This window comes from Pituophis catenifer, unplaced genomic scaffold (genome assembly GCF_029215685.1).
Source record: "Pituophis catenifer annectens isolate HBS135680 unplaced genomic scaffold, rPitCat1.0.hap2 SCAF_12, whole genome shotgun sequence".
Classification (NCBI taxonomy): Eukaryota; Metazoa; Chordata; class Lepidosauria; order Squamata; family Colubridae; genus Pituophis; species Pituophis catenifer.
This window is the reverse complement of record NW_027256892.1, coordinates 2,317,260-2,461,438: the sequence shown is the minus strand read 5'-3', so window position 1 is coordinate 2,461,438 and position 144,179 is coordinate 2,317,260. Positions and strand designations below refer to the sequence as shown.

The 144,179-nt window shown below is 43.8% G+C and overlaps 1 protein-coding gene across 1 annotated transcript; it reads left to right on the top strand.

The window, feature by feature from the left end:
* Positions 1-33,894: 33,894 nt before the first annotated feature.
* On the top strand, positions 33,895-137,855 carry LOXL2 (lysyl oxidase like 2). Its single transcript, XM_070952272.1, has 13 exons — positions 33,895-34,195; positions 35,151-35,326; positions 75,264-75,475; positions 89,567-89,786; positions 95,018-95,201; positions 102,192-102,343; positions 107,670-107,837; positions 119,963-120,125; positions 123,036-123,279; positions 131,149-131,264; positions 133,278-133,414; positions 135,849-135,960; positions 137,788-137,855. Exons 1-13 carry the CDS (start codon positions 33,895-33,897, stop codon positions 137,853-137,855), a joined length of 2,253 nt encoding a protein of 750 aa, XP_070808373.1.
* Positions 137,856-144,179: the final 6,324 nt, after the last annotated feature.

Sequence of the window (144,179 nt, the reverse complement as noted above, 5' to 3'; positions counted from 1 at the left end):
TTGACAACTCAGCTTTGCTGGCTGAGGAACTCTGGGAGTTGAAGTCCACAAGTCTTAAAGTTGCCAAGGTTGGAGACCCCTGATCTAGATGGTAGTCACAAAATGCTTCCACATTGTTCTCCAGAAAACTTTATGGATATGTTCCTGAACATCTCCAGGAAGCCAAGTCCTACATCTGCCAAGGCTTTTTTGTTTTTGTTTTTTAAAATATAGAATTAAAAAGATGTTACTAAGTTCAGAGAAGATGCTTTGGTGTTCAGACAATATCCACAGCTGCATAAGCACACAATACAAATGCCATTTTATGCACTTTATTTATCTAGAAGGAACCAGAGCCATTTCCCTGGATAGTTTTTATCAAAGTTGAAAATCATCTCAAGGTTGAGATCACTTTGGAGCAAATGAAGATGTAACTAGCATTGTCAGCATGTGATGAATCTGTGAATGCCGACCAAACCAGGACCTCTCCCAAATAAACTGACAAAACTAGTACTTCTGCCAAATAAACCAGGTTTCAATCAGCAAAGGGCCCAACTGTAGAACATAGAATAATAGAGTTGGAAGGGACTTTGGAGGTTTTATAGTCCAATCTCCTGCTCAAACAGAAGACTCTATAGTAGGGGTCTCCAACCTTGGCAAATTTAAGACTTGTGGACTTCAGCTCCCCAGAATTCTGGGGCTCCCCTTGAGGAGCACCCGGAGGCTCCAACTGGCGCAGAGTGTGGCCGCATGGGTGGTTATGGGAGCGACGTGGCGCTCCCATGTAACACCTCTCCTGCGCGAGCTGCACTGGCTCCCGGTGGTCTTCCGGGTGCGCTTCAAGGTATTGGTTACCACCTTTAGAGCGCTCCATGGCTTAGGGCCTGGTTATTTACGGGACCGCCTGCTGCCGCAAACATCCTCCCACCGGCCGGTACGCTCTCACAGAGAGGGACTCCTCCGGGTGCCGTCGGCCAAACAATGTCAGGTGACGGCCCCCAGGGGGAGAGCCTTCTCTGTGGGGGCATCTACTATCTGGAACGAGATCCCCTCGGAGATATGGAGGATCCCGGATCTGCGCACCTTCCGCCGCGCTCTTAAGACCTTTTTATTTCACCAGGCTGGTCTGGCCTAACCTTTCCCATTCTTTTTTAATGTAAATTTTAATTTGTTCTTAACCTGGGGTTTTAGATTTGTCTTGGGCTAAATTGATTTAATTCAATTTTATTTCTGCTCTTAATTTTTGTATTTTACGTGTTTTATTCTGTGCCTTGTTCACCGCCCTGAGTCCTTCGGGAGTAGGGCGGTATACAAATTAAATAAAAATTAAAATTAAAAAAAACAAATGGCCAAGATTGGAGATCCCTGCTCTATACTATTTCAGATGGTTGAATAATCTCTTTTTCAAAGTCTCCAGTGACTGAGTACCCACAACTTCTGAAGGCAAGCCATTCTATTAGTTGATTGCTCTCACTGTTAGGAAATTTCTCCTTAGTTCTAGGTTGCTTCTCCCCTTTGTTTGGTTTCCAACCATTGTTTCCTGTCTTGCCTTTTGATGCTTTGGAAAACAATTTGAACCTCTCATCTTTGTAGGAGCCCCTCAAATATTGGAACGCTGCTATCATGTCATCCCTAGTCCTTCTTTTCATCAGATTAGATAAAATAACCCTTCTTCGTATGTTTAGCCTCTAGCCTCCTAATACATTTTTGTTGCTCTTCTCTGCACTCTTTCCAGAGTCTCAACATCCTTTTTGCATTGTGGTGATCAGAACTGGATGTAGTATTCTAAGGGTGGTCTTTACTAAGGCTTTGTAAAGTGCTACTAGAACTTCACGCGATCTCGATTCTCTCTATTAATGCGAATAATACTTTACAAAATGTAAAGAAAAGCGTTGTGTATTTCTCATCTGGGTGGCTTTAGTTGTCAAATTACCCAAGCCAACAGCTTCAGAGAGGTCTAGCTCTTATGGTAACCATAACATAAGCTACAAGCAGGTAAACGATCATGAAAAAAGATAAAAATAAAACGGTGTGTACATTTGGTAGCGCTTGAGTCCACGGGTGCAGTTTGCTCACCTGAAAAGGTGTCAACATCTGCCACAACAATGAAGCCACAATTATAACAGCACAACATTGCAATCACAAGATTCTTCCTTTCGGGGCACAATATCTTGAGTTGGCACAGTCTTTTAAAATAAATAAATTCCTAAATAAAGGTACGTGAACGCAAGTGCGCACACCGCTCAGCTTAACAATGCCAGGTTTAGGCGATCGAGTTCAAGCACAAACAACATTCCTTCATTGCCAATTGCCATTGCCACATCTCATTGTGTGAAGAATTTCTGGTCCCGCTAGTGATGCTGTTGTCTCATCCTATATGATTTGTGGAAATGTCTCTGCTCAAACCAGGCCAAAGATCTGGAGCCAACTCTTCATATCTACATCTAGAAGGTTACGTTGACAAAGGATACAATACCCTAGCCAGATTATTTCAAAGGCATTCCTTTTTTCCCCCCCACCCCTTTCTTCACACAATGTTCCTGCTTGAGATTTAGCCTAAACACGAATGAGATGCTGTCCTATGGTCTTCTCCAACTGTGGCAACTTTAAGCCTGGTGGACTTCAACTCCCAGAATTCCCCAGCCAGCAAAGCTTGCGACAACCATGACCTGGATCAGGGGTCTCCAATCGTGGCAACTTTAAACTTGGCGGACTTCAACTCCCACAATTCCCCAGCCAGCAAAACTGGGAGTTGAAGTCCACCAGGCTTAAAGTTGCCAAGGTTGGAGACCCCTGCTTTAAAACTCAGTTCACACGAGCAACAAGTGTGCCCTTTTTTTTGAGGCTTTATGTACCCTCCAACTCACCTCATCCTGTAGATTGGAACTGACGTATAAGCTTTAGGCATCCTTTGAAATTCAAAATTCCGGGATGCGTTTTTTTTTTTTTTTACAACTTAAAAAAAGGACACCGAGAAATCAAGGCTCATCTGAGGCCATCCTTCTGCATTCTGCATTGCACAGAAGGATGAGTCAGCATGCCCGTTGAAATCAGAAAGCGAATACCAAAAACGGGAGAGAGACTCAAGTGTTCAGGACACTGGTCTTTGGCGAGATGAGGATGGGATTTCCCAGAAGCAACTGTCCCTTGCTGTGTTGTCTCATTAGCTCAACCCTTCACTTTGCCATTCTTCCACTCCTTTCCTTCTCCTGCTGTTCGGGGCCTGCCCCCCCCCTTTTTTTTTTTAATTTGATTTATATGCCGCCCTTCTCCGGAGACTCAGGGCGGCTTACAATGCGTTAAGCAATAGCCTTCATCCTTTTGTATATTTATACAAAGTCAGCTTATTGCCCCCACAAACTGGGTCCTCATTTCACCTACCTTAGAAAGGATGGAAGGCTGAGTCAACCTTGAGCCTTGGAGAGATTCGAACCAGCAGAAATTGCAGGCAGCTGTGTTAATAACAGGGTGCACTAAACCCCTGTACTATCAAGGCCCTTTGTGGGAGTTTTATAGCCTTAGACAATGGCTGTTGTTTGCTGATGAACAAGTCCCCACTTTTGGCTAGGGATTAGCAGCATCATGAGCTGGTTAAGTTAATATGGTGTCACTTTAAATTGCTGTGGCTTAAAACGCCAGCGGCCAAAATGCAATTTAAAATGCCCTCAAGAGGAGTTCTTTAGCCACACAGCTTTAAAACAGATGTTCGTGGTAGTTTGCATTTAAACACATCAAGAGATTCCATTCCAGTTCCTATAGATGAAAGGATGTTTCACCCAATGCCACAATCTGCATCAAGACCCACAATTTTTAATGGAGGACAGTGATCAATAGGTACTCTTATCTTTCATACATTAGATTTTGACATAATGTTTCTTTTCTTTTCTTTTTAAGGTGCCCCATCATTAACTGGGTGCCCAGATTGTTCCCAGGTGTCAACTAGATCAGGGGTCTCCAACCTTGGCAACTTTAAGGCTTGTGGACTGCAACTTGGGTGTCCTTCTGGATGCTCGGCTATCCCTAGAAGACCATCTAACGGCCGTGACCAGGGGGGCCTTCGCACAGGTTCGCCTGGTGCGCCAGTTGCGCCCTTTCCTGGACCGAGATGACCTTCGCACAGTCACTCATGCCCTGGTTACTTCCCGCTTGGATTACTGCAATTCCCTCTACATGGGCCTGCCCCTGAGATGCACCCGGAGACTCCAGCTGATCCAGAATGCAGCCGCACAGGTTGTTATGGGAGCCCCTCGTTACTCCCATATAACACCCCTCCTGCATGAGCTGCACTGGTTGCCAGTGGTTCTCCAGGTCCGCTTCAAGGTGCTAGTCCTCACCTATAAGGCCCTGCATGACTTAGGTCCGGGATATTTGCATGACCTTCTCCTGCCTGCCTCTCACCGTCCTGTTCGCTCACATAAAGCCGCTCTCCTCAGGGCTCCGACGGTGAGCCAATGTCACCTTGCTGTGCCCAGGGGTAGGGCGTTCTCTGTGGGTGCTCCCACCCTCTGGAATGAATTACCTACTGAGCTCCGGACAGCTCCTGATCTCCGCTCCTTCCGTCGGGACTTGAAGACTTGGCTTTTCAAACAAATAGGCTGAGACTGATTCCGGGCTTTATTATTTACTACTAATTAATTATTTGGATTAAATTATGATTTTATTGTACTTGTTTCTTAACTTGTGTTCGCCGCCCTGAGTCCTTCGGGAGAATGGCGGCATATAAATACATGTAATAAATAAATAATAAATAAATAAATAACTCCTAGAATTCCTCAGCCAGCAACGCTGGCTGAGGAATTCTGAGAGCTGAAGCCCACAAGCCTTAAAATTGCCAAGGTTGGAGACCCTGAACTAGATGACAGTGAAGAGTTAGCCATTTTATAGCAGGGGTGTCAAACTCAATTGAGGGTCTCATTGAGGGCCGCATCAGGGTTGTGTTTGACCTTGGCGGTTGGCGTGGGTGTGACCAGGGTGGGCCTGGCCAACTTGGCATCACTTGTGTCAGGGGTGGCTGAGGTGGCCCAAGTGCTTTGCCAGTGAAAACGGGCTTCCGAGCTCTGTTTTTGGCTACCACGGCCTCCTGCAACCCTCTACCAGTGAAAACAGAGTTCGGGAGGGCCGCGTGCAGCCCCCCCGAGCTCTGTGGGCTGGTCCTTCACTGTTTCCAGAGCAGCCCCGTGGGCCAGATCTAAGCACCTCGCAGGCCAGATCCAGCCTTGAATTTGACAGCTCTGTATTATACCTTCAATCTAGTGTGTCTAGTTCTATCTAGTTGGAATTCTTTAGACGATATCTGACAATGCTAATCTTAGACATATATTTTTTTCTCTATAGCCGTGATGGCGAACCTGTGGCACGCGTGCCACAGGTGGCACGCAGAGCCATATCGGTGGGCACGCAAGCTCAGCTCCGGCGTGCATGTGCGTGCTGGCCAGCTGATTTTGGGACCTTCTGGGCCCACTGGAAGTCGGGAAACAGGCTGTTTCTGGCCTCCGGAGGGCCTCCAAAGAGGTGGGGAAGGCTGTTTTCACCCTCCCCAGGCGCCTAGAAAGCCTCTGGAGCCTGGGGAGGGCGAAAAAACGGGATTACCGGGCCCACGTGCCATCACGTGCCAAAAATGGGAGTCGCGCGGGGGCGTCACGTGTATGCATGGGGGGGCAGGGTGCATAGAATTATGGGTGTGGGCACGCCCGTGCGCATCCCCCCCCTTGCACTCCCCCTGCTTTTGGCACGCGATGGCAAAAGGTTAGCCATCACTGCTCTATAGGTAGCAAGAGAGCGCTCCATACATTAGGTAAAACAGACAGTAGCCCACAAAGCATTATGCCAAAATAAATACATTAATCCGTAAGGATTAATCACCAGGCAAATTGCTACAGCAGATTAACACAACTTTCTCCTCTTGGGATGGTATTTGCTGTAAGCTGCCCAGAGTTTGAGATGGGCAGCTGTATGTCCTGAATGAATAAATCAGTTTGCTGATGAATTGTCTGCCTTGCCATGCATTGCAATTTATTCACCTGAAAGTATCGCCCTCACAATCTCTCCATGGGGAGCAGCTTGCTCGGAGGAGCTATTCAACTGCTTTAGTCAATATGAATGGAAGACCGTGGTGACCGAAGCAACCCTTGAATCTGTGGTTCCAAGGAGTCTAGATGAGCTAGATAAAAGGCTGCTAAAAATTATCCCTTCCTTGTTTCTGGAAAGAGCTGAACGATTGGGGAAAAGAAATGCCAGGTTAGCAAAAGCTAACTAGTTAGAGAAAGTCCAATAATGGCTCACGATCTTCTAGCCATTGCTGGCCCATTTTAACCTTGGAGGAACCCACAATGTAAAAACAGACAAACCAATAAACAGTCTTATTTCTAGAATCATGAAGAGAGAAATCAATGCAAGGCATCTCTGATGCCGAGCTGTTAATTACAACCTCCCCTTCCGAGGTTCTTAAAGGTTCAGAAATCTGCAGGCATCTCCAATTGCAAATTTGACCCCTCTTTTTTGGTCAAAAAGCCAGTTAAGACACACTTTCCTCTTCTGAGGAAATGAAGTTGACCTTCATTTCCTCAGAAATGAAGGTCGACTGACCTTCATTTGGCTGATGAAGTTGACCTTCAAGCTTTAATCAAGGTTCCTAATTTTTAAAAATTTGATACAGTATTCTGAAGACTGTTTAAATCAGAAATGAATTCTGTTATCAGGTACCCTGTTTCCCCCCCAAAATAAGACCCAACCGGAAAATAAGTCCTAGCATGATTTTTCAGGATGCTTGTAATATAAGACGTACCCTCAAAATAACCCCCAGTTAAGATTGTCAGCCTGATGGATGTATTTAGTACTGTATTTCCCTGAAAATAAGATCTAACCAGAAAATAAGCCCTAATGCATCTTTTGGAGCAAAAATTAATATAAGACCGGGTCTTATTTTCGGGGAAACATGGTAATGATAAATTATGGACTGATTGATATGTGTATTTCCCAACCCATGAATTAGGAAATGAAATTCAAAGAGATGTTTCATGCAACCCTTAATATTATGCTTTTTCTTCGATAAATGTCCTTTTCCATGTTCCTCCTCTCTCACTAAAGGTATACCTTAGCAATAGAGCTTCGTTATATTTTTATTCTTGAAGGAAGTATCTTAGAAAGATCTTTCTCTTTAATAAGATTAAAACATTTGGGAGAGAGAAAGGCATATGCTGATTGACCTTTGAAGGACACCTCTGGTGGGACCAAGGCAAAAACAAATACAATGCCAAACAAAGAAATAAACTTTGGTCAGATGAAAAGAAATATGACTCTGCAATAATTTTGGGTTCTGGAATCTCCACTTAGTTGGAGATTTAATTTTTCATGAATTATAAAAGTCTGAGCCTTAATATCGCACTACATATGGGTTCACCAGCTCATCCAGGTGCCAAAAGTGTCTTGGCTATTGTTGATCATAGACTGTCTCATCTCTTCTTCTTCTTCTTCTTCTTCTTCTTCTTCTTCTTCTTCTTCTTCTTCTTCTTCTTCTTCTTCTTCTTCTTCTTCTTCTTCTTCTTCTTCTTCTTCTTCTTCTTCTTCTTCTCCTCCTCCTCCTCCTCCTCCTCCTCCTCCTCCTTCTCCTCCTTTTCCTTCTTCTCCTTCTTCCCCCTCCTCCTCCTCCTCTTCCCCCCCTCCTCCTCCTCCTCCTTCTTCTTCTTCCCCTCCTCCTCCTCCTCTTCTTCTTTTCTTCCCTTCCTCCTCCTCCTCTCCCCCCTCCTCCTCCTTTTATTTATTTATTTATTTATTTATTTATTTATTTATTTATTTATTTATTTGTTCGATTTATATGCCGCCCTTCTCCGGAGACTCAGGGCAGCTTACAATGTGTTAAGCAATAGCCTTCATACTTTTGTATATACCTGCTTAGTAGGGCTTTTGGGCCCCCCTAAGTGGTGTTCTTTTTTTATACAAAGTCAGCTTATTGCCCCCACAATCCGGGTCCTCATTTTACCTACCTCGAAAGGATGGAAGGCTGAGTCAACCTTGAGCCTGGTGAGATTCGAACTTGCAGTAATTGCAGGCAGCTGGTGCTACTTAACAGCGCTTTAATCCACTGCGCCACCAAGGCTCTTCTTTTCCTTTTCCTTTTTCTCCTCCTCCTCCTGCTCCTCCTTTTCCTTTCTCTGCAAATTGAGATTCACAAAAGCTTCTGTCCAATTAACGTGTTAATCTCTAAAGTGCCTATAAGACTGTTATCTTTCTTGAGTACAAAAAATTAACCCAGCAGTCTCTCTGGAAACGTTGACTATCCAATACAGGTAGTCCTTGATGAATGACCACAATTGAATCCAAAATTTATGTTCCTAAGTGAAAAATTTGCCCCGTTTTAAGACTTCTCTTGCCACATTTCTTAAGTAAGTCACTGTAGTTATTAAATTAGTAGCATCGTGGTTAAGAGAACCTGGTTTCTCCATTGACTTTGCTTGTCAAAAGGTCGCAACTGGTGTTCACTGAACCCCGGGACACTGCAACGGTCATAAATGTGAGTCAGTCGTCAAACATCCGAATGTCAATCACGTAACCATGGGGATGCTGCAACAGTCATGAGTGTGAAAAAAAATAGTCATAAGTCACTTTTTTCTAGTGCCGTTGTAACTTCGAAGAGTCACTGAGTGAACTGTTGTAAGTTGAGGACGACCTGTATCTCTGACAGAAAACAAAAAAGATGGCCTGCTTTATTTTGATTACTTTAATAGGATATTCCCAGGAATAAATTGAAATTAGACTCCTGAACAGAATAGATTCTGTCACCAAGCTAAAACAACTCTCCTCAGAATGAACTTTAATAAGAAGTCTACAAAACGTCCTTCCTTCCTTTCTTTCTTAAATAGTTGCAAACTTTTTGTCAATGTCCGAGACAGCGTGCCGTTTCAGAGTTGCCACACATGCGCAGGGGGAACAGGGTCAGTGGTGGGATTCAGCCGGTTCGCACCACTTCGGGAGAACCGGTTGTTAACTTTCTGAGCAGTTTGGTGAACTGGTTGTTGGAAGAAATCATTAGGGCAGAGAACCGGTTGTTAAATTACTTGAATCCAGTGGTGGGATTCAGCCGGTTCGCACCACTTCGAGAGAACCGGTTGTTAACTTTCTGAGCAGTTTGGTGAACTGGTTGTTGGAAGAAATCATTAGGGCAGAGAACCGGTTGTTAAATTACTTGAATCCAGTGGTGGGATTCAGCCGGTTCGCACCACTTCGGGAGAACCGGTTGTTAACTTTCTGAGCAGTTTGGTGAACTGGTTGTTGGAAGAAATCATTAGGGCAGAGAACCGGTTGTTAAATTACTTGAATCCAGTGGTGGGATTCAGCCGGTTCGCACCACTTCGAGAGAACCGGTTGTTAACTTTCTGAGCAGTTTGGTGAACTGGTTGTTGGAAGAAATCATTAGGGCAGAGAACCGGTTGTTAAATTACTTGAATCCAGTGGTGGGATTCAGCCGGTTCGCACCACTTCGAGAGAACCGGTTGTTAACTTTCTGAGCAGTTTGGCAAACGGGTTGTTGGAAGAAATCATTAGGGCAGAGAACCGGTTGTTAAATTACTTGAATCCAGTGGTGGGATTCAGCCGGTTCGCACCACTTCGAGAGAACCGGTTGTTAATTTTCTGAGCAGTTTGGTGAACTGGTTGTTGGAAGAAATCATTAGGACAGAGAACCGGTTGTTAAATTACTTGAATCCAGTGGTGGGATTCAGCCAGTTCGCACCACTTCAGGAGAACCGGTTCTTAATTTTCTGAGCCGTTTGGCAAACTGGTTGTTGGAAGAAATCATTAGGGCAGAGAACCGGTTGTTAAATTACTTGAATCCAGTGGTGGGATTCAGCCAGTTCGCACCACTTCAGGAGAACCGGTTCTTAATTTTCTGAGCCGTTTGGCAAACTGGTTGTTGGAAGAAATCATTAGGGCAGAGAACCGGTTGTTAAATTACTTGAATCCAGTGGTGGGATTCAGCCGGTTCGCACCACTTCGAGAGAACCGGTTGTTAATTTTCTGAGCAGTTTGGTGAACTGGTTGTTGGAAGAAATCATTAGGGCAGAGAACCGGTTGTTAAATTACTTGAATCCAGTGGTGGGATTCAGCCAGTTCGCACCACTTCAGGAGAACCGGTTCTTAATTTTCTGAGCTGTTTGGCAAACTGGTTGTTGGAAGAAATCATTAGGGCAGAGAACCGGTTGTTAAATTACTTGAATCCCACCACTGAGCGGGGTGCATGGGCTGCACAGGTGGGTGTCAGGTGATGGGACTCATGCTGGGAGAGAAACCAAGAAGGCAAGCCATCTGCAATCCATTCAGAAGCCATCCGGGCCCAAAGAGTACATGCTGGAGCTGGCCAGAAATCAACCAGGCTCAAAGAGTACGTGCTGGAGCCAGGCCCGAAGAGTATGTGCTGGAGCCAGCTTAGAGTAACCGGGAACAGGAGGCCCGGGTGTGCCGGGGCATGCTGAATCCATATAGCCAGCTGGCTAGCAGAAACCAGGAATGCTGGTTACCTGTCATGGTTCCAAGCCAAGCCAGCAAAAGAAGAAGCCACAATGTGGCCCTTTTACCAGTGGTGAAATCCACATTTTTTTACTACCGGTTCTGTGGGCGTGGCTTGGTGGGCATGGTGTGGCTTGGTGGGAGTGGCTTGGTGGGGAAGGATATTGCAAAATCTCCATTCCCACCCCACTCGGGGGCCAGCCAGAGGTGGTATTTGCCAGTTCTTCGAACTGCTCAAAATTTCTGCTACTGGTTCTCCATGACCTGTCTGAACCTGCTGGATTTCACCCCTGCCTTTTACCCTTTGACTTCAGTGGTGAAATCCAATTTTGTTTACTACCGGTTCTGTGGGCGTGGCTTGATGGGCGTGGCAGGGGAAGGATATTGCAAAATCTCCATTCCCACACCACTCTGGGGCCAGCCAGAGGTGGTATTTGCCGGTTCTCTGAATTGCTCAAAATTTCCCCTACAGGTTCTCCAGAACCTGTCAGAACCTGCTGGATTTCACCTATTTTACTTGTATTGTTCACCGCGTGCTGAGACGAGACTCCAGTAAATAGACCCATTCTGCTCACAGTGTGGCCTTTTGCCAGCTTGGCTTGGAACCGTGACACTTTTGATTTTTCATGAACTCTTCCACAAGTAAGAAGTCATCTCAAAGGATGCTCGGAAGCTCTTTTTTTGGAAATGCTTCCATGACCTCTTTCAAACATGATCTGAATATGGGTGGTGTAGAATACTCTTTCCTCTCCACCTGCCTTCGGATCTGATTTCTCTCCCATTTCCTTTTCAGATCGGAGGTTGGCACGTAACTTCAGAAGGCTCTGCGGGATTCCCAAGAGGGTTTAATCTCTGGGATTGGTTGTTTGTGGTAGAAAAAAGGGGCAATTTTAGAGTCCCCTGGGTTTTGCTTTGGTCTCTGTGTCCTGAAAAAGGAGCTGCTTACGATGAGATTGGCAACTTCCCCTCGGGCACTTCAGTTCATTTCTATGAGAATCATTCATTTAACCCAGAAAACAAGGAATCCTGTTGGCAAGGATCTAGGTGCCTTACAGGGGTGAAATCCAGCAGGTTCTGACAGGTTCTGGAGAGCCAGTAGCGGAAATTTTGAGCAGTTCAAAGAACCGGCAAATACCACTTCTGGCTGGCCCCTAAATGGGGTGGGAATGGAGATTTTGCAACATCCTTCCCCCTGGAGTGGGGAGGTAATGGGGATTTTGCAGTATCCTTCCCCTGCCATACCCACCAAGCCACACCACGCCCACCAAGCCATGCCCACAGAACCGGGTGTAAAAAAATTGAATTTCACCACTGGTGCCTTATCTTTAGTGGACCTACCATCTTACCTAGCATTCCTGAGATGAGTTTTCTGCCTGTTCTCTGATTCCATCCTACAGCCAAAGCTCCATTCACCGCCTTGCAACCAGTGTGAAGTTTTCTCAAAGGCGCTCTTCCTACGGGACTTTTGCCCACCAGCCCGTAACTGAACCAGATGGGTCACCTGCTAAATTATACACCACAAGATGGTGTTTGGCACTGGGCTATGTTTTTATGAATGGGTCCATTAGGCTGTGGCGACTCAGCGATTAAGATGCTGAGTCTCACACCATTAAGGGTTTACCGCTTGGCAGTTCGAGACCTGAGTGCCACGAGATGGAGGGAGTTCCCGTCACTCGTCTCAGCTCCTGCCAACTAGCGACTCGAAAGCATGTAAATGCAAGTTGATGAATAAGTACCAAATAATAAGTATGTGGGGAGGCAACTGTGTTCCATGTTTTGTCATATGGTCTGTGCTGCAGCAAGTTATGCTGGCTACCTGGCTGTGGAAATGTCTCCAAACAACGGTGTGATGTCAGGCTGGCCATATGACCATGGAAACATCTCCTCAGACAATGCTGGCTTAAGAAATGGAGATAAGCACCACCCCTGAAGTCTGTCACAACTGGTGAGGTAAAACCTATGGGGACCTCTATCTTCAGGGCACGGTACATGCAGGAAGGCAATATTTCAACCAATCACGCCATCATGGAGACTTTCCCCTTCTAAGGGAGTCACCAATGTCAGACATTTGATAGGAACCATAGTCCTAATATGAGGTTCTGCTGACTATCCTCACACCACCTGGTTCTGCTTCAGTTCTTTCTTCCTTTTTGTTGCTGCCCCTCAATTGCTTTCTCTGGGCAGGTGAAGAGTTATCTGGGAGAAGGCTTTCAGGAACTGTTGAGAGAGAGAGACAGACAGACAGACAGACAGACACAGAGAGAGAGACAAAGAGAAAGACAAAGAGAGAGAGAGGGGAGAGAGACACGGAGAGAGAGAGATAAAGAGAGACAGAGAGAGAGAGAGACGGGGAAAGAGATACGGAGAGAGAGAGACAAAGAGAGAGACGAGAGAGAGACACACAGAGAGAGAGAAAGAGAGAGACAGAGAAAGAGAAGAGAGAGAGACAGAGAGAGAGAAACAGACAGATATAGACAAGAGAGAGACAAAGAGAGGGGGGTGGAGAGAGAGAGAAACAGAGAGAGAGAGAGACGGGGAGAAAGATACAGAGAGAGAGAGAGAGACAAAGAGAGAGACAGAGAAAGACAAAGAGAGACGGGGAGAGAGAGAGAGACAGACAGACAGACACAGAGAGAGAGAAACAAAGGGGGGAGAGAGAGAGAAACAGAGAAACAGAGAGAGAAAAAAAAATGGAAAGAGAGAGAAACAGAGAGAGAGAGAGCGAGAGAGAGGAAAAGAGAGGGAGAGAATCTGTTATGCAAGAGATGTAGTCACAAAATATATTTTGACAGGTCATGCTATGGGCACCAGACTGGGTGTTGAGCCTCATAAAGAGGTAATTACAGGAAGACATGGTAGAGTAATGCTCTCCAAACATTTTAAGACTTGTAGAGAGTAGAATCCTAGAATCCTAGGGCTGTAAAGGACAGGCCAACCCCACCGCCCCACATAACAAATGGCTGTTCAATCTTGTCTTGGAAACCACCAGCAATGAAGCACCTACAGGAGGCCAGCTATTCCTCTCCGAAGACTTCTTTACTGGCCAGTCAGAATCCTCAAATTACAGATATAAAACGGTCCTTACTCCAGAGAGCAGGAATTGAATGAACCAGTGGGTGGAAATTTCAGAGAGCAAATGTGAGGCAAACCTGGGCAGGAAAACTTATAATGCTCAGAGCTGATTGGCCATGTAACAGGACTGCTTTAGGAGGTGGCGATATTTAAGCAAAGGCTCACGAGATAATCTGTCAGGATGCTGTAGATTCCTGAACTGAGCTTAGTGGTTGCATTTTTTTAAAAAAAATTGATTTATATGCCGCCCTTCTCCGGAGACTCAGGGCGGCTTACAGTGCGTTAAGCAATAGCCTTCATCCTTTGTATATTTATACAAAGTCATCTTATTGCCCCCACAAACTGGGTCCTCAATTTACCTACCTTAGAAAGGATGGAAGGCTGAGTCAACCTTGAGCCTGGCGAGATTCGAACCTGCAGTAATTGCAGGCAGCTGGTGTTAATAACAGGGTGCTTTAGACCACTGTACTACCAAGGCTCTTTAAACAATCCCTTCCATTTTTAACGTTGTGTTCTATCTTGGCCACAAAACTGAAGCACAATCAATAAGTGAATGTATAAATTCATGGCTGATAACTAAAGGGAAGCAGCTACGTGTGTAAACAGAAGGACTGGAAACAGTAACAGTGTTGGAAGGGACTTTGGAGGTCATCTAGTCCAACCCCCTTCTCAGGCAGGTGACCTCTACTAGGGATTCGGATCGCCGAACTGCCGACTTTTCTGATCGACAAGCTCAGTGTCTTAGCCACTGAGCCACCTGTGAAAGCAGGGAGGGAGAAACTCTTCAAAAGCGTGGCAAGTTCTATGCCCAGTTAGCTCCTATTTTTAACATCCAGGTTATGAAACGTATAGGATTCTGATTTCCTCGTTTCTCACTTTCCTCTCCAACCAATCAAACTACTTCTCCCATCGAGAAACGTTAAGACTTCTAATCACAGCTTCGGGACATGGTTTGACTTTCCATTAGATGATTCTTTTTTTAAAAAAAAAATGTCAGGTGATCCAGGAGAAGAAGGTCTGAAGGCAACTTCAATTTTCCTAGCCATTGGGAAGGGATGCTAATATATCCAAATGAATGCTTTCTCCATTTCTGTGCCTTGCTTCAGCATCTTTTCTGTAGAATGAGCTGGTATTTTCCCCTCTGTCTGGGCCACATCACAACTCGCCATTCAGCCTTGTCTACACAAGCACAGTTGTTAGTACAGGAGAGCTGCCCATACCACTGGAGTAGGCATGTCCACACGACTCTTTTCTAGCTAAAGCAGATTGGGAAAAAAAAATCAAAAGTCAACAATATGTGAGATTCATCTTAAGAGGCATTTCATGCTGCAAAATCATGACATTTGGGATCTGTTTTATGCTCAAAAGAGAACTTCTGAATATTCTCTTCATCATATGCCTTTAATTCCAACATGTTTGGCTATCATGTTTTTTTTAATATATTAAATTGTGAATTGTGAATACTGGAGTGAAAGTCTCACAAGTAGAGTAATTCAAGGACACAATAGAATAGAATATTCTTTATCGGCCAGGTGTGATTGGACACACAAGAAATTTGTATCTGGTGCATCAGCCCTCAGTGTACATACAAGGAACAAAATCATAAATCATAAGATATAACCAACAGACAGGTGATAGTCATAAGATCATAGGAGTAGGTAATAGGAAAGAAGAGAATAATAATAATAATAATAATAATAATAATAATAATAATAATAATAATAATAATAATAATAATAATACAGTCCAACTATATATCCTTAGGCATATGACAGTGCTCTGGGAATTATATGTTTAAACCTGTCTTTGTGCCCAACTCCCCCTTGAGTAGTTTTTAAAGATTAACAGAGTTGGAAGGGACCTTGTAGGTCATCTAGTCCAACCCCCCACCCAAGCAGGAGACCCTATACCATTTCTGACCAATGGCAGTCCAGTCTCTTCTTGAAAGCCTCCAGTGATGAAGCCCCCACAACTTCTGAAGGCAACTTCTTCCTTGATTGCTCTCACTGTCAGAAAATTTCTCCTTATTTCCAGGTTAGATCTCTCCTTGTTCAGTTTCCATCCATTATTCCTTGTCTGGCCTTCAGGTGCCTTGGAAAATAGCTTGATCCCCTCCTCTCTGTGGAAGCCCCTCAAATATTGGAAGACTGCTATCCTGTCTCCCCTGGTCCTTCTCTTCACTAGACTAGCCATGCCCTGTTCCTGCAACTGTTCTTTGTAAGTTTTAGTCTCCAGTCCCTTAATCATCCTGGTTGCTCTTTTCTGCACTTTTTCTAGAATCTCAACATCTTTTTTATAGTGTGGTGGACCAAAACTGGATGCAGTATCTAGGTGTCGTCTTACTAAGGCTTTATAGAGTGGTATTAGTACCTCCCTTGATCTTGAGTTAAATTAAGCACGAAGTATATTATGTGAACCCAAAGGTGCTTTTTTCAAGAGGCAACTGGACTTCCTTAGTTTTTCTTTGATGACGTTTCACTTCTTATCCAAGAAGCTTCTTCAGAAGCTTCTTGGATGAGAAGCGAAACGTCTTCAAAGAAAAAACAAGGAAGTCCAGTTGCCTCTTGAGAAAGCACCTTTGGGACAACCTTGACCTGGATGACTGAGAATCTCCATAGACATTTATATTATGCGAATATAATCTTCTTCTTCTGCTTCCCTCCAGTGAAGAGAAGAATGAGATCCATATTGCAGGAATGCTGAAAATAGGCGAGAAGAAAGAAATGAACTAAATGCATATCCCTCAGATTTCCAAAACACGTTTAACTTTTGGTCCATTGGTCCCTCTCTGTGTCTTTGGGTCTCCAGCCATACTGGGTGGTAACAGCTTCACCAGCTTGGACAGGAATCGATAGGTGTTATAATCCAATATTGTAGCACAGCATTTCTTAAATTTATTTTCCCCTCAGGAAGCCCTCTCACTTTTAAAAATGATGGAGGACCCCAAAAGGGCCCTGTTCTATGGGTGTAGCTCCCGTTACTTGTCCCAGCTTCTGCCAACCTAGCAGTTCGAAAGCACGTAAAAAATGCAAGTAGAAAAATAGGGACCACCTTTGGTGGGAAGGTCACAGCGTTCCGTGCGCCTTTGGCGTTGAGTCATGCCGGCCACATGACCACGGAGACGTCTTCGGACAGCGCTGGCTCTTCGGCTTTGAAACGGAGATGAGCACCGCCCCCTAGAGTCGGGAACGACTAGACATATGTGCGAGGGGAATCTTTACCTTTACAGATGATATTAATCAACATTTATCCTATTTAAAAATTAAAATGGCCACCACCCGCTTTTCACGATTCTTCGATGGGATGTTAACATTGTACTATTTTTTTTCAACATAGGCTGGAAAACAGTTTTGATTTCATGGACCCCGAAAGGATCTTGGAGGACACCCCCCCCCAAGGAATATTCAGACCACACTTTGAGGTCTGATTTCAATAAAGGAGGATATTTGTAGCTCAGGGTTGAAATGAAGGGTTCTTGGTGCTCTCAGTGCTTGAGGATATTAACATAGAGGAGGGGGTCCAGCTATTTTCCAAAGCACCTGAAGGCCAGACAAGGAATAATGGATGGAAACTGAACAAGGAGAGATTCAACCTGGAAATAAGGAGGAATTTTCTGACAGTGAGAAAAATCAACCCATGGAACAGAAGTTGCCTTCAGAAGTTGTGGGGGCTTCATCACTGGAGGCTTTCAAGAAGAGACTGGACTGCCATCTGTCAGAAATGGTGTAGGGTCTCCTGCTTGGGTGGGGAAGGGGGTTGGACTAGATGACCTACAAGGTACCTTCCAATTCTGTTAAACCTAGTTGGGGTAATGAAACGTCTACAAGAAAACAACCAAGCTCAGAGAGCACCAAGGACCCCATCAAATACTGATTTAGCAGGATTCCAGCTTAAAAAAAGGACTGTAGCCTTCTGCTGCAGAGAAAACTGCAAATATTGTCCATCCGACTGTTAAAAAAAAATTAAAAAAAAAGGGAAGATTTTCTGTTTATAATCCAAGTTCCATGGAAGGCTGTTTGCGACCCCTTCACCCCCCCCCCCTCCTTGGCTGCCTGCCTCCTCTCCATGCTTCCGAAGCAGGAAAGACTCTGGGTATCCACACACACAAAAAAATAGTATCAGATTACAAAATGCCAAAATTGTGATATCGCCCCATTTCAGCCTCAGTGGAAGGGGTGGACCCTGGGAGGGGTTTGGGAAGAGAAGTCCTGTGAAATATGCTAAACCAGACTCTCTTCCCAGACTCGGTCCAGGAGAAGCGCTCTCGGCCAGCGAATTGCCTCCAAAGCCCTGAACCACGATAGGTAAGGCAGCAAATGATTATTGCACTAAAAGAGACAGAACGATTCGGGCAACCAAAACAAAATCAGTGAGCTGAGGAGTGTGTGCATGTGTGTGTGTGAAGAATTGGGTTGATGTTTACAATTGATGCCTGTTCTTTTCGTTTCTTCCTCCTGATTTCCCACCCCCCCTCCCCTCCCCTCCCCTCCAGGGATTTTGCTCCCAAACTGAGTTGCCCCCATCCTAAACTGATATAGAGATGGGACAAGCATACAGAACTCATAGCTCAGCAGAGGATTTGCCCAGTCTCTGGAGAGCTCAAGTCCTGGGTTGAACTCATGTAGGGCTGGGAAGAAAAAAAAAAGTTTTGCTTGAAACTTTGGAAAGTTCACTTCATGGCAGTAGATAGGAATCGGGGGGATGGACGATAGGACTGGAAGGATGATGAGAAGTAGACCCTCCTAACAGACCAAGAAGTTCCCCTTGTTGGGAAAAGGTGGGATAGATGATACTGAAAGAGAAGATCCTTGGGTGGTTTAATTTAACCGATGAAGAGTTGGAAGGGACTTTATTTACAGATGAACAGAGTTGGAAGGGACCTTGTAGGTCATCTAGTCCAACCCCGTCCCCATCCAAGCAGGAGACCCTGACACCACTTCTGACAAATGGCAGTCCAGTCTTTTCTTGAAAGTCTCAATTCCTGCAACCATTCCATGGATAGAGTAGGGTCGAGTCGAGTCGGAATAGGAATAATAGGAATAGGAATAAGAATAAGAATAGAACCCCCCACCCCCGCTCAAGCAGGAGAGACCCTACATAATTTCTGACAAATGGAAGTCCAATCTTTTCTTGAAAGTCTCGAGTGATTTCAAATAGTTTGTGGGGTCCTCATTCACTTGGAAGATTTTCAGGATTTAGAGCAGAGGTCTTCAAACTTGGCAGCTTTAAGACTTGTGGACTTCAACTTCCAGAATTCATAGCTGGCTGGAGAATTCTGGAAGTTGGAAGTCCACAAGTCTTAAAGCTGCCAAGTTTGAAGACCTCTGATTTAGAGGAACGAGGTTAGAAAGGATTGTCTTTGATCTTTACTTCTCCTTCTCACTCCCATCCTTAATCCACATTCAGCTGTGAATTATCAGCCCTTCTGAATTCTCTTTAGCTGCTTTCAAACTTCCCGGAATCATCCCGTATTGTTCCATGTGCATAAGATATATTTCTGAGAGGTTTGGGAAGCGGTGGAGAAAGTTATCCTTCCTTAAAGTCCATTAAAACAATCTTTCCAATTTAATAGTCCGGCTCCAGGAATAGGATTTAAACTCTGGGATTTAAAGAAAGATAATACTACAATTCCATATATGCTTATGGTGGACCGTTCTTATGGTAGAGTATTCCTAATTCTTCGACAAGGTTAAATAAAATTATATATATATGATATACTAAAAATATATGTATAAAAGATCTATTAAGATAAGAAAGAGAAAATGTATGAATATGGATTACTGATGCGAAGATGTTGAAAAGAAGATGTAAATATCTGTTTTTGTTTTTTTTAAAAAAACTGTTTAATAAAAATATAAAATTAAAATAAAATAAAATTAGATGGTAGGCTAGATGAAATACTACTTTTGGGCACATGAGATTTGCTTTCAATTCCCAATCTTCCATAACATTCTTTCATTTTCACCCTAACATCCCTTCCAAGACAGTTGTGATGCTACAGGGGGAAAAAAAAATATCTACTAGCAAAGTTCCCTTGGATTTTTTTGAGGGCAAATGAAATATTAATGGGAAAAGCAAATGGCATATAAAAAAAATGAAGAAACAGGCACTATATTAACTTATCAAAGGGACTGGGACTAAAAGGTTGGGGGGGTAGGATGAAATAATAATAATAATAATAATAATAATAATAATAATAATAATAATAATAATAATAATAATAATAATAATAATAATAATAATAATTATTATTATTATTATTATTATTATTATTATTATTATTATTATTATTATTATTTTATTTCTATACCGCCCTTCTCCTGAAGGACTCAGGGCGGTGTACAGCCTGATTAAAAGCACAAAGACAGACAAAATTTAAAAATAATTAAAATTATTAAATAATTGGCTCAATTATAAAACCCCCAAATTTAAAATCCCATATTTAAAACCAATTAAAATCTTTACATTGATAGCCCGGCCTGGCGGAACAACAAGGTTTTGAGGGCACAGCGAAATACACGGAGGTCGGAGATCTTACGCATTTCTGAGGGCAGTTCATTCCAAAGGGCAGGGGCTCCCACAGAGAAGGCCCTCCCCCTGGGTGTCGCCAGCTGACATAATTTGGCCGATGGCACCCTGAGGAGACCCTCTCTGTGGGAGCGGACTGGCCGGTGGGAGGCTACTGGTGGCAGAAGACGGTCTCGAAGGTACCCAGGTCCAATGCCATGGAGCGCTTTGATGAAGAGCAATGGAACAGCTTGCCTCCTGGTTGTTGTAAATGCTCCATTATTGGAGGTTTTGAAGAAAAGATTGGACATCCATTTGTCCTGGATAGTATAAGGTTCCTGATATGGGCAGGCGGTTGGACTAGAAGACCTCCAAGGTCCCTTCTACCCCTACGATTCTATGAGTCCAATCTGTGTCTGCGACCAAAAAAGGGTCAGTATATTGTGTGCATCGAGAGGGAAGGAAACAATAGCTCTTGCAGACAACTTGAGGCAGGATCCAGTTGGCATCTTCCTTACCATCAGCTTCAATTCTGAAAGCCAAACTGTCTGGCACACTGGAGCCCAGATGTTCCAATACACATTGCAGTAATTCTGGATATTAGATGCCACGTAACCGTTGCTTTGATCCTTGACATCAGACAACTTAGTGGTAGAGCAACGGTCCATCTTGCAAGGTTCTTAGATCTGAAGGAGAAAATGGCATTTTGCAGCTTGGAAAGGGATGGCAGGTTTATGTTTGATTTGTTTATGTTTTATTAAATTTGTATACCGCCCTACTCCCGAAGGACTCAGGGCGGTGAACAGGCACAGAATAAAATACAGAAATACAAAAGTTAGAAACAATTTAAAACCAAATTAAATAATTTAGCCCAAGACAATTAAAAATCCCAATAATTTAAAACAAATTAAAATTTCAGTTTAAAAATTTAAAAGAAAGGGGAGAAAATTAGGCCAGGCCGGCTTGCTGGAATAGGAGGGTCTTAAGAGCACGGCGGAAAGTGTGCAGATCCGGGATCCTCCGTATCTCCGGGGGGAGCTCGTTCCAGATAGTGGGTGCCCCCACAGAGAAGGGCCTCCCCCTGGGAGCTGCCAGTCGACACTGCTTGGCTGACGGCACCCAGAGGAGCCCCTCTCTATGAGAGCGTACCGGCCGGTGGGAGGCTGTTTGTGGTAGTAGGCGGTCCCGTAAATAATGATAGAAATGCTAACTGTTGTAGCTGAAATCCTATCTACATTTATCTGGGATTTAGTAACCCTTGATGAACTAGCCAAGAGTTACTTGTAAATAGACATGCATAAAAATTGTTTGGAATGGAGGAAACTCAAATCTGTGAATGTGTACAACGATTAGCCTAAAACAGGGTTAGGTAGTTTGTGGTTTAGTGTATTGTGAGAGTCCAAGATATCCAATGAAATATATATGATTAATATATATATGATCAAAGATATATCAAATATATATATATGATTTATAGTATGTTGCGTGAATACTGCAGTGCTGCTTATTAAACAGGAGTTACGCTTAGTTTAGTTGCAAGAAGCTAGCCACTGTTTAAGGAGGGTTAGGGTTATTATTCGGTCTGAAATTTTGCTATCCACTTTCCCAGATGGTGAACTGCAGTTTTTCGGTGAACTGCAACTTAGAAATAAATATATGGAATGGAAATGAAAGGTTTATTTAAAATGAAAAGGATCCGCTGAGTTTCTTCTTTTAATAATTTTATTTGGAGAATGGAACTCTGGGGGAGAATATGTGGGGTCTTGGTGATCTCGGAGCTTTGCTATTCTATTTGCAGGCAGTTCGTTGCCAGGTTAGGTAACTTTATCGCTTCAGTTCCCCACACAGTTGCCAGAGCAATAATATCTGGAAAACCACTAACTTAACAATGAGAAAAACGCAGCCACTGTGCAACCTCTCACTGTAATTATAAGTAGTCCTCAATTCAGGAGTGAAATGCTACCGGTTCGATCCGGAAATACTGCTTTCTAGTGCAGTGGTCACCAACTGGTGTTCTGTGGACCACTGGTGGTCCACGAGAAAATTTTGGTGGTCCGCAGAAAAATTATTTGCCTTTTTTATATTGCACTAAATCAGGGGGTCCTCAAACTACGGCCCCTGGGACAGATACATGCAATGAACGTTTGTGTTGCTGCAGAGAGTCTCCCCCTTCGGGGTCTTTTTGTGGGGGTCGGAGGGGGGCAGAAATTCCGACTTGGTGTCTGCTTCGGCCTCCTGGTGCAGGGCTTTGGGTGAAGGCTGGAGGGAAGTCCTACTGGTGGCAAAGAGCAAGAGGGCCTTGTTCCAGTGGGATGGCATCATGGCCTGGAACTGGCTGACCATCTCAGCCGGCTGAGCCTCCAAGCGCCGATACCTGGCCTTGCACTCCCGCAGGTCTTCCCTCTGCTTGGAAAGCCTATGCTCGTAGTCCTCAGTGAGGTGCTTCTACTGAGCCTCCTTCTCGGTCAGATCCGATTTGAACTGGGCTGTTTTGCCAACTCTTTCTCATGGTGGCTGCTTAGCTTCAACAACTTCTTCTCGTTGGGGCCCTAAGGAGCCCGGGCGGGGAGGCGAAGAATGGCTGAGAGGGGAGGGGCGAGTAGAGGCTGGCGAGGTGCCTCCCGACGTGACATTGAGGTGGCCACGCCCACCCAGTCACATGACCACCTAGCCACGCCCACCCAACCGGTCATTAGGCAGATCATATTAGTGGTCCGCGGGATTTAAAATTATGAATTTAGTGGTCCCTGAGGTCTGAAAGGTTGGTGACCCCGATCTAGTGAAGCTAAACTGTGCCGCACAGCTGATTGTCGGATCGTAGTTCTTTTTAACTACCGGTTGGACTGAACCGGTAGCTTTTTAAACACGCAGCACGTGTTTGGTACACAGTGGGCATGCGCACGCAGTGCACATTTGGTGTGCATGCACGCAGCGCATGCTTGGCACACAGCATGCCTGCAGCCAGCAAACCGGTTCAGATTTCACCACTGCCTCAACTTATAACTATTTGTCCAGTGGCTGAAATGCAGCACCCCCAAACAAAAGTGACTTGGGACCAGTGGTGAAATCCAAATTTTTTTACTACCGGTTCTGTGGGTGTGGCTTGGGCATGGCAGAGGAAGGATACTGCAAAATCTCCATTCCCACCCCACTCCAGGGGAAGGATATTGCAAAATCTCCATTCCCATCCCACTCTGGAGCCAGCCAGAGGTGGTATTTGCCGGTTCTCCAAACTACTCAAAATTTCCGCTACCGGTTCTGCAGAACCTGTCAGAACCTGCTGGATTTCACCCCTGCTTGGGACCACTCCTTGCATTACAACAGTCAGAGCATCCCCGTGGTCACATGAAGAGCCTTGGTAGTACAGTGGTCTAAGGCACCCTGTTACTAAGCTGGTTATTAAGACAGCTGCCTGCAATTACTGCAGGTTCGAATCTCGCCAAGGCTCAAGGTTGACTCAGCTTTCCATCCTTTCTAAGGTAGGTAAATTGAGGACCCAGTTTGTGGGGGCAATAAGCTGACTTTGTATAAAATATACAAAAGGATGAAGGCTATTGCTGAGCACATTGTAAGCCGCCCTGAGTCTCCGGAGAAGGGTGGCACATAAATCAAATTAAAAAAAAAATAAAATTGGGTGCCTGGCATGTATTTAGGACGGTTGCAGCCCCTCTGGATCGTAAAATTATCATTTGCAACTTTCCCAGCTGGTTTCCAACAAGCAAAATTAATGGGGAGGAGGGGAGGAGATGGATTTGCGTAGTGACCATGTGATTTGCTTAACAACCCCAGCGGGAAAAGATTGTGAAATTGGGCATGACTCAACGACCGCATTTCTTGGTTTCATCCCGATTCTGGATATAAATCAAGGGCTACCTATATATTGGAGCAGGTTGAGCATGGAAATATTAGATTAGATTAATAGAGTTGGAAGGGACCTTGTTAGGTCATCTAGTCCAACCCCCCGCCCAAGCAGGAGACCCTACACCATTTCTGACAGACGGCAGTCCAATCTCTTCTTGAAAGCTTCCAGGGATGAAGCTCCCACAACTTCCGAAGGCAACTTCTGTTCCATGAGTTGATTGTTCTCACTGTCAGAAAAGTAGATTTTACTAAACGAGAGGAAGAACTTGACACCTGCCAGTTTCATTGCTGGTTGGCTGGAATTCTGAGAGGTCGCCAAACCCTGTTTTTTCATTCTGCCTGAAATCTTGCAGAAATCCCAACAGCTAATGAAATTAAGGGGAGGAAAACATCTTGGGGACTTTTGCAATTTACAGTATGAAAACGTTAACACATGCCCTGCTGTACTGGAGTGTGCAAAATGACATTGGGAGACAGGAAGGGGAGCTGCAGACTGGACAACTGGAGTTTGAAAGACACTTTAGAATAGGGGTGTCCAACCTTGACAACTTTAAGCCTGGAGGACTTCAACTCTTCAACTTCAAGAGCCTTGGTGGTGCAGCGGACTAAAGTACTGTTAAGTAGCACCAGCTGCCTGCAATTACTGCAAGTTCAAATCTCACCAGGCTCAAGGTTGACTCAGCCTTCCATCCTTCCGAGGTAGGTAAAATGAGGACCCGGATTGTGGGGGCAATAAGCTGACTTTGTATAAAAAAGAACACCGCTTGGGGGGGGGGCGAAAGCCCTACTAAGCAGGTATATACAAAAGTATGAAGGCTATTGCTTAACGCATTGTAAGCCGCCCTGAGTCTCCGGAGAAGGGCAGCATATAAATTGAACCAATAAATAAATAAATAAACTCCCAGAATTCCCCAGCCAGCTTTGCTGGCTGGTGAATTCTGGGAGTTGAAGTCCTCCAGGCTTAAAGTTGCCAAGGTTGGAGACCCCTGCCTTAGAAGGAGGGAAGGTATGGAAAGCACTTCAGAAGGAATCCTCCTTAGTTTTCCGGAGAGTCAGAGAAAATGGATATACTTTCAATCTTGCAAGATGCAGCTGATAAAGTGAAAGTTAGGTTGTGCTTCTTGTCTGGACTGCTTTATACAGAACCAACCTAGAACTAAAGAGAAATTTCCTGACAGTGGGAATAATTAATTGGTGGAACGGATTACCTCCAGAAGTTGTGGGTGCTGCAACACTGGAGATTTCTAAGAGGAGACTGGACAAGCATGTGTCTGAAATGGTATAGGGCCGTGCCAGAGGTGGAACGCAGTGCCCTCTCTGTGGGCACATGAGCCGTCACCCCAGTTCAGCTTCGCATGCCTCCCGATGGCCAGCTCGTCTTTGGATCTCTGCTGTGCATGTGTGGCGGGGAGCCTTGTGTGCATGCATGGGGGGGGCATGTGGGAACGGGGTCGCGTGCATGCAGGGGGTGGGGCAGGGGTGAAATCCAGCAGGTTCTGACAGGTTCTGGAGAACCGGTAGCGGAAATTTTGAGCAGTTCAGAGAACCGGTAGCGGAAATTGTAGGTAGTTTGGAGAACCGGCAAATGCCACCTCTGGCTGGCCCCAGAGTGGCGAGGGAATGGGGATTTTGCAGGATCCTTCCCCTGGAGTGGGGCGGGAATGGAGATTTTGCAATATTCTTCCCCCAGGAGTGGGGTGGGAATGGGGATTTTGCAGTATCCTTCCCCCAGAGCGGGCTGGGAATGGAGATTTTGCAATATCCTTCCCCTGCCACACCCACCAAGCCACGCCCACAGAACCAGTAGTAAAAAAAAATGGATTTCACCACTGGGTGATGTGGTGATAGGTCATCATCATCATATTAATAATATAATAACATAATAATATAATAACATTAATGCTTAACATTTAACATCATCTTCTTTTAACAACTCTCCTCTATACCATTTCCTCTATTTATATCTCCTCCTTTCTAACTTCTGTCTCTGTTATCTAGCCATTGATCGAATATGTTCCATATTCCCATTCTTTATCCTTAATGGCAAGTGTTAATCTGTCCATTTCTGCACAATCTAATATCTTTTAAATTACATTCCCCTCAGATGGGATCCCATCATTTTTCCATTGTTGTGCAAATCCTTTTCTAGAATTGATGATCTCTCATCTAGGCATTCACCAAATATTCTCCTTTATCGGTAAGCATTTACTTCTTTGACCCTGGTTACTTTTCGAAATCATTCAAGATTGCCTACGTACTGCTATGGAAGCCAGCTGTGGGATGATAATCAGCAATGCCATCCAGATAGGACTCTTCACTCAACTGAAGAAACAGTAGAAGTTCTCGGCAGAGCAGGGATAACTTAGCACATTTTGATGTAAGGGAAATAACACACATTGGTATCTAAAATGCTCCCCCCTTATCTACAAAATCTAGTTGTCCAGAGTTTCAGATTTTCTATTGATCCAGGGGTGAAATGCGATGGCAGTAGCGATAGCTGCCAGTGGTTCGGAGAGCCTATAGCAGTGTTGAGTTCCTCCTGGTTCGGCCCGGTTCTCCCGAGCCGGTAGCGGTGACAATCTTTGGATTGTTGTCGTTACTAGATTCCAAGCATATTCACTCTTCCCTGTAGGTATGTCAGACAGCTAACCATTTGTTGAGTTGGACACCAAGACATCTCCAAGAATAGCTTAGATTCAATTCCATTCCAACACATGTCAACAAATCAAGTCCAACTTGCTCTCCTGGTGCGTATCATAAGGTAACAATAGTAACCGAAAATGTCCATCTGAGGCTAGAGCTCTCCCCCAAATTCCAGATGGGTTTTCCATATGGCGGCTATTAGAAGGATGATCAAATAATCCCTTCCAAGCAGATGGACGAGTCACATTCAGTGGCTAGAAATAACCTCCTTGCTCCTTACTTTTTATTAGGCAACTGTGGGGGGGAGGTCATCTTCTCTTTTTCATTGAGATGAGGGGGGACCCTCAATGGATTTGGCACCATCTATATTAATGTTATATTCTGCCCGATTTTGCAATCCAACTTCCTATGTTCCGGGTTGTTCAACCAGAGAACCTCTAGCTAGGATTCTGTTCGGAGAACCCTCAAATCCCACTCCTGGCTGGCCACACCCACCCCTCCCCTTCCCTCCCAGGAGTTCCCACATGGCCCATTTTGGATGCAGGTAAGGGCAGGGTGTGCATGGAGGCTCGGGGAGGGCGAAAAACAGGCCTACTGGAAGTTTGGGAAGACCGGAAACAGGCCCATTTCCAGCCTTCAGAGGGCCTCTGGGGCCTGGGGAGGCCGTTTTCGCCTTCCCGGAGGCTCAAGGATAGCCTCCGGAGCCTGGGGAGGGCAAAAACGTCCCCCCCACTGTGGTGCAGGAGGGCAATTAGGCCACACCCACCATGGCCACGCCCATCCAGTGACCTGGCAGAGAACCCCTTGCTAAAATTTTTGAAGCCCCCCCCCCCCCCCGTGTTTAACCAGACTTAACCAGGATTTCAACAATAGTCTTCATTATTATTATTTTTTTTCCTTAACATGTTTTTAAAGCATGGGTATTTTCCTTGCTTTTGCATTATATGTTGCTTTGATGCCTCTCCATCCCAAAGAAAGAGATAATGATTAAAAAAAAAAAAAAGCTTTTGAAATTATTTTAACAAAAAAAGAGAGGAGATTGCTGTTTGTATGTGCAGATGGCACCTCGGTTTAAAATTGCCATGTTGGTCTTTTTGATTATGAAAAGACATTTTGCAACATTATCCAATACTATTTATGAAAAATCCAGTCCTGGTTGCTGGATCCAGGACTAAAATCTGGTCTCTGGTATTATGACATAAATTACCCTTCCACACTCAGCTTTTTCACTTCGCTTAAATTGCATTTCCACACTCAGCTTTTTCATGATGGATAAAATGTTGGCTCGGTAAAGAGGATGGGATTTATTGAGTTGATTTTTCCCAAAAAACTTAAACTTTTTTTCCATGCCACCTTGAAAAGCTATTATGCCGGATTAATCATCTCCAGAAGCAGAGAGAGAAGATCTATTCTAATGGATTTCCAGCATGTACTTCTGTTTCTATGATAACAAAAAAACAATAACAACAGTCAATTTGTTAAATGCATTTATGGAAACATCTTTGCCCTGTGTCTATTATGGCAAATGTTCCTCTACTTTTCGGAGAAATGAGATAGCCAGGGCTGAAATGCTTACTCAGGTTTAATTTTCTTTGGATGGACATTCCTTCTTTTGCCTTTTTAAAATAAGTATACCGAATAACAGAGTTGGAAGGGTTCCTTGGAGATCTTCTAATCCAGACCCCTGATTTGATCTGTTCCCAACCCCACGCACACACCCCAACAGACGTTCAGGAGTTAAAGACCAAACCGGCCAGCAAAATCCTTTTCCTTATGATAACGGAACTTGGCAACAACCTAGTGGCTGCCTGCCAAGAGTTTATTATTTACAAAGGGGAGAGATAACTTCTCCCCACTTCTGATACATCAAAGAAAAGCAGCTCAATAATTACAATCAAGTCCAGAGATAATCCAGTCTTAAAGCAAAAGTCCGGCAATGCAGAATGGCGTGGAAGCTTTCAGCTTTGTTCGTCACAAGGTTTGACTGGCCACCACGCTCCCTTTTATATCCTGTGGGGTGTGGTCCAGTGACTCAGCCTAATCTCGGGCATGCCTTTTCTTCTGTTGCGCGCGCTTATCTCTGCGATGCTGGCATGGGTCCAGCCAAGACTCATTACCCTCATCACTGTCCATCTGTGGCTGCGTGGACGTGCTTGGCCCCGGCCCTATCTCTTGCCCTTCGGCGGACACCGAAGGCATTGCCAGAGAGGAGGGTCCTGGAGAGGGAGGCCTTGCCAACTCCTCTCCTTCACTCTCGGAGTCCTCTCCTGACGATGACACAGGCTCCGGTAACGGAGCCACAACATGATTAAGCAGGAGACCGTAAACCCGTGATGGTGAACCCTATGGCACGCGTGCCAGAAGTGGCACGCAGAACCATCTCTCTGGGCACGCCAGCCATCACCATTTGCTCTTCCGGTTTCCAGCGCACGCATGCACGCCAGTCAGTTGGTCTTGGCATGCACATACATGCCAAAACCCAGAAGACCAGGTGACCAGCACGCATGCGCATGCAGGAAACCGGAAGTTCAGCTTCCCGGCCCGTACATGTGCGCCAGGGAACTGTTCTTCCAGTTTTCGGCGCTCCCCCACATGCTCCCGTTTCAGCACTCAGTACCAAAAAGGCACCAAGTGCCGAAACTTGCTCTTAAGGGATGCGGCGGCCCAGTGCCTAAGACGCTGAGCTTGTCGATCGAAAGGTCGGCAGTTCAGTGGTTCGAATCCCTAGTGCCGCGTAACAGGGTGAGCTCCTGTGACTTGTCCCAGCTTCTGCCAACCTAGCAGTTCGAAAGCAGGTAAAAAATGCAAATAGAAAAATAAGGACCACCTTTGATGGGAAGGTAACAGCGTTCCGTGCGCCTTTGGCATTTAGTCATGCCAGCCACATGACCACGGAGACGTCTTCGGACATTGCTGGCTCTTTGGCTTAGAAACAGAGATGAGCACCGCCCCCTAGAGTCGGGAACGACTAACACACATGGGCGAGGGGAACATTTATTTTTGCTCTTATGATTGTTGATTAATTTAAAAGAAATTGACCATGACAATAAAATCTAAATAAAGTAATGCTTAGCCCCCCAAAAAACCTCTAGCCTTTCTTCCTTTCCCTCTGTGACTCTCTTTACACCCCCATCTGTGTCACAACTGATGCTCAGTTTGGGAAACTTGTCTTTCCTGCAAGTGTGTTTGTGAGCAGAACACATCCGTTGCTATGTTTTGCACGCTGACAAGGCCAAGAAAAGTTATGCTGTTCTAGGAAATTAGAAGTGGTGGGCTTCTTTGGACTGCCTCTTGGCTTCCCTTCCCACGGAAGCCATTCCACACACGTGGCTTTCCAGACTACCGCATGTGCAGCTTGCACGGAGAATGACACAAGGAGCAGCTCTGTGGGGATTGGTGGAGTTTCAGCTCACATTTTTGATTCTCTCGCCTTAAATGCCTCCCCGCTGATTTGGGAAAGGAGCAATGCAGTTTTGACAGCCAGTCCCAAACATCAGTCAACTTCTTGGCTGAGCTAGAGGGTCGACAAAGAACTTTTCTGCTAAATTGCTTTCTGTACAAGTGGAAGCAGAGAACAGATTCCGCTGGGTTTTTTGTTTGCGTTAAGTACGGTTAAAAAAACCAGACGTGCAGTAATGGAAATACGCATTGTGACAGACGGGGGTGATGGTATTTGGAGAAGGGGAAATCTTTACCATAAACAGAGCCTTTGTTACTCTCCCCGCACAAGATCTAGCATTTCACTCTTCTTCTATAGAAAGCGTGACTCACAGGAAAACAGACAAGAATGGACAAAGAGTTCCAGACACCAGTTACAGATGTTTGCAGAGAGAGCAGGGGTTAAAAAGGGCAGCATCCAGTTTGCCCTTCTCAAAGCTATCTCGCCTCCCAGCCAGGTGCAATAACAGCTTTTGGCTTATTGTATGTTGAATGGACCAAAAGGAAACACAGTCGTTGCATCATTTTTTGATTAGCGGGCGTGCGGGGGGAGAGAAAATGCCTTTTCAAAAATGGATAAATGACACATCTACTGAAGGTACCGTATTTTTCAGACTATAAGACGCACCGGTGTGTAAGACGCATCTTAGTTTTTGGGGAGGAAAATAAGAAAACAGCTGACTGGCGGGTGGATTGGCCTCCCGGAATATCCCCAATCAGCTGTCCCCAGAGGTGAATTTTAGCAACAGGTTTGTTGGTTGTGAGCTCTGTGCCTTGCTTTTTTTCCTGCCTCTGAAACCTCCGTCTCAGAGGCTTTTTTTCTGAAGCTCCGTTTCAGAGGCTTTTTTTCTGAAGCTCCATTTCAGAGGCTTTTTTTCTGAAGCTTCGTTTCAGAGGCTTTTTTTCTAAAGCTTCGTTTCAGAGGCTTTTTTTCTGAAGCTCCGTTTCAGAGGCTTTTTTTCTGAAGCTCCGTTTCAGGCTTTTTTTCTGAAGCTCCGTTTCAGGCTTTTTTTCTAAAGCTCCGTTTCAGAGGCTTTTTTCAGCCTCTGAAGCTTTTGTTTCAGAGGCTGGGCGGGGCTACATTCAGAGTATAAGATGCACCCAGATTTTCATCCTCTTTTTTGGGGGGGAAAGGTGCGTCTTATACTCCGAAAAATACGGTAATCCTTAATGTCCGGAATAATAGGAATACTCTTCCAATTTCTCAAAATAATTCTCTTAGCCATCTGCCACGCCTGATACAGTCAAAGCTCATGCTGCATTTAGCATAAAAATAAACATGCAGGAGTTGCAGTTTTCTCTTTCTCTTTCTATCGGGGATAGGGGCAGGTGGAAGAAATTATTCTGCATTTCATCCAGCAGATGAAAAGATAGTATTTCTTTCTAAGATGAATTGCATTTGAGCTGTAGTGACGCAGTGGTTAGAATGCAGTATTGCAGGCTAACTCACTTCTCACTGCCAGCAGTTCGATTCTGACTGGTTCAAAGTTGACTCAGCCTTCTATCCTTTCGAGGTCAGTAAAATGAGGACCCAATAGGCTGACTTTGTAAACCGCTTAGAGGGGGCTGTAAAGCACTATGAAGTGGCATATAAGTCTAAGTGTTATTGCTATCTTCCTTCCTTCCTTCCTCCCTCCCTTCCTTCCTTCCTTTAAGTCTAAATGCTATTGCTATTTGTAAGAGAAATCTAGCAGTTCAAGGTGTTAGTTTCTGGGCCGTAGCTGTTGGTTTGTCATTGCTTGTTGCAAAAGTTGGGAATGGCAGATAATGGTGATACAGGTCATCCTCAACGTACGACCACAACTGAGCCCAAAATTTCTGTTGCTAAGCGAGACAGTTGCTAAGTGTGTTTTGCCCCATTTTATGACCTTTCATGCCAGAGTTGTTAAGTGAATCACTGCAGTTGCTAAGTTAGTAACAGGACTCTTAAGTGAATCTGGCTTCTTCCTCCCTGGCTTTGCTTGTCAGAAGGTCGCAAAAGTGATTGCATGACCCCAGGACACTGCGACAGTCATAAATATGAGTCAGTTGCTAAGCGTCTGACTTTTGATCACATGACTATGGGGTTGCTACAATGGTCGTATGTGTGAAAAATGCAAGTCAATTTTCCCCCAGTGCCATTATAACTTCAAACCATCACTCAATGAACTGTTGTAAGTACCTGTAATGGAAAACTTAGTGGAAGCATGTGAAAGTCAGCCATAAGCTGCTACCAAACATCATTTCTGATTCCCACCCCATCCCTATATGGATTCCTGATTCTGTTTAGCAAATCCATTAGATTTGAAGGCAATTATTTGTTCCTTTGTTTGTTTTTTAAACACAGTTACCGTATTTTTCGGAGTATAAGACGCTCTGGAGTATAAGACGCACATTAGTTTTTAGGGGAGGAAAACAAGAGAAAAAGATATGCCTCTGTCTCCCAGCATCCATCGGTATTCATCAGGCTAGCGTCCTTGCAGCAAACAGCAAACAGCTTCAGCACGTTATCGCAGCCTGATTCAGCAGGAGCAGCTGATTGGCGGTTGGATCGGCCTCCTGGAATACTGCCAATCAGCTGTTCCAGGCTGTAGAGATCGCCACAGCCCATTGCCGCCTCAGCGCATCGCGTTTTCAGCCTCTGTGCGTCGCATTTTTGGCCGGTCCCAGGTGGCGGGGATTGTCGTCGCCACTGCCACCGATCCCCGCCACCTGGAATCAGCCAAAAATGCAACACACAGAGGCCAAAAATGGGGCATGCAGAGGCCGAAAAACATGATGCACATGGGTGCAATTGGTGGCGATGTGCTGTGGTGATCCCCGCAGCCTGGAACAGGTCTAAAATAGAGCATGTGGAGGCCAAAAACGTGACGTGCAGAGGCCGAAAGCAGCCAAAGGGTGGAGGCCAGTGAGCGGGCAGGGCTTTGGCTACATTCAGTGTATAAGACACACCGCAATTTTCACCCACTTTTTTTGGCAGGGGATGCATCTTATACTCCAAAAAGTATGGTATATAGCTACCCAACTCACACCTAGGTGACTGGGTAGCTTACAGCATTTAAGGAATACATTCTACAATTGAAAAGGAATCATTCTGCTGCACTTCTCCAAATCAGTTTGGAAGCCTCCAATCTGATCTGGACAATCAAATCCACCTCATCTTATCATTTGGTTTGGAATCCATTTGGGTTTTTATCAAATCTCCTTTCAATTGGATCTCCAAAGTGAATGTTCATACACCCCTAAGCATCTAGCAATAGCAATAGCACTTAGATTTATATACAGTACCACTTCACGGTGCTTTATAGTCCTCTCTAAGTGGTTTACAGTGTCAGCATATTGCCCCCAACAATCTGGGTCCTCAGTTTACCGACCTCAGAAGGATGGAAGGCTGAATCAAACTCCTGTTAACCACTGTGCAACCAGAAAGAAGAATGAGAAAGGGAATAAGAGAGGGAGGAAGGAAGGAAGGAAGGAAGGAAGGAAGGAAGGAAGGAAGGAAGGAAGGAAGGAAGGAAGGAAGGAAGGAGAGAGGGAGGGAGGGAGGGAGGGAAGGAAGGATAGCAATAGCACTTGGACTTATATATATATATATATATACCACAGTGCTTTCCAGCCCTCTCTAAGTGGTTTACAGAGTCAGCCTCTTGCCCCAACAATCTGGGTCCTCATTTGACCTACCTCGGAAGGATGGAAGGCTGAGTCAACCTTGAGCCTGGTGAGATTTGAACTGCCAAATTGCAGGCAGCCAGCAGCAGAAGTCGCCTGCAGTACTACACTCTAACCACTGTGCCACCGCGACTCTTATTTCTCAAGTATTTTCTTCATTTCTTTCCTTCCAGCAAACCGGCCAGCCTACCTTCCGATCTTTGATTGAACTTAAGACTTGTGTCCAAAGAGAACTTCACATCCTCAATGGCAAAGTTCTCAAACTGCCATCCGATCGTTTTCTTCTTCTTTGTGTGCCTGGACCACCTGATCCTTGCCCAGGATCAACAGGATTCCCAACCCAGCACTGAGCCTTCTATTCAGGTCCGGTTGGCAGGAGACAAGAGGAAGCACAACGAAGGGCGAGCGGAAGTCTACTATAACAACCAGTGGGGCACCATTTGTGATGACGATTTCTCCATCCACTCAGCCAATGTGTTCTGCAGGCAACTGGGCTATGTGGAAGCCACATCCTGGTACCCTGGCTCCAAATTTGGCAAAGGAGAAGGTGAGACGCTGAACAATTATTGGGTTGGGTTGGGTTGGGGTGGGTTGAGTTGAGTTGAGTTGAGTTGAGTTGAGTTGCTTTGGTTTGGTTTGGTTTTCTGATCCCTACTAGCAAGCATCAGCCAGAGAAAGGGGGGCTGTTAATATTTGGTGGCATTAGCGGTGAAATCCAGCTGGATCTATCCGGCTCGTGTGAACTGGTAGTGCCAGTGGTGGGAGGCTCCGCCCACCCGCCGGGACGTCATTGCGTCCCTTTTTTTACCCTCTTTTTTTTTTTAAATTAATTTTATTTTCATTCAAACATCATCTTGATTCAAACATCATCACCCAGCAATAAAACCCAGTTAATAGAAGCCATCCTTCAATCTCAGTTTCACATTATAACAGCTGCAGAACTAAAAGACTTGGTTCACTCCATGGGAAGATGTTGTAATTCATGCTAAAGGTTACCCCCAACTAAGTATTAACTGACATAGTGATAATTTTTGAATATCTCATTTTTTCTATGGTGATAATTTTTGTATATCTCGTTTCACTTTTCTTCTTTATAACTGCTACTCTAATAGCAAATCCTTCATAAAAGTGATTGCATGACATTCTTGATTAAATTATCTTTCCATTGATATATAATTTTATGGTACTACTCAGTGGTGGGATTCAGGTAATTTAACAACCGGTTCTCTGCCCTAATGATTTCTTCCAACAACCAGTTTTCCAAACTGCTCAGAAAGTTAACAACCGGTTCTCCCGAACTGACTGAATCCCACCACTGGTACTACTCCAAAAAAAGTGGTGTTATTAGCTAGTTTTAGAAAATACACTTTTCCCAAAAGGTTTCCACAATTTCGGCCACTACTGTAGTTGGCTGCAGAGCTCAATCTTATGAAATTCTTTCTGCTCTACAAAGTGGAGACTGGGACCTCTTAAACGAGACCTTTGCTCTTCTTTCTCTGTAGGCCCCATCTGGTTGGACAACCTCTACTGCACCGGCAGAGAGTCATCGATAGCCCAGTGTACCTCCAACGGATGGGGTGTGTCAGACTGCAAACACACCGAGGACGTGAGTGTGGTCTGCAGTGAAAAGAGGATCCCGGGCTTCAAGTTTGAGGACCCTCTGCTCAATCAAATAGAGGTAAGCAAAGTTGGGAGTAATTTATTTATTTATTTATTTATTTATTTATTTATTTATTTATTTATATTTGAATTTATATACCGCCCTTCTCCCCCTAGGGACTCAGGGCGGTGAACAGCCGAAATTAAAATACATACAATATAAAAGTTAAGATAGCTAAAATAAATTAAATCAATCGGCCCCCAATTTAAAAACCCCAAAGCTATACAATTAAAAACTTAACCCGTAAAAAACCTAATTAGGCTAGGCCGGCTTGCTGAAATAAAAACGTCTTCAGGGCCTTACGGAAAGTGCGGAGATCCGGGATCAGTCGTATTCCGGGAGGAAGCTTATTCCAGAGGGCGGGTGCCCCCACAGAGAAGGCTCTCCCCCTGGGGGCTGCCAGCCGACATTGCTTGACTGATGGCACCCCGAGGAGCCCCTCTCTGTGGGAGCGTACTGGCCGGTGAGAGGCTACCGGTGGCAGAAGGCGGTCTCGTAGGTACCCAGGTCCTAAGCCATGGAGCACTTTAAAGGTGAGAACCAACACCTTGAAGTGCACCCGGAAGACCACCGGGAGCCAGTGCAGCTCGCGCAGGAGAGGTGTTATATGGGAGCGCCATGTCGCTCCCGTAATCACCCGCGCGGCCGCATTCTGGACCAGTTGGAGCCTCCGGGTGCTCCTCAAGGGGGGCCCCATGTAGAGAGCATTACAATAGTAATGAGAGTTTAGCACCTTTGTTGAAACCTGCAACTTCTCCATTCAGTGCAATTGGCCAATTCCGGCAGCTGCATTGAGGTAAACAGCTTTTCAGCACCTTTATTGAGACTGACTATCTTTTGCACAAAAAAACTTGAATCTCACTCCAAGGAAATTTGATCCCTGGTGAGTACCTACAGTATATCACAGAAGTGAGTACACCCCCTCACATTTTGTAAATATTTAAGTATATCTTTTCATGTGACAACACTGAAGAAATGACACTTGGCTACAATCTAAAGTAGTGAATATACAGCTTGTATAACAGTGTAAATGTCTCGACATTATCACTTAGGGGTGTACTCACTTTTGTTGCCACCAGTTTATTGTTTATTTATTTATTTATTTATTTTATTAGTCATATTTCTATGCCGCCCACTCTCCGAGGACTCTGGGTGGCTTACACCAAAGACAGTATACTAAATAGCATATTGCCCCCAACAATCTGGGTCCTCATTTTACCCACCTCGGAAGGATGGAAGGCTGAGTCAACCTTGAGCCGGTGAGATTTGATCCGCTGATCTGCTGAACTAGCAGTCAGCTGAAGTAGCTGCAGTACTGCACTCTAACCACTGCGCCACCTTGGCTCCTTTAGACATGAATGGCTGTGTGTTGGGTTATTTTGAGGGGACAGCGCATTTACACTGTTATACAAACTGTAGACTCACTACATGGATACATCCATGGAGTTTTCTTGGGTTAGAGTAGGGGTGTCAAATTCAAGGCCGGTGGGCTGGATCGGCCCCACGGGGCCACCCTGGAAACAGCAAAGAACTGCCCCATGATGCCTCTGCCAGCGAAAACGGAGTTCGGGAGGGCCGCATCGGGAGGGCTGCGAGCTCCGTTTTCATCTGCAATGGCCTCTTGCAACTCTCTGCCAGCGAAAACAGAGCTCGGGAAGGCGGCACGGCTCTCCCAAGCTTCATTTTTGCTGGCAGAGCGCTTGGGCCGCCACAGGCGCCCCCCGACATGAGTGACGTCAAGCTGGCCACACCCACCCTGGCCGCACCCACCCTAGCCACACACCCCAGCTCCCCCGAAGTCAAACACAACCCTGACGTGGCCCTCAATGAAATTGAGTTTGATACCCCTGGGTTAGAGAATCAGGAACCTGCCCTTGATGGAGATACTGTACATGTGCCTCATTTTAGTGTTTTGATTCTGCTTAGCTTTTCAAGATCAGTTATAGACAACTAGATAGTTCATCTGTGTCCTGCCACTGAAACTAACCGCCTGGCCAAGAGAAATATGTGTGGAAGCACAAATAAACACCGAGAAGAGCATTTGCTGAATGTAAAATAAGCTAGGGACAGAAGCACAAAGATGCTTCAATTTTATGTTCTGTTTTTATTGTATTTTACTATATTCTATTTTGATCACCTTAAAGTCCTACCAAGAAAATTAGCAGGTAACAAAATAGAAGAGCTAAAGAGACAAGAAAAAAAAAGAGAGCAGGCGACATAATAAAGATCTCCAATCTGAATAAACAATTAAGAGCTAAATCCTAACTTTGGATGTCTTCCAAGTCTTATAATTCATAAATGCGGTCCTGGTTAAATTAAATTTGGTACCTTGTGGACTTGTGTTTTAGAGAATTTACAGTAATTTTTAAAGAATTAATTTTTGACACTGATACTTACTCCTGTCACTTAATCCACATCTTTTGTGATCTGAGGTTTGATGGATGTAATGCAATGTCAAAGATATGGACTGGTGTGGACTCTCGGTCGTCCACCTTCCTTAGAGGGATCGAATTTCTCCATACAGGAATTCTTGAAATCATTGCCATTTTCTAAAGTAGATAAGTAGGATTAGCTCCCTCGATCAGACAACAGAAAAAGCCCAGCTTCTTTTTACGACAGCCCTGAAATAATCATGGAAGAATGCAGAATATGTTGGGGGGTAAATAGAGAATTGCACTGTATCCCTTCTGTGGAAGTTTGCCAAGTATTCAAAAAGGACCTTCTTACTTTTCTTGGGGATCCTAGCATTGCAATGTTGAATCTTATATGCAGGGGTGGAATTCACTTACTTTCCTTACTGGTTTGCAAATGTGAGCGCACGCCAGGGGTGAAATCCAAAATTTTCCCCTACCGGTTCTGTGGGCATGGCTTGGTGGGCATGGCAGGGAAGGGATACTGCAAAATCTCCATTCCTACCCCACTCTGGGGCCAGCCAGAGATGGCATTTGCCGGTTCTCCGAACTATTCAAAATTTCCGCTACCGGTTCTTCAGAACCTGTTAGAACCTGCTGGATTTCACCCCTGGCCCATGCACCCCATCCACACATGTGCCCGGCACTTTGCTGATGTGCGCGCACCTTCTGTGCATACGCCCAGCCTCAAAAATGTGCCTAAATAGCATGACTTGGAGCCGGGGGTCGGTGGGCTCAGCTCGCCTGCCTGGCCGCGGCATAGCAGCTGCTGTTTTCTGGCTCCTCCTCCTTCCGTTTTGCCAGCTGCTCCATTGCCCGTTTCTCCATTGCAGCGCAGTGCCCAGGATCCATTTTGATAGTGGGGGAGGGGGGATTTAACAACTGGTTCGCCCAGGATCAGGTTGGGCCATGCCTCCCACAACAGCCAACCTAACCCTGAGTGAACCGGTTGTTAAATGATTTAAATCCCACCAATGGTCCAGTCCCTTCTTAAAAATCTCCAGTGATGGAGCACTTACAACTCCAGAAGACAAGCTGTTCCACCGATTAATCGTTCTCACTGTTAGGAAATTTCTCCTTACTTCTATATTTGTTTATTTATTTATTAGTCGCATTTTTATGCCGCCCAACTCCCGAGGGACTCTGGGCGGCTAACAACAGAGAATAAAACAATGCGAACAATATCCCATACAAAAGCTTAAAAAGAAAACATTAAAATCCATACACTCCAATTTTGTGGCCGGGTTTCGCAAGATCACCGTAGCGAGATCAACGGCCCCAGGCTTGCCAGAAGAGTCAGTGTCAGCGTCTCACCTTTGGCATAGAAAGGAGAGAGATAAGCCCTGAACTTTTGCCTGCTAAATCCCTTTGAAGCTGGGTCATCGCGGAAATGAACGGGGGGGGGGGACATTCCTGTGAAATGACGAGACAAGAAGTCAGTGGAGTGACTTGGAAGATAGCCAATGAGAAGCAGATAATTGGGGATCGGAAAGGGAGGGATTGGGGGGCAAAAGGTCAGTCTTGTCCGCATCGAGTCATGATCCGGTTGCTGTGCTCAAATAGAGAGAAGATTTCCTTAAAGATTGGCAGTTTGGAAATTCATTTATTTTGAGATAGCATCGAAGTCTGACAGCCAGGTCTTCACCACTTTCCATAAGGCCAGTAGGGTGGGGGCAGTCTGGACCTCAGGGGGTAATTGGTTCCAGAGAGCCGGGGCAGCCACAGAGAAGGCCCTCCCCCGCGGGCCCGCCAGCCGACATTGTTTAGCTGACGGGACCTGGAGGAGACTGACTCTGTGGGATCTTACCGGTCGCTGGGAGCTATGCGGTAGAAGGCGGTCTCGAAGATAACCTGGCCCTGAGCCATGTAGGGCTTGGATTTCTCCTTGATAGGTTTCCATCTGTTCAGGTCAGTTTAGCAGTATTCTTTCTGCTCAAAAAAGTACTATGTGTGGGTCAGGGGTCGGTTCTAAATTTTTTTACTACCGGTTCTGTGGGCGTGGCTTATTTTGTGGGTGTGGCTTGGAGGTCATGTGACTAGGTGGGCGTGGCTAGCTGGTCAGAGTCATTTCTGGAAGGTCCTCCCACTTACGACCAGTCCTCGCACTTACGACCCGACTCATTTGTTTGCTTTTAACACTGATCAGCTGTAGGGCGGCCCTTTGAAGCCCCGCGGCAAGAGTTTAAACAGTTTTTTTCCCTCTAGTCATCAGCTGGGACTCAGGAGGCAGCAATAGATTGGGGGTGGGACCAAATAAAAGGTAAGAATAACATGGGGGGTGGGAGGGCGGGGTGGGAGAACCAGTTCGGTGACGTCATATCGTCACCGCTACCGGCTCGGCCGAACCGGACCGAACCGGGAGGACCCCACCACTGGTGTGGGTTTACAGGAAAAAAAAATAACCACTCCAGATATGTGCTACTGTCTATGTTCTGAGTTTCCAACATGCATCTTTTGAGATCTGGCGTTTAAAAAAAAAAAAACACGTACACATCACCAGCAAGTAGAGATAGAATGCTGTGTACCTTCTCTTGAATGAGCCTTTTCTTTCTTTGTAATCCCAGCAGTTGTCTTAACAAAGATAGCTCAGCGCCTGGAGGAGGAGACACTGAATATTTGGGATAGTTTTTGGAGTCATCAGTTTTTCCAGGGTCAGATTTTAATTCTCAGAGCAAAATCTGGGGGGAGGGGGGGAAAACTTGGAACAGTCTAGACTCTACACAGAGGATTGCTCACTCAAGGATGTTTCAGCCATGAATCACTCTCCACCGGTTACTCTGCCTCTGCTATCCCTTTGTAAGAGGTTCAAAAGTGTATTGAGTTAATTCGAGGCCACACTTTCCCTGACTGATGATTACATTAGTTGAAACCAGGGGTGGACTTCAAAAATTTTAGCAAGGGGTTCTCTGTCCGGTTGCTGGGTGGGCGTGGCCATGGTGGGTGTAGCCTAGTCAACCTCTTGCACCACGGTGGGGGCGTTTTTGCCCTCCCCGGGCTCCGGAGGCTTTTTTCGAGACTCCAGGGGGACAAAAACAGCCTCCCCAGGCTCTACAGGCCCTCTGGAGGCTGGAAATGGGTCCGTTTCCGGCCTTCCCGAACTTCCAGTAGGCCCATTTTTTGCCCTCCCCGAGCCTCCTTGCGCGCCCTGCACTTACCTGCATCCAAAAGAGGCCATGTGGGGACTCCTGGGAGGGGCAGGGTGGATTAGGCAGGGCCAGTCAGGAGTGGGATTTGGGGGGTTCTCCGAACTGCACAGAATCTTAGCTAGAGGTTCTCTCGAACCCCTGCGAATCCACAGCAGCCCATCCCTGGTTGAAACTAACTTAACTAACTCTTCCAAGGAGGTTGTCCAATCCATCAAATCTGGGGGGAAGGGAAAATGGGAAAGAAGTAAAGAGTTTTGTGTAGGAAGACTGTGTTGAAGCAAAGAACTTGGCTAAATTATCAAGGATGGCTCACACTGTTGCATCCATGTTTTCTTAATTTTGTACCTCATATAGAGGTAGCTTGGAAACCAAGCAAAAAAATATCCCCGAGTTGACACTCTCTACTGCTCAGTTCATATTCCTGATTTTTATGAGGTGCTTCACTGGGTGTTTTTTTCCCCCCTGACTTTGGCTAGCTTAACAAACATGTGTTGTAAACTCTGCTTTCAGAGTAATAGTAATATAATATGGACATTTACAAAGAGGACTTTGTGGCTCAAAGGAGAATGTCTTAATTCTTTCTTGCCTCCTGTTTATTTCCCCCGTTGGGCTTATTTCTGGCTTTAGCATTCTGCTAATGCAAGAGGATAAAAATGTATGGGAGGAATCGGATGTGTTTGTTTAAGAGCCTGGATAGCTCAACAGACTAAAAGCCTGTTATTATTAACATTCAGCTGTCTGCAATTATTGCAAGTTCGAATCTTCCCAGGCTCAAGGTTGACTCAGCCTTCCATCCTTTCTAAGGTAGGTGAAATGAGGACCCAGTTTGTGGGGGCAATAAGCTGACTTTGTATAAAATATACAAAAGGATGAAGGCTATTGCTTAACGCATTGTAAGCCGCCCTGAGTCTCCGGAGAAGGGCGGCATATAAATCTAATTAAAAAAAAAAAAAAAAGAGTTTCTCTGACGTATTCTAGATTTCCCAGAACCAGTGGTGAAATTCAAAAATCTTCCCTACTGGTTCTGTGGGTGTGGCTTGGCGGGCATAGCTTGGTGGTCATGTGACCAGGATAACCAACTATCACACTTTACACAAAAATAACACAAAACCCACACAATTGACTCACACACAATGCAGAAGCAGCTGGACCGCACACAAAATGGCCCCTGCAACAAACAGGAACCTCACAGAGTCACAGAGAGGTCAAAAACAAACGATCACACTTTATACAAAAAATACCGTTGGAGCAATAGGTAGTAAAAAAAATGCTTTAAAAAGTAAAAAAAAAAAAAAAAAAAAAGTTCCGACCATCGTGCGGCACAGCTGATTGTCACAGCTGATTGTCACAACCTTTTTTTTACTTTTTTAAAGCATTTTTTTACTACCTATTCGCCGGAACTGGTAGTAAAAATAAAATGCTTTTAAAAAGTTTTTTAAAAAAATTTCAGACAATTAGCTGTGCCATGCGATCGTTGGAACTTTTAAAAAACTTTTTAAAGCATTTTTTTACTACAGGTTCCGGCGAACCAGTAGCATTTTCACTACCGGTTCGGGCGAACTGCCCCAAACCGGTAGCATTTCACCCCTGCCCAGGACACTTTCTAACAGGGTGCAATTATTTACAAAACAAAATGAAACATACTTGTGTGCAAAACATGTTGCACACAAACACACACAAAATCAGAAACCTAGTTTGAAAATGTGAATTCTTTAGATGAGCTAAAACAGACTGTCGAAATACCATCAAATAATTGAGAGCGAGTTTGATCTTGTGGCTAAGGCGCCAGGATAGGAACTAGGAGGCTGTGAGTTCTAGTTCCCTCCCTTAGCCATGAAAGCAGCTGGGTGAGTTTAGTCCAGTCATTCTCTTTAAGCTTACAACATTAAGCCAGTGGTGAAATCCAAATTTTTTACTATCGGTTCTGTGGGTGTGGCTTGGTGGGCGTTGCTTAGTGGGCGTGGCAGGGGAAGGATACTGCAAAATCTCCATTCCCACCCCACTCCAGGGGAAGTGGGGTGGGATAGTGCAAAATCCCCATTCTCTCCCCACTCCTGGGGGAAGGATATTGAAGAATCTCCATTCCCACCCCACTCTGGAGCCAGCCAAAGGTGGTATTTGCCGGTTCTCTGAACTGCTCAAAATTTCCGCTACCGGTTCTCCAGAACCTGTCAGAACCTGCTGGATTTCACCCCTGCATTAAACTCTGGTAGACTGAACTTGTAGCTCCGAACAAACACAAATACAAATTTGTATTTGTTCAGAGCACTATTCCAGGTTTGAAATTGTGATTCTCACCCCCAATAATTTAGTCAATACAAAATACAGAAAATCTCTGTTGAACATGACTCCATGCTGCTTTCCTGGCAATACTACAAAAATCTTCCAAGATTATATTTGGGATATGTGTGTGTGTGTGTGTAAGTGTTGAATTCCCTGTCTAACCTGACGTTCTGAACTTTGTTGGTGGTCTCTCATCTGAATCCTAAATAGGTCAACCCAACTTAGTCTTTTTGAGATCAGCCAAGCAACCTGAACATCTCCAACATCTCTTTTCTATGGAGGCAAGTATTTGAATCAGAATAGAGCTGGGAGGGACCTTGGAGGTCTTCTAGTCCAGCCCCCTGCCCCAAGCAGGAGAACGTAGACCATTTCAGACAAGTGACTGTCCAGTTTCTTCTTAAAAAATTCCAGTGATGAAGCACCCACGACTTCTGGTGGCAAGCTGGTCCACTGGTAAATTGTCCTCACTGTTAGGAAGTTTCTCTTTAATTCCAAGTTTCTTCTCTCCTGGATTAGTTTCCATCCATGGTTTATCGTCTTGCCTTCTGGTGCTCTGGAAAATAAGTTGACCCCTTCCTCTTTGTGGCAACCTCTCAAATACTGGAATACTGCTATCATGTCCCCACTAGTCCTTCCTTTCTCTAGACGGTAAAGGTAAAGGTTCCCCTTGCACATACGTGCTAATCGTTCCCGACTCTCGGGGGCAGTGCTCATCTCCATTTCAAAACCCAAGAGCCAGTGCTGTCCGAAGACGTCTCTGTGGTCATGTGGCTGGCATGACTAAATGCCAAAGGTGCACGGAATGCTGTTACCTTCCCACCAAAAGTGGTCCCTATTTTTCTACTTGCATTTTTTACGTGCTTTCGAACTGCTAGGTTGGCAGAAGCTGGGGCAAGTAACGGGAGCTCCATTACGGGGCGCTAGGGATTTAAACCGCTGAACTGACGACCTTTTTAATCGACAAGCTCAGCGTCTTAGCCACTGAGCCACCGCGTCCCCTTAGTTCTCTAGAGACTAACCAAACCCAAATCCTGCAGCCCTTCTTCATATGTTTTAGTCTCCAGGCCTTTAATCATCTTAGTTGCTCTAACTTTGCACTTCCCCTCCACCCAAAAAATCTCAAGTTTCCAAATTTCAGGAATGATGCTGCATTTTCATGGAAAAGGAAGCAACAATAATAATTTTTTTTTGCAACTGTGCAGCTGCAGAATACTTTCCCCCCAATCTGGCCAGCCACAGAGGTTCTTCTCCTTTGTTTTTGTCCTGGTCTAAATTGGCCTCATTCCTTCCACACTTCGGGAGTGATGCCCTGGACGGAGTTGTTTTCTCAGCAGATAGTGCTAAGCTGTCCAAGATCCCACAGATGCATGATGTGTATCAGCATGTGGATTAAAAACAGCCCTTCCCTGGCATTCTTCCCGTAATGGAAAAACTGACCCTCTGCACACAAGGCCTGAAGAGGCTGTTGTTTTAACTCAGGGGTCTTCAAACTTGGCAGCTTTAAGACTTGTGGACTTCAACTCCAAGAATTCTGGGAGTTGAAGTCCACAAGTCTTAAAGCTGCCAAGTTTGAAGACCTCTGCAGCCAAGCCAGTCATGCTGACTGGGGAATTCTGGGAGTTGAAGTCCACAAGTCTTAAAGCTGCTGAGATTGAAGACCTTCTGTTTTAACGGTTGCTCTTCATTATTTTGTAACTCTAATATCAGTTCATCGCAGTCATACTTCAGTGGAAGTTGTATTTGTCTGGCTTTTTTTTATTATTATTTTATTTCTGAAGGTTCTGGAAGAAAGGGATGTAAATTCAGTTCTTTTGGAATACCCTTGGCTTCACGCACAAATGAATTTTTCAGTAGAACCACATAATTTCCCCAAGAAATTTAATTTCTTAATTAAAGAAGGGGAGGGAGGGAGGGCAATAGCAATAGCTGCAATCTGGGTCCTCGTTTTATCCACCTTGGAAGGACGGAAGGCTGAGTTAACCTGAGATAGATGGTAGATAGGAAGGTAGGTAGGTAGGTAGGTAGGTAGATAGATAGATAGATAGATAGATAGATAGATAGATAGATAGATAAAATAGATTAGATAGACAGACAGACTAGATAGATAGATAGATAGATAGATAGATAGATAGATAGATAGATGATAGATAAATAGACAGACAGACAGATGAGAGAGAGAGAGCAAAAGCAATAGCACTTAGACTTATATACCACTTCACGGTGCTTTATAGTCCTCTCTAAGTGGTTTACAGAGTCAGCCTCTTGCCCCCCCAAAATCTGGGTCCTCGTTTTACCCACCTCGGAAGGATGGAAGGCTGAGTCAACCTTGAGCAGGTCAGGATTGAACTGCTGGCAGTTGGCAGAGTTAGCCTGCAATACTGCATTCTAACCACTGCACCACCAGAAAGAAGAATGAGAAAGGGAATAAGGGAGGGAGGGAGGGAGGGAGGGAGGGAGGGAGGGAGGGAGGAAGGAAGGAAGGAAGGAAGGAAGGAAGGAAGGAAGGAAGGAAGGAAGGAAGGAAGGAAGGAAAATAGCCATATCACTTGGACTTATATACCACTTCACAATGCTTTCCAGCCCTCTCTAAGTGGTTTACAGAGTCAGCCTCTTGCCCCCAACAATCAGGGTCCTCATTTGACCCACCTCGGAAGGATGGAAGGCTGAGTCAACCTGTGAGATTCGAACTGCTGAATTGCAGTCAGACAACAGTCAGCAGAAGTAGCCTGCAGTACTGTACTCTAACCACTGCACTACCACGGCTCTAGATGGGACCTTCCACATGGTGAATGCTTATACAGGTAATCCTTGATTTACAACAGTTCATTTAGTGACCATTTAAAGTTACAACGGCACTGAAAAAAGCGACGTATGTCCATTTTTCACACTTACAACCATTGCAGCATCCCCACGATCATGTGATCAATATTCAGAAGCTTGGCAACTGGCTCATATTTATGACGGTTGCAGTGTCCCGGGGTCATGCAATCCCCTTTTGGGACTTTCAGGCAAGCAAAGCCAGATTCATTTAATAACAATGTTACCAACTTAACAACCGCAGTGATTCACTATGGTAGGAAAAGTCATAAAATGGGGCAAAATTCACTGAACAAATGTTTCATTTTGCAACAATTGTGGTTGTAAGTCGAGGACTACCTGTAATGTAAACCCAACATAAAATAAATATGTGATTCCAAAGAAGCACCATTTGAGAATTGGACTTGTGCTTCTTCTCACAACTGTGTGAGCTAGGGTAGGCTGCAAGGGGGGAAATCTTCTTGATAAGTTTAAGCAAATTTTGAACCAAACAGAGATTATCTGGTAGCTGAAATACTTAATTCTTTAATGTTGGCACCTTCTGGATAAGTTGGACTACAACCTCTGTAATTCCACTTAATCAACTCAACCACTGATAGTACTGGCTAAGAATAATAAAGCTTACAGCACAACACATTTGAAGATGAATAGAATAAAATAGAGTAGAGTAGAGTAGAGTAGAGTAGAGTAGAGTAGAGTTGAGTAGAGTAGAGTAGAGTAGAGTAGAGTAGAGTAGAATAGAATAGAATAGAATAGAACAGGAAATGGAAATGGAAATGGAAATGGAATGGAATGGAATGGAATGGAATGGAATAGAATAGAATAGAAAATAGAATAGAATAGAATAGAATAGAATAGAATAGAATAGAATAGAATAGAATAGAATAGAATGGAATGGAATGGAATGGAATGGAATGGAATGGAATGGAATGGAATGGAATGGAATGGAATGGAATGAGATAGGAGCGGAGTGGAGTGGAGCAGAGAGAAGAGAAGAGAAGAGAAGAGAAGAGAAGAGAAGAGAAGAGAAGAGAAGAGAAGAGAAGAGAAGAGAAGAGAAGAGACCTTGGAAGTCTTCTAGTCCAACCCCCTGCTTAGGCAGGAAACTCTACATCACTTCAGACAAATGGTTATCCAACATCTTCTTAAAAGCATCCAGTGTTGGAGCTTTCACAGCTTCTGGAGGCAAGTTGTTCCACTGGTTAATTGTTCTAACTGTCAGAAAATTTCTCCTTAGTTCTAAGTTGCTTCTCTCCTTGATTGGTTTCCACCCATTGCTTCTTGTTCTCACTCTCAGGTGCTTTGGAGAATAGGTTCACCCCTTCTTCTTTGTGGCAACCCCTGAGATATTGGAACACTGCTATCATGTCTCCCCAAGTCCTTCTTTTCATCAAACTAAACATACCCAGTTCCTGCAACCGTTCTTCATATGTTTTCGCCTCCGCTCCCCTAATCGTCTTTGTTTCTCTTCTTTGCATTCTTGTTGCTCTTCTCCGCATTCATAGATGAACTATCAGAGTTTGCCTCCGAGACCAAATTTGAATGCAAGTTCTTTCATAGCACTCAGCTCGCCATTCAACATGGTCCAGCAAGTTTCCTTTAATATAGTATATAATTATAATTTTGCCATGATATCCAGCAATGTCATGGCAGTAGGAAATAGGAGACTGTTTTTTTTTTAAAGAAAGAAAGACATACATCTGCTCATAGAAGATTTCTTTACAAGAATCACCTCAGACATTCCTTTAAAAATATTTCATGTTGACTTTACCCTTTTTCTATTTGATATAGCCCATGCTGCTAGCTGTAACAAGCCCCTGTGCAAACAGAACGTTTTTGTGGCTTTGAATTTTAGCGTTGGTTCAGCTATGAGTGGAGAAATTGTGTGTGGGCAGGTGGCATGCGTCGAAGGCCCTTCTCACATGCTAAAGCCAGGTTGATATAAATACTTCCATTTTCTACATTTTGCCATAGAGAATATGCCATCCAATGAACAAGAGCCACAAATTTAATGGTGCCAAATGTTTCTGATCTAGCTTCTATTTCATTAACTCACTAAACTTTGCCACTACAGGCAATCCTCCACTTACAACAGTAGTGACTATTCACTAAACAAGGGCACCAAGAAAGTGATTTATGACCATTTTCCACAGTTATGACCTTTCCAGCATTCCCAGGGGCACGTGATCAAAATTCAAAGGCTTGGCAACGGGTTCATATTTATGACCCTTGCAGGGTCCCAAGATCATGTAATCCTCTTTTGCGGCATTCTGACAAGCAAAATCAACGGGGAAGCCAGATTCACTTAACAACCAGGTTACTAATCTGTCAGTTACTGCAGGTTCGAATCTTACCAGGCTCAAGGTTGACTCAGCCTTCCATCCTTTCTAAGATAGGTTAAATGAGGACCCAATTTGTGGGAGAAATAAGCTGACTTTGTATAAATATACAAAAGTATGAAGGCTATTGCTTAACGCATTGTAAGCCGCCCTGAGTCTCCGGAGAAGGGCGGCATATAAATAAAAACAAAAAAAAAAACAAAAAAAAAACACCGCAGTGATTCACTTAACAACCGAGGCAAGAAAAGTCATAAAATGGGGCCAAATTCACTTTACAAATGTCTCGCTTAAAAACAGAAATTGTGGGCTCAATTGTGGTCGTAAGTCGAGGACTACCTGTACACCCCCGTGTTCTACTGGAATAGCTCTCAAAGCCCACGGATCTCCCTAAACTGCCTGTTAAGGATATTGTTGTTGTGTTACCAACCAGCAGAGTAAATGCACAAGGAAACGTTGCTGAGAGCAATGAATAAGAGATATGCAAACTGGTTTATCAAAAGCTTACTTTATAGTAGAAAAACAGTCTCATAGTCTTTAAATCAATCCAAGTCTTTGCCAGTTAAATCAGTCCAGTAATACAAAGATCTTCTTACCACACAAACAGTAGTTGGTTAGAATAACAAACTCACTCTGGTTCACAAACCACAATGGTAGCAGATCCATCAAACGATGATAGCACAATGGTAGCAACTCCACACACTATGGTAGTATATCATCAACTGAATACGTTACAGTACCTTTCTTAAATACATTTACAACCAGTGATTACCTAATTACAGCATGACTCAGCAGTACAATGAATCAGCAAGAAAACCTTTTAAAGTAACATAATACATATTCATATTAAAGTCACATAATACATTTACAGATTAAAGTTACAGTACGCTTATATTGCCTGGACAACTTGTTAGGCTCAAACCATATCCTAACACTGCCTGCCTCTGAAACTAGGAGATTTCTAATTCCATCCTTTGACCGTTGTTGCATGCGTTTCAACCATGCTATGGCATCCAAGCTTGTCACAAAAGCACCCTGTGGAATGATAGGAGAAAGATTGAGATTAGCTTCTGATAGTCACTATGAGGCAGGGGTAAAATCCAGCAGGTTCTGATAGGTTCTGGAAAACCGGTAGCAGAAATTTTGAGCAGTTCGGAGAACCGGTAGCGGAAATTTTGAGTAGTTTGGAGAACTGGCAAATACCACTGCTGGCTGGCCCCAGAGTGGGGTGGGAATGGAGATTTTGCAATATCCTTCCCCTGGAGTGGGGTGGGAATGGAGATTTTGCAGTATCCTTCCCCTGCCATGCCCACCAAGCCACGCCCACAGAACCGGTATAAAAAAATTTGGATTTCACCACTGCTGTGAGGCAGGGGTGATCTCGGCTCTTCTGATCTGCCTCTGGGCGGTTCTTCAGATGAATCACCAAACGGCATTGGATGCCTCCCCCTCCGACAAAAATGTCGAGCTGATGTCGGGCTCGACAGGTGAAATGCTACCAGTTCGGGCAAACCAGTAGTAAAAAAAAATGCTGCTTATTCGGGAGAACCGGTATTTCTGACGATCAGCCTACCTTTGCAAACTCAGAAGGCTTCAAAATGTTCCTATTTTAGCAAAGCGCGCGCTTGGTAGCAGACTCAAAGATCCAGTAACAGACTTCAGAGGATTTCACTGCCGCTGTGAGGCAAGTCATGTCCTAAATCAGGGGTGTCCAACCATGGCAACTTTAAGACTTCTGGACCTCCCTCAATTCCCCCTTTATGACTTACAGTGACTTACAAGGGAAATTGGGGGCTCAGTTATTGCTGTAGCCAAGGTCTACCTGTAGATAGATGGCCTACAACCATAACTGAGCCTCCAATTTCTATCATAAGTCATATAATAGTCATAAAATAGAAATTCTGAGTTTTACAAGAATTAAGGTTGCCACAGTTGGACACCCTGATTTAGGATATGATTTCCTTCACAATGACTATCAGAAGCCAATCTCACTCTTTCTCCTACTATTCCGCAAGGCGTTTTTGCAACAAGGTGGGTCCCACAGCATGCGACAATGGTCAAATGATGAAATTAGCAACCCGTGGCAAAATTCAGGGAAAAATTAGGAGGATCATTTATTAGTCATCAGCTGAGAACAGTTACATAATCATAATCATAAGTTTATTTTGTCAAGCATATATAAGATAGCAGGTAAAAGTATAAACATAATTTGAATACATGAAAAGACTAAGTAAAAAGGAATATTAGGACAGGGATGGTAGGCACGCTGGTGCACGTATGAACGCCCCTTACAGACCTCTTAGGAATGGGGTGAGGTCAACAGTAGACAGTTTAAGGTTAAAGTTTTGGGGGTTTGGGGAAGAAACCACAGAGTCAGGTAGTGCATTCCAGGCATTGACCACTCTGTTACTGAAATCATATTTTCTGCAATCGAGTTTGGAGCGGTTTACCTTGAGTTTGTATCTATTATTTGCTCGTGGTTGAAGCTGAAGTAGTCATTGACAGGAAGGACATTGTGGCAGATAATTTTATGTACTATGCTTAGGTCAGACCGAAGTTGGCGTAGTTCTAAGTTGTCTAAGCCCAAAATTTGGAGTCTGGTGGCATAAGGTATTTTATCGCGGGGAGAGGAATGGAGGACTCTTCTCGTGAAATATCTCTGGACTCTCTTGATTGTATTTATGTCTGATATGCAGTGCGGGTTCCAGACAGAATGAGCTGTATTCAAGAATTGGTCTAGCAAATGTTTTGTATGCTCTAGTTAGTAGCCCAACATTACCAGAGAAGAAGCTACGCAAGATTAGGTTAACAACTCGTAATGTCGAAGTTTCTCTGTGCTTTGCTATTGTCCAGGAACAGCAATTTTGCACTCTGTTCTCTTGCACAGTTCTCTTGCACAGAAGTAAATCTATCAATTCCCATTGCATTCTGGTTACTTAATGCATCAGACCAGCCTAGTCAAATTCTACTCTTTTTTTTCAGTTTAGAACACCAGAACAACCTGAGCAATGAAACTTCTGGTTCTCTGAAAGTACCGTAGTGCCGCAACTGGGCCAGGTTGCACTTTGTGCTGACAAATAGCAGCCCCAGTCATTGGTGGCTCCATTGGGATTAGGAAAATACCTGTGTATAATGGGTTGTGTAGAGTCTTTCTAGCTTGACTTCACGTGATTCTTGGAGCAAATGTTTATCTGCAGTAAAAATAACTTGCCAGGCCTGGATGTTTTTTCCACTGATGTAATTAAGTAGTTGTACATCATTAATCGGATCATTAAGATTCTCCTCTTAAGGCCATCTGCTGGGCTTCCGTAAGTCCACTCGGATAGTTCTGCAATCCCGCAAGTGATGTTTTATAGGTGTCTCAGTGGACTAAGATCAGATCCATTCCACTATTGTCGGTTTTGTGCACAGAAGCATTGTTGCTCTGCTTCAGCATCTTCAGCTTAATTAGGAGATAAGAATGAAAAACTCAAAGCAGTATTATCTGTGGAGATTCTCAGTTATCCAGGTCATGGTTCTCCCAAAGGTGATTTTTCAAGAGGCAACGGGACTTTCTGGTTTTTCTTTGAAGATGTTTCGCTTCTCATACAAGAAGCTATAAAAAAGATGTGGAGACTCTAGAAAGAGTACAGAGAAGAGTAACCAAGATGATTAGGGGACTGGAGACTAAAACATATGAAGAACAGTTGCAGGAACTGGGCATGGCTAGTCTAGGGAAGAGAAGGACCAGGGGAGACATGATGGCAGTCTTCCAATATTTGAGGGGCTGCCACAGAGAGGAAGGGGTCAAGCTATTTTCCAAGGCACCCAAAGATTGACAAGGAATAATGGATGGAAGCTGATCAAGGAGAGATTCAACTTGGAAACATCTACATCAGGGCTGTGTTTGACCTTGGGGGGAGGGGCGGGGACCTTGGGGGGGGGCGACTGGGGGGAGCATGGCTAACTTGATGCCACTCCCCAAACTGCTGGCATATTTCCTCTTCGTATTGGGTAGACCCAGTGGTGAAATCTGAATTTTTTTACTACCGGTTCTGTGGGCGTGGCTTGGTGGGCGTGGTGTGGCTTGGTGGGCATGGCAGGGGAAGGATACTGCAAAATCCCGATTCCCTCCCCATTCCAGGGGAAGGATATTGCAAAATCCCCATTCCCTCCCCACTCTGGGGCCAGCCAGAGGTAGCATTTGCCGGTTCTCTGAACTACTTAAAATTTCCGCTACCGGTTCTCCGAACTGCTCAAAATGTACGCTACCGGTTCTCCAGAACCTGTCAGAACCTGCTGGATTTCACCCCTGGGTAGACCAGGCCGAAGCCACACTGGCCTGATGTTTCCTCTTCGCATTGGATAGACAGAGCCAAAGTGACACGGGTAGACTAGGCCAAAGCGATGCAGGACGGCTCCTTACACTTTCCAGGATGGCCCCGTCAGCCGGGTCCAACCACATCATGGGCCAGATCCAGCCTTGAGTTTGACACCCCTGCCATAAATGCTGACTTATCTTAATGAACATGTCCATTATGAATCCTGTAGAGTGGGAATCCGCCTGATAGGGCCCAGACATCTTTTGGAATTTGAAGGAGAAACTCCAAACAATCCAAATTGCAGACTGTTTTTGATGATTCGTTGGGTAATATAAACAGAATAGAACGTTGCCCGAACCTCGACCAGACTTTCCCTAATCTATATACTGTGTCTATATATGTCTCTCCGTTGTGCACAGATACCTTATTCATAATCTTTCGTTTTAACAGCTGACTGCTACTGGCATTCCCCTTCTTTTCTCAGCTTTGCTTTCTGCCATGTTTGCATTTGTCTGGGGCCTCACATGCCGAGAATGTTTCTTTTTATACTAATGGGCTATTGGAATGTGCATGATACGTTCCATAACTCAGAGGTCTTTAAACTTGGCAGCTTTAAGACTTGTGGATTTCAATTCCCAGAATTCTCCAGCCAGCTATACTGGCTGGAGAATTCTGGGAGTTGAAGTCCACAAGTCTTAAAGTTGCCAAGTTTGGGGACCCCTGCCATAGCTCCTCACCAGCTGAACTGAGAAGTTATGGACCTTTGATAGCCTCCAGAAGATGTGGGTGCTCCATCACTGGAGGTTTTTAAGAAGATATTGGACAGTCTGGAATGGTGTAGGGTCTCCTGACTGAGTAGGGGGTAGACTAGAAGACCTCCAAGGTCCTTTCTATCACTCTTATTCTGTATTGCAATTAACTAAGACTAGACTTTAAAGACACAAGCAATGTCCTGATGGATCAGATCCCTGATCAATCTAATCCACGATCTCTTGTCACAGTAGCCAACAAATTGCGCAAGGAAGCAATCTGTGTCCTTTTAGAGGGTCATTGAGGCCACTTGGAGGATTATCTGTGTCCTCAGAGTCACCTGAGTGGTGCTTCTGGTTCCTGCAGTCTGCAATTTTTTCCTCTGGAAATCCGTTCAACACCATTCATCCCAAACTGTACAGCTAAATGTCTGTAGAGATTCTGAGGACACAGATGAGCCTCCAAGTGGCCTCAACGACCACTTGGGATGCAAATGACCAGCTGTCTGCAAGGAGTATAAATCCTTCCATTCCCCACCATCCAGTCAGAGCGGAAGAAGCTTCTTGGAGGAGAAGCGAAAACGTCTTCCAAGAATAACAAGAAAATCCAGTTGTCTCTTGAAAAAGCACCTTTGGGACAATTACGAGTTGGATTAGCAAATGCAGCGTCAGTGTAAACCGCTTGAGGAATTCCCAGGACCCCCCTGCCCTCCCTCCCAAAATCAAAAGTTTAGCATTCCTGATGCCAAAGGTGCTGCCAGAAAAAATGTCATGCGTGCAGGGAATGTGTCAGAAGGAGGAAAGGAATTCTATGTCCAAAGATTATGATGTCTACTCAGACCAATGTCGGAGCTTTCAAGCAGATGCACTTTTAAGGGGACACGTCTGTCTCATCTGAGACTGTACATATTGAGAGTACATGCTAATGCATTCTTTGGATTCTTCAGGTTCTTGAAAGAAAACTAGATTGTGGTTTATGGGAGAGCTTTAAATGAAGGATTGTTGTTGTTAGTTGTGAAGTCATATCCAACCAGGGGTGGGTTCTAAATTTTTTTACTACTGGTTCTGTGGGCGTGGCTTATTTTGTGGGTGTGGCTTGGAGGTCATGTGACTAGGCGGGCGTGACTAGCTGGTCAGAGTCATTTCTGGAAGGTCCTCGTACTTACGACCAGTCCTCGCACTTACGACCCGACTCATTTGTTTGCTTTTAACACTGATCAGCTGTCGGGCGGCCCTTTGAAGCCCCGCGGCAAGAGTTTAAACAGTTTTTTTCCCTCTAGTCATCAGCTGGGACTCAGGAGGCAGCAATAGATTCGGGGTGGGACCAAATAAAAGGTAAGAATAACGTGGGGGGGGTGGGGGGGGAGAGCGGGGGGGGAGAACCAGTTCGGTGATGTCATATTGTCACCGCTACCGGCTCGGCCGAACCGGACCGAACCGGGAGGAACCCACCACTGTATCCGACCCATCATGACCCCATGGACAATGTTCCTCCAGGCCTTCCTGTCCTCTACCATCCCCCGGAGTCCATTTAACTTCACGCCGACTGCTTCAGTGACTCCATCCAGCCACCTCGTTCTCTGCCATCCCCTCCTTCTTTTGCCCTCCATCGTTCCCAGCATTAGGCTCTTCTCCAGGGAGTCCTTCCTTCTCATTAGGTGGCCAAAGTATTTGAGTTTCATCTCCAGGATCTGGCCTTCTAAAGAGCAGTCAGGATTGATCTCCTCTAGGACTGACTGGTTGGATCGCCTTGCAGTCCAAGGGACTCGCTGGAGTCTTCTCCAGCACCAGAGTTCAAAGGCCTCCATTCTTTGGCGAAACGAAGGATGGGCTATCCCAAAGAGAAAAACAAAAGTGTGGGGAAATCGGCACCAAGCAAAGGGTCAGAAAATGATCTGAAGGAGAAAGACCGAGAATATGTTTTAGTTCAGTGCAGAAAATATGTTTTATTTCGAAGGAAGTCTGATCTCAGCATCTCTATACACAACTTCCTGGCCATGAGAGAGTTCTTCTTAATGAACAGTTGGCTAAGAACTAGAATTTGAGGAATAGGGTCAACCAATATTTGAGCAGTTATCCTGTTTACTTATAACAATTAAAATGTTAAAAATAGGTTTAAAACAATAAAAACAGTAAAAAGCATTAGAACCAGAGGTGGGTTTCAGCAGGTTCTGACCAGTTCTGGAGAACCGGTAGCGGAAATTTTGAGTAGTTTGGAGAACCGGTAGTAAAAATTCCGACTGGCCTCACCCCCATCTATTCTCTGCTTCTCAAGTCCCAGCTGATTGGGAGGAAATGGAGATTTTGCAGTAACCTTCCCCTGCCATGCCCACCAAGCCACGCCCACCAAGCCATGCCACGCCCACCAAGCCACACCCACAGAACCAGTAGTAAAAAAATTTGAAACCCACCACTGATCCCTGCCAAATGTTTCTGATCACTGAAATCTAAACAGGTTGATTAGTAACTAGCTGAAAGACCACGTAATCCTAAAACTGAAAATTATTCTGGAGAAAACTTAAAACAAAATTTAGAAGAAGGCAGTAGGTTAAGAAGTAGAAGAAGGCGGCAGTAGATTGCTGCCAAGATATGTCACTATGTGGAACTGAATTGAGAGTTGTGTTTTCTTTTATATTTGAGAGTATTGTGTTGTGTTTTTTTTTAAAGTCATTTTTAAAAAAATTACCACAACATTCCCTGATTGCCATGAGCTCATAACATGTCTAAAACAGTGTCTGATTATCTTTAATTTCCTTTGGCTTTGTACCCAACTCACTTTTCCATTTGCCCACTGTCGGAGGGGGGGAGCTATTTTTTCTTTATATATTATGAGTTTTTCAGCTCAAATGCCCATTAATGATGCCTTTTATTATTATTATTACTCAGACTTCCTAAAGGCTTGGCAGTGCCTCAAAATACAATGATTGTTTTAACTCGCAGCTGGTTAGGAAATCCGAGAAGCCCCCCTGAAACATTCCTTCTAATTCTATTAAAAGGAATGGGGGGATCCCAGGATTTCAGAAGGAAAAAAAATCTATTGGGAAAAATAGACAAGGAAACAGTGAATGTTTTGTGGCCAGGCTTGGGATGAGTTAGACCAGTAGTTCTCGGACTTTTATATCTTAAGTCCCACCAATTATTCCCTCAAAAATTTGGGTCCAAACTCCGTTTTTTGAGAAGGATATTTATATGTTCAGAGTAGGTGTGGTATACACTTACTTTCCTTACCGGTTTGCAAATGTGAGTGCACGCGCCCCATCCACGCATGCGCCCAGCCTTCCACACATGTGCTTTGCTGGCATGCGCACAGGGGTGAAATCTAAAAATTTTCCCTACCAGTTCTGTGGGTGTGGCTTAATTGGTGGGCATGGCTTGGTGGTCAGGTGACCCTGTGGGTGTGGCTTGGTGGTCAGGTGACCCGGTGGGCATGGCCAATAATAATAAATAATAAAAATAATAAAGTACACAAAACAATAAGAGGTACCAAAAACCAACTTTCACACTTTACACACACACACACACACACACACAACACAACACAACACAACACAACACAACTGACTCACGCACAATGTAAAAGCAGCTGCACTTGACCCAAAATGGCCCCTGCAACAAGTAGGAACCTCACACAGCGACAAAAAGCTCAAAAACCAACTTTCACACTTTTTCCACACAAAATACCACATACAGCTTTGTGAGATTTTGTGTGTTTGTGTAGTTAGAGTGAAACACTACAGAAACACACCAAATCTCAGAAAGCTGCACAAATATTTTATTTTATTATTTTATTTTATTTATATTTTTAGATAAAAGCAGCTAAATTTAAAACTTCCTTAACTTTAAATTGCTATGTCTAAAAAAAAAAACTCCTAAAAATACTCCAATTAACTATTTTTTTTATATCCCCCCCACAAAAAAAACCCAGTTACTTACTGAATTGAAGGCACAAGGCAGGCAGATTGAGTTGCTCACCGATTGGATTGATTGCAGGCAGGCAGATTGAGTTGCTAGCAGATGCAATGGATTGCAGCAGCCGAAGGAAGGCAGGAAAAGCGAGCAAGCCCGAAAGAAGCAGCAAGCTGCCAAGTGGGCAAGTGGGGACCGGGCGATTAGGTGGGCATGGGCGTGAGGGGGGCAGGGATTTTTGCTACCAGTTCTCCGAACTACCCGCCGCCATCGCTACCAGATCAACGATCCGGTCCGAACTGGGGGCATTTCACCCCTGCATGCGCATCTTCCGTGCATGTTCCCGGCCTCAAAAATGTGCCTAAATAGGATGGCATATAACCAGGGCGGTTGGGCAGGCCCTCCCACGATTTTCGCTACCGGTTCGGGTGAATCGGTCCGAACCAGCTGAATACCACTTTTGGTTCAGAGGCATCCTTCTGAATTTTGGAAACATAAATATTGTGTAATTCTGTTAATAATAATTGTCACTTCTGTAAGCATAAAATAACAACTGAGAGCTAAGTGGGGTTAAAGTAACGTCGACTGCGGTAGGAACAGACTTTCCATAAACTGAAATCAAGAGATAAATGAGTCCTCTGCCATTTGAATGTAAATAATGCAGAATAGTGCAAAACAGTATTTAGTCACCACACGCCGAATAGACTGTTCCAATCTTGAACAGAAGAAAATTCTTTGTTGTCAAGTCTTAGCATACTTGACCAAAGAATGACTTCATCTTTGTTCTCCTCTCATATTTGGGGAAGTTTGGGGTGGATTTCTCCACACAACTGGCTGAGAAACTCTGGATTAAGAGAAAAAGTAGTTCATATATCTTTACTTTATCTGCTTCTTTCTTTACATACATACATACATACATACATACATACATACATACATACATATAATCTCCCTTTCTCCCTCTCTCTCTTCCCCTCCCTCCCTCTCTCCCACTCTCTCTCTTTCTCTCTCCCTCTCCCTCCCTCTCTCCCTCCCTTCCTCCCACTCTCCTTCCCTCCCTCCTTCTCCCTCTCTCTCTCCTTCTCCCTTTCCCTCTCCCCCTCTCTCCCTCCCTCTGCCTCTCCCTTTCCCTCTCTCTCCCTCGCTCCCTCTCTCTCTCCCCCCTCCCCCTCTCTTTCTCTCTCTCTCTCACACACACACCCCTCCATTACAAGAGTCCTTGGAATCTGTTATTACTAAAAAAACCAACAACAACTCTGTACTCAATTACTGATTATCCAGATTTGCCCAAAGAAAATGTGATACTTCCAAAGGGAAAAAGTAGATTTGCTTTGCTTTTAATTTTGCATGTTCTGTAGCCAATATCGGAATAGGTCACCCATGTTTCTTTCTCACAGTTGGAAAGGAATATCCTTTGCAATGAGAAGTTTTGAGCCACAATTTTAATTGAATCTTGCACTGAAAGAGGAACAATTTACTGCCAACTGTGTCAGTCATTGCTTTTTATTCAATCCAAGAGGTTTTTATTCAGCCAGCCAAGGTCAGTAGCTAGCAGGAGTCCCATCTTGCAGTAACCTGCATTTGGTTTATGTCAGATGTAAATGCCTTATTCTCTAATGTGTAAATAATGTATATATGGAACATCAGGGGTTAACTTATTACTTGAGCTTTAATGTATTCATATTTTACCACTCCCATTCCTGGCTCCGCCCCTTGTATATAAAAGGAGTCATCCTCCCCATTTTCCTTGCTTCTATCTTGAATATTCAGCGAATATAGAATGCCTATTATGATTAAAGAGAATTATATTTAAACCTATAACTTCTATTATCTTTATTGAGTCTGATCCTGAAAATATTGCAACAAGCTGGTAGCAGAGGATGGTTAATTGACTCAATAAGTAATTAAAAATGTCCAAGAAAGATAGGCCCAACACCAGGGCCTACAGCAAAGAAATAGAAACTGATCAAGAGATGATCAACGAATCCACTAATGCGATTTCGAGAGAATCCGAAGAATACACCACTGAAGAAGAAGAACTGATGAGTGAAAATAACGACCAAGAAGAAATCGAGATAGAAAATAACGAACTCAGGTCAGAAATATTAAAAATACTAAAAAGCCAAAAGAATGATGAAAGCCTCATCGCGGACCTCCAGGAGATGCTGAGGAACAGCGGAGCAGCGAGAGAGAAAAACATCATTAAAGAAAAACCCAAAGATCAAAAAACTGTGAGTGAAATGACTACTGAGAAAATAGTTGTAAAAAAGAAAAAATGTGACCCCGCGCGAAATTTTGAACGGCAGCCATCTTGGTTTCAACGAACTTCAAAAGAGAGTGAAGCAGAGCCAATCAAAACGCTCAGTTCAAAATTTCTGGCGCGAAAAACGATATCAGACGAAGAAAGTGAAAAAGAAGTCTCAAACTCTTCAGATGAACCAAAATCAGAAAGTGAAGACGATTTAACAAAGTCTCAAGTAGAGTCAGCAATGAAAACACTTTTTGCTGCTTTTGGGCCAAGATTGAAAATTTCTAAGACATCAACGAAGAAGCAAGCAATCAAACCGACAACTCAAGACCTGCACGCTCCCATCCTGACTTCGAAAACGACGACACCCGAGCCCAGAGAGCCATGCCGATTCCGTCCTACACCGCAGACAGAATCGAGCGCCAGCACACACAAGAGAAAGAGAAGAACCGCCGCCATCACCAAAGCCCCAAAAACCGAGCCAGAGACCGACTCATCTGAAGAGGAGCGGATCGAGAGAGCTGAAATGGAGAGAACCTTCCACAACGGCGCCAAAGAAGAAATGAGCAACGCGCATGTGCAAAACTACGTAGACGGCCCCGAAAGACTTGAACTGGCCAGAGAACCGCGCAGACTCGTTACAAGCATCCCAATGCCGTTCTGTAATTTCCTGCACTTGAGAGACCACGGACTGCCTCAGGTTGTAAGTAATGGACAAAATAATGTGGGGAACTTACCCAGTGACTTCCCAAAACTTAGAGTTGATGGCATTAATTTACAAGAGTGGTACCAACAGCTTCAGGTTATTTTTATGAAAGAAAATTTACTATTCTTTATAACTAGTCCTCCAAGAAGACCTTGGACTTTAAAAATAGACTGTTTACATCATAGAGCATTTTTCATAATAATTTCTAGCGTGTCTCCTGCAATGTATCATAGCATCAAACCAAACCTAACTGTATCAGAAATAATTCAATGCATGTTTAACCTATTTCACAGCGATAGCGTAGCCACAACCACAAGAATGTCTAAGGATTTCTTTTCTTCTAGAGTGAAACCAGGGGTTTCTATAAGTGAACACTTGATAAATCTAAACAAAATAAGAGCTGAGCTGCAATTGAGGGGGGAAGTGATTTCAGATCAAACTATGAAAAGTGTTATTATCAATTCACTTGATCCATCATGGGATAGCTTTATGTCACACTTAGATACCATTAATTTGGGATATTTATCAATAGAAAGTCTATCTAACAAATTGATAGCAGAAGACAATTCAAGAAAAAATCGTTCCAGTAACCAAACAGAACACAAATCTTTTAGGAAAGTAGTCTTTCAAGATAAATATAATGAAGCCTTTAGATGCCACAATTGTGGATCCAGGGAACACAGTAGAAGAGACTGTCCCAAAGTCCCAAGGGAGAGACATAGGCCAGAATATAGGAGCAAATACAATTACAGACAATCTTCCACAGATAGACACAAATATAGAAGTCCACCAAACTACAGAGAAAGTAGAGGGGGTAGAGAAAATTCAAAAGAGAGAAAATCTGGGTCACTAAATGGGCTAAATAAACAAGACAGCACCAAAACACAACAAGATGAGAACAATAATTGGCTTATTGATTCTGGTGCAACAAATCACACCACTAATAACAAAAGTATATTATCTTCATTTACAGAAGATAAGTTTGTGATAAAGGTAGCTAATCAAGAAAAGGTTCAAGTATTAGGCAGAGGAAATGTGACCTTGCCTGGCTTAGGGAAAATAGAGGGGGTATTATTAATCCCAGAAATACCTCACAACATACTAAGTGCTATAAAACTAAGCAGAGAATCTGACATCAATATAGTTTTCTCAAAGGGGAAAGCAACTATAGAAAAGAACAAAACAAATGTAGGTACTGTGATGATAAAAGGGGGTCTACCCTATCTGATAACCAAAGAAAGATGGTTACATAACATTGATTCAAATATGGAAGATTGTATTGAAGCAGATGATGAAAATGTCAGTAACAGTGACAATGATGAATGTAAAATAACTCATGATAACAAAAATACACACAATGAGAAGAAACCAAAAATAGGTAAACCAATTCATGATGAGTGTGCTCATATCTTACATAGGAAGTTAGGACATGCAAGCTTTCCTGTAGTACAAAAAATGACTGAACACGCAGAAGGTGTAAAAATAAAAAATTGTGAAAATTATTTAGAATGCTCAGTATGTAAATCCACCAAACTAAAAACCAGTCCCAGACCAAAAAAATCTAACAGATCAACTAACAATATTTTTGATTTGGTACATATGGACTTAGTTGGTCCATTAACTCCATCAATTACCTATAGAAAACGTTACTTCCTAACAATAGTGGATGATTACAGTCGCTATGGTTTTGTTTACACATTAAAACACAAGGATGAAACCTTTCAGAAATTTAAGGAATTCTACAAACGCATAGAAACACAACATAATATCAGAATAAAACAAATTATGACAGATAGGGGATGTGAATTCATGTCTAAAGAATTCTCCCAATGGTTAAAGGATAGAGGGATGCTACATTTCACGTCCAATCCATTTTCTGCCTTTCAAAATGGGATTGCAGAGAGAAAGAACTCCACACTACAAACCATGATTAGATGCACATTAGAGGATGCTGGTTTAGGCAAACAATTTTGGTCAGAAGCCTTACATTATTCAAATTACACTCAAAATAGAACATGGTCCAGTATTGTGAATAAGACACCATATGAGGTGATGTACAATAGAAAACCTAAATTAGCACACATGCACATATTTGGAGTTACTGCAGACGTGCACATACCTAAACAATTGAGGAGAAAGGGAGAAAACGTATCCAGGAGATTAAGATTCATGGGATACGAAACTGGAACCAAAGGGTACAGATTCATCGATAATAATAACAAATTTATAGTATCCAGAACAGCTGTGTTTCATGAGCAGGCCAATTGGTCTAAGTTGCACCTTAATGAAATTTTTCCTAATAAAAGCAAAGATAATATATCTTGCGAGGAAGGAACAACAGAAAATCAAAATATTAACAAAAGTAAGAACAAAACCAAAACTTGGACAAATAGTCAGCATAAAATAAAGACAGACACATTAACAAAAAAGGAAGCCAGATATTTGCATGACAACCATAGCAAACCTGAAAGAAATATTAGAAATAATAGAAACCAAATACCAAATAAATACAAAGATTATATTATGCATATGGATGGAGAACAAATAACACCTAATACATATGAGGAAGTATTGAAACTTCCCCGTGAAGAAAGAGAAAAATGGGAACTAGCTATGGAAAAAGAAATGAAAAGTTTACAAGGATTAAATGTATTCACACCTGCGATCGCACCTAAGGATAAAACAATTATAGGTACCAGGTGGATTTATAAAATTAAGAATTTAGAAGGAGGTAATACCTTATACAAGGCCAGACTAGTTGCACAAGGTTATGCACAAAAATATCCAGAAGACTATACTGACACATATTCACCCACAGTGAGAACAGAGAGTGTCAAAACAGCTCTTGTAGTAGCATCTGCACTCAATCTAGACGTGTTTCAATATGACATACAGACTGCATACTTACATGCAAAATTAGATAAGGAAATATATGTAAGAGCACCACACAGTCAATACACTAATAAGAACGAAATTTGGTTACTAAATAAGAGTCTGTACGGATTGAAGCAATCTGGCAAAAGATGGTACGATTGTTTGGTAAAAGTACTAAAGACCATGGATTTCAACGCCACCACTGCTGATAACTGTTTCTTTGTAAAAAAAAGTAATGATCATATTGAATTTGTATTAATTTATGTGGATGATATTTTATATATTGGAAAGCATAAAGAGAGCAGGGAAATCTTTGTAAATAAGTTAAACGAACACTTCTCATTGAAATCACTAGGTAGAGTGAATAAATACCTTGGTGTACAAATTAACAAAACAAAAAGGGGATTCAAACTTACTCAAAAAGATAAAATCATTGAACTCCTAAACAAATGTAACTTAAATAATGCCAAAACATGTGACACACCTATGCAAACTGATTTTCTTAGAAACAATGATGAATCTTCCCCTGAGTTTAAAGACAACACATTTTACAGATCAGTTATAGGTTCACTCCTTTATATATCTAATTGGACTAGGCCAGATATTGCATTACCTCTCAATTTATTGTCAAGATATGTTAGCAAACCAACCTTGTATCATTGGGAAGCTGTCAAAAGAATTTTAAGATATCTGAAAAGTACATTAGATTTTTGTTTAATATTGGAACCCAATAATGACAAAGAACCAAAAATTACTTGTTATGCTGATGCAGATTGGGCTGGTGATACATCATGCAGAAAGAGTACCTCTGGTTATGTTTTTCTATTGAACGATTGTCCAGTTTACTGGTATACTGGTAAACAAGAACTGGTAGCCACCTCTACCACAGAAGCAGAATATGTTTGCTTGTCTAAAGCTGCAAATAACCTTGTATGGTTCAATGATTTGATCACAGATGTTTGGAAGAAACCTACTTTACCATTTATTATGCATGAAGATAATAAAGCGGCCATTGAAATTTCTAGATCCGATGCAATTGGACAAAGGTCCAGGCATATTGATATAAAATTTAAGCACGTGAGACAACTATCTCAAGACGGATTCATCAAAGCAATACATTGTGATACTTCTGAACAATTAGCTGACATATTAACAAAACCCTTACCTTCTAAACAACACAAATATTTAACTTCTAAATTATATGTATTATATTGTCCTGAATCTGAATGTAACTGGTGTTGTATAACGAACCGGCATTTAGAGGGGGATTTGTCAGATGTAAATGCCTTATTCTCTAATGTGTAAATAATGTATATATGGAACATCAGGGGTTAACTTATTACTTGAGCTTTAATGTATTCATATTTTACCACTCCCATTCCTGGCTCCGCCCCTTGTATATAAAAGGAGTCATCCTCCCCATTTTCCTTGCTTCTATCTTGAATATTCAGCGAATATAGAATGCCTATTATGATTAAAGAGAATTATATTTAAACCTATAACTTCTATTATCTTTATTGAGTCTGATCCTGAAAATATTGCAACAGTTTAATTGTGGTTTGTGAAATAAACCAGCTTTGGCTCCTTCTGCAAAATATACTAAGCCATAAACCTTGTTTGACAAATGGCTAGTTCACGCCATATCATAAACTGGAACTAACAAACCAAAGATTATAATTTAACGCGAGCTGTGAATTCAGAATAATTCATGAAAATTATTCTTAATAAATGTTAAGACTTCCAGTAAAACTCAGTTCCTGATGACATCAGAGAGGGAGATGGATTTTCCATTCCATTCATGTTGTTTCCCAGAATTTGGCTACATGTTGTTCGACTGTTCTTTTGATGTTAAAGTTTTTTTGTTCAGGATTAAGTATTCACACTTTAGTCTACGTAACACTACACAAAGAGATAAAGACTATTACTTCAAGGGATAGCAAAGGAGAAAATGGAATGTGTAGTCTTAAATGGGCTTTTCTCTTAAAATGGATGGATCTGATAACATTCATTGAAGAAGATTGAAGTATCTGCCTTTTAAAATGTTTTCATTGAAACAATAAAAACATTTTAAAAGGATGCTTTAAAATAGCGAAAGCAAATACAAAATAAACGCAGAGCAAAATGAGCAGCAGATAATAGCTGATGATTTGGTTCTTCCACAAGACATCTTTTTTACAATTTCTGAATCATCAAAAATTTGCTTCATTAACTTAATACCGCAATCTTGAGCCAGGAAAGAAATATGGTGTTTGATCCCATGGTAAGTTTCAGCCATTTCAGCTACAGTCACTTTCTCACTGAAAGAGGAGTCTTTAACAATGAAAAACGAATTGATTCGCTTGTTGCTGGAAGCTATTTTCTCCTTATCTAAATGATTTTTTGTGCTTGCATGCTGTGTGACAGCTTTTATACCATTATATTCAATTGTGAACGATTTCTGACACAATTTACAGTAGGCCATCATATTTGTTTTGTCGGTTTCGTTGTTGGTAATCCATGCAAAAGTAGCTTCCCAGTCTTTGGTGTATTTGCACACTCCTCTCTTTCGTTTTAAAGAATTCGAAATCTCGCCGCTGTCACTCTCATCACTCGACGCCATTTTAGGTCAGTCGACACAAGCTACAATACATTTTAAAAATGTGAACTTTACATAATTTTATAATATATTTTTATTTTAATCTCATCATTAATTTTTTCGGAGAATCGAGTTCAATGGATATTCGATCTTTGTCTCATTCTAACTTATGAAAAAAAAGACAAAACGCGATTCTCCTATCCTTATTCTCTTAGACTGTACAGCTTTAGATTACGTACTATTTCATCATAAAGCTTTTGAATAAAAAAAATATCCACTATTTTGTGAAAAAAAATAGTGAACATAATGTGAAAAAAGCGGACTGTCTGTTCAAATAGTGGACACCTGGGTAAGAAGAATAAAAGGTGCAAAGAAAGAAAAGGAAAAGAAATATTTAAAAAGTGACTTTCTATCTTCATCACAAGTAGAAACAAACTTAATAAGTCTTCATTCCCTGTAAGATCCCAGCAAATATCTTTTCTTCTCATAACCCATGCCTTAGTCATTTAGAAATCCACAAATCATCAACTTTTCAGGCCTGGTGATGTCAGTAAAAATACCATAAAGAGTTATCAGTTGCCAAATGTATTAGTAGCTTACACAATGTGGTGGGAACATGTAGGCAACACATATCCCAAGTCAATGGAATAAACTTGTTATGGTGAGACATTACCTTTTCCTCCTAAATTTCATTTTTTCCCCTCCAATTCCCTCATTCCTCAATTCCATGTGCATTTATTAGAAAATCTATCTGTCAATTATATTATAACTATGATGGAAACCTTAAAGAATGAGGTTATTGCAGGACTGCTCATGGAAATACCCCATGAGAAAAAAAATATATGAGTCACTTAACGAAATCTTGAGAATTGGAAAAAAGCAGAAAGGATGTTATGGGAAATCTTGTCTTCCACACTGCGGTTAACATAGTAATTGTTGAAATATCTGTGCAGAGAAGCAATGAAGTATTGTGGCTGAACTGTTGAACCAGGAATTAGGCGATCTGGAATCAACTATAAAAGTTCAGTAGATATAAATCCGGTGGGGCTTATGGCTCAGTGGTTAAAGACGTTGAGCTTGTCTGTTGACAGCCTGGGTTCAAGCATGGCGCAAGAGGGTGGGCTCGGCTCCTTGCCCAGCTCCTGTCAACCTAAAGCATGCAAATGTGATTAGATGAATAGGTACCACTTCGGTGGGAAGGCAACAGCATTCCGTGTGCCTCAGCGAGGGATGCTATTCAGCAGGTTCTGACAAGTTCTGGAGAACCGATAGCGGAAATATTGAGTAGTTCGGAGAACTGGCAAATACCACCTCTGGCTGGCCCCAGAGTGGGGTGGGAATGGAGATTTTGCAATATCCTTCCCCCAGGAGTGGGGAGGGAATGGGATTTTGCCACGCCTACCAAACCACACCCACCTAGCCACACCACGCCCACCAAGCCACACCCACAGAACCGGTAGTAAAAAAATCTGAATTCCACCACTGGCCTCAGTGTATAGTCACGCTGGCTACATGACCACAGAAGCATCTTCAGACTATGGTGGCTCCCTCAGTTAAAAAATGGAGATCAGCACCGCCCTTTAGAGTTGGACATGACTGGACAGTGGAAACCTTTACCTTATCCAGGAGCCTGGATAGCTCAGCAGACTAATGCATTGTAATTTAACTCCAGCTGTCTGCAATTAGTAAGTTCGACTCTTTCCAGGCTCAAGGTTGACTCAGCCTTCCATCCTTTCTAAGGTAGGTAAATTGAAGACCCAGTTTGTGGGGGCAATAAGCTGACTTTGTAAAAATATACAAAAGTATGAAGGCTATTGCTTAACGCATTGTAAGCCGCCCTGAGTCTCCGGAGAAGGGCGGCATATAAATCAAATTAAAAAAAAAGAAACCTTTAGAGATAAGTCCAGCAGAGTTTGCAGCTGCTCACCTTCTTCTGCATTGGTAGAAGGATTGTCTGGCCAGTTTCCTTCCTCTGTCTTCAGTCAGGGATTCCATACAAGCAATTGATTCTCTGCATCAGTGGTGAAATTCAAAAATTTTCCCTACCGGTTCTGCGGGCATGACTTGGTGGGGAGGGGGCGGTGTCATGTGACTGGGTGGGCGTGGCTAACTTTAAAAACTTTTTAAGCATTTTTTAACTAAAAAAAGTTTTAAAAAGTTCCAACGATCAGCTGTGACAATCAGCTGTGACAATCAGCTGTGCCGCACGATCATCGGAACTTTTTTTTTTACTTTTTTAAAGCATCTTTTACTATCGGTTTGTGCAAACCGGCCCAAACCGGTAGCATTTCACCCCTGAGCTCCATCCTCTCCAAGGTCTTGGGCAAAACTGCCACCTGCGCCAGTCTCTTTCCCTTCTCAGGGCTTGGGTGGAGCTTGTCCCTCTGAGTCTTCCCTTCTCCCACGGAAGCCTCCCCTGGACTGTTCTTCTATTCTCAAGCAGGAATCGACACTTGCAATACACAATTCACTTACAATTTCTCTCCAGCTTGTCCATTCACTCCAGCCACAAAAATGTACTCTAGTCTATTCTCCTTCTCCTGCTCCTTCTTGCTCTCTCTCTCTCTCCAATTTTTGGAGCATGTCCCAATGAGAAGAGAGTGTCCCCCCCACCTCGGCTGAGGTCCCTGATACTTAGGTATCTCACTGCACCAATGGGACTACTGACTCAAAACCTCCCCACATCAGCTCTGACTAGGAGCCAAGTTAGCTCATCAGACCTCATGATATAGCAGCTGCTTTTCGACACCCAAACTGAGCTGTGTTTTTTCCTTGGATTTTTCTCACTCCATATGTTGGCTTGTCCAAGCAGAACAGCAGCCCTTCCAGGCTACACAGAGAGAAAGATTATAACAGATGGCTGGAGTTGCACATCTTTTTGAGCTTTGCGCACTAATTTCTTTTCTAGCATCTGTTCTGGTGAGCCACACATGAAGCATGAGCCAGCAATGTGGTGCAACTGCCAACAGAGCCAAGGCATTTTTGGATGGCACCAGAGGTGGTATTCAGCAGGTTCTGACCAGTTCTGCAGAACCGGTAGCGGAAATTTTGAGTAGTTCAGAGAACCGGTAAATACCACCTCTGACTGGCCCCGCCACCATCTATTCTCTGCCTCCTGAGTCCCAGCTGATCGGGAGGATATGGGGATTTTGCAGTATCCTTCCCCTGGAATGGGGTGGGAATGGAGATTTTACAGTATCATTCCCCTGCCACATCCACCAAGTCACACCCACAGAATTGGTAGTAAAAAAAATTTAATCCCACCACTGGATGGCACTGATATTGTAATATTGAGATTACAGCAAATAACAACTCTGCTTTATGCTTTAGGCTACATTGGTACTTGTTTGTCCAGTTTTGGACAAAGTTGTATGTATTTTATTGTTGGCTGTTCACTGCCCTGAGTCCTTCGGGAGTAGGGCGATATATAAATCAAATAATAATAATAATAATAATTTCACAAACTGACTACCTACAACGCCATGACTGTGTTGCTAAAATCATTCACTGGAAATTGTGCCAGAAGTTTGGATTTGAGTACAGCAAAAACCACTGGGAACATCAGGTTGAGAAAGTTTTAGAGAATGAGAAACTCAAGATCTTGTGGGACTTTAGGATTCAGACTGACAGGCACTTGGTCCACAACACACCTGACATAACAATAGTTGAAAAGAAAAAAGTATGGTTCATTGACATTGCAATACCTGGTGATGCACGGATTGAAGATAAGCAGCAAGAAAAAATCACAAAGTACCGGGACTTACAAATTGAAGTTGAGCGACTGTGGAAAAAGAAATCGTGTGTTGTCCCAATTGTAATTGGAGCCCTCGGAGCAATACCCAAAGGGCTACCCCGCTATTTAGAAATTCTAAATTTGCCGGACTTGAACATTTTGACTCTACAAAAAACCACCTTACTCGGAACAGCTTACATCCTCCGACGATACCTTAACAGTTCCTAGGTCCTTGGTTAGGACTCGAGCTGCTGAGCTATTAACCAGCCTCAAAGGCTGTGAATCTCACTAAAGATTAACCAATAAATAATAATAATAATAATAATAATAATAATAATAATAATAATAATAATAATAATAATAATAATAGATGCTGATGAATTGGAAGGAGAGCAGAGAAGTGCAAATAACAGGGAGAGTGGGTAAATTATATAAGGGACTGGGTCTCTTAATCCCAGTACTTGCCAAATCTGGGTAAATTATCCCAAATTAAGTAAAAATGTTTCTTCTTTGGGTAATGATATACAAACCTGTTACCCCATCACAACAGAGACATTTAAATTGTCTTAAATTGTCTTAATCTATCCATTTCTGCATATTCTAATATTTTCTTAATTATATTCCCCTCTGACGGAATCTCATCATTTTTCCATTGCTGTGCAAATACAATTCTAGTTGCGGTCAGTATATGCAAAATCAGATATGTAGTCTTTTTATCATATTTTTCCGGTAGTGTTGTGGCCCGTCAGCGGCCTGTGCAGATTGTAGCTGATTCCGACAACGAGGAGGCTGGTGTGGTGGTGCACCAGCAGCCTGTGCAGCTGGCGCACGAGTCGGACAGTGAGGAGGCTGGAGAAGATGTGGTGCCAGAGGCAGGGATTCAGCCAGGGCCTTCAGAACCTCCAGAAGCTCCTTTAAGTGAAGAGGATGAAGAGGAGGAGCCTCTTCTCAATGCACAGGCACGCAGAGCTGCCAAAAGGCAGGAGTGGCTCCTCAGGAGGAGGTCTCCTCGAGAGTAAGGCTTGGGGCTAATTGGCCACTCCCTTAGCCTATTTAAGAAGGAACACCACTTGCAACAAGCTGTAGAGAACAACTTTAGTTCACTCTCTTTCGTGTCTGCAAAATTGCTTCTGGGCTTTCTGCCAACTCTAGTAAGACTGTGATTACCTTATCTTAGAATTCTGGTAGGCTGTTAAGACAGTTCATTAACAGCCTTTGAATGATAAAGACTAAGTTATTTGAGTAAAATAAGCTTTGTATAGAGTTAGTGTGTGCTGCGTTCTTTGGGGTCCGTAGCTGGGACAGAACAGGTAGAATGCCCAACAAAAACATCTCTGGTTTCAAGTCTATATGTTGTTTTGTCCATTTCCTGATGGCAACATTACTTCAGTCTGTCATCTTCTCATCCATTAATCTCTAAAATACAGGTAGTCCTCAACTTACAACAACAGTTGAGCCCAAAATTTATGTTGCTAAGTGAAACATTTGTTCGGCGAGTTTTGCCCCATTTAACAACTTTTCTTGCCACCATTGTTAAGTGAATCATTGCAGCTGTTAGTAACACAGTTGTTAAGTGAATCTGGCTTCCCCATTGACTTTGGTTGTCAGAAGGTCGTAAAAGGGGGATCGCATGGCCCTGGGACGCTGCAACCGTCATAAGTATGAACCGGTTGCCAAACATCTGAATTTTGATCACATGACCAGGGGGATGCTGCAACGGTCATAAGTGTGAAAAACGGTCACGAGTCACTTTTTTCAGCGCCGGTGTTACAGTCACTAAATGAATTGTTGTAAGTCAAGGACTAGCAGTATATGAGCTATCCAAGCTATATAAGATCCAAATCAGAAAGGAATACAATTTCTTATTGTATTCATTCATTTCTCTCCACACTGTTAATATCTTTTTAATGTCAGCTTTATGGCTATAATCATGGCAAGCCAGTATTGCTTTGAAATGGAAAATGTGCTGTATTTCATCTACACATTTGTTGTCTCGTTTAAATGATGCTTGTTGGCTCCAAAAATCAGCGTTGAAAGCTTAGCGCAAGCTTCATCTCTTTGAATCAAGTTTTATTAGTGTTTTTTTTTTTACTTCACACCCACCCACATATTTTATGAAACCAAGTATTGGCCATATCATATCATCTTATACAACTTGTCATATCCAAATACATTTTACTTACTCACAATTTCTGCCAAAATATTCTTTTTCCATATTTTTTAATCATATCTCAATATTTCTATGCTTGTTTATATAAACAACATTCTTTTTTTCTTTTGCCCTCCAGTTCTAATTTCTCCATTTTTAATCAGATGTATTTTCTTTTAATTCTTTGATAATTCATTCTTTATCTTAATACATTTAAACATGTTCAGGATTGCCTTTCTTCCATTTTATTTATTTTTTTGTTTTACAGCAATCTTTCTTCTCTTTCTCTTCTCTTTCCTCTCCCTCCCTCCCTTCTTTTATCCTTCCTACCTTCTTCTTCCCTCCTCTCCTACTCCTTTATCCTATTTATCTTTATCTTTATTTGATTTATATACCGCCCTACTCCCGAAGGACTCAGGGCGGTGAACAGCCAAAACAGTAAAAATACATAAATACAAAATTTAAAAACAGAATAAAATCAAATTAGACAATTTGGCCCAGACAGATTAAAACACCCCAATCATTTAAAAACTGATTAAAATTTACATAATTAAAAAAGAGGGAAAAGATTAGGCCAGGCCCACCTCATGGAATAAAAAAGTCTTGAGAGCGCAGCGGAAGGTGCGCAGATCCAGGATCCTCCGTATCTCCGGGGGGAGCTCATTCCAGATAGTAGGTGCCCTCACAGAGAAAGCTCTCCCCCTGGGGGCCGCCAGTCAACATTGTTTGGCCGACGGCACCCGGAGGAGCCCCTCTCTATGAGAGCGTACTGGCCAGTGGGAGGCTATTGGTGGTAGTAGGCGGTTCCATAGGTAACCAGGTCCTAAGCCATGGAGCGCTCTAAAGGTGGTAACCAAAACCTTGAAGCGCACCCGGAAGACCACAGGGAGCCAGTGCAGCTCGCGCAGGAGCTCTACTCCTTCTCTACTTCCCCTCCCTTTCTCCCCCTCCTCCTTTCTTCCTCCCTAGCTACCTTCTCTCCTCTTATTTCCCCTCCCTTTCTTCCTCTCCTCTTCCCTTTCTTCTATTCCTCTCTCTCCTTCTCCCTTCCTTCCATCTCCCCACACCTTCTTCCATCTCTCTCCATTGCTGTATTCATTTTCAATTTAGTATTTTTCACTATGGTGTCCAGGCATCCCCGATTTTTATTGAATATATTTTTCAAAATTCTCATCATATTTTTTTAAGCTTCATCTTTTCTGTTGATTGCATGCCGGCACGGAGAAACGGTGGATTGGGTGAAATCCAACTTCCGTTGAAAACTTTGATTTCCAGTTATTCTATAATAAGCATTTTAAACCCTTTTGCCCTTCGGAGGTATTGCGTTTATAAATGGGAAGAGAAGAATTCCACAGCCCTGAGGTCATGAAATAGAAACACGGCCTTGCTGGGTGGCAGAGAAGTACATAAACCTTCTCTGGAATTAATTCCCTTTTTAGCTACTTACTGGTGCAGCAAAGAGCATTTTTTCCAAGACTGCTCAGTCCTTTCCAATAAAAGCCAATAAGAGCCCGTTGGGATTGGCTCTGCTGGAAGTTTCACGTAGGCAGGAATATGGAAATACTTCACTTTTGTGACTCATCCCCACTCATAGTTTCAGCACTCCATGCTGTTTTCCCAAGCAAAACACAAGAGTCTTAGAATATCATGGATTAAATTTTTCTACCTTTAGCGAGACGAAACCGTAAGTGTGAAGGTGTTCTGTCCCCGTACCCCACACGCACCCCCACAGACGGCCCGGAGTTAATAAGCCACACGACAAAACTCTTTGAAGATAAAGCTGGCAGCAACCCAGTGGCTAGCTGCCAATTCAGACTTTACTCACTCAATACAAAGATTAGACTGCAAGCATTCCGATAAAACAGGCAGAGTTTCAACAATACAAGGATTAATCCAAATGCAGTCCGATAAAGCAGGCAAAGTCCAGTAACGCAGAGATCATGGATTATTTCCAGTTTTTGCTCGTCACAAACTGAACTGGCCACCACACCCACATTTATACCCTGTGGGGTGTGGTCCAGTGACTCAGCTAATCTCTGACACGCCTTCCCCTCTGCTGTGCATGCTTCTCCCTGCGCCTCTGCCGAGGGTCCAGCCAGCACTTATCTTCTTCGTCGCTGTCCACCTGTGGCTGCGGGGACGTGCTTGGCTTTGAGCCTATCGTTTGGCCTTCGGTGTCCTCCGGAGGCATGGCCAGAGAGGAGGGTCCTGGAGAGGGAGGCCTTGCCAACTCCTCTCCCTCACTCTCAGAGTCTGCATCTGTCGCTAGCCCAGGCTCAGGCAACGGAGCCACAACAGAAGGGTGGGGAGCTGGGACCCTCAAAGGCTGCTAAACAACAACTCCCAAGATAGTTGTGGCAACTGAAGTCCTGATTCAACAAGTGGAACGGTTAGCCCTCTGGACTCTGAATCCAGCAATCCAAATTTTCATCGCTGCAAGCTTTCGAGAAGAGACTGGACTGCCATTTGTCAGAAATAGTGTAAAGTCTCCTGCTTGGGTGGGTGGGGCTTGGACTAGATAACCCACAAGGAGGGGTGAAATGCTCCCGGATCGGACCAGATCGCTCGGTCTGGTAGCCGATCTTAGCCGTTGGTTCGGCAATCCGGTAGCGATGGTGGAGTGAAGCTCCGACCACCCGCCTGGGTGTCATTACTTCCTGGTTTTAACCAGGAAGTAATGTGGTTTTTACCTTCGGCGCATGCTCAGAAGGTTTTGCGCATGCACAGAAGGTCTGTGCGTGCCTGTGACACGCGTGCACGTTTCCGAACCAGTAAGGAAGGTAAGTAGATTTCATCCCTGCCTGCAACTCCGTTAATCTGTTCATTTGTTGAACCTTTGGAGAACCACGATTTTCTGTCCAGCATTACCGGAAAGAAATTGATTGATTTTAGCGCACAAGTTCGGATGAATCCATCTGTGATATTTGGTCCTTCTAGATTTATTTATTTATGCATTTATGTCACCTGACTCTCAACGACTCACAATAAGCAAAGGCGTTACAATAAAACGTAAAGGGGAAAAAAAATGTCGAAGTGAAGGTTGGGTTGAGAGGAAGTGATTTGTTTGAAGACGTCTAGTGACTTCTATGAAGCGCTATGCCAGAAATACTGTGCAGCTTTTCACAACTCTACTTTAAAGGGAGTTTGTGGGTTGGTTGATTGGTTGGTTGGTTGGTTGGTTGGTTTAAAGCAGGAGTGTAAAACTCAATTTTATTGAGGGCCACATCAGGGATGTGTTTTACCTCCGGGGACCAGGGGGGAGTGGCCAGGGGGAGTGGCCAACTTGATGTCACTCAGCTCACCTGGGCTCTGTTTTCAGCCACAACAGCCTCCTGCAGCCCTCTGCCAGTAAAAACAGAGCTCAGGGAGGCCATGGTCAGCCCACTTGGGCTCCATTTTCAGCCGTGAGGGTCTCCTGAAGCCTTCTGCCAGCAAAAACGGAGCCCATGCAGCCCCCCCGAGCTCCGTTTTCACTGGCAGAGGGTTGCAGGAGGCTATCACGGTCGAAAATGGAGCCTCTGAGGGCCTCATGTGGCCCTCCTGAACTCCGTTTTCGCTGGCAGAGGCACTGTGGGCCAGATCTAAGCACCCCACCGGCCGGATTCGGCCCCCGGGCCTTGAGTTTGACACCCCTGGTTTAAAGGATTCCCCCCCCCGGCCTTTATATATTCCAGCGCCCTGTGCCTAAAACAGAAACTCTTATCTTCCTTACATTCCTTAGAACACAAACATCAAAGTAGAAGATGTCCGAATACGGGCCGTCTTTTCAGCGTCTCGCAAACGCATCCCTGTAACGGAGGGTTACGTGGAGGTCAAAGAAGGGGGCACTTGGAAACAGATCTGCGACAAAAACTGGACCAACAAAAATTCCCGTGTTGTCTGCGGCATGTTCGGCTTTCCGGCAGAGAAGAAATACAACGTCAGAGCCTACAAGTAAGAGGCAGTTTTCTAAGGGATGGTTACAGGGGTGGGATTCAAAAATTTTTACTACCAGTTCTCTAGGCGTGGCATGGTGCCTGTGGTGTGGCTTGATGGACATGGCAAAGGAAGGATACTGCAAAATCTCCATTCCCACCTCACTCCAGGGGAAGGATACTGCAAAATCTCCATTCCCACCCCACTCCAGGGAAAGGATACTGCAAAATTTCCATTCCCACCCCACTCCAGGGGAAGGATACTGCAAAATCGCCATTTCCTCCCCACTCCAGGGGAAGGATACTGTAAAATCTCCATTTCCTCCCAACTCCAGGGGAAGGATACTGTAAAATCTCCATTCCCACCCCATTCCAGGGGAAGGATACTGTAAAATCTCCATTTCCTCCCGACTCCAGGGGAAGATTACTGTAAAATCTCCATTTCTTCCCCACTCCAGGGGAACGATACTGTAAAATCTTCATTCCCTCCCCACTCCAGGGGAAGGATACTGTAAAATCTCCATTCTGTCCCCACTCCAAGGGAAGGATATTGCAAAATCCCCATTTCCTCCCAATCAGCTGGGACTTGGGAGGCAGAGAATAGAAGGGAGTGGGGCCAGTCAGAATTTTTACTACCGGTTCTTCAAACTACTCAAAATTTCCGCTACCGGTTCTCCAGAACTGGTCAGAACCTGCTGAAATCCACCTCTGGATGGTTACATTCTTAAACTTCAAGAATACAATGCATATGCAGATCTATTTGGATCTAGCCCTTTCAAAATGGGAGTTGGAAAAATGTTGGTAGTTTCTGTGTGTTTTGTTGTCAACATCTGAAGGGCTTCAACTCTTAATTTCCTTCATCGTTTTTGACAAAAAGAGGCCTTCGGACAGCTGTAAAGCATATTCTCTTGAGCAATATAATTTGAACAGTTTGTCCTGATCAAAGATGGAGGGAGGTCTGAAGGTACCAAGTCTCTGCTTTCCATGCTTGCTCTTCAAGTTTCCATGAAGGATTTTTTTTTCCCCTCTAGTCTCCTCTCTTTGCAGGATTTCATTGTCCAAGTTTCAAATACTTCGTTAGTGAAAAAATAATGCAATTAAAATGAAAGGGGAAAAGAAAGAAGGAAGGTTTATGGAATGGAATTCTTAAAAACCGCATCACAGTGGATTTCTTAAGGCCATCCCGGGTTTTTATGTATAATATATTTACAAATCATTGGTGTGGAAGTGATTCCAGATGGCCAGGCGTGTTTTGTTTTACACGTGGGGGAGAAACAATCACGTGTCTACACCAATGTTCTGGCTTCCTTGGGATCTCTAGTCTCCACCCTGGTTATATCTCTACCTTCGGGTGAGCTGGTTGCTGCTTTACATGGAGTAGAATCGCCTGCTTAACTGCTCACTCAGAATAAATCTGGTTATTTGCTCTGTCAGTCGAATCGCAACTGCCTGTCCTGAGGGAACGGTCTTCAGGCTCGGTGACTAAGTCTTTCCTCTCTTCAGTGGGGTCATTTCGGTCAGTCGAAAGTAGGAAAATGGCTACATCCTATCATTCGTGATTCATTTATCTCCTTTTCTTCAACCCAACAAATTCCTGGAGAAGCTTATAAGGAAAAGCAATTGCTTAAATGATCATCACCAACAATACAGTTAGAACTGCAGTACGTTAATGCCCACTCGGCCTCCTGCACCTCCCTGGGAGAAAAAAATGGGCCGCCAGGGGTGGTGGTGGTACACCCCCCACCATTCCACCACCCCGGTGTCCCATTTTGGGCCTAGTAGGCCTGTTCTGACCTAGGCCTCCTGAGTTAGTAAAACACACGAGTAGTCCCAAAAACCTCTTTTATTTTAACATCTGTGAATTCTGTTCATTCACAGATGAGTCCCAAAGAGTTGTCAAGAGTCCTTCGGGATAAGGTTGATAATCACCACCTTTATCTCCCTTGACCCATTGCCAAAGACTTAACTGACAAAGCCACATGGAGTCCAGAATCAAACAGAGCTTCAGGCTTTAAGCAGAACTGAATGAACAAATGTTGCTTCCTGCAAAGTCCCATGTTCCTTTGCTCCTCTTTTAAGTCTTATGGGAGGGGCCAATCATCTCCAAGCCCTACTCCTGAGTTGCCCCTTTTTGTCTTAACTGTTCTTGCCTTCTGGCAGCTCTGCCCATGCACGCACTGGGAACAGGCTCCCCCTGTTTCTCTGCCTCGCTGATGTCTGACTCTGGAGGCTCCGGAGGCAGCACTTCCCTCCCAGATGGCCCTTTCTCTGCCTTCAAAGCAGAGTCCTCATCCAGGCCTTCCCCAGACTCCAAGACTGGCCCATGGTCCTCCCCAGCCTCCTCACTGTCCGACTCTGCAGCCAGCTCCGCAGGCTGCTGGCGGACCACAACAAGGCCTCCCTACAGCACCCTGGGAACAAAAGCAGACCACTGGGGGGGGGCACAGCACCATCCCCACCCCATTTTGGGCCTACTAGGCCTCCCTGCACTTGCCAAAATGGGGTGCGTGGGGACTTCTGGAAGGGGCGGGGCAGAGCCAGCCAGCAATTTAACAACTGGTTTAGCCAAAGTGGTGCAAACTGGTTGAATCCCACTACTGCCGAAATCCTGTCACATAACTGCAATCCAGTGTTTGCACTTCTGATAGTTGTATATGCATGACCGCCATTTGCAAACTTCTCTCTTGGCTTCACAAAAGCAAAGTCAATGGAGAAGCTGTCAGGGAAGGTTGAGCATCAATCACTCCAGGAATCACTTAGACTTATTCTCCAGAGGAGTCTGGCTACATAGGATGAGATCTCAGAAATTTCATACTCAATAGCAAGTATGCACACATGCCTGCAGCACCTGTCCCACCCACGGGGGGGGTCATCTCTACACCCTTCTCCACCTGGTAGCAGCCATCTCCATCTCCTCTGGGTTTGTGTAGTGCTATGGCCACACATATTCTTCACCAAGCCGCAGCCCTCCCCACCATACTCACACAGTGGAACAGTGGCCATCTGTACATACTCCCCCATCTTCTCACACAGAGGGTCATGTTCAGTGGTAGGCTTCAAAAATTTTTTACTACTGCTTCTGTGGCTTGGTGGGCGTGGCAGGTGAAGGATACTGTAAAATCTCCATTCCCTCCCCACTCCAAGGGAAGGTTACTGCAAAATCCCCATTTCCTCCCGATCAGCTGGGACTTGGGAGGCAGAGAATAGATGGGGGCGGGGCCAGTTAGAATTTTTACTACCGGTTCTCCGAACTACTCAAAATTTCTGCTACCGGTTCTCCAGAACTGGTCAGAACCTGCTGCAACCCACCTCTGGTCATGTTGAGAAAGCCCAATTTAGACAAATGAAATTTTCACCCGGCCACCAGAAACAGCACGAAATCCTCTTAGATATTTCCAAAATGGGGAATTGCCTCTCAGCAACTGTTGCTAAGGGCAGAGTACACAACATTGTTTGTGGTAAAAGCCCCAATTTGGCCTTCAAGGAATGATTCCAAAGAGATGACAGGGCCAGGGTAATGCTGAATTTGAAATCATTTAAATTACATTCAGCCCTTACTCTGTACATTAACTTGTCTGGGTTGAATTTAGTCATTTCCCCCTTCTGTCATAGTTACAGTTCTAATCTACTCCCGATAAGATCAAACACTTTTAAAGCATGCTTCATCCAAACTAATAAAAACAAAATTGTTTTACAAACTGTTTGGAAAGAGGAAGATCTTCAGAAAAAATTGAACTGCAGTTGTTAAATTAGTACTGGATTTCCCCGTTGATTTTGTTCGTCAGAAGGTCGCCAAAGGTAACACATGACCACGAGGACATTGCAACCATCATAAATATAAATCAGTTGCCAAGTGGCCGGATTTTGATCACATAACCACAGGGATGCTGCAATGGTCATAAGTGTGAAAAATGGTCATAAGTAACTTTTTTCAGTGCCCTTGGAACTTTGAACAGTCACTAAATCAGTGTTTCTCAACCTTGGTAGCTCGAAGATGGGTGGACTTCAACTCCCAGAATCCCCCAGCCAGCACTGCTGGCTGGGGGATTCTGGGAGTTGAAGTCCACCCATCTTCAAGCTTCCAAGGTTGAGAAACACTGCACTAAATGAACTGTTGTAAATCAAGGATTGCTTATATTGCATTGTTGTAGTGCAGTGGTTAGAATGCAGTATTGCAGGCTAATTCTCCTGCCTGCCAGCAGTTCGATTCTCACCGGCTCAAAGTTGACTCAGCCTTCCATCCAGGGGTGGGTTCTATCTTTACCATCAGTTCACAACGGAGGAGCATGTGCACTTCTGCCCATGCGCAGATCGTCAATTATTGCTTAACGCATTGTAAGTCGCCCTGAGTCTCTGGAGAAGGGCGGCATATAAATCAAATTAAAAAAAAAAATTATGACATCCGGGCAGATGGACGGAGCCTCCCGCCACTTTTACTATCAGTTCTAAAGAACCGGACAGAACCGGGAGCAACCCACCACTGCTTCCATCCTTCTGAGGTGGGTCAAATGAGGACCCAGATTTTTGGGGGGCAAGAGGCTGACTCTTTTAACCGCTTAGAGAGGGCTGTGAAGTGGTATATAAGTCTTAAGTGCTATTGCTATTGCTATTGCTATTGTATAATCTTAGGGGTCTGCACCAAACTTTTCATTCACTCCCAGGAAAGTGAAGGCCAAAACGTCCTTCAATAAGTTGACTTCTGGTGACTTCATGAACATGCTGTGAAGTTCTCTTCACTGCGTGATGACGTGGTTTGCCATCTCCATTTCCCAACCTATTTTTATTCCCCAGGCCATGCTACAGCTGTCAGATTTCCAGACCTGCCAATGTTTAGACTTTTGAGATCAGCCAAGTTTGCTTAGTTATTGTCAGCTACTATAAACATGCATGCCTTGTTTCCTCTATTTTATGTATTGCTTGCAGAGTAACGTGGACTAAATCTTCTGTAGTTTTCCGGTTGCGTGTGGCAGAAGATAGAGATAGTCGTTGAAAGCAAAATAAGGACAACCAACACTTGCCCCTGCCCTGACCCTCCTTAGCAGCTGACCCAAAATGACTCAATTTCAAAACCCAGCAAAGGAATTTATCAGCTTCTTTCTGTTGCAACTCAACCTGTAGCATCTCCTTTTCTCCTTTAAAAAACTTACTGTTGTAGATTCATATACAGATAGTCCTTGACTTATAACCAGGGATGAAATGTTCCCAGTTTGGATCGGATCGCCTGATCCGGTAGCAATGGAGGCGGGTGGTTCAGAGAACCGGTAGCAAAAATCCCTGCCCCACCCCCATGCCCAGCTGAGCCGCGCAATCATCAGAGGCTTTTTTTTTTACTTTTAAAAGCATTTTTTCTATAACCTCTTCGCCCGAAAAAATGCTTTTTTAAAAAAAGCATCTGATGATCGCGCGGCTCAACTGGGATCGTCAAAGATCCCAGCTGAGTTGCCTGATCGGCAGAGGCTTTTTTTCTTTTAAATGCCTCTGATGATCCAAGCTGAGTTGCCTAATCAGCAGAGGCTTTTTTTCTTTTAAATGCCTCTGACGATCCAAGCTGAGTTGCCTAATCAGCAGAGGCATTTTTTCTTTTAAATGCCTCTGATGATCCAAGCTGAGTTGCCTGATCGTCAGAGCTTTTTGAAAGCATTTTTTTACAACCTCTTCGCTGAAGAGGTTGTAGAAAAAATGGTTTTAAAAGTAAAAAAAAAAAAAATTGGCCATGCCCACCCAGTCATATTACCCCCCCCCCCACCAAGCCACGCCTACAGAACTGGTAGTAACAAATTTTAGATTTCACCATTGCTTATAACAGTTCATTTAGTGACTCTTTGAAGTTACAACGGCACTGAAAAAGGTGACTTATATGACTGTTTTTCATACTTAATGACCATTGCAGCATTCTCATGGTCACATGTCAAAATTTGGATGAATGGCAACTGGCATGTATTTAGGTTGGAGTGCCCCAGGGTCATATGATGACTTTTTCTGACCTGACAAGCAAAGGCGATGGGGAGGTCAGATCCTCTTAATAACCATGTTACTAACAACAATGACTGCGATTTACTGAACAACTCTGGCAAGAAAAGTTATGAAATGAGGCAAAATTCAAAATAACAGAGTTGGAAGGGACCTTGGAGGTCTTCTAATCCACCCCCCTTGTCAAGCAGGAAACCCTATCCCATTTCAGAGAAATGGTTGTCCAATCTCTTCTTTAGAAACTTAATTAAGTTAATTAATTAAAGCAATTAAGTCAGTGGCTAAGACACTGAGCTTGTCGATCAGAAAGGTTCGGCAGTTCGGCAGTTTGAATCCCTAGTATAAGTCTCCTGCGTGAGCAGGGGGTTGGACTAGATGACCTCCAAGCTCCCTTCCAACTCTGCTACTGTTATAATTCTACTTTCCTTAATGTTGGCACCTTCTGGATAAGTTGGACTACAACCTCTGTAATTCCAGTTAATCAACTCAACCACTGATAGTACTGGCTAAGAATAATAAAGCTTACAGCACAACACATTCAAAGAGGATAGGATAGGATAGGATAGGATAGGATAGGATAGGATAGGATAGGATAGGATAGGATAGGATAGGATAGGACAGGACAGTTGTAAGGGACCGTGGAGGTATTAGAATAGAATAACAAGTTGGAAGGGAACTTGGAGGTCATCTAGTCCAACTCCCTGCCCAGGCAGGAAACCCTACACCACTTCAGACAAATGGTTATCCAATGTCTTCTTAAAAACTTCCAGTGTTGGAGCATTCACAACTTCTGCAGGCAGGTTGTTCCACTGTTTTCACTGTCAGGAAATTTCTCCTTAGTTCTAAGTTGCTTCTCTCCTTGATTAATTTCCACCCGTTGCTTCTTGTTCTACCCTCAGGTGCTTTGGAGAATAGTTTGACTCCCTCTTCTTTGTCTTCTAGTTCAACCTCAAGCTCAGGCAGGAAACCCTATCCCCTTTCAGACAAATGATTGTCCAATCTCTTCTTAAAAAGTTCCCATTGTTGGAGCATTCACAATTTCTGGAGGCAATCCGTTCCACCGATTCATTGTTCTCACTGTCAAGAAATTTCTCCTCCGTTCCAGATCGCTTCTCTCCTTGATTCATTGCCCTGATTCACTTAGCAACAGAAATGTTGGGTTGTAAATCAAGAGCTACCTGTAGAGTCAAGGGAAGGAAAGCTTCCATTCACATCTTCGCCAGTCACTTGGACCGAGTTCTTTTTACACGTGACTCCAGAGGCCCTGTTAATCTGTGTCTCATCCCTCTGGTCTCCTTCTATACAAATTACTCTCGCCATGGATGGGATCTTCCACTCGCATTGTGGTTCTCCAGCTGAGGATCTCTTCCAATAAGCTGGCTTCATGCTTCTGTAGGCAGTCTAGGGGGAAGAAAAGGCAGATTTGCCTGCCAAGCCGAGAGTTTTCATTTTTTTTTTAATTCTAACCACAGAATTTAGGTGCTGAGGTAACCCGTATGAAGCTGTAGAACCTCTTGTTGGGCAGGGAGGAAGAAATGAGTCACAGATGGGACCTTTTGCAAAAAGCAAACAGTTTAGTTCATCCCAATCCTGGCTGCCAAATTTTGCTCTTTAGAATGCCGTTTAATTTCTGCTCGGCGGACAATTTATGTTAAAGGGGGAAGGAAAAAAATCGAGTTGGAAAATCTGGGGATTCGTTTTTGTGCTGTTTTCTTGAGCTCAGTCAACTCTGCTGTTCTAGAAGCAGAAAAGGGTAAGAATGGCCTTCTTGGATAGACTTAAAAAAAATCCAGTGGTGGGATTCAATTTTTTTTACCACTGGTTCTGTGGGCGTGGTGTGGCTTGGTGGGTGTGGCTTGGTAGGCATGGCAGGGGAAGGATACTGCAAAATCCCCATTCCCTCCCCACTCCTGGGGGAAGGATATTGTGCAAAATCCCCATTCCCTCCCCACTCCAGGGGAAGGATACTGCAAAATCTCCATTCCCACCCCATTCCAGGGGAAGGATATTGTGCAAAATCCCCATTCCCTCCCCACTCCAGGGGAAGGATACTGCAAAAACTCCATTCCCACCCCACTCCTGGGGGAACGATATTGTGCAAAATCCCCATTCCCTCCCCACTCCTGGGGGAAGGATATTGTGCAAAATCCCCATTCCCTCCCCACGTCAGGGGAAGGATACTGCAAAATCTCCATTCCCACCCCATTCCAGGGGAAGGATATTGCAAAATCCCCATTCTCACCCCATTCCAGGAGAAGGATATTGCAAAATCCCCATTCCCTCCCCACTCCTGGGGGAAGGATACTGCAAAATCTCCATTCCCACCCCACTCCAGGGGACGGATACTGCAAAATCTCCATTCCCTCCCCACTCTGCGGCCAGCCAGAGGTGGCATTTGCCGGTTCTCCGAACTACTCAAAATTTCCGCTACTGGTTCTCCAGAACCTGACAGAACCTGCTGGATTTCACCCCTGCTTAAATCCATTAATACCACCAGCTCTGAATTGCTGGTAGTCAAGTACAGCTAGTCCTTGACTTACAACAATTTGTTTAGTGACTATTCGGAGTTATACCAGCACTGAAAAATGTGATTTATGATCATTTTTCATACTTATGACCGTTGCAGCATCCCCGTGGTCACATGATCAAAACTAGGACACTTCACAACAGGCCTGTATTTATGACCGGGGACGTGTGATCACTTCTTGCAACCTTTTGATAAGCCAAATCAATGGGGAAGCCAGATTCACTTAACAGCCGTGTTAGTAATATAACAACTGCAATGATTCACTTAACAACTGGGGTAAGAAAGGTTGTAAAATGGGGCAAAACTCACTTAATAACTGTCTCTCTTAGCAAAGGAAATTTGGGGCTCAGTTGTGGTGGTAAATCTACCAAGGACTACCAAGTGATCCAGGAGAGATTCAACCTGGAAATAAGGAGGAATTTCCTGACGGTGAGAACAATCAACCCATGGAACAAAAGTTGCCTTCAGAAGTTGTGGGAGCTTCATCCCTGGAAGCTTTCAAGAAGAGACGGGACTGCCATCTGTCAGAAATGGTGTAGGGTCTCCTGCTTGGGTAGGGGGTAGGACTAGATGACCCACAAGGTCCCTTCCAACTCTTAATCTGTTAAAAGAATGGGTAAGACCATGTCATCCGTCATCCGTGGAAGTAAAAAGGGGACCTGGTTGGTCGAGAACGTAGTATTGTTCTGAGCCTTTTTCCTAGAGTATTCTCTTTTAGCCTTCTGGGGATTGCGTTTCCTCAAATTTCCAGTTGGGATGGCCAGTTTGGGGGAAAATGCCCCCATATTGACTGACTCCATACATTATGCTTAATCAGATCTCGGTTTAAAACATGGTAGTGTTTGCACACAATGCTAAGTGAAAAGCAAGCAAATTGTGCAATATCTTAGCACATTGTGAGAAAGCATTTTTTTTTCTCCGTGATATTCAGAAGCGTTCTGTTTCTGATTTAAGTTTTGGATCTGTCGTAGCTACTTGATTACCCATGAGCCAAGATTAAATATCTAAAGTAGAAGGGGCATGTGTGTTTCACTCATAGGTATCGTCGAGTGCCAGCATTACTTACAAGCTTGGACAAAAAAAATAAATAAAATTGACTCATTGACTACTTACAACTTGAAATTGAATAGGGGTTGTTTTTTTTAAGCAAGACACAACTGGACCAGGAGTGAAATGCTCCCAGTTTGGACCCGATCGTCCGATCTGGTAGCGATGACGGCGGGTGGTTCGGAGAACTGGTAGCAAAAATCCCTACGCCCCGCCCCCCACACCATGCCCAGCTGAGCCGCGGATCATCAGAAGCTTTTTTAAAAAACTTTTAAAAGCATTTTTTCTACAACCTCTTCCGACGAAAAAATGCTTTTAAAAGTTAAAAAAAAAAGCCTTATTTTTAAGATTTGCAAGAGTCTGTTAACGTAACCTTACAATAAAGGTAGCATTAGTCATCATTGTTGATGCTTGCACTACCTCTAAGTCTGCCGACTTGTAATGTGGATGCTATATTTAATTCTTGGGGTGATTTCAAAATCACCAAAGTGGATTTCATGTACCGGTTCGAAATTAAGACCATCTTATTTCCTCCCGTAACAAAATCATTGTTGATTTTGACACAGAGTAATCCATCGTGATTTATTCCCCTGTCTCGTGTCCAGGAATTTGTATGAAATATTGCCACACCGTATGCCACAGATATTACGGGCAAGGGCGAATGTGTTCCTTTCAAATGGTTCCTATTAATCTGTTCCCAAAGTTGTTGACAGCCTTTTGCTGAATTTCTCTTCCAGACATACTTGGAAGATCTGGCTTGTGTTCTCAGACTGGTTGGAAGGGCAAAGTTAATTTCTCTCTTTTCTTCCAATCTTATCTGAAGGACTTGGAAGCGGGGGAAGGAAAGGATTGCCTAAATTATCCGTAACGTGGCACAAAGGATTTCCTTTACCTCTTGAACGTAATCCTTGAGGGTCTTAGCAGTGAGGCCATAAAAGGTTCTGTTCGGAACTAGCAGATAAGCCAAAGGGATTGTTCCTCGGTTGATTTTTTTTTCTCCTGTTGAAACAGACGGTGTGGATCATTGGTTAATCTTAGAGGAGGGAGACTGTTCAAACTTCTATGCCACTGAAAAAAGTGACTTAGGACCAGGAGTGGGCTTCAAAAATTTTAGCAAGGGGTTCTCTGCCCGGTTGCTGGTTGGACATGGCCATGGTGGGTGTGGCCTAGTCAGCCTCCTGCACCACGGCGGGGTGTTTGTGTGTGTTTTTGCCCTCCCCAGGCTCCGGAGGCTTTTCTTGAGCCTCCGGGAGGGCAAAAACAGCCTTCCCAGGCTCCGGAGGCCTTCTGGAGGCCGGAAACGGGCCCGTGTTCAGAGGATCCTGGGACATTGTAACCATCATAAATATGAGTCAGTCGCTAAGCATCCGATTTTTGACCATGTGACTATGTGGATACTGCAATGTTCGTAAATTGTGAAACAAGTCACATTTCTCAGTCCCGTTGCAACTCTGAACAGTCACTAAGTGAACAGGTCATAATCCAGACAGATTTATGTTCATGAGTAATGAAAAGTAAGGGTAAGGAGAGCTAGTAATACCAAACGTATTATTACGGTATGCAATGGATACAAATTACATAATTCGTACCATTGACAACAATGTGTGCCCGATGCCATCATGGCTTCTGCCAAGTGCTTGTCTCATCCTTTTGTAGCTTTTGACATGTTACTCACAATCAAATAACCCTCAAATGGATATAAATCACATATTCCTGCTTTAAGATTATACAATTGTTTCCTTAAGGAGTACTGAAAAGTAGAACTTGACTCCCTTAAATTTTTTATTTTGTTTATTTATATCCTGCCTTGATTGTTTTATAAATAACTCTAGTGACGACCATACTTAATGCTACTTCCTCCTCCTATTTTCCAATGGCAACAACCCTGTGAAGTGAATTCGTTCTGAGAGGGAGGGACTGGCCCAAATTCTCCCAGCTGGCTTTCTAGCCTAAAATGGGACTAGAACTCACCATCCCTGTTGTGGCTCCGTTGCCTGAGCCTGGGCTATCGACAGATGCAGACTCTGAGAGTGAGGGAGAGGAGTTGGCAAGGCCTCCCTCTCCAGGATCCTCCTCTCTGGCAATGTCTCCGGAGGACACCGAAGGCCAAGAGATAGGCCCAGAGCCAAGCACGTCCCTGCAGCCACAGGTGGACAGCGACGAAGGAGATAAGTGCTGGCTGGACCCTTGGCAGAGGCGCAGGGAGAAGCGTGCACAGCAGAGGGGAAGGTGTGCCAGAGATTAGCTGAGTCACTGGACCACACCCCACAGGGTATAAATGTGGGTGTGGTGGCCAGTTCAGTTTGTGACGAGCAAAAACTAGAAATAATCCATGATCTCTGCGTTACTGGACTTCTGCCTGCCTTGTCGGACTGCATTTGGACTAATCCTTGTATTGTGGAAACTTTGCCTGCTTTATCGGAATGCTTGCAGTCTAATCTTTGTTTTGTGTGAGTAAAGTCTGAATTGGCAGCTAGCCACTGGGTTGCTGCCAGCTTTATCTTCAAAGATTTTGTCGTGTGGCTTATTAACTCCGGGCTGTCTGTGGGGGTGCGTGTGTGGGATGGGGACAGAACAATCCCCTGGTTTCTAATCTGGTGCCTTAACTAGACCAAACTCGCTTTCTTTGGCACTAGACCAAACTTTTGACTCATTGCAGACAAGGTGGGATTTTGATTAAATGGTAGATAAATTGAGTAGATTATTACTTTTTGCCTTTCCAGCCTGAAGGCAGAAAGTAAACATATTAACTAGATTAGTTTGCTGACTTCATTTGTACTGTTTCCTTTTATTCCATGATCTTTTGCAAACCAATTGGATATGAATAGACCATCCAAATAGCATGAACTGCCCTGATATCAAACACATGTAGGTCTTTCAAGAAATCATCCTTTCCTTCTTTTGACATATACTGCAATCTAAGAAAAGGCTACACAGGTTTTCAGATTATTATGCTCGGAATGGGACTGTTGTGACCGAGGCCCAAATAGTGATTACCAAACACAATTCAGTCCTGAACAAACTTATTTTATTAAAAGAGCTGAGAATTAATTCATTCTCAGCTTAGTCCAAAACAAATTCTTCATAACCAGTCCCTCAGCCTTATCACCAACCTTTGATGTCTTTGGCAACCTGCCAAAGGCTTTTCTTGGGAAAAACCCCACAAAGTTCAAGAGACGCTGACAAGAAGCACTGGAATCAATGTTGCTTTTCTACAAAGTACCCAACGGCTCGTTGCTACTCTTTTAAGCCTTATGGGGGCGGGCAATCATCTCCTGGCCTTACTCCCAAGTCGTCCTTTTTGCTTTAGCTGCTCTTGCCTTCTGGGAGCTCTTTGCATGTGTGCACTAGGAACAGGCTCCTCCTGTTCCTCTGCCTCTCTGCTATCCGCCTCTGGAGGCTCCGGAGTCTGCGCATCACTCCCAGATGGCCCTGGCCCCATCTCTGCTTCTGACGCAGAGCCCTTGTCCGGGCCTTCCCTAGACTCCAGGACTGGCCCATTGTCCTCCCCAGCCTCCTCACTGTCCGACTCCTCTGCCAGCTCCATAGGCTGCTGGCGGACCACAACAGGGACAACTCGCCACAGCCAACTCTCTGCGGTGCAACTCACCAGGGCCAACCTGCCATGGGACAACTTATTGTGGGGCAATTCAACCATTCGGTGTAATTATTTAAACTAATTTAAAAATTGTTTTAAGTTTTGTCATTCACATTTCATTTTGTCCCTCCTTTGGCATCCTTTCTTTAATGATTCTATTCCACTATTTCTTCAATAGTAGTGTTAACCAGAGGTAAAATCCAGCAGGTTCTGACAGGTTCTGGAGAACCGGTAGTGGAAATTTTGAGTAGTTTGGAGAACCGGTAATGGAAATTTTGAGTAGTTCAGAGAACCGGCAAGTACCACCCCTGGCTGGTCCAGACTAGGGTGGGAACGGAGATTTTGCAATATCCTTCCCCCAGGAGTGGAGAGGGAATGGGGATTTTGCAGTATTTTTCCCCTGGAGTGGGGTAGGAATGGAGATTTTGCAGTATCCTTCCCCTGCAACACCCACCAAGCCACACCCACAGAACCAGTAGTAAAAAATTTGGATTTCACCACTGGTGTTAACTCTTGTCCTGTGGCAAGTTGGCCATGGTCAGTTGGCCATGGTGACTTGTCATAGACCTTATTATGCTTGCCTGCTTGGTTGTGTGAACTCATTTGGCCCGGATGCGAGGATGTCCTGGCCTCCAGGTAAACAAACTGCTTCTGGCCAATGATAGGTCTTCTCCATTATTTCGGCAGCACAGTGGTTAGAGTGCAATATTGCAGACTACTTCTGCTGACTGACTGCTGACTGCAATTTGGCAGTTCAAATCTCACCAGGCTCAAGGTTGACTCAGCCTTCCATCCTTCCGAGGTGGGTAAAATGTGGACCCAGATAGCTGGGGGCAATATGCTGACTCTGTAAACCGCTTAGAGAGGGCTGTAAAGCACTGTGAAGTGGTATATAAGTCTAATGCTATTATTGCTATTTCCTTAGTGGCGGAATCTTAACAATTGTCGTATTCTTCTTTCTCTTCCAGGACATCAGCAAGCAGAAGAAATCATAAATACTGGGCTTATTCTGTGAATTGCAAAGGCACTGAGTCACATCTCTTTAGCTGCAAAATGGGTGATCGGATCATGACATTCGGTGGGAACATTACCTGTGAGAATGGGATGCCTGCAGTGGTAAGCTGCAGCCCTGGACTAGCGTTTACCCCAGGCAGCCACAATGGCTTTGGCAAAGCTTTCCGTGCTCAGGTAAGTGGAAGAACTTCTCCTTGGTCTGATAGGGAACTTGAATTTGCTATGGAGCATATTGCTAGCGGTGAACCGTCCAAACAAACTTCCAAGCTTGAGCACCTTGATATTAAGGAAACTGTAGCCCTGATTCCCTTTCACCATTTCATTGCATCAACCTGGATCCAATGCTTGACAATGCGTGTGAAGTATTCCTTATTTATCATATTCATTTCCCATCTTTTCTCCAAGAAGAGCAGCTACGTTCATGGTTCTTCCTAATTTATCTTCTTAAAGACCTGCGAAATGAAGTTGATTGGAAGACATAAAATCACACCCAATGAGCTTCATGGCATAGTAGGGATTTGAACATAATGTTTTGTTGGAATACATGTTAGAATGTATTTTGTTTTGCAACAACTACAGAATTATTTTAGCCAATAGATGGCAGCATTTAGTGTGCATCTATGGTTATAATCTATGGTTTTTTTATGTTCTGAGGAGAGTTTCCTGTTTCCTGTTACCGTAATATAGTTGAGCAGTAAAGCACATGGTGACTGTACTCTTTGTTTGCTCTGTGGTGCTTTATATGAAACAATTTCTAATATGTTAGATCTTAGCAAAACACTAACTGATCTTAGCAAGATGGTTTAACCCACTTTTCCACAACTTAAGTATCCTACAGTTCATTTCCCAAAATTTTCAGCAGTGGTGATGTTCATTCTAATTAGGGAAAACTGTTATGATCATTAAATTAACCATGGTGCTTTATTTATCTTTAGCAGATTGCTTTCTAAGTTATTCTTCTTGTGATTAAGGGTTGAGGTAGGGTGAAGGCCTCTCTCTGGTCAATCTGTTGAGACAGAGCAATGCAAGATGATATCACAACCAGAATCGCTCAAGCTTCTGAGTTGCTTCCAAGAAATTTTTGTGTTGATACCATAGTGTCTTCCTTCAATGCAAATATTGGCAGGATAGCAAATTTTAAAATTAAAATATTTGGTGAACATTTACCAATGTGAAAAGGTTAGTATTTCTTGAGATTTCACATGTCTCACATGAGATCTCAAAAGATTTCAGACTAGGACACAATAGTCGTTGGTAGACTACACAGTAATGTTCCTCATCATAAAATTGCTCTGGTTAGTTAGTTCTCATTTGCTAACTTTGAGAATTGTAGGTTAGCTAGAGGTCTATGTGCCTGTGGCTGTCTTAGTATTGAAATCACAAACTTTTGCATTTCAAATACTCTTAGGAAAAGATGTTGAATGTGTTGGACACTGCATAGTGTCATTATAGCCTGAGTAAGTTTACTCAGCGACTCCTTAGCTCCAAAAGTGAGCAAAAATCTGCTCAGTCAGGGGCCAAATTCTATTGGGATAAAATATCCTAGCTAATCACGAATTCTTTGTCCATATATGGTCATTATTTACAGAACTGCGAACATAACTGGCTACAGTCCGGTGGTAGGATAAGGCACACTTTAAGTTTGTACAAAATTGTATTCTTCACAATACTTTGTGTTGTATATCAATAGTAGGAACCCTGCTTCTTAACTTGCCTTTTTTGTGTATGAATTCCAGCAGTTTTATTGCTGGACCAGCCTTCCATCTCATAGAATGTAACCAATGTTCATTGAATGATAAGTTTGCATTTTCTCCTAAATAAGATTATCTTCTTCTCCTTCTCCTTCTCCTTCTCCTTCTCCTTCTCCTTCTCCTTCTCCTTCTCCTTCTCCTTCTCCTCCTCCTCCTCCTTCTCCTTCATCTTCTCCTTCTTCTTCTCCTTCATCATCATCTTCTCCTCCTCCTCCTCCTCCTTCTCCTTCATCGTCGTCTTCTTCTCCTTCTCCTTCTCCTTCATCATCTTCTCCTCCTCCTCCTCCTCCTCCTTCATTGTCTTCTTCTTCTTCTTCTTCTTCTCCTCCTCCTCCTTCTTCTCCTCCTTCATCATCTCCTCCGCCGCCGCCTCCTCCTCCTCCTCCTCCTTCTTCTTTTCCTCCTCCTTCTCCTCCTCCTCCTCCTCCTTCTTTTTCCTCCTCCTCCTCCTCCTCCTTTTCCTCCTCTCCCTCCTCTCCCTCCTCTTCTTCCCCTTCCCCTTCCCCTTCCTCATCCCTCTTCCTCCTCTGCCCAGGGAGATACAAAGCTCTGGCTTTTCTAATGGCCTCAACCATTGTTAATTGATGTTGTTGTATTGTGTCTTTAATGTTGTGTCTCCATGTTCTTCTGAATCTGCCCCATGTTCTTTGACCTTCTCTTCTTTTTTTGCCTATGTCTTGAATAGTATGAAATTCCTAAATAAGATGACAGCATTAAAAAAAAAAACATTGTGAAAATGTTTTGGGACTTAAATAGGAGACATTTAAGAGCCAGTCATAAACAGCTTTTCTCCCAATTCCACATAATTCATAGTGCCGAAAACATTCTCTCCCCTGCAGATTCTAATTTTCCGAAGTTCAGCATTCCAAGGCGTATATTTATATTTCCTGCTCCTCCTAAATAACAATATTTCCAAGGCACTGCCATCACTCTTAAAACGTTGCATTTATTTTTCAAGCACCGTTGCTCGGTTGCTCATATTTACCTGGAAAATGCCAAGAATTATATTCTGCAGAGCCTTGTTTACAATTCCTCCCTGCTTTAACTCAGGATGTTTGGGAGTTCCAGAACTGTCCAAGCTTCATTTATCGCTGGAAGGGGTGAAGCTCTTGGCAAAACGTTGCCTAATTCTCGTTCCAAATTCTTTTGTTCACGCCAGCTGACTGTTGCTTTGTGTTCTTCCAAAAAAGACAGCTTTCCTATTATGTAAACGATAATGTGGACAGTTGTGCCTTAGAATTCCTGAACTTTATGTAAGCGTGGATTTGTAGCTTATTAGCACGCCGTGACAGCAAAAGAAAGACGAGGAAAAACGGATTTGTTTTTAATGTAGATGGATAGTTGAGGCTGCCAACTGTTTCTGAATCAGCCCCGTTTTTTGGATGCCGCAGATCTGCTGCACTCATATTTTAAAAGCTGAAAATCGCCACATACGACTTCGTAAATTGGTAACAAAAATAGCAATCACAGCATAGACTCCATTTCGGTTGGCCGGGGTTGGAATTGTAAACCAACTCAAAGGCTCCAGATTGAGACACTATATTAGATCCTGATTCTTATTATATAATGACCCAGTTATGCAATACAATTCTTTACCTGGAGACTCTTAATTCTTCCCACTAATAAGATTATTAATGTTATCGATTAGTTATTAATTAATTATTAAAATATTATTAATAAGATTAAGATGATTAATAAGACCTTGAGATTCCAGCTGTGATGTTGGTGGCTCTAACAAGCTATTCAGGTTTGTTAATAGATTGTACAGGTAGTCCTCGATTTACAATTACAATTGAGCCCCAAATTTTTGTTGCTAAGTGAAACATTTGTTAACTGAATTTTGCCCCATTTTACGACCTTTTGTGCCACGGTGAATCCCTGCAGTTGTTAAGGTTAAGTTAACAGGGTTGTTAAGTGAATCTGGCTTCCCCATTCTCAGAAGAGTCACAAAATGTGTTCACAGGATCCTGGGACATTGCCACCGTCATAAATATGAGCCAGTTGCTAAGCATCCGATTTTTGACCATGTGACTATGTGGATACTGCAACGGTCGTAAGTGTGAAACAAGTCACTTTCCTCAGTCCCGTTGCAACTTCGGATGGTCACTAAGGGAAGTGCTGTGAGGACTTACCTGTAAATAGATCTTTCAAAGGTGGTTGTACAATAAATTGTTCCATGTTGGTTGTGCATGTTTGTGGAGCAGGTCATAATCCAGACAGTTTGTGTTCAGGAGTAATGAAAAGTAGAACTTGACTCAATTCTTTATTTAGAATAGAATAGAATCACAGAGTTGGAAGGGACCTTGGAGGTCTTCTAGTCCAACCCTCTGCCCAGGCAGGAAACCCTACACCACTTCAGACAAATGGTTATCCAACATCTTCTTAAAAACTTCCAGTGTCGGAGCATTCACAACTTCTGGAGGCAAGTTGTTCCACTGGTTAATTGTTCTCACTGTCAGGAAATTTCTCCTTAGTTCTAAGTTGCTTCTCTCCTTGATTAGTTTCCACCCATTGCTTCTTGTCCTGCCCTCAGGTGCTTTGGAGAATAGCTCGGCTCCCTCTTCTTTGTGGCAACCCCTGAGATATTGGAACATTGTTATCCTGTCTTCCCTAATCCTTCTTTTCATTAAACTAGACATACCCAGTTCCTGCAACCGTTCTTCATATGTTTTAGCCTCCAGTCCCCTAATCCTCTTGGTTGCTCTTCTCAGCACTCTTTCTAGAGTCCCAACATCTTTTTTTTTTTTAATTTGATTTATATGCCGCCCTTCTCCAGAGACTCAGGGTGGCTTACAATGCGCTAAGCAATAGCCTTCATCCTTTTGTATATTTATACAAAGTCAGCTTATTGCCCCCACAAACTGGGTCCTCAATTTACCTACCTTTGAAAGGATGGAAGGCTGAGTCAACCTTGAGCCTGGCGAGATTTGAACCTGCAGTAATTGCAGGCAGCTGGTCTTAATAACAGGGTGCTTTAGACCACTGTACTACCAAGGCTCCTTGGTAGCATTACTGTAGCCATTTTATCAAATTCACAACCAGTGTGTATTTACGATGGTTGCAGCATTCTGGGTTCACATGATTGCCATATGTGACCTTCCCAGGCGTTTTCAAAAGCAATGTCAAGGGGGAAACTGGGTTTGCTTAATGACCCCATGATTCTCTTGCTAATTCATGGCAAAAAATGTGAAAAATCTGGTGTGAAACCACTCAACATCTGCATTGCTTAGTGATGGAAATTCTGGTTCCAGTTATAGCAATAGCACTAAGACTTATATACTGCTTCACAGTGCTTTACAGCCCTCTCTAAGGGGTTTACAGAGTCAGCCTGTTGCCCCCAACATCTGGCTCCTCATTTTTCCCATCTCGGAAGGATGGAAGGCTGAGTCAACCTTGAGCCTGGTGAGATTCAAACTGCCAAATTGCAGGCAGCCGGCAGGCAGCAGAAGTAGCCTGCAGTACTGCACTCTAACCACTGCACCACCACGGCTCTTATGGTCATAAATCAAGTTCTATTGTTATGCCATCTGTGATTTGTGCCGGAAGGTGCATTTCTGTTGATCAGTTGATTTAAAAACAAAAAACCAGATAAAACAAAAATTGCCTCTGGCAATTACATTCCTAAGTAATAAAGATTCTCCCATTCCTTTTTAGCACCTTCTGGTGAGGCTAAAGGGTGGAGCCCAGATTGGAGAAGGCCGTCTTGAAGTGTTGATGAATGGAGAATGGGGAACCATTTGTGATGACGGGTGGGACCTACCTTCAGCCAGTGTGGCCTGCCGAGAATTGGGCTTTGGAACCGCCAAGGAGGCTATCTTGGGTGCGAGACTTGGACAAGGTAAGTATGTTTAAAATTAGGGAGTTATTAGAAAGGATGAAGGAGTAATGAAGATGGAGAGTCCATGATCTGAGTCCATGCTTTATATGCAGAAAGTCCTATAATCTGATCATTAACATCTTCAGGTTTAGGAAGGGATTGCTTGATAGGTAAAACAATCTGTCTAACTCTTCGGAAAGCTGATATAACTTAGAATGGCATATCAAGAGAGGGAGGGAATATTCTATAACAGGGGTGTTAAACTCAAGGCCTGTGGGTCAGATCTGGCCCCTGGAGTGCTTAGATCTGGCCTGTGGGGGGCCCTCTGGAAACAACAAAGGACCAGCCCGTGGTGCCTCTGCCAGTGAAAACGGAGCTCAGGAGGGCCATGCGCGGCTTCCCAGATCTCCATTTTTGCTGGCAGAGAGCTGCAGGAGGCCATCACAGCCAAAAACAGAGCCTTGATGAGTGGTGTTGAGCTGGCCACGCCAGTGGTGGGTTCCTCCTGGTTCGGTCCGGTTTGGCCGAGCCGGTAGCGGTGACAATATGACGTCACTGAACCGGCACTAATACTAATACATCCAGCACTAATAACAAAAGAAAAAAGATTGGTGTACAAAAAAAAAAGAGGGGGGGGGGAAATGACACAAGTTTCAAAAAATTGTAACATTAAACCAGAGGTGTGTTGCAGCAGGTTCTGACCAGTTCTGGAGAACCAGTAGCAGAAATTTTGAGTAATTCAGAGAACCGGTAGTAAAAATTCTGACTGGCCCCGCCCCCATCTATTTTCTGCCTCTCGAGTCTCAGTTGATTGGGAGGAAATGGGGATTTTGCAGTAATCTTCCCCTGGATTGGGGAGGAAATGGAGATTTTACAGTATCCTTCCCTTGGAGTGGGGAGGGAATGGAGACTTTACAGTATCCTTCCCTGCCCACACTCCCAAGCCACGCCACGCCCACCAAGCCACGCCCACAGAACCAGTAGTAAAATAATTTGAAACCCACCACTGCATTAAATGTATAGAATTCAGCCTGGCTGGATGCTGGGGAAAAAAATTCTGCCATGGTAGCATCAAAGCAATGTTGATGGCTCAAAAGAGTCAAGGGATCTAAATAAACCATGAAGTAACTCCAAAACGGTGTGGTTTGAGGAAAGAAAAGGAAAATAATTCATGTATGAGACAGACACTGCAGCTCTCCGGAATCTTAAAAATGTGAGCTTACAGCCAAATTGCACAGAATGGGCTCTAATATATATTTAATTGTGGTTACCGCTACGGAAGTGCTAGCATCACATGAAAAAAAGCCTCACTGCAACGTGATGGGGCTGGAGCAGGTTGGCACATTACACAAGGAGAAGCTAGACGTTTTGAAAGACTGCTTCGGTTTTCTTGTGTTTTCTTTATGGAAAATTGGAGATTGCTAGGACAAACAGCTAGCCTTGCTCCGAAGTATATTAATAAAACAGAAGGTACCACCTCTAGCAAAATATGTTTGCATTTTTTTTCCTGTCTGCTTCAGAAAATATATATATACTGTGTTTCCCTGAAAATAAGACCCTGTCTTACATTTTTTTTGAACCCTGAAATAAGCGCTTGGCCTTATTGCCATGAGCTCAAAAGCCCAATTGGGCTTATTATCAAGGGATGTCTTATTTTGGGGGGGGGGAAACAGGGTATCTATCTATTTATCTGTATCATCTCTATTTATTTATTTATATCTATTTGTCTCTGTCTCTTATCTGTCTAGTTATCTATCTATCTATCTATCTATCTATCTATCTATCTATCTACCGTGTTCCCCTGAAAATAAGACCCTGTCTTATATTTTTTTGAACCCTGAAATAAGTGCTTGGCCTTATTGCGATGCGCTCAAAAGCCCAATGGTGTTTATTAACAGGGGATGTCTTATTTTGGGGGAAACAGGATATCTATCTATCTATCTATCTATCTATCTATCTATCTATCTATCTATCTATCTACCGTGTTTCCCTGAAAATAAGACCCTGCCTTCTATTTTTTTGAACCCTGAAATAGTTATCTATCTATCTATCTATCTATCTATCTATCTATCTACCTACCTACCTACCTACCTACCTACCTACCGTGTTTCCCCGAAAATAAGACCCTGCCTTCTATTTTTTTGAACCCTGAAATAGTTATCTATCTATCTATCTATCTATCTATCTATCTATCTATCTATCTATCTACCGTGTTTCCCCGAAAATAAGACCCTGCCTTCTATTTTTTGAACCCTGAAATAGTTATCTATCTATCTATCTATCTATCTATCTATCTATCTATCTATCTATCTATCTACCTACCTACCTACCTACCTACCTACCTACCTACCGTGTTTCCCCGAAAATAAGACCCTGCCTTCTATTTTTTTGAACCCTGAAATAAGCGCTTGGCTTTATTGCCATGCGCTCAAAAGCCCGATTGGGCTTATTATCAGGGGATGTCTTATTTTGGGGAAAACAGGGTATCTATCTATCTATCTATCTATCTATCTATCTATCTATCTATCTATCTCTATCATCTATATTTATTTATTTATATCTATTTGTCTCTGTCTCTTATCTGTATCTATCTATCTATCTATCTATCTATCTATCTATCTATCTATCTATCTATCTATCTATCTACCATGTTTCCCCGAAAATAAGACCTTGTCTTACATTTTTTTGAACCCTGAAATAAGCGCTTGGCCTTATTGCCATGCGCTCAAAAGCCCGATTGGTCTTATTATCAAGGGATGTCTTATTTTGGGGAAAAACAGGGTATATTGTTTGGAGAAATGTAGATGACTGCTTAATGAGAACAGCAACACAATTAACTTTTTCCGTCTTCTAAACTTTGTTCTTGAAACTTGGGAAAACCATGAAAGGTCTTTCAGTTTAATTTACTAGTCTGTTCAAGCACACAGGATCGCATGAACAGGCCTCTGTAATTGTTTTACAGTTCTAACCTTCAATAATAAGACTAATAAATTAGGATGCTACTGTGATAGTTGGATTAATTCCACAGGGTCTTGGCTATAATATGATCCTAAAATTTCTCTGGTGTCTAAATCAATACTGAAAACTAAACTACTACTATATGTATTGTACCAGGGCTGGGTTCTACTTACCTTTATTACTAGTTCGCAGCGGGGCTGCGCAGAAGCATTTTGATGACATCGGGGCTGGTGGGCGGAGCCTCTGGCCGGTTTTACTACCGATTCTATAGAACCGGTGCGAACCGGGGGCAACCCACCACTGTACTGTACCCTTGAAAAGGACACAGAAACTGTAAAATGTAGCAGCTATGTTCCCAATCAATGCAAGAATTACATATGTTTACATCAAAATATCCATGCTGATTGCCAGTTGTTTACCAAATATAATTTTATTTATTCAATTTCTAATAGCCTTCCATCTCAATCCAATTACTCTACAACTGACTCTGAAATTGACTAATTTTAAATCTTGATAATGGCATTGATCTCAGGGTCTGATTGTCCAAAGCAGAGGTCTCCAACCTTGGCAACTTTAAGCCAGGAGGACTTCAACTCCCAGAATTCTGGGAGCTGAAGTCCGCCAGGCTTAAAGTTGCCAAGGTTGGAAACTTCAGATATGAAGAACCGCCTTTCCCATTGGAAACTTCTCCAATCACTAAGATCAGCAAGAAATATTCTTTTGATGTAGCCACTGCTCTCAGAAGCCCACAGTTGTGGCAAAACTAAGAAGATTTTGAATATACCGTAGTTTTCAGAGTATAAGACGCACCGGAGTATAAGACGCACCTTAGTTTTTGGGGAGGAAAATAAGAAAAAAGCTGATTGGCAGGTGGATCGGCCTCCCAGAATACCCCCAATCAGCTGTTCTCAGAGGTGAATTTTAGCAACAGGTTCCGTTTCAGAAAAAAAAAAATTCTGTCTCTGAAAGCCTCCGAAACAGCTTCAGAAAAAAAGTATCTGAAGCTCTGTTTGGGGGCTTCTTTTCTGAAGCTTCGTTTCTGATGCTTTTTTCAGCCTCTGAAACCTCTGTTTGAGAAGCTGGGCAAAGCTACATTCGGAGTATAAGATGCACCCAAATTTTCACCCTCTTTTTTTGGGGAAAAAGGTGCATCTTATACTCCGAAAAATACGATATTCCGCTTAGGAATTATACTTGGCCCTCTCTCAGTGTGTAGAAAACCTATAAAGACAAAGCATTTTTGCTAGTCTTGTGATAATTAAATGATTCGATGTAGGAGAAGGAGAGGCAGAACCTGGGGCGGAGTCAAGAGAGGAATTTGCCAGGAATCATTATGTTGCCACAAGCAATCCAATTCCAGCTCCTCTCAAATTCCATCAATTTAGTGTTGACCATTAGTTGACTCGATTCTTGTGTAATAAATCAATAAATAATAAATAAGCAATAAAGCAATGAATCAGCAAAACTGGAACTTAACATGCGGTCCTAATTCTTCATGCCTGACATTTTGGAACCTACTAAATTATTAGTTTTTAATGTGCTATTTTAGTTTTTAGATTCTGTATTTTTTAATCATCATCATCATCATCATCATTATTATTATTATTATTATTATTATTATTATTATTATTATTATTTACTTTATTCATTAAACATGAAACTCAGTCAACTGAACATTCAAAAGTGCATCATCATCATCATCATCATCATCATCATCATCATCATCATTATTATTATTATTATTATTATTATTATTATTATTATTATTATTATGCTTTGGTTTCTTCTGCCTTGAATATAAGCTAGCAAAGTGTAGAGGACAGACAACACTGTTTGTTTGCTAGCACCCTAAGAGTCCAGTTCTATTTGCATCTTTTGAACTTAATGGGAATATTTAATAAACATGCATAATATCAGACACTAATAGATTTACTAGAGAAAATGCATGAATATTTATTTGTGTATTTATTTAGGTAGTTGTAGGCTGTCTAGTTTCATCACAACTTTGGACAGTGTTCAACATGAATATTCATTAAAAGAATATAATGCAAAACAATGCAAAACAAATGCGTGGAAAAATACCAGCTCTATCTGTATGGAGATTCTCAGTCATCCAGGTCATGGTTATTCCCAAAGATGCTTTTTCAAGAGGCAACTGGACTTTTTGGGTTTATCTTTGAAGACATTTTGCTTTGCATCCAAAAAGCTTCCAGGGGCCTGAGTGGCGCAGTAGATTAAGGCACTGTGATTAACATTCAGCTGCCTGCAATTACTGCAAGTTCAAATCTCACCAGGCTCAAGGTCGACTCAGCCTTCCATCCTTTCTAAGGTAGGTAAATTGAGGACCCAGTTTGTGGGGGCAATAAGCTGACTTTGTATAAATACATACAAAAGTATAAAGGCTATTGCTTAACGCATTGTAAGCCGCCCTGAGTCTCCGGAGAAGGGCGGCATATAAATCAATTAAAAAAAAAAAAAAAGCTTCTTCAGCTTTTGCCTCTCATCCAAGAGCTGAAGAAGCTTCTTGGATGAGAAGCGAAATGTCTTCGAAGAAAAACCAGAATGTCCAATTGTCTCTTGAAAAAGCACCTTTGGGAACACTGGCTCTACTAGATTGATATCCCATCAGAGGTCCATGGTTTATTTTAACCCAAGACTTGGGAGAAGAGCTGGATTTTAAGAGCTTATTTCACTGGGGTTGCAGTACAAAAAGGAACCATAAGCCATTCTACCGGACGTAATATTTTTTCTCTAATTCTGTAGTGCTATGATGTCCATTTAAAGTTCAAAGATTTCTTGGAAATCCTTTTATAACCCTCTGTTTCCTTGCAAAAGTAAAAAAATAATGTTAGAAATCTTCCAATAATCCATGTTTATTTGCAATCTTTCTATAGTCCTACAAAAGAATTATCCTGATCCCTGTTGAAATGTCAGACTTGTGGGCAAAAATAGTAAAAAAAAAAAAAAATGCCAGTTGCATATTTTGCTTCCAATTCTCCAAATGAAATTTAAGAAATGATGGAGAAATGGAAAATTGGCCTTCGTTCTGCTTCTAACAATTGAAAGAACGAAAGAAAGAAAAATATTGGAAACAGTATTTCAAAGAATTAAAAACAAAATTAACTGCAGAAAAACTTTATTAAAGCCCTGGATATTTTTTAACTCAGAAGTTTCCTGGGCCTCTATCTGGATTTGAGAATATCTGGGCAATTGAGATGTTCAGTCTATAAATTGTCCCAAAGGTGCTTTTTTTTCAAACGGCAACAGGATTTTCTTGGGGTTTTTTTCCTTTGAAAACATTTAGCTGCTCATCCAAGCTTCTTCGGTTGAATTGAGAATCTCTACAGACAGTCTCTAGGGACGCAGTGGATCAGTGGCTAAAACATTGAGCTTGTCGATCGAAAGGCCGGCATTTCAGCGGTTCGAATCCCTAATGCTGCGTAACAGGATGACCTCACGTTACTTGTCCCAGCTTCTGCCAACCTAGCAGTTCAAAAGCACGTAAAAAATGCAAGTAGAAAAATAGGGACCACTTTTGGTGGGAAGATAACAGCGTTCCGTGCGCCTTTGGCGTTGAGTCATGCCGGCCACATGACCACAGAGACGTCTTCGGACAGTGCTGGCTCTTCGGCTTTGAAATGGAGATGAGCATCGCCCCCTAGAGTCGGGAACAACTAGCACATATGTGCGAGGGGAACCTTTACCTTTATAGACAGTGTATGAATTCTTAATACATTTTCCTTATCCGATTTCTCCAGATGCAGCGATACTCTTAGGACAGGTCTATAGGGGGAAAGCTTTTATTAAACAGAACGAAAAAACAGGAGAAAACACAACAACATTGGCTTACCACATTTAATGAAGTCATATGTTTTAGTCTCTGAAAGGGGGATTGTAAGATCTTCACATTTCCTAATTGAAGAACTATGCAGATATGTTGACTTTAACTGCTATAGTCACCAAATTAGGGTAGTTTCCATCAGAACATGTAAAATATATACTTCAGATTTATTGTGGAGAAATGAGCTTATGAGCGTCCCTCTCTTTTTAAAGGCATTGGCCCTATCCATCTCAATGAAGTGGACTGCACAGGCTTTGAAAAGTCTATTACAGACTGTAAATTCAACAAGGAGATCAGGAGCTGCACCCATGAAGAAGATGCTGGTGTGAGATGCAACATCCCAGCAATGGGCTTCCAAAACCAGGTGAGATCATTGGGAGTATGATGAGAGAATTCTTCTTCTTCTTCTTCTTCTTCTTCTTCTTCTTCTTCTTCTTCTTCTTCTTCTTCTTCTTCTTCTTCTTCTTCTTCTTCTTCTTCTTCTTCTTCTTCTTCTTCTTCTTCTTCTTCTTCTTCTTCTTCTTCTTTTCTCCTCCTCCTCCTTCTTCTCCTCTTCCTCCTCTTCCTCCTCCTCCTCCTCCTCCTCCTTCTTCTCCTTCTCCTCCTCCTCCTCCTTCTCCTCCTCCTCCTCCTCCTCCTCCTCCTCCTCCTCCTCCTCCTTCTTCTCCTTCTCCTTCTCCTCCTCCTTCTCCTCCTCTTCCTCCTTCGTCGTCTTCTTCTCCTTTTCCTCCTCCTCCTCCTTCATCGTCTCCTCCTCCTCCTCCTCCTCCTCCTCCTCCTCCTCCTCCTCCCTCCTCCTCCTCCTCCTCCTCCTCCTCCTCCTCCTCCTCCTGTAGAATGCACTGTGCACTGAGCTGGAACATGGAAATATAATCCTTACTTTTATCCCCCTTGACCTCCAGTTGAAGAGACCGCCATCAAAGATATAATCTATTCTACTTTTGAGATCATTGGTTTAACTTGGGCCAGCCACAATCTCTAAGACCAACCTACCCCACCTTGTTGTTAGAACAAAAACACGAGGAGAGTCAACCCAAAGGCAACTGGACTTTCTTGATTTTTCCTTTGAAAGCATTTTGCTTCTCATGCAAGAAGCTTCTTCGGTTCTGAAGAACCTCTTCAGTTCAGAACTGAAGAAGCTCCTTTCATGAGAAGCAGAATGTTTTCAAAGAAAAAAAAACAAGAAAATCCGTTTGCCTTTTAGAAAAATCACCTTTGCGACAACCATAACTTAGATCAGGGCTGTCAAACTCGATTTCATTGAGGGCCGCATCAGGGTTGATTGCATTGTGGGGGGACCACAGGAGGCGTGGCTGAAGTGGGCATGGTCCACTCAATGTCACTCGTGTCGGGGGGCACCTGAGGTGGCCCGAGTGCTCTACCAGTGAAAATGGGCTCCCGACAGTGATGGGTTGCCCCGGTTTGAACCGGTTCGCATGAACCGGTGGTAAAACCAGCGGGAGGCTCTGCCCACCAACCCCGACGTCATCAGGAAGCTTCTGTGCATGCGCACGCGGCCCCCATTGCGAACTGATAGTAAAGTTAAGTAGAACCCACCCCCTGGCTCCCGAGCTTTGTTTTCATTGGCAGAGGGTTGCAGGAGGCTGTCACAGCCAAAAACAGAGCTCGGGAGCCCATTTTCACTGGCAGAAGCACTGCGGGCCAGTCCTTCACTATTTCCACGGTGGCCCTGCGGGCCAGATCTAAGCACCCCACAGGCTGGATCTGGCCCACGGGCCTTGAGTTTGACACCCCTGACTTAGATGATTGAGAATCTCCGTAGACAATGAGGAGAGTTAATTGCTATAGTAGCAGTGATAGTAGAGAGTAGCGGTTTTCTTCAGGACCAGTCTTACCGTCAGTCAGAGCAAAGGAGCTGGGGGGTCTTTTGATGTGGCTTGTTTTTATGTCTTGGTAGCATGATCACTGCGTGTGACGTCAGCTACTAACCCATGGGGTCAAATTCGACTTTGAGCACATTGTAATATTTTTAAACCCATGTGCAAATGGAGCTAAAACCGTATAAAGTGCAACACACAAACAGATGTTAAGAGGACCAAAAAACACAAATAGCCTCCTCAAATAGCCGCCGTGACCTGAAAAGGGTCATATGAATCAGACTTTTGGAGACTCCTTAAAATGTTTACTGAATTCGGGTTTTTGAACAGGAGGCGCTTTTCCTCAACCTTCCATATTGAGGTCATCCTCAGACTGCTGGCTCAGAGTCCCTACTGGCAGGCAGTTCAGTGAATTTGTAAGATTTACAACCCAGGATTTGGCCAAACTCCACATGTTCCATTCAGTTTAACATCTGTGTTCTCTTAAAATCCATGAGCGCAACATAATTTGAGAAACATCCTAGCCTTTCTCCAAATAACTTGCTTCATAGTTTTTAACCAACCTTCTTCTTAATACTTTCATTAAAACAATTACTCCGCCTTGAATATCAGTTGGGGTTTATGCTCAGGCATTATTTAATGTCAGGATTAGAGCCCATATGTAACCTCAGTTTTGAAAACCTCAACCCCAAGGGAGGCTTTTGCCAACTTGATGCCTTCTTGATGGACTACAGTTCAGAACAATATCCTGATAACTTAGAGACAGTGTGAATTATAATTCAATACATCTGAGGAATATCAGGTTAGAGTAGAACAGGGTTGTCAAATTTATCAGAGTTTGTTGCAGAAATTAAATCTAGAAAGCACACACAGGTAAACTGATTCAGCAGGATTCATTAACTTCTTTATATACATATAATACATGAAGATAAATGTACAATACCAATATAGATTCTTCTTCAACGTAGTAGCAGTTACAAGCAAAACACAAGGCAGGAGAGAACAGTTAATTTCATTTCAGCAGAGCGGACTAGTTTCAGTTTATTTTATTTTATTTTTATTATTTATTTTATTAATCATATTTCTATGCCGCCCACTCTCCGAGGACTCTGGGCGGCTTACAACAATCAACAGTATACTAAATAGCATATTGCCCCCAACAATCTGGGTCCTCATTTTACCCACCTGGTGAGATTTGATCTGCTGATCTGCTGAACTAGCAGTCAGCTGAAGTAGCGGCAGTACAGCACTCTAACCACTGCGCCACCTTGGTTTCTCTGCACAGACTCAGCAGCTGCAGGGCTAAGCCACGCCCAAACTTCTTACTTAAGTTTTTGTTTCCAAAAGAGCCCTCATTGGCTGACCCAGTTGCTATGCCTATTCATTGGCTGACCTCTATTCCAGTCTATGAATATTCGTACGCTGACAAAACTCGATTTCATTGAGGGCCGCATCAGGGTTGTGTTTGACCTCGGGGGGGGCTAGGATGGGTGTGGCCAGGGTGGGCCTAGCCAGCTTGACATCACTCGTGCTGGGGGCACCTGTGGTGGCCCAAGCATTCTGCCAGGCTCCATTTTTGGCTGTGATGGCCTCCTGCAGCTGGTCCTTTGCTGTTTCCAGGGTGGCCTCACGGCCCAGATCCGGCCCCTGTGGGCCAGATCCGGCCCCCTGGTCTTGAGTTTGAAACCCCTGGTATAGGACTCTTCTAATCTAGACTGAGTAAACGTAGTACATTGTTGTCAAGAACTGGTAGGAAAAAAAATGAGCTCCTATTCCACCAGATAAAATTGTTCATGTCTCAAAACTTCATCCTTCATTAGTATGATTTTTAGAGGTTCCTGGGAAAACCTGGGTACCATCAAATCTAGCACAGCCCAGTATATCTTGCATTGTATGTAGGCTATATCTATATCATGTTGGATAGCTTATATATAAAAATTATTTTGGAGTTCTGGACTTCCAAGAATAAGGAGATAGGTCTAAGGGTATGGTGGGTTGCCATATACTGTTGATTATTTAAGATCATCTTAATGGACTTAGGAGTAGAAGGCTAGAGTTTTTCTAGTAGGATTTATTACAGCCGAGATCTTGCTAGGAATTGTGGGAGTAATAAAGAGAATATAGCTGGAAGGGACCTTAGAGGTCTTCTAGTCCAGCCCTCTGCTCAAGCAGGAGAACCTACCCCATTTCCAGACAAGTGGGCTGTCCAGTCTCTTCTTAAAAGCCTCCAGTGATGAAGCACCTACAACTTCTGAAGGCAAGCTGTTCAAATTGGTTAATTGTTCTCACTGTTAGGAAGTTTCTCCTTAATTCCAGGTTGCTTCTGTCTTTGATTATAATCTGAAAATATTTCATGAGGCTGGGGAAGGCTGCTGTATAAATTGATCATCACATATTACACCAGGTATCATCTATAGACCACAGGTGTTATTATTCACAGACCTCTGAGCCAATTTGGTATAGAGAACCAGTTTGGTGTAGTGGTTGAAGTGCCGTCCTATAAACCAGGAGACTGTGAGTCTAGTTCCGCTTTAGGCATGAAAACTTGCTGGGTGGTTTTGAGTCTCTCTCTCTCTCTCTCTCCCCCCTCTCTCTCCCTCTCCCTCCCTCCCTCTCCCCCACTCCCTCCTTCTCCCCCTCTCTCCCCCACTCCCTCCCTCTCCCCCTCTCTCCCATTCCCTCTCTCTCCCTCCCTTCCTCTCCCTCTCCTCCTCTCTCCCTCTCCCTCTCTCTCCCTCTGCCTTTCCCTCTCCCCCTTTCTCTCTCCCTCTCCCTCCCCCCTCTCTCCCCCTCCCTCCCTCTCCCTCTCCTCCTCTCTCTCCCTCTCCCTCTCTCTCCCTCCCTCCCTCTCCCTCTCCTCCTCTCTCCCACTCCCTCTCTCTCCCTCCCTCCCTCTCCCTCTCCTCCTCTCTCTCCCTCTCCCTCCTCTCTCCCTCTCTCCCACTCCCTTTCCCTCTCCTCCTTTCTCTCTGCCTTTCCCTCTGCCTTTCCCTCTCTCCCTTTCTCTCTCCCTCTCTCTCCCTCTCCCTTTCCCACCCTCTCCTTCTCCCCCCTCTCTCCCTCTCTCTCTCCATCTCCATCTCCCTCTCTCCCTCTGCCTCTCCCTTTCCCTCTCCCCCTCTCTCCTTCTTCCCCCTCTCACTCTCCCTCTCTCCCTCCCTTTCCCCTCTCCCCCTCTCTCTCCCTCTCCCTCTCTCTCCCTCCCTCTCCCTCTCCCCCCTCTCTCCCTCTCTCCTTCTCTCTCTCCCTCTCCATCTCCCTTTCCCTATCTCCCTCTCTCTCTCCCCCTCTCCCTCTTCCTCCCCCTCTACCCCCCTCCCTCTCTCTCTCTCAGCCAAACCCATCTCGCAGGGTTGTTGTGAGGAAAAATAGGAGGAGGCAGGAGTATTCGGTTCATTTGCTGCCTTGAGTTAGTCATAAAGTAATAAAAGTGGAATAAATTTTTTAAAAAAACTTATGAATAATAATTTGTCCTGGACCTGAAACATGGCTTAAGACATCATCTTGATCATGCCGATGGAAGATATCGTTGGGCAGCGGCAACTCAAAATGTGGAGGTAGCCTGAGCTATGTCAATGGGATTCTTTTTTCTGCAATTCAACATTTTTAAAAGTTTTAAACCATCTAAAGTTATTTCCAAGTCAACTGGAGGCAATCCCCATTCAAAAGCCAGCCGGATAATTTTGGTAAACCGACTTGCCAAGCATGCCTTTGTTACACAACTCTTTTCGCTAACCTGGTTTTCTGGTTGTCCTCTATGAGCAGAAAATGCAACTTTCTGCCTCTTTTATGGAGTGAAATTGGAGTGGAGCAATCACCGTGACTTTTATAGCTGTCAATTATTCTCCGCAGGTACGCTTGAGTGGGGGCCGCACACCTTACGAAGGCCGGGTAGAAGTTCTCCAGGAACGCAATGGCACATTCATATGGGGGTCCATTTGCGGCGAAGGATGGAATATAATGGACGCCATGGTGGTTTGTCGCCAGCTGAATCTTGGCTATGCTAACCATGCATTCCAGGTACGAGATTTGTTTTAATTCCATGGGTGAAAAACAAATTCCCGTTGTTATTCATTGCGCTTCGGAATTCAGAATCTTCGGAATTCTTATCTAAAGACATATTCTTTGAATTTTCAGGCCAGGATTTACAACATACAAATTTCTTGTTTTCCTGGCATCCTATACAACTTTCTTCTGTGTCTGTCCTTCCGCTTCCCTCTGCTTTAGCCTTCCTTCTCCATAGTCCCATATTTCTGTATAATCTACTTCCTCTCTTCCCTTCCTGTTGCCTTTGAAAAGGTATGAAAGAAAGCTGAAACAGATGTTGAGTGGACCTCGTTTGAGTCACATGAAATTGGGCTCTAATTTGAGGCTATCAAAGAAATGTGTTTTTACAGCCCAGAATAACCAGGAGCTACACTTACCAGTCAAAGATCAGTAACATGAAGAAGAGGAATTATGATAGAATTGTGATTAATTAGATACAAGATGACTCTATTTCTTTTGTAGAAGCTGAGTATAATTTAATGAATTATAAGTCTATATGTAGGTCTTTGGTTATTTGGGTTTTCTCCCACGTAAAATTGGAAGTGTCTTGGCGACGTTTCGACCAAGTCTCATTCGTCATCTTCAGGCTGGTGTTTTCGGCTTCATGCTTCTAGGAGCAATGTGTGTGATCGCAGCTGTTTCTTCCTTTTATACACACACACACACACACACACACACACACACACACACACACACACACATATCTGTCTTCTTATTCTTCAATTTTTTGTATATGTGTGTGTGTGTGTGTGTGTGTGTGTGTGTATGTATGTATATATAAAAATAAAGAGCCACGGTGGTGCAGTGGTTAGAGTGCAGTACTGCAGGCTACTTCTGCTGACTGCCGGTTGCCTGCAATTTGGCAGTTCGATTCTCACCGGCTCAAGGTTGACTCAGCCTTCCATCCTTCCGAGGTGGGTAAAATGAGGATCCCGATCAGAGGTGGGTTTCAGCAGGTTCTGACCAGTTCTGGAGAAACGGGAGCGGAAATTTTGAGTAGTTCAGAGAACCGGCAGTAAAAATTCTGACTGGCTCCTCCCCCATCTATTCTCTGCCTCCTGAGTCCCAGATGATCGGGAGAAATGGGGATTTTGTAGTATCCTTCCCCTGGATTGTGGAGGGAATAGAGATTTTACAGTATCTTTCCGCTGGAGTGGGGTGGGAATGGAGATTTTACAGTATCATTCCTCTGAAGTCGGGTGGGAATGAAGATTTTATAGTAACCTGCAACACCCACCAAGCCATGCCCACCAAGCCCACCCACAGAACCGGTAGTAAAAAAAATTGAAACCCACCACTGACCCCGATTGTTGGGGGCAATATGCTGACTCTGTAAAGAGAGGGCTAAAGCACTGTGAAGCGATATATAAGTTCAAGTACTGCTACTATTGCTATAATTTGAGGCTCCACTTAATGTTCCATGGAGCATCAGTATTTATTTTTGGAGCATTGCGGCACATAAGCACAAGGATTGCTTCAGGACATCTGATCAAAAGTTCATCAGGTCCCATGTTTTTATTTGTAGTCACTGACATACTTCAAACAAAGAATGATGATGACAATCTACTTTGATCATTAGACCCCTGGTATATGAATAATATATAATAATAATAATAATAATAATAATAATAATAATAATAATAATAAGAAGAAGAAGAAGAAGAAGAAGAAGAAGAAGAAGAAGAAGAAGAAGAAGAAGAAGAAGAAGAAGAAGAAGAAGAAGAAGAAGAATTATAATAATAATATTTAGAAATTTATTTTCTATTTAGAAATTCTAAATTTACCGGATTTGAACATTTTGAGTCTACAAAAAACCACCTTACTTGGAACAGCTTACATCCTCCGACGATACCTTAACAGTTCCTAGGTCCTTGGTTAGGACTCGAGCTGCTGAGCTATTAACCAGCCTCAAAGGCTGTGAATCTCACTAAAGATTAACTAATAATAATAATAATAATAATAATAATAATAATAATAATAATAATAATTTTATTATTGTACGTGTATACACAATATACCCATACAACGAAATTCACTTAGCACCCAAAGACCAGGTCCAACACACATAACAATCCCCAAGCACATTCCCACCCACCACAAATTCCCCACCCCTAAACCACCCAAACATCCACACAACAGACCAAGTAATGCTGTCCAACAGCTCACTGATGGTGGCCCTTTAGTTCCTTGTTGAGTGCAATTATAGCTCTGGAATAAAAACTACTCAGAAAATGTGCGGTCCAAGTTTTAATTGTTCTGTATCTTCTGCCAGAAACAACAGTCCAAAAAGATTGTAAGCGGGATGGGAAGATTCACCATGTTTTTATAGATACATTTTTTTAAAAAAATCATACTGAGTCAGATCAAAGGGTTCCTTCCTGACATTTTTCATCTCCTGGGCTAATTGTAGCTCAAAAACTCATCCTCTCAGCTATAGAAACTTACTGAGTGAAGTGAATGCCCAAGTAAGCCACACTGAGGAAAAGGCGAAATATAACTCTAATAATAAAATGGCGTATTTATGTTTTGTCTTTTCTCTGGAATGCTCAAGCTATGCATGGAACACCTCCCTTAATTTTAATTTAGCCTTGAATTGTACTCTTTAATCATGTGGCAGAAAGGAGAAACATTAAGGTGAAAACTTTCAACTACGCTATTGAATTCCATCTGATTTGAATTACTTTTCCGTTCAGTTGATTTAGTCTTAGGTCCTGGACACCCAACATTTTGGAAGCCATTTTCAGCCAAATGTCTGTTGAGTCAAAAAAAACATTCATCGCTCTTCTTAAAGCCAAGCAGTCGTGGTTGAAACCACACAGCACAGTAGCTAGGCAGCAAGAAGGAAAGTGAAGTTACAAATCGAAGGCCCCAGAAAGATATTTAAGATGACATCATTTGCAACGATTGAGAAATGGACCACCCATATTTCAGGGGGTACAGCTGGAGAGCTTATCTTCTCTACACAGTATCTTCGGCTGCAAATTCGTTAAGAGACAGTAGCCCTACAGGTGGCATCTCCCTCCCGCATGTCTGGCAAAGATGTTCCCTAGCACTACACAGGATTGTTGGAAATGCAGATCACACAAAGGGACATACTATCACATGTGGTGGTCCTGCCAAAAGGCAAAAAAAATTTGGAAAATGATTCAAAAACAATTAGAGGAAATTACGACCCAGAGAGTGCCATTAAAACCAGAAACATACAGTACCTATTAGGAATATTAACAAATCACTATGAAAAAGAAATACAATATTTGATAATCCATATCCTGACAGCAGCAAGAATCACATTCGCGCAAATGCGGAAATTAGAAGATACGCCATTAGAGGATAAAATAATACAAAAAGTAATGGAATGTGCAAAGATGGATAGGCTTACCAAAGAAATACAAGAAAAGGAAGACACAGAGTATTATCTAGTTTGGCAACGATGGTACAAATGGTTAGAGAAAAGGAAGACGAAATAAAAAATAATTAGTAAGATAGAAAGGGAATACCAACTAAGGAAACAAAAAAGAAGAAATAAACTTAAAATATTGTTATATAAGGAAAGATGTAGATATATATAGAGAGAAATATAGAATACTGACATAACCTTCTTTTTTCTTAAGGCTCAAGTTGCAAGACTTGATTTAAATGTATAGTTTGTTTATGTTGTGTATTATATGTATGTTTTTGTTAGTCTAAAAAGAAAAGAGAGAGAGAGAGAGTAGCCCTGCTGAAATAGCAATTATATCTGAAGTCCTATTTCTGCTGGTTTACTGTGATCAGTTTTGATGCATTACGTCAGTGGTTCCTGCTCTTTTCTTCACCACAGACTCCTTTAAATATCTTTTGTGGCCACGGGCCATGGCCACGGACCCCCAAGACTTAATTCAAGATTTAAATCATAACATTTTTTTCAAGCTTTCATGGACCCCCTCTGACCACAGGTTGAGAACCATTGAGATTATATGGATCCTGCAGATACATCACAGTCGCATTCCCATCTTTTTCCCAAGCTAATTTTTTATAAATTAAAGATTAAAGAAAGGAAAGAGATAACACTGCTGTCTGGGAAAGTCTAAAGAGGACAAGCCATGTGAGAGGAAGCTAGCTAGATGGGGAGAAGTAGAAAAGGAAAGAGGTGGGAGATAATTGAATGGAAATGCAAGGGGACCCCGCACCCCAAAAAAGCCTTTTATCCAGGGCCTTAGATTGGTAGGTAGGTAGCTGAGATAGATTATATATACACTGCTCAAAAAAATAAAGGGAACACAAGCAGAAGACATCCAAGATCTGACTGAATGAAATAGCCTTATTAAATACTTTGTTCGTTACATACAGTAGTTTTGTGTTCCCTTTAGTTGTTTGAGCAGTGTATAAACTACTGTATGTAAAGAACAAAGTATATATATACACACACACACACACACACACACACACACACATATACATACAGAGGGGGGGGAGAGGGGGAGAGAGAGATACTGGTAGCTAGGTAAGTAGGTAGATGATAGACATTGATAGATAGATAGATAAAGATAGATAAAGATAGATACCAGTAGGTAGGTAGGTAGGTAGGTAGATAGGTAGGTAGGTAGGTAGGTAGGTAGGTAGATAGATAGATAGATAGATAGATAGATAGATAGATAGATAGGTAGGTAGGTAGGTAGGTAGGTGGGTAGGTAGGTAGGTAGATGATAGAGATAGATAGATAGATAGATGAGAGAGAGAGAGGGAGAGAGAGAGAGATACTGGTAGCTAGGTAAGTAGGTAGATGATAGACATTGATAGATAGATAGATAAAGATAGATACCGGTAGGTAGGTAGGTAGGTAGGTAGGTAGGTAGGTAGGTAGGTAGGTAGATAGATGATAGAGATAGATAGATAGATAGATAGATAGATAGATAGATAGATAGATAGATAGATAGATAGATAGATGAGAGAGAGAGAGAGAGAGAGAGAGAGAGAGAGAGAAACAGACAGACAGATAGACAGATAGGATGAGTGAGTGAGTGAGTGAGTGAGTGAGTGAGTGAGTGATAAATTGGTGGCACGAAAGAGAGAGTGTATCAGTTTCATAGGAAAATGGCTCTCTGCAGAAAATGGTTGGGAAATTTATTTTTTCATGAGGCTCGCCATGCTTGACCTGTGATTTGTTGCAACTCACTTCATCTCCTCCTTCAGCCTTTCCCCAGGAAATAGGTTGGGCCGGCACACAAGCCAAAAAGGGAAGAGCAGTAAAGGGAACTCTTGCCTGTTGCAAGTTCAGCTCCACTGAAAAGTGCCACCCCAGAGGTCTCGGTTTATTTTCTTGTACAGCAGCCAATTTTTGGTTCAGGAGTTGAGGACTGCTATGTCCACCGAATGCCCCCGTTTCCAATCTCTTTGCCGTGTTGACATTAGCGGCCCTTATGCTCTTTGATGGAAGAAGGCATTTCCTTGCACTGGATCTGCTTATTTTGGGAACAGGGGTCCTTGTGTTTGCTCCAGGCTGCCCTCCTCATAGAGCATACAAACCCTCTGTATAGGTGGAACAGACTTATCCTGTGGAGGTTTGCATGCCAAGAAGGCATTTTTAATAAGGTTCTGCCTGATGCAAGAAACGTCCTGTTTATTAGAACCTTAGCAGCATTTTTCTTAGGTAAAATATGATGAAGAGATTCTGAACGCTGGACAGTCATTACTACTCTGCTGTTTTTCTTGCCTGGTTTTTATACATCTGGTTATAGTGAAGTGTTAACCATATTCAGGATTAGGAGAGGCAGTGGCTCAGCGGCTTAATGACGCTGGACACGGTCTTCCCTTCAGCAGTTTGAGTTCTAATATTGCATGGCAGGGTGAGCGCTCGTCACTTGCCTCAGCTCCTTTCCACCTAGCAGTTCAAAAGCATGCTACGTGCAAGTAGATAAATAGGTACCACTTTGATGGGGGGATGAGCCGGCACTTTGTGCAGACAGTTAGAATCCTGCTGGCACTGGACCTTCCCAGGTGCAATAGCAGTTTGCCAGGTGACTTTAGTAGAGGGAGAGGGCCCTACATGATGCTGCAGGAAAGCTGCTATTCTTTCTTTCTGATGTAGAGCTAGCTCACCCGTAGCTCACCTTGGATAGTGCGTGAGCGTGAACCAAATAGGGCTAATGTCAACTCACAAAACATCCCTGGCCTGCTCTTGAATTGCTATAGGTAGGGGGGATGGGAAAACAGCAAAGCAGCACAACAGCCAAAAAAACAAAAGCACATTCCAGACATATCTCTCTCAAGGCTGTCTCCCAGAGTTACTCACAGCGGCTGGAGGGGAGTGATTTCTACAACCCGCGAAATTGCTCCATTGGTGAATGTGACTGATGACACACCCTGGAGGGATGGGGGAAACAAGGTCAAGTCTGGGCAGTAAATTAGGTGGAGTCAGAGTTGGCTTGCTGTCAGGATGATTTAATTTACCCTGACAGATAGTAGTTTTAGGCAGCCAAACAACTACTCTGCATTAGCATTGTAGTCTCCTACCTACAATCATATGCAAAATAAATAAATTAATTAATGATAACATTCAGGATTCCACCATCACCACTGAGCTGTTTCCAAGATCACCTGTGTTACTAGGTTCTTGATCTTCACCTCATCTTCCAAAGCAGGCAACTTCATTCTCCACTCTATTTCCACGAAGTAAACTTATTAACTACAGTGTTAAAAGTGCAAGCGTGGTTATGGAGCTGGGGTTCGAACCTATTTCCAGATGCAGAAAACTAGCAAAGGATTATTTAGTGGGTAACAATACGATCATGGCAAGAATTCTATCCCAAAACAGATTAAGCAGGTAGATTGATCATGGAGCTGTGTTCCACTGAGAATTAGAGCTTGGACATAACACACGCCAGCCAATCTCAAATCAGTGCACTATGCAATAAGTTAATTTGTCAAGAGACCGCCAAGAGAAATGAAGATACTAAGAGGCATGCACTGATTCTCAAAAATCACCTGTATGATTTTCCAGAGTTTGTGATGGAACCAATCGAGTCCCCAATAAGTCCTCACCCATAGCTAATCATAATCATAATCATAAGTTTATTTGTCAAGCATATATAAGATAACAGGTAAAAGTATAAACATAATTTGAATACATGAAAAGAGTAAGTAAAAAGGAATATTAGGACAGGGACGGTAGGCACGCTGGTGTACTTATGCACACCCCTTACAGACCTCTTAGGAATGGGGTGAGGTCAACAGTAGACAGTTTAAGGTTAAAGTTTTGGGGGTTTGGGGAAGAAACTACAGAGTCAGGTAGTGCATTCCAGGCATTGACCACTCTGTTACTGAAGTCATATTTTCTGCAATCGAGTTTGGAGCAGTTTACCTTAAGTTTGTATCTATTGTGTGCTCTTGTATTGTTGTGGTTGAAGCTGAAGTAGCCTTTGACAGGAAGGACATTGTGGCAGAGGATTTTATGTACTATGCTTAGGTCAGACTGAAGCTGGCGTAGTTCTAAGTTGTGTAAGCCCAAAATTTGGAGTCTGGTGGCATAAGGTATTTTATTGCGGTTAGAGGAATGGAGGACTCTTCTCGTAAAATATCTCCGGACTCTCTCGATTGTATTTATGTCCGATTTGCAGTGCGGGTTCCAGACAGATGACCTGTATTCAAGAATTGGTCTAGCAAATGTTTTATATGCTCTAGTTAGTAGTACAACATTACCAGAGAAGAAGCTACGCAAGGTTAGGTTAACAACTCTTAATGCCTTTTTGGCAATGTTGTTACAGTGGGCTCGGGCACTTAGATCTTTAGAAATGAGTACCGCAAGGTCCAGAGCAACGATGCTTCTCCAAATTTAAGGTGAACTTGACAAATTTGATGCTGGAATAATTCTCTAGCATGAAAGATCCTATCATGGAGATGCTAAGCTGGTCAGTCCTATGCTCAGGACAGGGCAACTGCTAATGGAAAAGGCATTCATTCACTCACAGTAGACAGGATCCTTGGCTCCTGCATGACTCAGGAGGAGGGGCTGTGGGGGGGGGGGGACGGATTGCCGAGCAGTTTGTTTTGCTGATTATTGAGCAGTTATGTATTTTCCAGGAAAGAGGCCAGGCCTCAGTTGCTCTGTGAGCTCAGGAAAATGCCATTCTAATTGGCTCATAATTCAGTTAATTCATTCTCATTACAGGCCAGTGTGGATGGATTGGGTGTGGGGAGCGGGGGAGAAAGAGAGATTGGCAGAAAAACAGTTGATCCAAGTTCTAAAGAGTTCCTTCCTGTTAGGTCAAAAGTACGCAACCTATAGGATTGTGCGTATTGCTTGGAGGCGTCTCCAAACTTCCCTTGAATTTTGACTACGTTTGGTGGGCCACCAACTTCAACGCCAAGCAAGAAGTAAAGGCGGACCAGATCTGCAGATTGCATCTGTCTCACACACACGCACCCCAGATGCAAAGCCAGGATCATGTACAATAAGGACTGCAATGTATCTCATCCAGTGGTGGATTCCAAAAAATTTTATTACCGGTTCTGTGGGTGTGGCTTGGCGGACGTGGCATGGCTTGGTGGGTGTGGCTTGGTGGGTATGGCAGGGGAAGGTTACTCAAAATCCCCATTTCCTTCTGATCAACTGGGACTTGGGAGGCAGAGAATAGATGGGGGCAGGGTCAGTCAGAATTTTTACTACCGGTTCTCCAAACTACTCAAAATTTCCACTACCGGTTCTCCAGAACTGGTCAGAACCTGCTGAAACCCACCTCTGATCTCATCTCATTTTCCTGTCTATCACCATCTGGAATCTTTAGTCATTTCTACTAGCAAAGCTGGTTTGGAATAGGCAATCATCTTTCACTCCCAATCATTAACTAATGATTATTCTAATCTATTGATTAGATCTAGAGGTAGGGAGTTTAAGGAGTTATTAGAAGATCTGTGATGTAACCAACAGTTGAAAGGGAGGGAGCTCCACCTGGAGGAGTAAAGAGACATTTCAGCTTGGAGTTCATTCCAAGCTTAGGTTTAAATATAAAGGTACTTGCACATATGTGCTAGTCGTTCCTGACTCTAGGAGGCGGTGCTCATCTCTGTTTCAAAGCAGAAGAGCCAGCGCTGTCCGAAGACGTCTCTGTAGTCATGTGGCTGGCATGACTCAACGCCAAAGGTGCATGGAACGCTGTTGCCTTCCCACCAAAGGTGGTCCCTATTTTTCTACTTGCATTTTTTTTACGTGCTTTCGAACTGCTAGGTTGGCAGAAGCTTTTTTTCTAACCACTTATGTATTTTTGCCCAAATTTTCTTTGCTTTAACACAAATCCACCACATATGGTAATATGTGCCCATTTTTTGGTTACATTTCCAACATTTGCTAGACATATTTTTAAACATTTTAGCTAACCTAGCAGGTGGTAGGTGAATTTATTTCATTTGATACCGCCAATCTAAAACAACTCACCGTGTTTCCCCGAAAATAAGACCCTGTCTTGTATTTTTTGAACCCCGAATTAAGTGCTTGGCCTTATTTTCGAGGAGGTCTTATTATTTTGGGGCGCATGGAGTGAGATGGGGATCCTCTTGCAGTCTTACCTGATTTCCAGCTCTGTCTCCCTAGTCCTAACTAGAGGAAATGGCGAGGACAGGCTGCGTATGCATTTAAATATTTTCGGGGAGGGCTTATTTTTGGGGGAAGGTTTATTTTCGGGGGAGGGCTTATTTTTGGGGAAACACGGTCATGTTTTCAGTGGCTTCCACTTCTGAAAAAGTGGGTTGGTCCTTCTTAGGTCCTGAAAGTCTTTTAAATTGGGTTGAATCTTGCATAAAGTGTGTGTCGTAAATACATCAGCAAGACAGGGAAGGAATTTACAAGCTATACTAGGAACAATTTTCAGTTCTGTTGAACTACATTTTTTGGTTCTTTAGCCGATCAGAAAAGCTTCCTGGCTGCCAAATGTTATTGCAAAGATAAATGAGCCAAGGTGGCGCAGTGGTTAGAGTGCAGTACTGCAGCTACTTCAGCTGACTGCTAGTTCAGCAGATCAGCAGATCAAATCTCACCGGCTCAAGGTTGACTCAGCCTTCCATCCTTCCGAGGTGGGTAAAATGAGGACCCAGATTGTTGGGGGCAATATGCTATTAGTATACTGTCGATTGTTGTAAGCCGCCCAGAGTCCTCGGAGAGTGGGCGGCATAGAAATATGATTAATATAAATAAATAAATAAATAAATAAATAAATAAATAAATAAATAAATAAATCGAAAGTCATGTTGGCTTCTTATCTAGCTGACCCTCCCTCACTCTCATTATAACCTTTCCTTCCTTCCTTCCTTCCTTCCTTCCTTCCTTCCTTCCTTCCTTCCTTCCTTCCTTCCTTCCTTCCTTCCTTCCTCCCTCCTTCCTTCCTTCCTTTTCCCTCCCTCTTCGTTCTCCTTTCTCCTTCCCCTCTTTCCTTCTTTTTCCTTCCTTGCTCTCTTCCCATCTTCCCTTCTTTTTCTTTGTCTCTTTCCCTTTCTCCTTTCCTGTCCCATCTTGCATGGCAGGCTCAAATGCAAAAGGGAAAACATTTCTCCTTTTCTTTTGTTTTTAGTTAGTTTTGATAGCCCTCTGCCAATGAAAACGGAGCCCAGGGGAAGGGGGGGCACACACAGGAGAGGCACCACGGGCTAATCCTTTGCTGGTTCCGTGGGCCAGATCTAAGCACCCCACAGGTTGGATCTGAGGGCCTTGAGTTTAACATCCCTGCATTAAGCTATTATCTGTGTTTCTATCTAAAATGCTTCTTTCCAACTGAAAGGAAGCAGTTCTTTCCTCTGATAATGGAGCAGCTGTTTACAAAATCATCTCCTGAACTTCTTATCAGTTTGTCAGTCGACCATTAGAAATTGCTGGGATACCTTACTGATTTTTTTTTTTTTTAAAAAAACTCTGCCAGCTGGAGGGAAGGTTTTGACATTATTCCATACTGTGAGTGCTGTTACACTGGTCCAGGATGTGCTACTGAGTTAGTTGCTCACATTTTTACACTGCTGCCTCTTTATGATTTTTGGCTCGCAGCCTTCATATATCCACATCTTCCTGGCTGTGGCCAGAACCTAGAAATTGTTCACCTTATACTTTCAGACCTTTTATTGAAGATTTCCAGGAATATTGCCAAGTTCTGTTCCATCATTATGGCTAAGTATTACAAGGTTTGAGGTTTAGCTTTTACTTTAGAGGGTTGTATGGACAAACTCAACTGTGCTGGAATATGTCAGCGTCCCAGCACTGACATATATAAGGAGAGGAGAAGCTTGAACTTTTGCCTACTTAATTCCTTTGAAGATTCTGTCTCCTCGGAGATGGGAGGAGGGGGACATTCCTGTGATCTGACGGAGAAGGGATGAGGAAAGTGGCTTGGAAGATAGCCAATGAGACGCAGAGAATTGGGGATCGGAAAGGGAGGGATTGGGGTGGCAAAGGTCAGTACTGACCACGAAAGAGCCAGGGACAGATCACTATGCTCAATAAAGAGAAAATTTCCTTAAAGATCGGCAGTTTGGAAATTCCTTTTTTTTTTGAGATAGCATCGAAACCTGACAGAATATTTGCTTCCGTTTCCTTTGTTTTATTACATCTCGCATGATGCTTTGCATTGCTCTCCTTTGTTTGACTTACGATCATTTCACATTTTCTTGGTCTTACACCTCAGTAAAGACCATACATCGATAAAGGAAGGAAGGGATTGCCTGCTCCAAAGTAAACAGGAAACCTGAATTTGAATTAAATTTGAATTTGAATTTTCGAAGCCTGGCCTTTAAATCAGGAATTCTCCTAAGCAAGGGGTGACAAACTGGTGGCCCGTGGGCGGATGCGTCACATGCAGGCCGCGCCCACCCCAGTTCCGCGAAGGGGGAAAATGTCACAAAACGTCACGTGGCGGCAACATAACGTGTTGAGTTTGACACCCGTGTCCTAAGATATCTGATGTGGATACTGAAAAAATAAGAAGACTGTTACGCAATGAGCTGGCCATTAGGCCCCCAGGTTGGACAACAAAAAACTAAAATTCAGTGATTCCCGAGGTTACTGAAGTGGGAAAGATGGTTTAAGACATGCTACAAAGCATCTATACTTAATTACCTTCCTTTTTTGGGGGGGTATTTCTTACTAGGAGACCTGGTATTGGTATGGTGACACTGGTGCAGACAACGTGGTCATGAGTGGGATGAAATGCTCCGGGACAGAAATGGCTTTGTTCCACTGCCCACATGATGCCAAGATCTCCTGTCCCAAGGGAGGCGGACGCCATGCAGCTGGTGTTTCCTGTACAGAAAGTAAGCACTTCGGCTTCCTTGGCTCACATCTTAGACCACAGTTTATCTAAATCGCAGTCAAGTATGTTTATGAGTGTTTTATTGGGTTTAACCCAGGGGTGAAATTAAAAAAAAAACCCTACCGGTTCTGTGGGTGTGGCGTGTTGGGGGGAAGTCATGTGACTGGGTGGGCGTGTCCAACTTGACATCAGTCACATCGAGGGGCTCCTCACTGGCCCCTCCCCTCCCAGCCACTCCTTGTCGCGAATGGCAGGAAAATGGGGAGGGGAATATTCCTGCCTACCATCCTTCCCTCAGTCTGTGCTGAGATTGAGGAATGGATGACAGGCAGGAAAATCCCGTTCCCTGTTTTCCTGCCTTTCACAAAAACAGCTCCATTCCAGCTGCTCCCCACCTCCTGTCCCCCTCCCTCCTGGGGACTATCTTAAAAGGGACAGCCTACAGCAGCTCAGTTGTGAATGGAGGGAGAAAAGTTAGCATTCTCTCTGCTGCATTTAACATTGAATTCTGTGGCAGAGAGAATGCTAACTTTTCTCCCTCCATTCAGAATGGAGCTTCTTCTCCCTTTATGGTTCCCTCCTGGCCCCCTCCCTCCTGGGGACTACCTTAAAAGGGACAGCCTACAGCAGCTCAGTTGTGAATGGAGGGAGAAAAGTTAGCATTCTCTCTGCTGCATTTAACATTGAATTCTGTGGCAGAGAGAATGCTAACTTTTCTCCCTCCATTCAGAACGGAGCTGCTGCTCCCTTTATGGTGCCCTCCCGGCCCCCTCCCTCCTCGGGACTACCTTAAAGGGACAGCTCCGTTCTGAATGGAGGGAGAAAAGTTAGCAGTCTCTCTGCTGCATTTAAGATTGAATTCTGTGGAATATCGAGCGACTGGAAGAGGTGAGCGGTGACCAGCTGAGCGTGGATGGGGCCAAGGAGGGGTAATTACTACCAGTTTGGGGAACTGATGCCAATAATCCCTAGCGGTTCTCTCGAACCGATCCAAACTGGTAGGATTTCACCCCTGGTTTAACCAGGATGAATGCTAACACGACTTCTCCATAACCTTGGTTATTGTGACATGGCAAGCAAAACAAACTGGTTTTGAAACCAATCAATAATGTTTGATTAACTAATTAATGAATCTTCAATTAATTGGTCAATAATGAACAATTAAACAATGGAATATCTCACTACCCGGAGTTGTCCCAGTTCTCCATCACAGGAGGTTTTTTTCAAAACTAGACTGGCCAACTATTTGACCGGGATGATTTAAGTCTCCTGCCTTGTGCACAAGGTTGGAGTAGAAGATCTCTGAGATCCCTTCCAACCCTATAATTCTATGTTCAATATTTCAGGGAGAAATCTGATTCTAAACTCAAAACTGCTTCATGTTTCTAATATCATGCGTCCATGTGGTTTACTTAATGGAAAAGATCTACCGTTGCCTACTTTAGAGTTTCAATTTTCCAGATGAGATCATACCTTTGGACGTTCTTGAGACCTCCCATTCAAGTTCTAAACAAGATCTAACCTCTCAAGCTTTCTCTGATCAGCCAAAGTGAGCCAAGTGCTGCAATTTGCCCCGGCAAATGTATTGCACTGCCATCTGAATTAATTGTTGTGACCCAGGCCCAAGTAGGCATTATCAGACGCAATCAGTTCGAAACAAACAGACTTTATTAGAACAGCTGAGAATTAACTCATTCTCAGCGTAGTCCAAACTGAGTCAAAACAAATTCTTCATAACACAATTCTTCAGCCTTATCACCAACCTTGGTCTAATTAGGCAAACTGCCAAAGGCTTTTCTTGGCAAAAGTTCGGAAGCAGAAGACGCCGACAAGAAATAAATGCAGCAAGACAAGTAACAAATCTATCAACGTTGTTTTCCGACAAAGAGCCCAAGAGCTGTTGCTGGTCTTTTAAGCCTTATGGGAGGGGCCAATCATCTCTTGGCCTTACTCCCGAGTCATCCTTTTTGCTTTAGCTGCTCTTGCCTTCTGGCAGCTCTTCACATGCGTGCACTAGGAACAGGCTCCTCCTGTTCTTCTGCCTCTCTGCTGTCAGCCTCTGGAGGCTCCAGAGTCCGCACATCACTCCCAGATGGCCCTGGCCCCATCTCTGCCTCCGATGCAGTGCCCTCATCTAGGCCTTCCCCAGACTCCAGACTGGCCCATTGTCCTCCCCAGCCTCCTCACTGTCCGACTCCGCTGCCAGCTCTGCAGGATGCTGGTGGACCACAACATTAATATAAAAATTTTCTTGAGCTGAGCTGAGCTTCTCTCCTGGTGTCACAAGATCACATCCCAGATAGATTTATTGACAATATTAGAAAAACACTTTGCTGGTGTCTTCCTCTGATAATAATGTGTCCCTATCACATGTCTCTGCCATATCACTAAGCATCACCTTCCATAAATGGAAACAAACTCTGATGGGAGTCCTAACCAGGGGTGAAATTCACTTACCTTCGCTACCGGTTCACAAATGTGAGCGTGCACGCCTCCTCCTCTCATGCGCAGAGCCTGCTGTGCATGTGCTGAGGGTCAAAAACGGGACATAATGATGTCTGGGCGGGTGGGCGGAGCCTCCCTTCTCCGGCGCTACCAGTTTGCCCGAGCCGGATAGAACTGGATGAATTTCACCACTGGTCCTAACCAGGGGTAGGTTCTACTTACCTTTACTACCGGTTCGGAACGGCATGCATAGATTGACGATGACGACATCCGGGGCAGTGGGCAGGGCCTCCCGCCAGTTTTACTGAACCGGGGACACCACTGGTCCTAACCCTACCTTAGGATGAACACGGGTCTTGAAAAGCGTCTTGGGAAACCTTCCATTTTTCAAGGCCGTCTACAAATCCTTCAGCGGAAATAATCAGAGGATAAAAGTGAAGTCCTTACTCTCCATTCATGTCTGCAGCTGCGGCTGATCTCGTCCTCAACGCCAAGGAAGTAGAACAGACATCCTACCTGGAGGATCGCCCCATGCATGTGCTGCAGTGCGCCATGGAGGAGAATTGCCTGGCCTCCTCCGCGGTCAACACCTCAGTGACCTCTGGTTACAGGAGACTCTTCCGCTTCTCCTCCCAGATCCATAATAACGGGCAGGCTGACTTCCGTCCCAAAACGGGCCGCCACGCTTGGATCTGGCACGAATGCCACAGGCAAGTCTTGCTTTCTGTCTTCGCTTTTGTAGAATAGGAAAGAGGGAAAAAAAGTGAAATGCTGACACAACTCATGTGGGGTCACCAACATGCAAGACAAAAAAGGGTTCTAAGCGTGACTTAAAATACTGGTGGCCTTGGCCGTTGGTTCAAAGTCAATCTCAACAATGCCACGAGCACATTCCTGACCTGCTCACATCTCCCTTGAAGCCATAATTTAATTCGCTGTGGTTTAAACATGGCTGGCTGGGGAATTCTGGGAGTTGAAATCAGGGGTGGACTTCAAAACTTTTAGCAAGGGGTTCTCTACCCAGTTGTTGGGCAGGCGTGGCCATGGTGGGCGTGGCCTAATCGGCCTCCTGCACCACGGCGGTGTGTGTGTGTTTTTGCCCTCTCCAGGCTCCGGAGGCTTTCCTCAAGCCTCTGGGAGGGCGAAAACGTCCTCCCCAGGCTCCGGAGGCCCTCTGGAGGCCAGAAACATTCTCATTTCTGGCCGTCTTGAACTTCTGGTAGGCCCGTTTTTCACCGTCCCTGAGCCTCTGTGCGCATCCTGCACTTACCTGCATCCAAAATGGGTCACATGGGGACTCCTGGGAGGGGCGTGGTGGTATGGGCAGGGCCAGCCAGGAGTGGAATTTGGGGGTTCTCCAAACTGCACAGAATCTTAGCTAGAGGTTCTTCCGAACCCCCAGCAGCCCACCCCCGGCTGAAGCTCACAAGTCTCAAAAGTTGCCAAGTTTGGAGAGCCCTGGTTTAAAACCCCACAGTTGGGTTTCATCATTCCCCAAGCAAATGGTGTTATGACGTAGCACAGGGAGGGAATCCTGCCAGTTCTGTACGAATCTATGCAGGCCCTTTTTGGATGATTCCAGATTGTGGGGTCCATCTCCTTCTGTTGAATCAAAACCTTCTTCTACCAAGAGCCTTGGTAGTACAGGGGTTTAAGGCACCCTGTTATTAAGCTGGTTATTAAGACCAGCTGCCTGCAATTACTGCAGTTTCGAATCTCGCCAGGCTCAAGGTTGACTCAGCCTTCCATCCTTTCTAAGGTAGGTAAATTGAGGACCCAGTTTGTGGGGGCAATAAGCTGACTTTGTATAAATATACAAAAGGATGAAGGCTATTGCTGAGCACATTGTAAGCCGCCCTGAGTCTTCGGAGAAGGGCGGCATATAAATCAAATTAAAAAAAAAAAAAAAACCTAAGAGCATCTCCGGCAGGTTAATAGCACCAGTCGATCAAGCTTCTCGAACCAACAAAGATGGCTCTTGATGTGGCCTCTTTCTGTTTAACCTCACAATGTCCTTTCCTATTAACACTCGTTTCCTTTCTGGACTTTCTGAAAAGTTCAAATTAAGTGAGGCAGCTACAACTGATCGGCCGGTTGAAACCAGTTTGTTTATAGACAGGGATACCTGCTCAATTCCTCTACAGAAGTGTTTCTCAACCTTGGTAGCTCGAAGATGGGTGGACTTCAACTCCCAGAATCCCCCAGCCAGCGCTGCTGGCTGGGGGATTCTGGGAGTTGAAGTCCACCCATCTTCAAGCTTCCAAGGTTGAGAAACACTGCTCTACAGTATTTCTGGTCCATAAACAGCATAAGATAAACACTTTCCTGAGCAGGCGGACATATTTTAGGAACAGTCGGCGTTTATGTTTGACTTTTTCACACCGGAAAATCGCTCGAGCACCCAGCTTCAAAGCAAATAGTTTGGACTTCTTAACAGCTCCCCGTATTTTCCATTTGCAGGCTGTGGAATTCTATTCATGATCCGGATTGGGGGTGGGTAGCAGAGTTCCACTGAAAGGCAGGTAAAAGAGAAACCCAAGAGTGCATGGCAAAGGAAAATTATTATAGCAACTCTGAGTCAGGTTTTTTTTTTTTTTTTGAAGGTTTCCTTTCCCCCACAAGCAAGTAGAATAAATAAACAGACTGATGTATCATCTCCCTGATACTGAATTCCAGGTGTTTAATGTCCTCTGTGGTTTATTTTCTCAGGTTCAAAACAGCTAACTAACTCTACCTTGCAGATCCTTAGTTTCCCACAACTTATACCAGGATGCGCTTGCTTTCTGATTCTACGCTTGGTTTTTGCACAAGCAAGCGTGCCGATCACAATCGGTGGGTATCAGGGGTGGGTTCTTAATTTTTTTACTACCGGTACTGTGGGCGTGGCTTATTTTGTGGGTGTGGCTTGGAGGTCATGTGACTAGGTGGGCGTGGCTAGCTGGTCAGAGTCATTTCTGGAAGGTCCTCCCACTTACGACCAGTCCTCGCACTTACGACCCGACTCATTTGTTTGCTTTTAACACTGATCAGCTGTAGGACGGCCCTTTGAAGCCCCGCGGCAAGAGTTTAAACAGTTTTTTTCCTTCTAGTCATCACTGGGACTCAGGAGGCAGCAATAGATTGGGGGTGGGACCAAATAAAAGGTAAGAATAATGTGGGTGGGGGGGTGGGAGGGCAGGGGGGAGAACCGGTTCGGTGACATCATATCATCACCGCTACCGGCTCGGCCGAACCGGACTAAACCGGGAGGAACCCACCACTGGTGGGCATTCATCGTGGATGTTGCACAAATTAAAAACTAAAAACCTCTTGCAAGATGTCAGAATCTCTTTCAACATTCAACAGAAAAGCTTATTACAATGTACCTGATACTTATAACCCCACCCTTGTAAGCATAAATTCTGGGTCAAATATTCATACAATTATCTCTCAAAGGTGCTTTTTCAAAAGGCGACTGGACTTTCTTTTTCCGTGAAGACGTTTCACTTCTCATCCAAGAAGCTTCGTCAGTTCTGACTGAATGGTGGAGAATGGGAGGATTTATATTCGTTGCAGTCATCTGGTCGTTAGCATTCTTTCTGAGAGTTGTTGAGGCCACTTGGAGGTTTAACTGAGCCCTCAGGGTCAAGGAAAAAACAAAGAAAGCCCAGTTGCCTTTTGAGAAAGCACTTTTGGGACAACAAAGTCCTCCAAAGAATATCCATAGATATTCACACAATATTTTTGTTTTGGGGAAGGAACCATAGCTGAGTTCCAGAGTCCCACATTCAGTTGAAGTTCTATTTCAAACATCCAAGTATCAGAGGGAGGGAAGGGAATTCTTCCAGGAAGATTTCTGGAACATGGTTGTAAGTCGTAGAGGAGGTAGCATCCTGGTTGGACAAATACCTTGACAATATGAGAGAGCTTTCTAATGCATGAGACCATTAAATCTATGGAAGAAATTCAGGTTTGTGCAAATTGCCAGCACTGTAACGCTCAAAGATTGGGCCCTAAAGCACCATCGTCCCTCTAAATGCCATCTCTAGGCTCTGCCCCCCAACCAGGGGTGAAATGCTCCCGGTTCGGACTGGATCGCCCGATCCGGTAGCGATGGAGGCGGGTGGTTCGGAGAACCGGTAGCAAAAATCCCTGGCCCTCCCCCCATTGCCCAGCTGAGCCGCGCAATCATCAGAGGCTGTTTTTTATTATTTTTAAAAGCATTTTTTTTTACAAACTTTTTGGCCGAAAAAATGCTTTTAAAAGTAAAAAAAAAAAAAAAGCCTCTGATGATTGTGTGGCTCAGCTGGGATTGTCAGAGGCTTTTAAAAAAAAAAGAAAGCCTCTGTCGATCAGGCAAGTCAGCTGGGATCGTCAGAGGCTTTAAAAGCATTTTTTACAACCTCTTCAGCCGAAGAAAAAATGGTTTTAAAAGTTAAAAAAAAAAAAGTTGGCCACGCCCACTCAGTCATATTACCCCCCTCCCACCAAGCCACGCCCACAGTAACCGGTAGTAACAAATTTTACATTTCACCACTGCCCCCAACTAACAACAAATTATTTTGACAAACTGAAATCCAAAGACTTCCATTTTGCAAGTTTGCCGAATTTTGTAAAATGTTAGGATTCTTTCATGATACCTCACGAGGTTTCAGAAAAGAACACCAAAATCTTGTCGGATTTAAGTCCGGTACGTCCTGCCAAGTTAGAGTGTATTTTTGTTTGTCTGTTTGCTTACTTGATTTCTGACTGATTTATTTAAAGAATGTGGTAACCCCAATCAATCCTAGGAAGTTGATTCGTTCTCTGTCATCTTAGCACAAATCGGTAGACAATATTGAGTTCTTTACTTAAATGGTTCTATGCGGTTCCAAAATGAAATGGAGCATACATTAGAGATTCGGTCTATGACCCCATTATCATAATATATAATACACCAGAGGTGGGGTTTCAGCAGGTTCTGACCAGTTCTAGAGAACCGGTAGCGGAAATTTTGAGTAGTTCGGAGAACCGGTAAATACCACCTCTGACTGGCCCCACCCCCATCTATTCTCTGCCTCCCGAGTCCCAGCTGATCGGAAAGAAATGGGCACCGCCACAGAGAAGGCTCTCCCCCTGGGGGTCGCCAGCCAACATTGTCTGGCGAACGGCACCCTGAGGAGGCCCACTCTGTGCGAGCGTACTGGTCGGTGGGAGGCTATTGGTGGCAGAAGGCGGTCTCGTAGGTACCCCAGCCCTAAGCCATGGAGCACTTTAAAGGTGGTCACCAACACCTTGAAGCGCACCCGGAAGACCACCGGGAGCCAGTGCAGCTCGCGCAGGAGAGGTGTCACATGGGAGCACCTCGTCGCCCCCATAATCCCCCGCGCAGCCGCGTTCTGGACCAGCTGCAGCCTCTGGGTGCATCCCAGGGGGAGCCCCATGTAGAGAGTCCCAGCTGATTGGGAAGAAATGGGGATTTTGCAATAACCTTCCCCTGGAGTGGGGTGGGAATGGAGATTTTACAGTATCCTTCCCCTGGAGTGGGGAGGGAATGGAGATTTTACAGTATCCTTCCCCTGGAGTGGGGAGGAAATGGAGATTTTACACTAACCTTCCCCTGGAGTGGGGAGGAAATGGAGATTTTACAGTATCCTTCCCCTGGAATGGGGTGGGAATGGAGATTTTACAGTATCCTTCCCCTGGAGTGGGGTGGAAATGGAGATTTTACACTATCCTTCCCCTGGAGTGGGGTGGAAATGGAGATTTTACATTATCCTTCCCCTACTATGCCCACCAAGCCACGCCCACCAAGCCACGCCACGCCCACAGAACCTGTAGCAAAAAAAATTGAAACCCACCACTGCAATACACATAGCAGAAACAGAATAGAAATCTATAAATATATAATCCTAGCACAGAATTAATTATAATATTGGCCACGGACAGAGGACATATAAATTGCAGCGATGCCCTCAAAACTTTGGAAAACAAAATAAACAAAGAGAGTACAAAACAGGTTGCAGTGAACATGTCTGCAAAGAGATGGAGTCCCTTTGTAATCATCTGCTAAAATCTATGTTGATGAAAAGAAGGCCAGGAAAGATAAATAGGAGCAGATGGCTCTTCAAATCATCAACCCGCAAGCTATTTAAACTTTTAAAGCTTAACTAAAGCTCTGAATTAGGCCTCCCACTAAGTGAGTACTGTACCTACAGGAGGATTTATCTCCCTGGAGGTGAGCTCACTGTTTAGTTTGATCAAGGGTGTTGTGGAGCACTGCTGGATTAAGTTTGTTCCAAATTATGAATTGAGCTTCAAGAAAAGCGCATTTCCGAGCAGGACAATTGCAACTTTAGCAGGCACTAAACCTTTATGGAAACTGAGACTAGATTTATTGGCTTTTATCAATTCCATTGAGCATTAATTTAAAAGACCTATCATCATCTTTTAACGATGGTCAGAACCTGCTGAATACCACCTCTGAACAGAAGTGAAAACTGATTAATATATATCAGTTTTAAAGGAATGGGAATAAAAGGTAAAAGGTTAAGGGTTCCAGTCATGTCCGACTCTGCGGCATGATGCTCACCTCTGTTTCTTGACCGAGGGAGCCAGTATTGTCCGAAGACAATTTCCAAAGTCATGTGGCCTGCATGGCTCTATGTCAAAGGCTCACGGAATGCTATTAGCTTCCCACCGAAGTGGTACCTATTTATCTACTCACATTTTCATGCTTTCGAACTGCTAGGTTGGCAGGAGCTGCGGGGTGGGCAACTGAATGAAGCTAGCAGAGTTCTTTAATGGCCCGATGCCCTTCCTGTCACCAATGCGGAGTTTTGTTCAGCAGATATATTCTCATTGTACTCAGCAAGAGAAATATCTGCCTCTACCTAGGATCGAATTCACAACCTCCTGATTGCGAGGCGAGAACTCCACCTCTAGGCCACCGCACGACTCCTTTAATTTAAAAGACCTATGTCTCCTGCTTTTAAAGAGCTGTGTCTTCTATATATTCAGGTTCTTGACCCATTCTCTATATCAGGGGTGTCAAACTGGCAGCCCACGGCCCGGATGCATCACATGCAAGCCACGCCCACCCCAGTTCCGCGAATGGGAAAAACATCGCGAAACATCACGTGATGTGGCGAGTTTGACACCCGTGCTCTATGTCATCTTGCCCATCAGGCCAAAGTTCTCAGAATCTCATGAGGCAGCATTTCTCAAACGTGGCATGTGGACTCCAACTCCCAGAATTCCCCAGCCAGCATTCTGGGAGTTGAAGTCCACACATGTTAAAGTTGCCACAGTCAAGAAACAATGTTTTAAGGCATAATCCTCTTAGTTCTTGAAGACAGCTAGAGGTTGACAGGAATGGACTTGAGTCTTTGACGTCACATGAATTCAATAGAATAGAATAGAATTTTTTATTGGCCAAGTGTAATTGGACACACAAGGAATTTCTCTTGGTGCATACGCTCTCAGTGTACATAAAAGAAAAGATACATTTGCCAAGAATCATAAGGTACAACACTTAATGATAGTCATATTGTATTATTGCTTGGGACAAAATAACAGGATCCCCCCAAAATGCATTCATATGGTATTTATTTCCTTCTTCTAGACTAATGTCATCAAGCTGGAGTTCATCCAATAAATAGTCACATTTTGGTGATGTTTTCATCTGAATGAAAAGCTTTTATAGTTAACCAGTAGTAAATCTGGATGACCATTGGTGTTCTTCCCCAGCTCCGGATTCCCAAGGATTGTGACACACACCAACGGTCCTTATCAAAGTTATAACGTACCAAGAATAAACAAAGTCCGGCAAAGGTTGGCAACCAGCCCAGAAAACAAGATACGATAAGACACTCACTCTCCAAAATGCTCTGTAATAATTACACGTTGTTTCCAGCAAGAAATTACTAACTGTGTGCGACTTAAATAGGCTAAGGGAGTGGCCAATTACCCTCAAACCTTACTCTCAAGGAGACCTCCTCCTCCTGAGTAGCCACTCCTGCCTTTTGGCAGCCCTGGGTGCTCGAGCATTGAGGAGAGGCTCCTCCACTTCGCTCTCTCCACTTGAAGGAGCCTCTGGAGGTTCTGAAGGCCCAAGCTGAGTCTCTGCCTTTGGCACCACATCCTCTTCAGCCTCCTCGCTGTCCGACACGAGTGCCGGCTGCACAGGCTGCTGGCGCGACCCCACACCAGCCTCCTCGTCGTCGGGATCAGCCACGATCTGCGCAGGCCGCTGGCGGGCCACAACAATTGGCTAGGGCTTCCCTGTATGCATATGTGGTAGGGGAGATACCAGAGTTACGATAAACTGCCATTCTGGTGTGTCTAAAACAACCAACAATTAGATATGCTTTGATTATATAATGTCTAGACTCACCAGCCTTAACCATGATTTGCTAACTAAACCACAGAGAGCTGAGTTTATCGATAGAAGAGAATGGCTGTAGCTCAGGGTTGAATGGTGGGGTCTTTGGTGCTCTCTGAGCTTGGTGATTTTCTTGCAGACGTTTCATTAGGTAACATAATCAGTTGCTGAGTTTACACAAGACATCAAATCTTCGTTGGCAACCTTCAGAAATTTGCTTTCTTTCTGGCTTCTACAGGCATTACCACAGCATGGAAGTCTTTGCCCACTACGATCTGTTGGATAGCAACTGGACTCAAGTTGCCGAAGGCCACAAAGCCAGCTTTTGCCTGGAGGACAGTGACTGCATAGATGGTACATGTGTTTCTAACATTATTTCAGTGCGTTGACAATATGCCAGTTGATTAGCATTCCTTAATCCCAGCTATTTTCCCGCTTAACACCAGCATAGAGTGTATGTCGAAGGCTGAGTCTCTGTGACCATTATGAGCCGCAGTGGTCAGAGTGCAGTACAGCAGGCTACTTCCGCTGACTGCCGGCTGCCTGCAATTTGGCAGTTCGAATCCCACCAGGCTCAAGGTTGACTCAGCCTTCCATCCTTCCGAGGTGGGTAAAATGAGGACCCAGATGGTTGGGGGCAATAGGCTGGACTATGTAAACTGCTTAGAGAGGGCTGTTAAGCACTGTGAAGCGGTATATAAGTCTAAGTGCTATGGCTATTGCTATTAAAATCAAATGGAGAATCAACCTTCCACCATCCATTGTTCAACTTATCCACAAATCAGGCTGAAAAATGATTGAGAGTCTAGGACATTCCTGGGAATAAATCTTTAAAGATTATACTTTCCTCTTCAGAATGAAGAAAATACTAGTTCTAGGCCCTCATTCCTGTGGATATAGGAAACTGCTTTATGTTAAATCAGAACGGTGGGCCAGTCCGATTTAGTATATCTCTATTGAAGTGAGCGGTGGGACGTGGTGGCTCAGTAGCTAAGATGCTGAGCTTGTCGATCGAAAGGTTGGCCATTCAGCGGTTCGAATCCCTAGCGCCGCATAACGGGGTGAGCTCCCGTTACTTGTCCCAGCTTCTGCCAACCTAGCAGTTCGAAAGCACGTAAAAAATGCAAGTAGAAAAATAGGGACCACCGTTGGTGGGAAGGTAACAACGTTCCGTGCACCTTTGGTGTTGAGTCATGCCAACCACATGACCATGGAGGCGTCTTTGGACAGCAGTGGCTCTCCGGCTTTGAAACGGCGATGAGCACCGGCCTCTAGAGTCGGGAACAACTAGCACATATGTGCAAGAGGAACTTTTACCTTTATTGAAGTGAGCAACATCTAAGGCTTTGCCCCACAAGCCTTCACTTCCTTCTGCCAAAGACTGTTACCCAACATCTCCTCCCAAGTCAACTGGCTATTGTGTAACCTCTTTTTTGGAGATACCATTGAAACAGGATATTTAATTACATGCTATGTCTATGGAGATTCTCAGTCATCCAGGTCATAATTGTTCCAAAGGTGCTTTTTCCAAAAAGCAACTGGATTTGGGTTTCTTTGGGGTTTTTTTGTCCCATTTGAAAATGTTCTCTACTTTTTTTAAAAAAAATGTTCTCTACTCATCCAAGAAGCTTCTTCAGTTCCTTCTTCAAAAACCAAGAAATCCATTTTTTTTTACTACCAGTTCTGTGGGCGTGGTTTGGTGGGCATGGTGTGACTTGGTGGGCATGGCTTGGTGGGCATGGCAGGGGAAGGATACTGCAAAATCTCCATTCCCTCCCCACTCCAGGTGAAGGATATTGCAAAATCCCCATTCCCATCCCACTCCAGGGGGAAGGATATTGCAAAATCCCCATTCCCTCCCCACTTCTGGGGCCAGCCAGAGGTGGTATTTGCTGGTTCTCCAAACTCCTCAAAATTTCTGCTACCGGTTCTCCAGAACCTGTCAGAACCTGCTGGATTTCATCCCTGCTTTGGGCTAATAATTACATGATATGCTTTATCCTTCAGGGGGAAAAATACAGACAACTTCCCATAACTTTTTAAAATGGGGGCCATTGGTCCTGGCATAGAAGTGGGTTTCCAGTTGCATAGGCCACATTCATATTGGTGTGCTCATCTAAAGCAGGGGTCTCCAACCTTGGCAACTTTAAGACTTGTGGACTTCAACTCCCAGAATCTCCCAGATAGCATGACTGGCTGAGGAATTCTGGGAGTTGAAGTCCACAAGTCTTAAAGTTGCCAAGGTTGGAGACCCCTGATCTAAAGCATTATCCATAGATCACTTCTCTTATTGCGATTTAGTTAAAACACCAACATGCCTTCCAATACGTTGATACTACCATACCTTTCTACTGACTTCCTTCTTAGGGGTCCAGAAGCAGTACGAGTGTGCAAACTTTGGGGAGCAAGGGATCTCTGTCGGATGCTATGACGTGTATCGGCATGATATTGATTGCCAGTGGATTGACGTTACTGATCTCAAACAAGGAGACTACATCTTCCGGGTAAGCTGTGATTCCGCCAGTGAATGGTAACCATGGGCCTCGTTTGCAGAATAGAAGCAACCCTGCCTCTCTCTTTGCCAGCCAGTTGACTACAGGTAGTCCTCGACTTACAACAGTTCACTTTTGTGACCGTTAACAACGGCACCGAAAAAAGTGACTTATGGCCATTTTTCAACAGTTACAACTTTGCAGCACTCCATGATCATGCGATTGTTCTGCCCCATCTACAGACCACAAAGAACGCAGCACACACAAAGTCCGTACAAACCTTAGTTTACTAATTAAGGACTACTAATGAGCTTTCTTAGTAGTTGTTCAAACACATGTCTTTTCTGAACAAAGGCTGTTAATTTAACTTCATTAACAGCCGACAAGAGTCCAAGGAATAATAACTCAATTCTGAGGCACAGTCTTTCAGATAACCGTAAACTTACTGTGGTTGGCAGAATGCCCAGAAGCAATTTGCAGGAAAAATGATAAGAGAGAAGCAAGAGCCGATCAGACGTTTCTGGAGTCAATACGCGAAGGAATATGAACGCAGTTGTTTTCTGCAAATTGCCTCAGTCGTCGTCATTCCTTAAATAGGTTAGGGGAGTAGCCAATTAGCCCCATGCCTTACTCTCGAGAAGACCTCCTCCTGAGGAGCCACTCCTGCCTTTTGGCAGCTCTGCGCGCCCGTGCATCAAGAAGAGGCTCCTCCTCTTCTTCCTCTTCACTTATGGGAGCTTCTGGAGGTTCTAAAGGCCCTGGCTGAATCCCCGCCTCTGGCACCATATCTTCTCCAGCCTCCTCATTGTCCGACTCGAATGCCAGCTGCACAGGCTGCTGGCAAATCACCGCACCAGCCTCCTCACTGTCGGAATCAGCTACCAGCTGCACAGGCCGCTGGTGGGCCACAACAGCGATCAAAATTCAGACGTTTGGCAACTGGTTCATACTTATGACGGTTGCAGCATCCCAGGGTCACATTTGGCGACTTTCTGACAAGCAAAGTCAATGAGGAAGCCAGATTTCAGAGCCGCGGTGGCACAGTGGTTAGAATGCAGTACTGCAGGCTACTTGTGCTGCCTGCCGGCTGCCTGGAATTTGGCCCGTGGTGAAATAAAAGTTGAGAACCACAGACAAAAATGGAAGGGCACTTCGATTCCCACCATGGATGAATGGTTGCAGAAGCTGATGGGAATTGGCTAAAATGGCAAAACTGGCAATCTTGTTTAAAGAAAAGAACATAAGTACTTTGGTTTCCACCTGGAAACCGCTTCTAAACTTTGTGCTTGAAGTGGGAAAAGTATGAAACTTTGATTTTGGGTTTTACTGATTAGACTGCTAGATTCCTTATAGAAATGGCTAGTAGTTGATATTATTATGAAAAAAAAACAGAAAGTTGTGGTTTGATGTTAATGCCTTATTTTACTGCAACGGAGAGAGTTCGAAGTCAATGCTTCTTTTTCTCTTTCCTAATCCTTCCCCACTTTTCTTTCCTCCCCCTCCTCCCCACTCTCTTCCTATTTGGTATTTTGTATCTTATTTTATCTTGTAACTCAATAAAAATGTTAAACTAGGGAAATATTTACAGTCGTGGCCAAAACTGTGGAAACCTTTTGGGAAAAGTGTATTTTTCTAAAACTAGTTAATAACACCAGTTTTATTTTGGAGTAGTACCATAAAATTATATATCAATGGAAAGATAATTTAATCAAGAATGTAATGCAATAACTTTTATGAAGGATTTGCTATTAGAATAGCAGTTATAAAGAAGAAAAGTGAAACGTGATAGACAAAGATGATCACCATAGAAAAAACGAGATATACAAAAATGATCACCCTGTTGGGTAACCTTTAGCATGAATTACGGCCTTACAACGTCTTCCCATGGAGTGAACCAAGTCTTTTAGTTCTGCAGCTGTTCTAATGTGAAACCAAGATTGAATGATGGCTTCTGTTAACTGGGTTTTATTGCTGGGTCACTTCTGACTAACAAGTTTCTTTAGTCGGCTCCATCGATTTTCCATTGGGTTAAGGTCTGGGCTATTCCCAGGCCATTCCAGCAGTGGAATAGGATTATCTTGAAACTCCCCCCCCCCAAAAAAAAGTAGTGTTATTAGCCATCAAACCTCAAACATACACTTTTCCCAAAAGGTTTCCACAATTTTGGCCACTGCTGTACAATTATGAAAGGCAAAAATAAAAAAAAAAAGGGTGAGAGCCACTTTCTTTGGCTATTTTAACTCCAGTAAATACAATGGCTGCATCAGTTTGTGCTAGAAAATTGTTTGCTAGCAATGTGTAATTGAAGTCTCCCCTTTTTTACGTGTGAGATGTAAAAAGAGATGGGGCTTCAATTGCATGATCAAAGTAACTTTTCTTACACGCACCCAATCAAAATTATATCTCCAATTAGATCACATTAAAATTCCCAATTATCTTTTCCCAGATCATTGTTAATCCGAACTTTGAAGTGGCAGAGTCTGATTATTCCAACAATGTGATGCTATGTAACGTCAGGTATGGGTCACTACGCGTATGGGTATTCAACTGCCATATAGGTAAGTTTGGCTTTTACTTTTCTTTTCTTTTCTTTTTTTATAAACAACGACTTGCAGAGATGAGCTTTGTATCAATGAAATAGTTCTCAGTTCTTCAAGATCAGGAAACAGAATATAGCAATGCTATCAAAACTCTACAGCTGCAGGATCTTGAAAGCCTGACAAACTTTCTCCTCCCTCTCTCTCTCTCTCTCTGTCTCTCTCTGTGTATCTGTGTGTCTCTCTGTGTGTGTGTATGTCTCTCTCTCTCTCTTTCTCTCTGTCTCTCTCTGTGTGTGTGTATCTGTGTGGGTGTATCTGTGTGCGTGTGTCTCTGTTTGGGTGTCTCTCTGTCTCTTGGTGTGTGTGTGTGTTTCTCTATGTCTCTGTCTCTGTCTCTCGGTGTATTTCTGCATGTCTCTCTCTGTCTCTCAGTCTGTCTCTCTCTGACTCTCTCTCTGTCTCTTTCTCTCTCTCTATCTTTCTCTCTCTGTCTGTCTGTCTGTCTCTCTCTCTCTCTGTGTATCTGTGTGTGTGTATCTGTGTGGGTGTGTCTCTCTGTGTGTGTCTGTCTCTCGGTGTGTGTGTGTTTCTCTATGTCTCTGTCTCTGTTTCTGTCTCTCTGTATCTGTGTGTCTGTGTGTATGTCTCTCTATATGTGTGTGTGTATCTGTGTGGGTGTGTCTCTGTGTGTGTGTCTCTCTGTCTTTCGGTGCGTGTGTGTTTCTCTATGTCTCTCTCTCTCTCTCTGTATCTGTGTGTCTCTGTGTATGTCTCTCTCTCTGTGTGTGTGTGTGTATTTGTGTGGGTGTGTCTGTGTGGGTGTGTCTCTCTGTCTCTCGGTGTGTGTGTGTTTCTCTATGTCTCTGTCTCTCTCTCTGTATCTGTGTGTATGTCTCCCTCTCTCTGTGTGTGTGTATCTGTGTGGGTGTGTCTGTGTCTGTGTGTGTGTGTCTCCCTGTCTCTCGGTGTGTGTGTGTTTCTCTATGTCTCTGTCTCTGTCTATGTATTTCTCTGCGTGTCTCTCTCTGTCTCTCAATCTGTCTGTCTGTCTGTCTGCCTGTCTATCTGTCTGTCTGTCTCTCTCTGTGTGTGTGCCTATCTCTATGTATCTCTCTGTATGTATGTCTCTTTATCTTTCTCTGTGTGTATCTCTCTCTCTCTCTCTCTCTCTCTCTCTCTCTCAAGAGAATTAAGACAGAGCAGTATTGAGTTTCTTTCTCACCCTACCTCTCTCAAGGCTATGCTGGTGTTTATAAAATTGCCCTCGTGTTCCTTCTTTCAAGCTGTCTCTTGAAAGAATATTCAATACAATAATTGAATTGCTTGTATCCAAAACAGTGTAAGAAAAATATTTTTTTTTATTTTTAATTAAACATCCCATTAATTTAATTGTTCATTTGTTAAATTATGATACTTTTGTGATTGAATTAGAACTGGTTCATCGGTTTCTGAAACTCCCATTTAGAAGGTCATCCTAGAATCCTGTAAGGATTGTTGCTTTTTTTGCACACACTGGATAAATTTCCAGGAACCCTATCACGTATCTAAAAGGCACAAATGCCAACTGGGAAATTCACCTGTTTTGAAAAGCAAAGTTAAAAATCAGCCCTATCTGGACATTTCCCTGCGCGTTTCACTTAACAACTGTATTGATTTGCTTAACAACGGGGACAAAAAAAAGTTCATAAGCTCGGGCATGACTCCAGTGGAAATTCTGTCCCCAATTGTGGCTGTGGAGGAATAATTGTGGTTATTCCTCCACTACAGGTTGAAGAATTCCTGTAGTTTTTCATCTTTTGCACTTAGTTGACCGTCTCTTCTCTCTTTTTTTCTCCTTTCTCACAGCCAACTCTTATTACGAACCAGACCAGAAAGAATACTTCAATGGACTTTGGAACAATCAGGTGTTTTAACTTTAGACCCTCTGTTTAAAAAAAAAAAAAAAAAGGAATAAAAAAAAAGAGGAAGGCCTTTCCCCATGATTTCCCTAACCACTGCTCGGAAAACTGAAGTTAAGCAATGAACGTTTTCACGTTAGCTCTGTAAGTTATTTTTCAAGGATGTTACTCCAAAATCTACTTTGCAACATTTAGCAGAAGGAAACCGCAGCGGCAGACTCAAATTTCACACCGTTCCAAGAGAAGGAAGGTTTTGCACTAGCTGTACGACTTTGCCTTCCCTCCATGTACTTCAACCCTTTGCAAACTCTCACTCACTCCCACTTGATCCACTGCAGCGTCCGAAGAGGAACCTGACTGACAACTCAGCAAGGATTTGATGCTCAGAGTTACCTTCTTTTTTTTTCTTTTTTTTTTTGAGGACTTCTCTTTCAGCCTCAGTAGTTTGTCTTGCAGACGTTCGAAAATCTGACTCTATGCCACTGGTGGGAGGTCACTTTTCTTTCCTCTTAGCCTGCTCACATCTCCAAGAACACAGGCGATTATTTGATTTTGGGAGGGGAAAAACAGTGAAACTGTCAGTAGGGCAAGGAAAATATGGCCATCCTAACTTCCATCTTGGTTTTAAAAACCACTAGAATGTGAATTTTTTGAAACACAGTAAGCCAGGGGTATCAAAATCAAGGCACGCAGGCTGGATCTGGCCTGCGGGGTGCTTAGATCTGGCCCACGCCCCCCCCTGGAAATAGCGAAGGACCAGCCCTCAGTGCCTCTGCCAGCAAAAATGGAGGTACCGTGTTTCCCCGAAAATAAGACCCTGTCTTATATTTTTTTGAACTCTGAAATAAGCACTTGGCCTTATTGCCATGTGCTCAAAAGCCCGATTGGGCTTATTATCAGGGGATGTCTTATTTTGGGGGAAACAGGGTAAGGAGGGCCGCGTGCTCCATTTTCATTGACAGAGGGCTCAGGCCACCACAGGTGCCCCCGACACGAGTGACGTCGAGCTGGCCACATCCACCCTGGCCACGCCCCACCCGGCTCCCCCAAAGTCAAACACAACCCCGATGCGGCCCTCAATGAAATCAAGTTTGACACCCCTGCAGTAAACTGTTCACCTGCCCTGCCTTATCCATGTCTTTTCCGTCCACGCCACCCCACCCTTAGCCACATATTTCCTTCCCGTCAATATTAAGAAATAAATCAACTATAGCAGAGGTGGGTTTCAGCAGGTTCTGACCAGTTCTGGAGAACCGGTAGCGGAAATTTTGAGTAGTTCGGAGAACCGGTAACTACCACCTCTGACTGGCTCCGCCCCCATCTATTCTCTGCCTCCCGAGTCCCAGCTGATTGGGAGGAAATGGGGATTTTGCAGTAGCCTTCCCCTGGAGTGGGGAGGGAATGGAGATTTCACAGTATCCTTCCCCTGGAGTGGGGTGGAAATGGAGATTTTACAGTATCCTTCCCCTGGAGTGGGGTGGGAATGAAGATTTTACAATATTTTCCCCCTGAAGTGGGGTGGGAATGGAGATTTTACAGTATCCTTCCCCTGGAGTGGGGTGGGAATGGAGATTTTACAGTATCCTTCCCCTGCCACGCCCACCAAGCCATGCCACGCCCACAGAACCGTTAGTAGAAAAATTTGAATCCCACCACTGAACTATGCCAAGCTTTTCCCACGATAGACCTCTTCCCTATTTTATTACAGCAAACTGTTCTACGATATCTTGTAAGGATTTTTTTAAAAAATGAATTTCTTAGGACGCATTTTACACGGGAGTCCTTGAAGGGGTTCCAAAAATCAAGATGGCAACTCCTAACCATGTGACTGTAGCCATCTTGACTTTTTGATGACAACCCTCTCTTTAGTAAATGTATGATGGTGCTAAGCACATTTGCCTCTGTTTGTTTGAGGCCATGCATTCCTGCAGAAAACCATTCCTACTTGAATATATTTATTTTTTTTCCGTGTTTTTAAAGGAAAGGCCTTTTACCCAGGGAGACAGTTTGCATACAGTACTTCCAAAGGAAATTAAAAAAAATCCACAAAGGGTTCCCATTTTGTTACTTTTACGATCCTGTACAAAAGAGGGACCTGCAAACTCGAGCTATGGATTTGCTGCAGGGGAATCAGAGCCCCACATCCAGCAGTTTTGTTTCTAAAATAATAACAATAACAATAATAATCGGAGATGTTTTTGGAGGCTCAAAAAGCCGAACGTGAACTTTGATCTATTGTTTCTTTCAAACATCCAGTGACTAAGAGTAGATTGCCTCTGACTGTGGACGTTACTAGTTTTTGCTGCATCAAGACTTTAAACCAGGAGTGGGTTTCACTTACCTTCGCTACCGGTTCGGAACTGAGAGCGTGTGCACACGCTCGCTTTGCTCGTGCGCGGTGCTTCTGCACATGCTCAGAACCTTCTGCGCACGTGCAGAGCAGTGGTGGGTTCCTCCTGGTTCGGCCTGGTTCGGCCAAGCCGGTAGCGGTGACGATATGACGTCACCGAACCGGTTCTCTTTGTTCGGGAGCTGGGCCCTCCTGCCCCCCCCCCCGGTTATTCTTACCTGTTATTTGGCCCTGCCCCCAATCTATTCGCTGCCTCCTGAGTCCCAGCTGATCAGCTAGAAGAAAAAAAACTGTTTAAACTCTTGCCGCGGGGCTTCAAAGGGCTGCTCTACAGCTGATCAGTGTTAAAAGGCAGTGTGGTGGTAGACCAGGACACTCGAAAAACAAATGAGTAGACCAGTGCCTCCGAAAACAAATGAGTAGACCGGTGCCTCCAAAAACAAATGAGTAGACCGGTACAGCTCTGCAAGCAGTTAAAAGCCTGGTAGAGCAGTACCTCTGCTAAATCCTAAAGAATTGTCACATGACCATCATGCTATGCCCATAAAATAAGCCACGCCCACAGAACCGGTAGTAAAAAAATTTAGAACCCACCCCTGGCTCAGAGCATCCGTGATGACATCCGGACGGGTGGGCGGAGCCTCCCACCAAACCAGGGCGAACCGGTAGAAACCCACCACTGCTTTAAACCCACCGTATTTGGGGACTATAAGAAAGAAAGAATTCAATGTAACTAAAGCAGCGGTGTCAAACTCAAGGCCCAAGGTAATTAGATCTGGCCCTGGAAACAGCGAAGGCCCGGCCTGCGGTACTTCTGCCAGTGAAAACGGGCTCCCAAGCTCCGTTTTCAGCTGCAACGGCCTCCTGCAACCTTCTGTCAGTGAAAACGGAGCTCGGGAGGGTCGTGTGCGGTGCCCCGACACGAATGGCATCAAGCTGGCCACGCCCCTGTTCCTCCTCCCAAGGTCAAACACAACCGTGATGCGGCTCTGAATGAAATCGAGTTTGACACCCCTGATCTAAAGCGAAAAGACAAAACATAAAATGATTTAAAAGCCTTCCAATTCTTGAAAACTCATTCCTTGGCTGCTTTAGGGAAGAGAAAATAAATAAATCCGTAACCAGAGAGGGGAATCACGTTATCAAAAAGAGTGTCTCGTCCAGTACTGTGGAGATTTATGCAAACCAAGTTCATTCAACTCTTCTTGATCAGGGACACTGTGAATTATTATTATTATTATTTTTTTAATAGCCATCCGTTCCCTTTTTCTTGCTCGCTCTGCTGATTCTTGCTTGTCGAATGAGAACTAGTACAGACACGTTGGTTGGGAGGAATAAGCTAAGAGGATTTTAAAATGGTATTTTGCACAGGTATAAGTGTTGTATGAATAAACTGAGATTATGCTGACCGTTTGTAGACTTTCTTTTAAAAGGTTGCACTAACGAACTTTCAGAGTTGGTTCTCTCCACAACAGATCTATCACACAATGGGCATGACAAGACTAATTGCCCATTCACCAAACCATGTTTGAACTTATCTTCCTTCCTTCCTTCCTTCCTTCCTTCCTTCCTTCCTTCCTTCCTTCCTTCCTTCCTTCCGAGATGGGTTTCAGCAGGTTCTGACCAGTTCTGGAGAACTGGTAGCGGAAATTTTGAGTAGTTCGGAGAAGCGGTAGTAAAAATTCTGACTGGCCCCGCTCCCATCTATTCTCTGCCTCCCAAGTCCCAGCTGATCAGGAGGACATGGAGATTTTGCAGTAACCTTCCCCTGGATCATTTTTTTGTCCGGCCATTAGTTTGACCAGATAAACCCAGATTTAATTTGACCAAGGAACATACCTCTTAAAGCTTGTGTGCTAGTTCTGTGACGCTCAAAAATCACAACCAATCTCAGCAAAATCCAGGCTGAGAAGTATCGGATTTGGCCAGTGGACTAGTTCAGAGGTCTCCAACCTTGGCAACTTTAAGCCTGGAGGACTTGGGAGCAAAGCTGGCTGGGGAATTCTGGGAGTTGAAGTTCTCCAGGCTTAAAGTTGCCAAGGTTGGAGACCCCTGAACTAGAACGCATCTCTTAGAAGGGTGATAAGTCTTCACCCACCACTGAATGCATATCACAGACTGCCAAAAGACTGCCCCGACTCAACTTTTCTAAGCTGTCAAAGGTAGCAAACAAAAGAGGATTTGAGCAAACCACTGAGCATTTGGGCTTGGATGTGAACAATTTTAATTTTTTGTAAAAACAAATGAACAGTGGAGTCAGTAAACAAGTCAATGGCTTCTGCAAATATATAGTTTAGTGTCTTCAGTGTTTTCACACACAATCTAATTAGACACATAATCTAATTAGACCTGTAGTCCATCATGAGAGGGCCGAGAAATCATTCCCCCACATGAATTTGAAAATCAAAAGTTGCAGCTGCATGTGTCAACCCTGAGGCTGACCTGACTGAAGCCATTTTTATCACTTCAGTGTTGCTACACTGGAGCTGAGGGATAGGGAGGGAGGATTTGAGATAGAGGGGTTTCTGTAGCCAAAAAAAACCCCATATTTTCTCTTGGGAACCAAGGACATTCTCACTGGTCGGAAGAAGGCGGAGTGATGCTACCCGGTTGCTGGATCACACCGTGATTGGACCTTCTGACTTTTTTGAGAAAGTGAACAAACTTTTAATTAGGTGAAAACCGCAGGAACCCTCAGAGTCGGTTTTCAGCAGATAAGTCCCAATATGATAATTCCTAATAAAAGTCATCTTTGAGGAATCTGCATGACTTGGAGTCTTGCTTGCTATGGATTTATTACCATATTTTTCAGAGTATAAGACGCACCTTTTTCCCCCCAAAAAAGAGGGTGAAAATCTGGGTGTCTTATTCTCCGAATGTAGCCCTGCCCAGCTTCTCAAACGGAGGTTTCAGAGGCTGAAAAAAGTATCAGAAACGAAGCTTCAGAAAAGAAACCCGCTAACAGAGCTTCAGAAAAGAAGCTTCCAAACAGAGCTTCAGAAAAGAAGCCCCCAAACAGAGCTTCAGAGGCTTTTTTTCTGAAGCTCTGTTTCGGAGGCTTTCAGAGGCAGGAAAAAAAGTTTTTTCTGAAACAGAGTTTCAGAAGTTTCAGAGGTAGCAAAAAAAAAAAAAGCAAAAAAAAAAAAAAAGCAAGGCACAGAGCTCACAACTAAGGAACCTGTTGCTAAAATTCACCTCTGGGAACAGCTGATTGGGGATATTCCAGGAGGCCGATCCACCTGCCAATCACCTTTTTTCTTATTTTCCTCCTCAAAAACTAAGGTGCGTCTTATACTCTGAAAAATACGGTACTTGGAACCCTGACAGCATGCTTATTGCTTTTGAAAATAGAAAAAAGGCAGAATTAAAGCAATACCATTTTCCACAAATAAAGGCAAATATACGTGTCCCAGGTTAATGTTGCAGGATCCAATCAGGATTGGTCATTGGGACCAGACGTTTACTCTTCTGAGCTTTCAGACTCATGCTGGAGTCCATCCTCGGGGAACTTCTCTCTACCGGGAGGTGTGGTAGACAGAAGTTCTCTCTCTCTCTCTGTCTCTCTCTCTCTCCCTCCCTCTCTCTTCTACTCTCTACATTTTGGTAAAGAGAAGTTCCCCCAGGATGGACTCCAACATTAGTCTAAAAGCTCGGAAGACTAAACCTCTGGTCCTGGTGGCCGACCCAGATTGTATCCTGTAATACCAATTCATCTACTTCATCTAAGGCAGGGGTGTCAAACTCAAGGCCCACGAACCGGATTCGGCCCATGTGGCTGCCCTGGAAATAAGCAAAAACCAGACTGCGGTGCCTCTGCCAGTGAAAGCAGAGCTTAGGGGGCCACACACACACCCGGGCCCCGTTTTTGCTGGTAGAGGGCTTCAGGAGGCCGTCGTGGCCAAACATAAAGCCCGGGGGGGCGCATGTGCCCCCCCAGCCCTGTTTTCACTGGCTCAGGGCTAGCAAAACAAACTAAAATGTTTCCCCCT

Excerpts from the sequence above, each read along its gene's own strand:
- LOXL2 (XM_070952272.1), top strand. The coding sequence starts at position 33,895 with ATGGCAAAGTTCTCAAACTGCCATCCGATCGTTTTCTTCTTCTTTGTG. Across the intron at positions 95,202-102,191 it reads GGGTGCGAGACTTGGACAAG|GCATTGGCCCTATCCATCTC; the intron begins GTAAGTATGTTT and ends CTCTTTTTAAAG. Across the intron at positions 102,344-107,669 it reads CAATGGGCTTCCAAAACCAG|GTACGCTTGAGTGGGGGCCG; the intron begins GTGAGATCATTG and ends TATTCTCCGCAG.